Here is a 132,701-nt window from a genome sequence, read left to right as displayed (position 1 = left end):
CAGTCATGAAGACAAGGAAAGGGGCTGTGGAGTGGGCAGAGGGGGAAACAGGCTATAGGTGGCCTTCATGATTATCTTTAGAGTGTGCTGAAGCATTCCCAGAGCAGATTTACAGCTTCGCTTTCCTGGATCATCCATCAGATCTATGAAGTGAGAATTATTCTCCATCTCTCATTTTAGAGAGGAGGAATGGAACTTCAGAGGGGTTAACATGGCACTGGAGTTAACACCACAGCTTCTCTACTTTCAGAAAGTAGACCTCGCTGAAGTGAGGAGTGTGGATGAGGAGGTGGGGGAGCCCTGCTCTCTCTAAGCATATTCTCTGAAAGTGGCACCTTCTCAGTGCCTGCTAGGAGAATTCTGAAAAGCTGTTAGAAGAAGTCATGTGAAATTTATGACTTAAATATTAGTGGACAGATGCATGGGTTGTACGGGTCTGTTCCATTTACTGCTGCATAACAAATCATCCCAAAACTGACTTGTCTTCCAAAAACCATTTTATTATATTCACAGATCTTGTGGGTCAGGAATTCAGGCAGGGCAACAATGAGGATGGCTTGTCTGCTCCATGATGTCTGGGGCCTCAGCTGGGAAGACATATAGCAGGGAGTCACTTGACAGCTGGAGGCTGGCATCTTCTAAGGGTCCAGTTGGCTGGACATCCAGGATTGCTCATCACATGGCTGGCAGCTGATGTTGGCTGTCAGCTGGGAGCTAAGCTGGGGCTGTTGACCAGAGCACCACATGTGTCTTCTCTAGCATGACAGTCTCAGGGTATTTGGTACTCTTCTGTGGAGGCTGGCTTTCCTCAGAGTGAGCCTCCCAAGAGAACCAGGTAGACCTTTTATGACCTAGTATCTCTTCCACTCCAGTCTATTGGTCAAAGTAGCCACAGGCCTGCTCAAACTCAAGGGGAGGAACACAGACCCCACCTCCCACTAATGCTGAAGAATATGTAGCCATTGTTTTTAAAAACCACAGTGCTGTCTTATTCCTTTATGTCCTCATTTCTTTATGACCCCATTAATCCCTAATTACATAGGAGTTGTAGTTGAAGTCAGCAGGTGCTGGAATCCTGCCTTGGCTTTGCCACTAACTAGCTGTGTGACCTTGGAAAAGTTACCTCACCCATCCAAATTTCTGTTTTCTCATTGATAAAAGTATTTATTACAAAATAAATAAACTTTTAGATGTCTTTTGTCACGTATAAAATATATTAAAATTTTTTTTATTGAAGTATAGTTGATTTACAATGTTGTGTTAGTTTCTGCTATACAGCAAAGTGACTCAGTTATACACATATATAATTCTTTTTTATATTCTTTCCATTATGATTTATCCCAGGATATTAAATATAGTTCCCTGTGCTATGCAGTAGGACCTTGTTGTTTAGCCATTCTATCAATATACGTAATAGTTTGCATCTCCTAATCCCAAATTCCCAGTCCATCCCTCCCCTACCCCCTCCCTTGGCAACCACAAGTCTGTTCTCTATGTTTGTGTGTCTGTTTCTGCTTAGTAGATAGGTTTGTTTGTGCAAATATTTTAGATTCCATATATAAATGATATCATATGGTATTTGTTTTTCTCTTTCTGACTTACTTCACTCAGTATGATAATCTCTAGATCCATCCACCTTGCTGCAGATGGCATTATTTCATTATTTTTTATGACTGAGTAATATTCCATTGAATATATGTACCACATCTTCTTTATCCATTCATCTGTCACTGGACATTTAGGTTGTTTCCATGTCTTGGCTATTGTGAATAGTGCTGCTATGAACATAGGGGTGCATGTATCTTTTTGTACAAAATATCTTTAAAATGTAGCTGTCCTGTACAACTCTGAGCAGGATTATGATAAGGGATTGGAATATTACCAAGCTGCAGGCAGAACTCTTTTGTGGGGCGGAAGCTTGGTGACCTTGGAGGGAGAAATGGGAGAGGGCCTTGAGAGTGATGGTGGGAGATGGAGAAGGGCTGGGCTGAGGTGAGAGGAGTGTGTGAGGACCACCCAAGACAGAAAGGGACTGGAAGGTGATCCATGAGGTCAGGTATGAGCTGTGGGGATACCACTGCTGCCCAAGACAGGAAGAGAACTCTAAGAAGGAGGGATGGGTTAGGCCAGAAACGTTGATGATGGGGACCACAGGACATGTCCCTGGACAGGGGTGAGGAGGGTGGTGGTGGTGGTGGGAAGATGAAATTTCCTAGGCTCAGAGAGTGAGAGACAGACAGTAAGACAAGGAAGAGTATTGTTCCTTCAGAGTCCTGTGTGGCTCTGCCCAGGGCTGGAGGGGACATGTAGGGAGACTGGCTGCATGAATGTCAATAGCAGGCATTGGGGCTGTGCAGTCATGGGAAGTAACAGGTAGGCAGTGCTGGCTTCACGTGTGTGCAACCCATGCAGTCACACAGGGCCCTCACCTAGGAGAGATCAAGCTTGGTTTAATGCTCTGCTGTCACCATTTTGAAATTCAGATATAAACACTTCTCTTTTACCATCTATTCCCTTGTTCTCACCACTGAGGTACTGTATTAGAGCTAGAGTTCTTGGGTTGCAAGCAACAGAAACCAACTTTTTCCAATTTAAAATAGCAATTACGGTAACAATTAATGGAAAACTTACTATGTCCCTCTATGAGGGACCCAGAAACTTAATTAGGAATAAGAGAATAATTATCATCAAGACCAACACCATCTTAAAATAGAAGCTCACAAGGAAAAGCTAAACTATACTTTCCCAGTAGAATACTGATAAGAACTTGATCAGAGCCTACTGTCTGCCCACATTGCCTTCCCTGTCTTGATATTCTGGAAATCCTCCAGGAAAATTGAAAACCCTCCTCCTATTTTCCAAGTTAGGACCTCCTTCCCCTTTTGGACTTCATAACCTTTTGCTCCTCTTGTCAGTCATTTCTGGTTCACTCTCATCATTACCAACCAATCCCTTTCCCTCTTATTTCCCACTTCTCCACCCTGCCAGAGAGCTCAGTAGTACAGCTTGGTGAAATCATAGAACGAGCACTGCCCTGGTGTCATACTGTCTGGGTTCAAATCTTGGCTTTGATCTTTATTATCTGTATGACCTTGACAAAGTTCTTTAACCTCTCTGAGCCTCATCTGTAAAAGGAGTGAACAGTGCTTAACAAGCTAGTGTGATAACTCAGTGTGATTTTAGATAGATGGATAGATAGATAGAGATACACATATATACATCAATATAGATATATAGGTATATACATGTATATATCAATATCTACATATACGCACACGTAAATGTCAATATATAAACCAATAGTTGATGACATACAAATCACAATCTGTAGTTTTCTTAATTAGCTATTCATTTGCCTATTTACCATATTCTTACTGCAAAATTGCAAGCTCCATTAGGAAAGAAAATTGGTCTGTCTTGCTATTGTACCATCCTCAATGCCTAGAACAGTTTCTGGAACATAGTAGGTATTCATTAAATATTTCTGTATAAATAAATGTATGAATTGTTAAAAAATAAAATAAAATAGCAATTATGGAAGACAGAGGTGGGGGTGGGTTCATTTGATTGAAGACAATGTTGAAGAGCCAAGAAGAGGCAGATAACAGGCAGCTGTGAACATACTGGTCTCCAGCTGGACATAGCATCTGCCCCTCTGGAGGGACCTCAGTTGAAGAATGAGTAAACCCAACTTGGAGAATATGGTCTGAGAGAGCTCTTATTGAAAAGGACCTGCTGGTCATAGAGCAAGACCGCTCTGTGATTCCTCCTATGGCCTGGCAGTTGAGGAGGTGTCGCAGGTGGGGTGAAAGAGGGAGAGCTTGGAGAAGGATAACTGGTGTAGAAACCTTTCCAAAGTAATTGGACAAAAAAGAATTAAAAATGTGATGAACAGGACTTCATTTTACCCCATTCTCCTGGGAACAAATCAGTGAACCGATCATTATCTTCACCAGAGGCCCATTTAGAAAGAGAACATTTGAAAAAGCACATAGAACTGAAGGACTTGTAATCTGTAAGTTTATCTCTAAGTAATTTCTGTCTCTAACTTCCTGATGGGTAAAACACAAGACAAGCTTAGCTTAAGCCGAGAAAGTGGTTTTGTTTTTTAAATAGAGAGAGATCGTTCTTTCAAGAAACCACTGGTGAGTCATGATGGCCAAAGGACTAGAATCAGAAACTTTATAGAGTCCTTAGCAACCCAAAGGGGTTCTTACTCTGTTTCTCACAACCTCCCTGTAAGGTAGGTGCTATTATTTAACTCATAGGTGAGGAAACTGAGGCACAGAGAGGTTAAGTAATTACCTTGTCTTGCTCCTAGGATGGGCAGGTCCTCATTCGTCCTGATACAGTCCCTGGGGGTTTCAGAATGTCCTTGTTCATTCCTCCATTACTTCCTTTCTCCATTCAAGTGAGACTCAAGCTTCTGGCACAGGGGAGGGCAGGCTGCAGAGGGCCCGGTGTCCACTGAAACTCTATGTCATAGGGCACAGAAGTGCCCTTCCTCAGTCCCCAATATTCCTGCTTCTTAGGAGTCCTCAACTGAGGGAGCCTAATCTTCTATACCCTTTGTCTGAGGCCTGAATATTCATGAGTGACCTGACCACTCTGGGCAGGGTGACATGGAGCAAAGAACATCAACTCTCAGGGTAGAGGAGAAATCACTGAGACCAACTAATCCAGGGGCCACAGACCCACAGGCTGCAAGAGCCACTCAGGCACCATGAACAAAATAAGTGGGACAAGAAGAGTGTGAGGGCTGCAGCTGATGGCCTCATCTTAGAACAGCCTGACTTCTACTCAGCTCTGGCTTATTCTGCTACGTTGGACTGGTGCCCAACATAGTCAGATTTTCTGATTTTTTAAGAGAAGCTAGGAATTTTTTCTTCTCCTACCTCATGAGATTATCGTAACAGTTGAAAGAAGTAACTCACCTAAAGTGCTTAGAACACACATGTGGCATTGGAGGAAGCTCTGAGTAAGTGCTGGTTGCTGTCATTATAGCATTTCACAGATGTGGAAACCATGGCCCAGAAGGGGCTTCCCAAGATCACAGCAATGTTACAGGCTAGCCCACGCCCCTGACCCGGTTTCCCTCTCCTGCCCCAACACTTTCCTGGACCATCCACTTTCTTCACTGTGTAGCATGACACATTTTAGGTAACCACATAATGCCTTGCCACAGTATTTCTGCTGATTCCCTACTTTTAAGGAAATCTCCTTCCCTTGATAAACGAAACCTTTCTTTAAGTTTGTTCCAGCAAAACAATCCGCAAGGTTCTTTCATCTGCCTTTAGGTTCACATAGGAGTAGCAGCTTTGAAGCAGCTCCCCGCCCTCTTTTATTAACTCCAAGGGCCTGTATTATACAAACTCAGACTTTTCCCTTTAAGTCAGGGGCTCACCTACTATTTACCCAGGGCCATTAAAACATTAAGAAAAATGATGTTTCGTGGGCCAGGACAATTTGTGCACTTTGTTGAGAATGAAGCTTATTTCCTCTTGCTTTGTGGAACGTGTTGTTTACTCTCATTAAAAGTTCCAGGAATTCTGCACCCTGAGCTGATCCAGGTGTGGTCCCAAAAGAGCAGGCAACAGGACTACCATTTCCTCCTGAGCACTTGGCATTTGAGCCCTAACAGCTCCAAACAGGGCTTGATGTTGGCCTCAGTCTCTACTTTTGACTTATGCTTGTTCCCGTGGTTCTGAGTTAATGCCAACTCACTTTCCCTGTCAGATTAATCCCCCTCACTAGAAAGTCTGAGGTTGAATGGGGCCACTCTCTGTCCCTCCTGGTTTTTGAACTGGAATTCTCCCTGTGGATTGCCATGTTGCCTCCTTCTTTGTATTGGGATGGCCACCATGACACTTGACCTCAAAAATCTGTCAAAGTCAGATGGCCTGCTGCCCTTTCCAGAGGCCACAGATGAAGGGGGCAAAATGAGAAACTGAAGACCGATCTCTAAGGACACGACAACCAGGCTGCATCCAGGAGGCACTGGCTCCCCCTGGTTTTCAATGTTACTACTTGTTCAGTCCTTCTCAGCTGACAGAGCTCTACTTCCTGTTGGAGCCAACTGTAAGCCATTTTCCAGGTCTGTTTTTCTGAACTCCTTCTTGGAAATGTAATTAAGGTGCAAGGGGAGACAGCTGTACTCTTTGCATTTGCCATCAGGTCAGGAAGTGACATTCCTGGATAATAAGAATTTCCATAATAGATGGAAAGTCCAACCCCAGAGAAGGCTTGTGGTTGATGAAATTAAGGTTTTTCCAAATGAGGACGATAAGGAGCCACGTAAAATAAACTGTGACCTTGGAAACTGTGGCGTGTACCGACAGATGTAGGCAGAAGGATGGAAGTCTACAGAGAGGATAGACAAAGGAAGACCAGCGATAAACCAATGTCAAGGTTTGTTCAGCTGCAGCCAAGGGAGTAAGGCACTGTGTCTGGCGTTCTGGTGTATCTCATCCTGGGTTTTAGGCAAACCAGTTCTCCACTGCATCAGAAATTTCAGGCTCTATATAGGTTTTGGTTATAAAAAAAAATGTGTCTGCAATTACCTGATTCCCTTTGGCTTACTTCCACCCCTAGTGAGTAAACTTCTGGTTAATAATTTGGCTTCCCTGAAATTCTTTTATTTATTTATTTTATTTGGCTGCCTTGGGTCTTAGTTGTGGCACCGGGATCTTCATCGAGGCATGTGAGATCTTTCGTTGCGGTGCGCAGGCATCTGGTTAATAATTTGGCTTCCCTGAAATTCTTTTTTTAATTTATTTTATTTGGCTGCCTTGGGTCTTAGTTGTGGCACCGGGATCTTCGTCGAGGCATGTGAGATCTTTCGTTGCGGTGCGCAGGCATCTCTCTAGTTGTGGCAGCAGATTTTCTCTTCTCTAGTTGTGGTGCACAGGCTCCAGAGTGTGTGGGCTCTGTAGTTGTGGCGCATGGGCCCTCTAGTTGAGGCACGCAAGCTCAGTAGTTGTGGCATGTGGGCTTAGTTGCCCCGCGGCATGTGGGATCTTAGTTCCCTGACCAGGGATCAAACCCACATCCCCTGCATTGGAAGGCGGATTCTTTACCACTGGACCACCAGAAAAGTCCCTGGCTTCCCTGAAATCCTGATGTTGGGAAGAGGCTGCCTGGGATAGTAGTCATGACTATTTTGTTAAATAGATGAGATATTTCTGACCCATCAAAGCTGAGGACAAGATTCTGTGTCTGACTCTACCCATCCATGAGCTCCTCCCTGCTAGACACAACCACCTACTAGAAACTTGAAAAGCTCCCAGATCTCTCCTGGGTTCAGAGACACCTGAAGCCTCTCACATGTCTCTCCTTGTCCTCCTGCCTTTCCCATGGTGTTCAGTTTGTAGTTTCCATACTGCAGACTTGGAGAGGGAAGTGACCTGCCTGGGCTCCTGCAGTGAGCGCATGTAGCAGCTGCGACTCCTAACTCCCGTTAATGACTGAGATCACAGTACACAGTTGCCTGCACTGGTTCTGGGTATTGCTGCATTGCTCACCCATTAACTTCCCTTCCTGGAAAGATGTTTTAAAAACCACTTTGCTTCTGGAATTGGGCTGTTGGCATGCTGCAGGCCTGGGTTAAATCTCAGTACAGCTTTCTCGTTAAGGAAATAGGCTGAGTGGTGAGGTTAGACCAAGCTGAGGAGGATCTTAAATGTTTGCTGGGAAATTCTCGAAGAATTTTGTAGGGAATTGGGAGACTTCAGCTTTTTCAGCTAAGAGGCAACCTGCCCATATATGAATTTTTGACTGTGTAGAGAATTGATTAGAGAAGACCAGGGCTGGAAGGGTCAATTATATTGGTCCAGATGCCAGAGAATAAGAGTGGGATTAGCAATTGAGATGGAGAAACAAAGTTAGAAGAGATTTTGGAGGAATGATATGCAGAATTGGCAGAGAAGTGTTTTATGAAGGGTGAAGTTTAAAAGGTTCATGGAAGGCCATTTAAAACTTTATTAGTTATATGGTTTTTTGTTTTGTTTTGTTTTGTTTTTGTGGTACGCGGGCCTCTCACTGTTGTGGCCTCTCCCGTTGTGGAGCACAGGCTCCGGACGCACAGGCTCAGCGGCCATGGCTCATGGGCCCAGCCGCTCCGCGGCATGTGGGATCCTCCCAAACCGGGGCACGAACCCACGTCCCCTGCATCGGCAGGTGGACTCTCAACCACTGCGCCACCAGAGAAGCCCTTATATGTTTATTTTTACGTGTTGAAGTCCCTGCCTGCCATGGTCTCATGTGAATGACATGGCAGAGGTCTGCAGAAAATGGACATGGAAATGGCAGTGTCTGGAGGACCCATAAGGTTCAGAAAGCTCTGCTTCTCAAAACCTGTGAGCAATATGCCCTGCTATGCCTTCATGGTCCCAGGAAGAAGTTCTGACCCCACTGGAGAAAGCTTGTAGTGTCTCCCATGCCTCATTATCAAACTGGAAACACAGAAGTTGAGTAAGGAAGAGAAAAGTTACACCCACAAGGAATTGCTGGACTTTACTACTTTATGTCTCAACAGTCTAAGAATCATTCATTCACTCATTCATTCATCCACTCATTCACTCAGTGGATACCATTGAGTGCCTATAATGTATCAGGCACCATACTGGAAATTTAATGGTGAGCAAAACCAGGAGCGGTCATAGCCCTGGTGGAATTTACAGAATCCAGAGGAAAAGACAGATGTTAATCGATCTCATAAACAAATAGAAAACTGCCCCTGAGATACGTGCTAAGGAGAGACTTGCGGTGCTCTGAGGCCTGAGAGTGGGAGGATTTGGCACAATCAGGGACGTCTGTGAAGTATTCCCAAGGAAATATCTTACACTGATATTTGAAAGGCTGGAAGGAGTTTAAGTGCGCTAAGAGGGTGGTGGGGAAGAGGGTTTTGGGGTGCGGGGGGGACAGCATGTGCAAATACCCTGTAGCTTCAGGAGGCATGGAGAGCACTAAGGACAGGAAAGAAAGCTGTTGTGGCCAGGGGAAGAAAGAAGGGACAGGAGGCTGGAGGGGGCAAGGCCAGACCATGCCAGGTCTGTGAGCCATGGTAAGGGGCTTTTCTTTATCATTGCTTATCATGTTTAAGTCTAATCACATCATGTTGTCTTTGCTATATTGCTTTTTCAGGATTATTTTCTATTTATGGCAAGTATTATTAATTTTTAATGTGTCATAGTGACTTATAGATTTTTTATAAAAATATATTTAAGATTAAAAATTGACTTGATTTAAATAAAAATAGTAATAGTCATACAGATGGTAAGCAGAACTGTCAAGAATTGCAAACATGGTGTGGAGTCAACTCTCATGGAAGGAGTGTTGGTGCTGATCACAAGTCTAGTTACCATCCATCACCATACAATTGACCCCTTTCACTTATTATACCCCTTCCTCTCAAGTAACCACTAATCAGTTCTCTGTATCTGTGAGTTTGGTTTTGTTTTATATTGTTTGTTTGTTTGTTTTGTTTTTGTTTTTTTTTTAGATTCCACATGTGAATGAAATCATATGGTATTTGTCTTTCTCCATCTGACTTATTTCACTTAGCATCGTACCTTCAGCGTCCATTCATGTTGTCGCAAATGGCAGGATCTCATTCTTTCTTTATGGCTGAGAAATATGCCATTGTGTGTATATATATATATAAAAGAAAAGAAGTAAAGAATGGAGATTGTTGGACACTATGCAAAGTGAAATAAGCCAGTCACAAAAAGATAAATACTTTATGATTCCATTTATATGAGATACCTATGACTAGTGAATTCAGAGAGAAAAAGTGGAATGGTGGTTGCCAGGGGCCGGGGGGAGGGTAGAATAGCGAGTTAATAGGTGCAGAATTTCAGTTTTGCACAATGAAAAGAGTTCTGGAGATTGGTCTCACAACAATGTGAACACTTAACAGTATTGAACTGTAAGCTTAAAAGATGGTACATTTTTATTTATAATAACCAAGATATGGAAATAACCTAAGTGCCCATTTAATTGGACTTACAATAGGCTTTCTTAATCTATCCTCCATGTCTCTTAACCCCGCTTACTTGTTTTGCATCATTTTGTGTTCTTTTGCTGCACTTTGGTTTAATTTCTTTATATTTATCTTCCAGTTTTAAAATTTTCTCTGCCTGTGTGTCTACTCTGCTGTATAACTTGCATACTACATTTCTACTTGCTGTTGCTAAATATTTTAATTTGTGGACATTCTATTTGTTTCATTTTAAAATTTGCCAAGATCATTCTTTATAGTTTATTGTTTCCTCCCATTTTTTCTGTTAGTTCTTAAATTTTCTGTCTGATAATTCTAGTACCTAAAATCTTTGTGTTGTCCATTGCTTTGACTGGCTCTCACTGATGGTGACTTATTTCTTTCTACGTTTTGTGATTTGGATTGTGAACTGCTAATTTTTATTAAAACCTTACTTGTGGGAATTGCTTGAAGCCTGAATCAGAGTGAAATTTCTCCAGAAAGGATTTGTATTTGTTTCTGCTAGCCTCCTTCTAGAGGCAGTTTTATTTCTTGTTCACCTTACTTTGTGGGTGTAGCCCTTAGATGCTCCAGTTTTACACAGTGGACTCCTCTTACATATTCCACTTTAGGGGCCCCCAGACTTTCTCTCCTGCTCCATACTCTGTGTAGCCATCTAAACAGCAGCATGAGGTCTTGAGGGCATGGCAGAAGTCCTTTAGGTAAAAGATAGTTCCAACACTCTCTTTCATCCGAGGGTTTCTGTTTTCTCTTTATCTCTAGAGTCCTCAGAGCTTTTAAAATATTTTAATTTTTCATCTTTTAATATTTTATCCAGTATTTTAATTGTTTCAATTGCAAAATTATTTAGGCTATTTAGCTCTCCATGTCAGTCCAGGGTCCTCTTTAAGCTTCACATTTTCTTTATATAAAAACCATTATCTCTAGGGCTTCTCTGGTGGCGCAGCAGTTGAGAGTCCGCCTGCCGATGCAGGGGACAGGGGTTCGTGCCCCGGTCTGGGAAGATCCCACATGCCGCGGAGCGGCTGGGCCCGTGAGCCATGGCCGCTGAGCCTGTGCGTCCGGAGCCTGTGCGCCACAATGGGAGAGGCCACAGCAGTGAGGGGCCTGCGTACCGCAAAAAAAAAAAACAAAAAAAACCCCATTATCTCTTATTCCTTTCTTTGTTACTGTTTTGATTTTGCAATATGTGTATATATGTGTGTGTGTGTGCGCGCGCGCATGTGCATGTGTGTGTATAAATAAATAAATATATATGTGTATATATATATATATATATATATATATATATCTATCTTCAGTTCTGACTCCTGACTTCAAGTAGAACCTGTGAGTGTCTAATTAACAGGCTTGTGAAAAAGTTTTTTCTCCTGAGATTACATTTATTTATACAAAAGTTTCATGGAGAGGAGTATAGCAATTAATATTTTCTTGTGATAAAACTGAAGGTTGAGAATAGTGTTTAAAAATAAAATTAAACATAAATTTAAATTAGGAAAAGGAACATGGTCTTCAAACATACCTGTGCTATAACTCTGTTTTTCTATGTCTGTAATCATAAGAATATCTTTTGCTAATGTTTGTTAAATTGTCCTGTAGACATGTGGATTTCCACATTTGAATGTTGTCTGCCATTATCCTGTAACTATACCTCTCTAGGCCTTGCTAATAATTGTCATACAAGCGTTACTTGTGAAATCCTGGTCTGTAACAGATCTATATGTTTCTAAATTTCTCTTTTTGATGATGGTGTTATCAGGCTCACTTTGTCTGCCTCTTCTCCCTTTCACCGTGGAATTATTAATTTATTCCCAGACTCTAACACATTCTTTGTCTTAAGTGTTAGAAAGATTTTTTTTCTATGCAGCCCACAATGAGTTCAATATGCTTGTATCTGTACTCCCAACTGAGTGAAGGTAGAAGCTCTGTCTTACTCATTTCTGTGTCTAAGTGGTTTATAATTTAGTAGGAACTCAGGAATATAATGAATAGAAACTAAGAAGAAAAAAAAGCGTCAAAATCCAAGTTTTTGAATAGCACTTAATCTGCTATTGAGGCCACCTGGCTTTCTTTTTTTTTTTTGCAGTACGCGGGCCTCTCACTGTTGTGGCCTCTCCCGTTGCGGAGCACAGGCTCCGGACGCGCAGGCTCAGCGGCCATGGCCCACGGACCCAGCCGCTCCGCAGCACGCGGGATCCTCCCGGACCGGGGCACGAACCCGTGTCCCCTGCATCGGCAGGCAGACTCTCAACCACTGCGCCACCAGGGAAGCCCAACCACCTGGCTTTCTTCAGGGTACGAGACGTCTGAGTGGGGTCCAGCAGGGGCAGGGTTGGTGTTCAGAACCTGCCACTCAGCCCAGCCCTCTGATTCTGTCTCTCTTGGGCCACCTGGCTGCCAACAGCTCCAGCTAAAGGAGCACCAGAGTGTGGGTAATGGGACCCAGCCACCATGGGAGGCTGGGGAGGGAGGTTGGCCCAGTACTTGTCATCTCTGCATGATGGCTCTATGGTCCTGGGGAAGCTACAAGCCTGAGACTGCTCCCACCTCCCCTCCCCATTCAGGGAGGCCCAGCATTTTGTTCCCTCCAATTAACTGTGTATAACAACAAGGAATGAAACCAAGTGATTTAAGTAATAATTTATCATATTCAGTTCACCATTAACAGCCATCTAGTGTTTCCTTTGCCCTTTTAAATGAGTCTTTGTTCTGATGCTCAGCTCTTTTGTGTATTCCATAAGCTTTTAATGCAGGCCTTCCCTCCCTCCCTCCCTCCCTCCTCCTGCCTTCCTTGAGCTTTGAAGCACTAGTGTCTTTCTAGAAGCAGCTGAGCCACCTCTCATCTAGCATCCTTGTCCCATTTAATAGGGAATTTGAGTGTTAGTTTATGAGCATGAACTCCCGGCTGCGTGCTGAGAAATGCAAGGGAAAAGGATACAGTCTTTGCTCTGGACCAGCTTTCAACCTAACTGGGGAGATGAGGCTCATCCAACATGGAGCCATCAGAGGAGGAAGGAGGGGACAGTATTTGTCAGTGTCAGCAAAGTTCGGCCTTGCTGTGAGGAAAGCTCCCTGGAGGAAGGGACTGAAACCAGTTCTGAATGTTGGTGTGGATTTGGGGAGGAAGTAGAGGAGAGGGCAGCCCACACAGGGCCTAGTGGGGGCACAAGTGTGGATTTGGGCAAATCTGGTGTGAGGGCAGGTGAGGTAAAGTCAGGGAAGTGAACCTTAACCAGGCTAGTGCTGATTAAGGGAGCCTTTTGTCTGCCTGCTTGCTAGTTTGTCTCACCTATGGGATCAGCTGGCCTATGAGCCTCCTTTTCTTAACCCCACGGTTTCTGGGGTGTGGAGAGCCCGACCTTACAGAGGAAGTCAGGCAGTGGCCCCAGTGCAGTTTTAGGTTTTCTTAGTTTATTTACTTTCACCGCTGTATTCTAGTGGGCTGTGTGTGTGTGTGTGTGTGTGTGTGTGATCAGGTATGTGTGAATGCACACCTTGGCTCTCAGGGACTCTTATCAGACAGTTATGTTTCTGGATTTGGCGCTGGGGTGGTAATAACTGAACTGGGACAGCAGGGGCCATAGCTTTGAGTCACTGAGGCTGTGAGACCCTGGGCCGCTGAAGAGGCCCTGATAGCAGATCTGTCCCTACCTCAGGCCTGTTGGGCTCCCTGACGGTGGAGGATGGGGAGACAGGGAAGCCTGGACCTTTGGAGGAGCTGAAGGAGCACCTACACAGGTCCCTCCTCTCGAGAAGGGTCCCGGGGCTCTGGGGGGCACATTGAGGGTCCCATAGTCAGGGTGTGCCCACAGCCCAGTGCACTGTTCCCTTCTCAGAAGGAAACACCATGCTGGGGGAGGGGGTCTCACTGGCCTTCCAAGGAGCCAAGGTGCTAACAGACTGGACTGCCCAGGGCACAGATCATCCCGGAGAGTGAACTGAGGAGGGAGACGATGTGGAGGGACCCCATGGTCTGACTCTCCAGGCATCTAGGAGCCTGTATTCATATGCTCACTTCAGGGTGTCTCTTGGCTAAAATGTCTTAAAAATGAGGCCTCAGGGGAAAAAAAAACATTAACTAAGATTTCTTTTAAATTTCTGAAATTAAATATAAGTTGAGAGCAAGCAAAATAAGACAACATTACCTTTAATTACAAATTATGGCAATCCAATGATGTGGAGACCTACTTCTTTACTCAGATGTCTTTTGGGAAGAGCATATTATTTATTTGAAAGAAATACTCAGAGAAATTGCTTGAGATGGGTGGTAAGACCCCAGGGGCATGCATGTAAAAAAAAATAGATGGGGCTTTGAAACTGTTATGCTCAAGGCATCAAAAGAAATTTGCCTCATTCCTGAGAGGAAAGTTGGTAGGAAATTTAGGTGAATAGAAAGAACTGAGGGTCCAGTGGAGTTGGGGAAAGCCAAGAGAGATCCTCCAGGGCCAGAAGTGAGGGGCGACAGGATTGGATACAGGTGACAGCAGAGGGACAGGCAGCTAACATCTGTGCGACAATAAAAGGACACATTCTTTTAATGGCAACAGATGGCCACAGGGTCAAGCATGCCTGGGGGTTTTGGTTGGGCCACCTTATACAGAAGTAGCCGGGGAGGTTCTGTGCTCAGGATTTTAGAGAGAGAACCGAGTCTCATCCAGTTTAGGTTTTGACATGAAACAATTAACCTGAGGCCACGTGGTGAATTGAGGAGGAAGGTCTTCCGATTTCTCCTGTGACATTCAGTCATTCTATTTCTGAACTTAAACCTCAGTTAGCAGATATTGTCTCTCTTCTGTGTACATTCATTTCCAGATGCCTTTAAATTTGCTCTAGAAATACCAACATCCTCTTTCTGTCTAGTCAGGAAAGAGCAGAAAAAGAAAGCTGAAATGTCATCTCGAACACTGACTGCAGCCCCTGGACCACCTTCAGCCTCCAAGGGATGGTGGGAAGCGGACGGGGGGCGGGAGGGAAGGATGAGAAGGAGGGGAGGCCAGGAAGGCAGCTTCACAGTCAGGTCAGATGTGTTTCTTCCTGTTGCTGCAGCTCAACTCCCTTCCTCAGTGTTCCCCAAGGACTGACTGTGCAGATATCTGATGTCACGCAGGCCACTGAGTTTTTGCTGAAAGCCTAGACCCGTTCTTCCCTTTTACAAGCTTGGTGGTGCTGCCCCTTTAAGACTTTTCTTGGCTTTACCTCTTCCCTTCGTCCCTAACAAGCCCAAGACCAAACCGAGAAGAATGAAGCCAGGGTAAATTGAGAAAATATTTGAAACCTATTAAGTGTGGCTACAAGTTTATTGAAATTCTTAAGTTAATTATATCCTTTTTGACTTCCAGCCAGTCCCTCACTGGGCTTCCATATAGACTTGGCCACCTATCCCAGCCTCAGGCTGGCGGCATGCCTATCTGTCTGCCTCATTCCTTCCCTCCCTCCTTCCCACCACCTCTTCCCCCCTCCCTCCTGCACAATTAAGTCAGCAATCCTCTGTAGCTACTACCTCCTGGAGCTTAAATATGGTCAGGGCTATAGTGGGTATAAAGAATTTGAAGTGTGTGTGTATTTGTATCCCTGTGAGGGGCAGGGCCATGGTAGATAGTGGAAGATCACGTATATAAACGCTTTCTCTTACCTCAGCCACAAACATTTATTTTAGCTTGTACCTTACAAAGTGTTATCCCCTGGTCATGTAAATCAATCTCATGAATCCTTTGTACAAGTAGGTGTTATCACTCTACATCCAGGTGTTTATGGATGAAGAAACTGAGGCTCAGAGAAATTTTACAAAGGGATTGATCGCACAGCTATTAAGTGGCAGAACAAAATGGGATTTAAGACCAGGTGTTCAATTCTAAATTGTGTGTGTGTGTGTGTGTGTGTGTGTGTGTTTCCTCTCTACACTACACTGGTTCTCAAATAACAATAGAGTTGTACCTTTGTATAACATTTAAGAGTACAAAAGGAAGTTCATTCATATTGCCTTACTTAATCATTAAAACATTATGATGGGGGCTTCCCTGGTGGCGCAGTGGTTGAGAGTCCGCCTGCCGATGCAGGGGATACGGGTTCGTGCCCCGGTCCGGGAGGATCCCACATGCCACGGAGTGGCTGGGCCCGTGAGTCATGGCCGCTGAGCCTGCGCGTCCGGAGCCTGTGCTCTGCAACGGGAGAGGCCACAACAGTGAGAGGCCCGCGTACCACAAAAACAAAACAAAAACAACAACAAAAACAAAAAAAACAACAAAAAAACATTATGAAGTTGGTGCTGTCCCCATTTGGGGGTTCTTTAGGAGTTCTCCTCCCGGATCCATCCCCAGGTTGGCATTGGGAGCTCCCTGACCTCTAGCTTCCTGACCCTCTGTTTATTGGTTTAGAGTCGGCCCCCGAGCCAGGTGAGGTCACTCAGCCCCTTCCCCAGGAATTTTGAGAATGAAAAAGGTCAGCATGTAAACACAGTGGTTGAGAGTGCCCATTTTCTGTTAGGTCAGCTAGGACCAGAGAAAGCCAGTGTACAGTAAGACAGGTGAGCAAAGAGGCTGGGGAACAGCAACAGAACCAAGAGATGAGGAGAGGCAGAACTTCCTGAACGTCCTGCAGGTCTTCAATCTTTGGTTCTGTTCCATGAGAGTCAGCAGCTTCTCTTCCCTTGGATTCTGTATGACACTCCTGTTCCCTGCCAATAAAATCTTTTTTGCTTATACTGTATACTAGGGTTAGGATTTTCTTACTTGCAACCAAAAGAATCCTGAAAAATACATATCAGAAAATGGAAGCAGTGAACTAAGCGCTAAATATAGGTACAAGAAGTGAACGATAGGAGTTAGAGGATGGAGCAGTTTTTGCTGTTGTGTTGCAGGAGATCTCATGAGCTGGGCTTTGAAGCCTTGCTCACAACCTACATGTATGTAACCATTTGGCAAACCCTGTGGAGGGGAAAGAAGAATACACAGGAACCATCTTTTAGGAAGTTTCCGAGCATAGCAGATGCTTTCGGTACTCCTGACACATTCCGTCAGACTACCTCTGATTTCAGCTAAAGCTGTGGTGGACAGCTCTTGTGTACTAACAGCATCCCACCTCAAGGGTCTGTCTTGCTTCTCTTGGCTTTTCTGCCTCAGTGCTTTCTCCAAAGCCACGGGAGCTCTCTCAGCCCATGAGCAAGCATAGCCCAGAGATTTGGAGGTTGGAGAGAAGTTAACCCCAACTGAGATTGGAGGATCTGCTTCCAAGATGGCTTACTCTCATGGCTGATAAGTTGGTGCCAGCTCTTGGCAAGAGGCCTCCGTTCCTCCCCACACAGAATCTCCACAGTGCTGATTGAGTGTCCTCACAGCATGGTGGCTAGCTCCCTCCAGAGGGGCAATCCAGGGAGAAGCCACGTTGCCTTTTGTGACCAAGCCTCAGAAATTACACACTGTCACTTCTGCAATATCATGTTGGTTATACCTGTTCAACTTGGGATAGGACCACACAAGAACATGAATACTGTATCAGAGGTAAGGGTCACTGGGGCTATTTTAGAGGCTGATTACCATAATGCCCCCGTGGACAACCCTCAGCCAATAGGGGATGTAAGCCAGAGGACAAATGCCCAGCCTCCTAATTCTCAAATAAATTCTGCGTAGCTCCTCAGAAGCTCCCCAGAGAGGCTGAGCCCCAGTCTGCCATATCTGTAATCATCTGAAGTGCACACCCTTTGTTGGCTTCTCCTCCTTCTTAGCCTTCTATTCCTCTCTCCCACACTCCTGTTTCCTGTGACTCACCTCCCAAACAAACTCTTTCACTGAAGTACTTGTCTAATGCTTTTGCTTTTGGAGGAACCTAAACCAAAACACAAAAGTAGTATGTAAAATAATTTCATTTGTTTGTTTTAGTATTTATTTATTTGGTTGCACCGGGTCTTAGTTGTGGCACGTGGGCTCCTTAGTTGCGGCAGGAGTGCTCCTTAGTTGTGGCATGTGAACTCCCAGTTGCGGCATGCACGTGGGATCTAGTTCCCTGACCAGGGATTGAACCCAGCCCTCCTACATTGGGAGCACAGAGCCTTACAAACGGGGCCAGCAGGAAAGTCCCTCGCTAGGTCTATTTTGTGTGTGTGTATGTGTGTGTGTGTGTGTGTGTGTGTGTGTGTGTTACGCGGGCCTCTCACTGTTGTGGCCTCTCCCGTTGTGGAGCACAGGCTCCGGACGCGCAGGCTCAGCAGCCATGGCTCACGGGCCCAGCTGCTCCGCGGCACGTGGGATCTTCCCGGACCGGGGCTCAAACCCGTGTCCCCTGCATCGGCAGGCGGACTCTCAACCACTGCACCACCAGGGAAGCCCTAGGTCTATTTTTATACACAGGAAGATCAGGCTGGCTTATTCCCACAAGCCCTCAAAAAAATGGAAGCAACGGTCATGCTTGTCCCTCTCCACATTAATCTTTAGTAAAAGGCAAAAGATTCATTTGATTATGAAGAGAAGTACGAGTATAGATTAAAATAGTTTTGAAATGGTGTGGAGCTGATCACGAAGGTATGTGATATACTGCGCTCTTGGAATATTCATGGTTAACCATGTAGAGGAAGCTCACAGAGGGATAGCATGGTCATGAAAGCTTCGTGGAAGCATCAGGAATTGAGAGATGGAGGGATTGGGGGAAGGGGCAAGAAGAAAGGCAAGAGGAAGGCAGCTTTAGCAATACCCTGAGCGAGGCAGGGAACAGAGAAGAGGGATGTGGCTGGGGGAGGAATGGTCAGTGCGTGGGACAGTCTACCAGGAAGGGGCTGGGGCAGGCTGTCTGTTGGGAAGGCCGTTGTGACAGTCCAGTGAGAGGTTAGAAGGGCTTGTACATCTGGAAATGAAGGATGGAAGTGAAGAGCAAGATCTTACAGAGCAGGACACGCCAGGGCTTCCTTCCCAGAACCAGACGGACAGGATTGAGGAGCCTGCATTGGGTTTCAGAAAGGACTGTGAGGTTAGCAGTTCTTTTATTCATTCATAAATAATTATTAAACACTTATTAAATATGTACTCTTTTAAGCATAGGGCCATAGCAGTGAACAAGATCATGAAACTGTGTCCTCAACAACCATGTTTTCTGTAAGGAACTATCTAGGAATCTCCCTTGGGATCCTAAAGGCAGGTGCATGCTAGGAAATGGATTCTGGACTTCCTCAGAGCTGTGTCCTCAGAATCAGTCGCAGCTAGTTCTCCTTGGTTTGCTCATTCCAAGTTTCCCCACAAAATGTCCTGTTCCCTTTGGCCGCTCTCACCTTCTGCTGTGGTGTACATCATACCCTCAGCATCACTCATTAACATCTGTTCATTTGCGTGGATGTCTTATTGTCAGTGTGATTACAGCCATGGTGCATATTAGGGAAACAGGACTTGGTGGTTATTCATAAAATAATCAGAAGCCTAAGACAGTGCCAGTGCCATGCCTGTGACTCAATACAAGTTCAAGTTCAAACTCAGCAGTATCCAAGTGGTATGCAAGGCCATGCAAATCATCCCTTCATCTTAGCCTCCTCCTCTTCTATCCCCATGGAACCACTTGAGATTCTCTACACATGTCCTATCCTTCCAGGCCTGTGTGTCCTGGCTCATGCTTTTCCTGGAAAGCCCTACTTTCTCACATATTGAGTACTTACTCATTTTCTGAGCCTCAGCTCAAATCCCATCTCTTCTTGGAAGCACTCCTGGAATGAGTTGCTCTCTGCTCTATGCTGTGAAGGCCTCTGTTTGCATCTTGCTTGCAGCCCCTTGACGCTCCCTTTCTTGTTTTATAGTTCTCTGGACAGGTTTCTTTCTCATAAAGAGACTGCAGGCTGCTCAAGGGCCCAGGTCTTATTTTGGTATTTCCAGGTGCTCTACAATAGTGGAGATTCAGTGTCATCTTGGCTAAATCAACAGATGGAAGGCATGGCTGCTGCTAAAGCTGATGCGCCACCTTGACCACTGATGCTGAAACTGATCAGCTTATCAGATGGACTGAGACTGGCAAGGTCTTGCTGCCTGCTAGCACTTGAGGGAGGTGATGATGCTATATGGCTCGAGGGGTGCAAACGTGGGTGCCCTGGCGTTGGCATCTTATATTATGAAGTCCCAGCACAGGTGCTCTGCTCCATTTTTCAAATGCATGTTTGCCTCCCTAAGTTCTCCACAGGAGACGTGAATCTGGGGAAAGTCCTGAATGCAAGCCCCATAGTGCTCAGGCGGCCTGTGTTTGTGTTACTCTTAGTCACTTAAGTCCTTACATTTGGAATCATTTTCACTTCCTTGAAGATGGAGCTAGAAAGATTCTTTGAAACTTCAGAGTGGGAAGTCTGAATCTGACTTAATAGTTTAGGAAAATAATATTTGCCAAGAGTTTATATTAAAAAAGGCCAGGGCCTCTTAAGACAATGGATTTAGAGGCCTCCTTTACCTCTTCAAATGCACACGTTTTTATCCACGTAAAAAATGCTTATTAACTCTAAGCACTTCTCTTATTCTTTGATCTTCTCTTATTCTGAGAGTCACCCTAAAATCAGACAAGGGTTTAGAATTTCTGATCACTGCCTTAAAAAGTCGGGTCATATACACTGTGCCAGGCCTGGTACTAATTCTATCCTATGTCTGTGATTTCATCCTCTCCGTGGGGTCTAGGTGTTGAGTCAGTAGAGGTAGAAAAGCAACCAGGCCTTTCCTCTCTAAGATTATAAGATACTTATATCTAGTGTTTGCAAAGTGCTTTCACAGCTATTATCACATTTGCTTCCTAAGACTAAGGAGATTTGGAAGATTATCCCATTTTATAGGGAGAAAATTAGGGCTCAGAGAAATGGAATGATCCATCCAATATCACACAGCTTAGAGTGGTAGAGCCCAGTTCTTTTGACCAGTATTCAATGCCCCTTCTGGCAGGACCCAAATCTGCCTGTGATTCCAATCCAGCACTCCTTTCAACACCTTTCTACTTCCTACTTCATGCTTCCTTATAAACACGCATCTTGTATCCTTTACCTCAATTGGCTGTCAGCCGGCCTCTGCATGGGGACAATGGCTGAAAATAGCTTATGGTAGGACACTGCCCAGCAAGATTTCATTTTTCCCCAAGAATTAACAAAACAGAAGCCTACATGGGAGAGTTTGGGTTTGGTGACAGGTCCATTGTGGGGTTGCTTTGGTGGCCAAGGGGTCTTCTTGGTGTCCCTTATGACAAACATATAAGGAAGCATGTATTTTCATAGGTCTGAACCCCAGTGTTGATGGCACAAGAGAAGAGAAAGAAGGAGGAGCTGAATGGGTGTCTTGTGAACAGTTTCACGTTGTGGACCTTGGTAGGTCCTGGGGGACGAGACCTTAGAGCCCCCAAGTTAGTTGGCCTGCAAGCTAAGCTGAATGCAGAAACAGCATGGCTTTTCAGATAGACTTTTCTGTATTTTCTCACCCCCTTGGATGAGGCCAAAGAAAAAAACAACCTGTTTCTTTATTAATGATGCTTTCTGCAGAGTTAGATTAAGCACTGATTAAAGGCAGATGCTTCCAAAGTATAAATGTAAGTACCATCTCAGTCACTCTCCGGTTACAGGGTTTCCTACACGATTCTTTAAAATCACTTTGGCTCTCTTCCCATTTCCCTTCCTCTATGCTCTCCACCCAGCTTTGGAGCTGCCCCTCCCAGAAGGGCTTCAATTACCAGGAGCAGGAGCTCGGACTCTGCGAGAGACTTGCTCTGCGGAGAGCTTCAAGAGGTACCACAGGGACTGCTGCCTGGAGCCACCTTACCAGGAGGCAGGTAAGTCCTCTGGGCTGGGGGCAGCCCTGTTCTTCTGTCCTTTCAGGGCTGGACCTGCCACTATGGAACTTGCTCTGTTTTCTTCATCAAGACAGAGTACAGGCCTTTTGTAACCTTTTCCTGCTCAAATCAGAGGCAGAGACCAGGTATAGGATACATGACTCAGGTGATGGGGTCCATCAGGTGGTTCTCTTCCTTTCAAATGCTCTGAGAGGGCATGAACGCATGGGGACAGGAGATGGCTGGCTGGCTGGCCTGGTAGGTGCTTGCAACCCTGGACTTTGTGTCAGGAATTGGACTTTTCTAGAAATGATGTGCTCAAGTCTTGTGTCCATCTGAGGCTATGGTGCAAATCCTCCAAATATTTTCTGAATTCCCTGTGGCCAATTAACTTAATCAGAAATTGATGTACATGAGGGGTTTTGTTTGTTTGCTTTTTGTTTTGTTTTTGTTTTTTGCTGAAGAGCTAGCAACTTAATCTTGGGATTGGCTTTGGACTGAGATCAAACTGTGTTAAAGTCTGTTCAAGTTCGCTTTTTTTCTGATTTTCTTATGGGATCTGTGAAGGAGGAAGAGTATATATATATTCTTGTAATCCACATTAACGTACATGGCTTATGAATCACCAAAGTTAGGAACTTGTTATGCAGACCACCACCCAAAATGGATGAAGGGGCATCCTGTATGATATATCCACCATTGGGTTGTCTGGCTTGGATGAGTGGGAGGGTGTCATGGTGGGGCCAGTGGAATGCCTGTGGGAGTGACGTGAATGGGGCGGTGGTGGTGAGGCTGATGTCCAGAGAAGAATGTCTCACGCAGTGAGGGTGCCGTCGACCCAGTGCAGCCCAGCTGGAAGCTGTGTGGCTTTCTCCTCCTGACTCCCTTCTCTCAGGAAGGGGTGTCTTAGTTTGAGTATGAAGAACTAGGCAGGTAGGTGGAATTGCATGGTCGTGACTGTTTGGGACTGAGATTCTCCAGCACTTACGGGATCATAGGCAAGTGTCTCCATTTCTCTAAGCCCTAATGTTTTCTTCTGTAAAAAGTGGATGATATAATAATACCTACCCTGTAGCTCTCTTGGGAAATTATGAGAGATAATCCATTTAAAGTGTTTGACAGTGCTTAGCCTATGGCTCAGAACTCTTATTAACCTCAGTGTGGACCTTTGGCATTTTAGGTTGTGTGGACCAGATCCACGCCAAAAGGTTCTGGTTGTGCAGCTGCAATCCTTTTGTGACTTCCCCTTACTGGTTAGGGTCAAGTGTAAGGGTCAGGTTGTCCAGTTTGGCTTCTTACCTGGAGAGAAAATTAGAGAGAAACACTAGTCAAAAGCAGATGTAAGGTTAAAATCTCTGCCTCTTAGGAGAAGAATTCACCTTAATTCCAGATGAATATTTCCTTTCAGAAATCCCCCAAGGATAATATTTATCTCATGAGGTTGCTCTGAGGATTAAATGAGATAATAATTTTGCCTGGAACAAGGTAGACATCCTTAAATGACATCTACCATTGTGAAAATGTTTGTGATATCATGTTAATTGAAAAGTTCGTAGGGTAAAATTGCATACCCATCATAATGACAGCTATGTAAATATATCCACAGAAAGACTGTGGAAAAGAAATACACCAAAATGTTAAAATTTGCATGTGTTAGGTGGCTTTGGTGAGTGATCATTTCCTTGTCTTGTTTTCTAAATTTTATTTAATGGATGATTCTGTCAGCCCAAGCCCTGGCAGGAAACAGATGGCACATTCAAACTGGGCATTTTGAGGATGTTTTATTGAAGGGACACTTTACAAAAGTTCAGGCAGAGTTACAGTAACAGAAACAAGTGACAGTGACATTCTCAGGTGTGCTGAGAGTGGGGAGCCATTACACCCTGCATCTGAAGGGGCAGGGGGAGGTGCTGTATAACGGGAGGAGAAGCTGTGTGGATGGGCCATCTGATAGGAGCTGTGGTGCGTGCAGCCATCAGGGAGAGAGTTGGGAAAGAAGTCTCCAACCTCATTCTCCCCTATTTTCTGGGTCTCTTGCTGGTGCCTCCCATTGGCCAAACTCAACCAGAAGCCAGAGTTCAAGGGACCCCAGTGAGGGGTCCATGTGGATCAGCTTCATGGGCACTGAGCAGGGTGGGGAAGGATGGGGAGAAACCTGTAGGGCAAACTGAAGATGGCCAGCACAGTAAGGTTATGTAGCTTTTGTAATTATAGGTAAAGTCATAAATAAGAAACAAAAGCCCTTTGCTACCCTCAGTGCTTTCACACATGCATACTCTTCCCTCTTTCCTTTCAGCTCCATGACTTCCAGTCTTTGTAACCATGCCCTCCTCTGGGCTCCCACAGCACCCAGTGCTTCCTCATTGTGTGGTTTCATCCTTTGTCCTTAACTTACCTGATTCCCCACACCATTGTAAGACCCTTGAGGCTGGGATGGTGTTTTATATCACTTTGCATTTCCAGCACCCAGCACATGAGTGAATGAATGATTGGAGTTCAGATCTAAATACCTCTATAAAGCTATAGATTTGAATTAAGGTCCAGAGCTACCTAATCTTAACAGAGAGTGAATTCCCAAAGAATTTAGGGCCTCTGCTTAAGGAAGTGAGGCTTGGCTTTCTTTCCTAGATGAGTGTTTGTTTACTTTCTATTTAGTGGGAGTGGGCCCGTGAGCCTGCTGAACACAGGCTGGTCCTCAGAGGCCTTGACAGATGGCTCCCCACCTCCCTTGCCAGTCTAGCCCATCACCTGATGGAGGTCTGGCAGAGCCTCCTCGCAGGCCTCCCTGTCTCCCATGATTGCCCTGTGTCAAGTCATAATTCACATGTTGCTGGCCTCCTGGTTTAGGACTGCAAATCGAGATTAAGCTTGCTTCCTTTCTGACTCAAGGAGATTTAGAGCTTGTCTTCATACCTGATATTGACTCTCTATTTTGATCCTCTGTTTTGACTCTCTATTTTGAATTAGAGGATGTTTTGAGCCCTTGAAGGATTTTTACAATCCTTTCGCAATCCTATGGGAGTAACATACATATAATTCAGATAGCTCAGGAGGAAAAATGTTGGGAAGGATATAACATGAAAAATAAAATGTCTCCACCATCACCTATATATCCAGTCACACTGTTAACCATTTCAGTTTTTCAGTCTTCTGGTCATTGTCTCACTTAACTCTAAATAATTCTCTTATTCTTCTATTTCTTGATTTATCAAGTTTAAGTAAAAATTATTGAATTGTCCCTATGTGTGATGAGGGATTTAGCTTATTGACAGTAGTCCTTCTGCCTTTCTCATGATTTCTTCCAGTTTTTGTTCCTTATATTTCTAATTTGGTTTTGCACTTGATTACCTGTGTAACTTTAAGGGATAGACTTATACTTGTATTGCTCGATCCATTGACCTTCCATAGAACGTCTTAATTCTCCACGTGTTTAGGATGAGGAAATTAGTGCCTCTGAGCTTCCCTTCACCTTTTCTCTCCACCTTTTCTCTCCTGCAGCAAAATTTTATAACATTGATAACATTTGAAGTCTATTCTGTAATTATAATTAATTTTGCTTTATGTATCAGATTGTTAAAAATCAAAAACTAATATATAACCTTTATGATATAAAGATTTTGTAGCTAGTAGTCTCTAAAACCAAGTACTATATTTGGACCCATAAAGAAGGGGATGGACTCTGATGTCACTGACCTTCTGCTGCATGAAGGAGAACGTTCTAAGTGTCAAGGTCAAGTGGACTCTCTTTTTTTCCTGTTCTTATATTCTGTCAGCTGCTCAGATCACTTAGTTGGCTTCATATGTAAAATGTGACTTTCTGAAGAACATTTTGTTTCCATGGAAATTCTAATTACCTTTCTTTTTTACCTATTAATAAACCAGTTTTTTTTTTAATTTTAATTTTTTTGGCTGTGTCGGGTCTTAGTTGTAGCATGCGGGATCTTTCTTTGCAGCATGCAGGCTCTTCGTTGTGGCCACGTGGGCTTCTCTCTAGTTGTGGCACTCGGGCTCCAGAGCACACGGGCTCAGTAGTTGCAGTGTGCAGGCTTAGGTTCCCCAAGGCTTAGTTCCCTGACCAGGGATCAAACCCGTGTCCCCTGCATTGGAAGGCAGATTCTTAACCACTGGACCACCAGGGAAGTCCCCATCTATAACAATTTTGACATGTGCAGTTTCAGGGGTTGTCAGTTTTATTTTGTATTATTTATTTTTATTAAGTCTCTTTTCCTCAAGGACCCAGTCAAAATACCCCAGGGTCAGAACAGCAGGGCCAGAATGTCCAGTTTCTTCTTTAATAGTCTCATTATTATGGCAGCAGCCCTCCACTGAATTTCTTGCTGCAACTTAGCATAAGGTCCAGTTTTTGCCATCCAGGGTCTTTCCTGGCTCATCCATTTTATAGGATCAACTAGCATTCATGTGCTGTTTACTGCAAAAGACTTCATGCTTGTCTTAAGTATCTTTTATGAGCTCTAGAGCCAAATTCAGTAGAGTCTCATTATATGCTCACTTCATTTATACAAATTCAGTTACATATGTTTATGAGAGAGAGGTGAGGGAAGAAATAGAAGGGAAGAGGAACAGAGGGGAGAGGAGAGGTGAGGGAAGAAATAGAAGGGAAGAGGAACAGAGGGGAGAGGAGAGGAGAGAGAGTAATTTAAATAGTACGGCCAATTCCATTATCCAGGAGCATCCATAAAGATCTTGACCCTGAATGAATGCAGGACAGAATGCACTGAATCTACGGTCCCATATTTGGTTTCTGTTGACATATGGCTTACACCTTGTGAGTACTGCATTACCCTTAGTGTGTTTAAAGACACATATGTTGCCCTTATCATGGCCCTTAAACAGAATCCAACTACTTTCTTCACTGAAGAAAGAGGTTCTATTGAATTTGTTGACCAGTGAGTTGGGATGCCTCTTCAATATGGTACCTCCCTAAGGGATTTGCAAGGGAAGTTTTGACTATGTTTTTTGTTTTTGTTTTTTTCTTATGTGCTTTTTTTCAGAGGCTAACACGTGTACGCTGTGATTTCTCTGTATTCAAGTGCTTCCCGGTTCTCTCCACTTGCAGGTCCCATCAGTGGCTTCAACTCCATGTGTTTTAATCTGAATCTATTCCCCCAAAGCTTTCTCCTTCCCTAGTGCTCTCTATCTGAGTGAGTGGCACTGTTGACTCACTTGCTGAAGCCAGGAGCCTTGGCTCCTTCCTGTCCCTTAAATCCCTCTCTTCCCATGAATCACTTGTCAAGGCTATTTTTTAAGAGACTCTCAAATCCATGCACTCCATTAGGTCATCCTCAGTGGTTATGACCTGTTGCAACAGTTTCCAAGCTCATTTCTCCTATTCTGGCCTTCCCAACTCCTTCATTCCCCTATCCCAAGCCTATCCATTCTCACCAGTAAGAGGGATATTAAAAAAATGATAGTGTTACTCCTCTGGAATAATAATAATAGTAATAACCCACCCTTCAGTAACACTCCGCTACCCTCAGGGTGAAGTCCATGATCTTTACTAAGGATTACAGGCCCCCATATGCTCTCCAATGCTGACTGACCATTTCACTCTGCACAATCTCCATTCTGGGCAAACAAAACCTGTTGAATGGACACCATGTTCTTTTTCAACCAAGTGTCCTTGTACATGTTCTTTCCTCTGCCCTGTAACACTCTAATGTCCCTTTTTTTCTTCTCTGAGACTTACATCTCCTTCAGGTCTCAGCTGAGACATTAAAGCTTCGGTAAGCCATCCCTGATTCTGCAAAACTGCTTAGATGCTTATCCTATGAACAGACATAGCACCCTCTATTTCTTTCCTATAGTAGCATTTGTCTTACTCTACTGTAATTTCATGTCTTTTATCTGTCTTCTCCACTACAACAGGCAGTGTAACTGTAGGGCCTGGAGGAGAGACTGAGGTTTTTTCACCATTAGTGCCTAGCACTGTGCCTGGAACAGGCTCTGAGCACATGGTTGTTGAATGAATAAACCAGTCCTATGTGGGGTTCCCCATTGTAATTCCTTGGAGTGGTGTGGGAGTCAATCCTAGATTGGCATTCAGTAAATTAGAAAGGAAGAAGATGCCTGGCATGGGGAATAAATGCATTCAACTTAAACACTACTGCTTTTTCTCAGAGTCTAGTTTTAAGCCTGAGGCTGTAGAGAAGGTCCTTGTAGAAAGGGCTGTCAGGGATAGGGGCTGGGAGAGCTATTATCCCATGATAGAGTGACCTATTAGCTTTGGCAAATCCTTTTTGCTTTCTTGGGGTCTAACTTCTGCCAGGTCTGGGTCTCAGAAGTTAGGGAGCTGGCAAAGGATCATAGATGTTAGTGTAAATGTTCATGCCTGTGTTTATGGCTCTTTTGTTTCCATCCCATCACATTTCAAGAACTTTGCCGACCAAAGGTGAAGACTCATGCACTCATAGTTTTGATTTTACAACCCCCAACTATGGCCCACTTGATTCCCTATTCCTTCCTCTCCTGTTCACACTGTGGCCACTTGTCTACCATCTGCAGGTCCCATTTCAGTAGTTCAGCTGGTTCAGTCTTACTGTCTTCCTTGATGCTTGGGTCTCATTTTTAGAGACTGAGCTTCTTCTGCTCATTGATCCTGAACTCAGCTTCCCACCTATTTCCAGGTCCTCCAGGAATGATGTCCTGCTTTGGTCTCGCCTATGCCCAAAATTCTTTTTATATCCACAATAGTGGTCACCACTTCTGACCTTCTCCACAGCTAATGAGTTCCCACGCCCCCTCACCTCAGTCTCAACTCTTGTAGACCCCATGATATGGTCCTTGGAGAGTGGAATCTCAGGGCAGACAGTGTAATTTTCTACCTCCCAGAGCTCTCTGAGGATCTGCTGCTTGTCTCTGCCCCGAGGGTGAAGATGGATGACAGGTGCTACCCGGTGATCTTCCCAGATGCGAGGAATTTCCGCCCCTTCACTCCTGACTCTTTGGCTGCAATCAAGAAGCGGATCGCCATCCAAAAGGAGAAAAAAAAGTCCAAAGACCAGACAGCAGCAGAACCCCAGCCTCGACCTCAGCTTGACCTAAAGGTGTCCAGAAAGTTGCCCATGCTCTATGGTGACATTCCCCATGAGCTGATAGGGAAGCCCCTGGAAGACTTGGACCCATTCTACAGAAATCATAAGGTACCCTCTGTGGGGAGGCTGGGGTGTTCTAACCATGTTCTAACCACCAGCTGTAACTGGCATTGCATGGATCTCCAAATATTGATCTCGGGGTATAAAGAGGCCAGACCCCACTTCTCCTTTGCTGTCACCCCCTGTCATTGCTTTCACAGTCCTGAGAATGGCTTTCAGTACTAATTTTCTCTCCGCATGTCTTGGAAAAGAAGATGAATGAGGACGAGGAGCAGCAGAAGGGTAAAAGGAGAACAGAGAAAACATAAGATGGTGTCAGGAAAGAGGACTGGACTAGCAGTCAGAAAAGTTGGGTGTAGGCCATTTCAAGTAATTGGATTTATAACTTTGGGTAAATCACTTCACTAATTCTCACTTTTCTAATCAGTAAAACAGGAATAATGCCTGTTCTCCCTACATTACAACATAGGCATGCTATGGAGCCTTTAAAAACTGTAAAACATTATAAACTGTAAGGCATTATACTGATATGAAGAATTAATATCACTGTCCATGAATGTCCATTTCAGCAACTAGAATTTACCTTGAAAAACTCTTAGGCAATAGGCTTTTTAGGCTATTAAATGAGATTTATGAAGGTCAAAGCCCTAGACCAACACTTGGCACATAAGAGGAGCTCAATAAATGAAGTTTAAGAATATTGTAATCAAGTAGGCACATGCAGATTACATGTAAACTCCATGCCAATATGTGATAGGCTTGCTGTTTTATCTACCTAGATGTAGGGAAAGTCTAGTAAAAGTTCTTCAAAGGGGTTCCTGGATGAGGAAACATGAGCTCAGTTTCTTCTGATGGCTGTTTGTAAGCCTGGGGCAGTGAGGAAAGTCCTCTACAGACCATCCATCCCCTTTCAGGAAAGACTCAGAAGACCTTGCCATCATCATTTCACTGTGTGATCCAGCAGAGAATGGAAAACCCACTTTGCCAGACTGAAGACAGGGAGGAAGGAGGCTGGGGAGTTTGGGGCAAGTCCTGGAAAATATGGGATGCTGAGAGCATCCCTTTCTGGCACCCATGAGAAATTGACCTCTCCAAAGAAAGATTGCCTGGTTTGTATGTCCTTGAATTGGACAGACTTGGGGTTACCAGGCCGAATGGGGACTGTGTGATGGAAGAAAGGTGGGTATGAGTGAGAAGGACAAAAAAGGGGGAAAGAGACGAAGGAGCAAAAACACTCCAATATTTCTCCTTCTCCTAATGCCCCAGAATTCCAGGGGCTTCTAGGAGGCAGAGTAGTTGGAGGTGAGATAACTCCTGGAGGCCTCCTTCTGCCTCTAGGCTGGGTAGGAGATCCAGGAGGTAGGCAGCAACTTGGTGTTTTGCGGACAGTCCTGGGAGGACAGGCTCTGATACAGCTGGGGTGGACATTCTAGGACCATCTCGTCTCAGCCTGGGTCCTCCCTTTTTTTTTGCAGTACGCGGGCCTCTCACTGTTGTGACCTCTCCCGTTGCGGAGCACAGGCTCCAGACGCGCAGGCTCAGCGGCCATGGCTCACGGGCCTAGCCGCTCCGCGGCATGTGGGATCTTCCCAGACCGGGGCACGAACCCGTGTCCCCTGCATCGGCAGGCGGACTCTCAACCACTGCGCCACCAGGGAAGCCCTGGGTCCTCCCTTTAAATCAGGAGACATGATACTTGTTCAGAGCTCTGCACACCCATGACCTAACACGTCAGTGCTCTCAGCAGTCATGTGAGCTATGTGTGGTGTCATTAGCACTTCACCTTACAGATGAGGAGACAAAGCCTTGATGGGGAAGTGGCTTACACCAGGTCAAACAGCTAGTTAGTGGTGGAGCTGGGACTCAAACCCAAGGGCTCTTTCTGTAGTTGCAGGTCACTTCCTCTCTTTTCAAAGCTTCCATTTTTGAAGAGCTACAGGGAAAAGGGTGGAGATGTGTCAGCAAGCAGACAGGTTTAAATCATTAAAACCCTGGTGAGTGTAGTTAAATACACTATTAGTTGAAATATTTAAAGCAGTCAGAGGAGGCATTAATAAAATATCAAAATCAAAGGGCATAAAATGGATAACTAATAAGAGCCTGCTATATAAAAAAATAAATTAAATAAAATTCAAAAAAAAATCAAAGGGCATAGAAATAGAGCCATATCATGCCACCTATTAATCTGGGTGACCCACCTTAGGAAGAGGTTTGCTCTCTGCCCTAAAATCGTCTTTCTGTCCAAAGGAAGGGCACAGAATCCCCAAAGTGAGTCTTAGACCCCTGGGCTAATAGCTTTTAAAGAACCCTGTGACCCATTTCATTTTGTTATGGAGGAAACAGAAAATATCCTAGTCCACATTTTCCCTGCAGCCAGATGGCCAGCAGACAAGTAAGTTCCAGCAACTCAGTGAAGGAAGTTGATGTTTGGCAGTGGTTGAAGTTGTGGTATCTCAACCAAGGTGGCAGCTATCCCACTGTTTCTGGGCCTGGGTGACAAGACCTGTCTGTCTTGTCTGAGAATATGCTGGATTACATGTCAAGTAGTACTTTTCTGCAAATCTGAAAGGAGCAATGACACAGGAGACAGGAATGACCCTAGTTCTATGAAGGCTTTTATAACAGCCTTCAGGACACATAAGGGGACAGCCAGATGACAGTTAAATGGAAAGGGAGAGGTCTGAGGGTTGATGTTAGAAGCCTGTGAGTCATTGGTTGTTGTCCAGGTGCAGGTTCAGGCCCAGAGCCCAGGAAGACATGCAAGGAGGAAACGGGAGTAGGTTTGGTGTTTTTCAGTGGAGCCCAACTGGACACTTTGGGTGAACAGTACACCATTTGGTGTGTCTGTTCTGGATTTGGCATCCCAGGACGTACCCAGTACAGGCCAGTAGAGCCTCCAGTGATTGTGACAGATAACCAAAAACACCCACACACATTTCCATTGCCTTCTGTAGGCCCTCCCCTGCCAGTCGAGAACCTCAGGCAGATTTGCCTGTGTCCAGGGAGGTGGGAATGGGAGAGCAAGTCTGGGAACCGTGATGACTTTTTATTGAAAATCCTCAAGGTTAGAAGTGAGTGGCAGACTATTTCATGTAGGACAGCTCAAGCATAACAATATAAACTCTTTAGGTACCTGACAATTCTAGGATTCATTACAAAGTTTTAATTTAATTTAATTTTATCTTTTATTGAAGTATAGTGGATTTACAATGTTGTGCCAACAAAGTTTTCATTAGTAATCAAAATAATTTAAAATAATCTGCCGAGTGTGAATGTTCAATTCTATTTCTGTCTCTTCAAGTTCTCTTCTAGTTCTTGTCTCCATAAATATATTACCATGGAGTACCATACAGAGGGTTTTGTTTGACCCAGTTATTACTCTTCACCCCTTTTTTCTTTACTTGCAGGGCCCATGCGCTTCATTTCTGGGGCTTCCAGAGTATTTCACTGGTTGAACAGTCCACAGCTCAACAGTTATTTTGGGAGTGAGGGATGACTTTCAGTAGATCAGAGTCTTGGGACTCTGAGTGAGACCCAAGCCACATGGGGAGATCTCTTGGTTTCCAGAGTGACAGTGTAGGCTGGTCAGAAAGTACCTCTGGCTTCAGAAGACAGGTCTCCAATCAGAAGCTACAGTCATAATAAGACAAGCCATGCCTCAACCTGTGGTTCCACTGAATTTTCTCTGAATGAACTCATGATAAATATTGTTTGGTCACTGCATGTAATTCCTGTTGTGTTTGTTTTTTTTGCAGACATTTATGGTGTTGAACAAAAAGAGAACAATCTACCGCTTCAGTGCCAAACGTGCCTTGTTCATTTTTGGGCCTTTCAATTCAATCAGAAGTTTAGCCATTAGAATTTCAGTCCATTCATATCCTTTTGTTGTTTCTTTTACCAAGTCCAGGTCATGTGAAGTGTGCAGAAGCCCTAGGGGTTCACATGTTTGTTGAGTGGAAATAGCTCATTCTTTTAACAAATACTGGGTGAGTGGCCCTGCTGTAGAGCAGGGCTGTTTTGGGACTGGCACCTGTCTGGGATCCTGTGGCCTCAGAGGAGACAGGTCAAAAGGCAGGCAATTTCTTAGTGAGATGGGCAGTCTGGAAGTGAGAGTGTGGAGAGGCTCTGTTGTGCTTTGGAGGCATCAAGAATGGCCTCCTGAAGAAAGGAACATCTAAGTTGAGACCCAAATAAAGGGTAAACTGGCAACCTGTGCACTGTGTTTAGCTGATAAATGAGTTGTGCTAGAACTGCAGTGTTTAAGGCTTTTTTTAGAAACACTTTCTAGTGTTAAAAGTCCAGATTTTCAGGGGGTGAGGAGACACCAGGCAGTTTTAGATGGGGGGAAGGGGGGTGTGAAAAAGACGTGGGTTGGTAGACGGAAGTACTCAGGAAAACGGGAAGGAATATCTATTTAAGGTGGGTTCCCTAGAAGCAGAGCCTGAGATGGGATTCTTATTTAAGTGATTTAGTGGGGGAGTGCTCTCTGGAAAAGGAAAAAGGGAAACAGCATGGAGCAAAAGGAGGAGCCAAGCAAGGACAAGGTCTCAGCTGAGCCCACATCAGGCATCAGCCGGAGCCACGGGGATCTCCAGAGCATGAATCTATCACAGAACTGCCCCGCCTGAAAGCCAGAGGCCGGGTTTTTGTAAATCTGTCGGTCAGACATGTGGAAAGGGAGTGTAGCCCTCCAGGGTGAGGAGGCTGCCATTCAGGCTGAGGACAGTTCTTCAAGGGAGGGGACAGCTGTGGGTTGTTCTCAGCCAATGCTCACAGTTAGAGGACAGATGCTTCTGCAGAAAAGGGGCCCTGCAGGGACCCCCACAGCCTCAACTACAATAACTAATGACACATGCCATCCTGCAGTGTAGCTGCCTTAACGGCCCTGGTCACGTTGTTCAGCATGTTCATCATCTGCACCGTCATCATCAACTGCGTGTTCATGGCCATGACTCGTGGGAAGGACAGCATTAACGTAGATACTGAGAGTGCTGAGTAAGTGTTTGTCCTGCACGCATTTGTCCTACGTTTTTAAGCAAATAAACCTAAAAGAATTATGATTACCTCAGATTTTAGCTATGGAGAGAAGAAAACGTCACCCATAATCCCAGATCCCCAGCACAAATGCTGGCAGAGTCAGTTTCATTTTTGTATATGTACATTTACAATTGTCTTTAAAGGCCTTTTACACTTACATTTATAATAAACAGCACACATACTAATTTTATGTCTAGTTTTAAGTGGTCTTCTTTGTCCTTATGTAGGCTTAATAGGAGCCCATTTTGATGCCTATACAATATTTCATCAGGTGACTATACTATAATTTACTTAACTACTGTCATATTTTACTACTATAAATAGCATTGCAACAAGCATCTTTTGGTATAAAGCTACTTTAAAAAATCATTATTTTCTTAGAATAGAGTCTTAGAAATGGGTTTACTAGCTAGACAACCATGGCCCTGACTGGACACCCTAACTATGGTTGAACTGACAGTGACACACCCCAGAGGGCCTGATTTGCCTGGTGGGTTGAGGTCTCCCTATCATGGAGATCTCAAGCCCTGCTTCCTGCTGATGGGCATGGCTGTACTCCACAGCAGATGTCATTTTGGTCCACATGTCCCACCACTGGAAGGCTTCTGCTGGAAAAGAGAATGGCAGGGTGGGAGGTGGAAGGCTAAATGGCTAGGCAGAAATAGCAGTCAGAGGTGGCTGTCTCATTTGCTTGAGATCTAGATGAAGACTTGCAGAATCCCACACATCTGCAATTACAGCATTTTTTCAAAATGCCTATAATTTTATAAATTATACTTGAGTTTAAAAGATGGCATTTCAGGGCAGACATTAATTAATCTTCTGTGTTTATTTGTCACCTAAAAGGTGAGCAGTTTAGAAAAAAGCTGAAACAGAAGTAGCTCTTGCCCAAGGCAGCCTCATGACCATTTCTGCTCTTGGACTTAGCTGCTTTGGGATTCTTCGAGTTCCCAAGACCTTAGTTCTTTAGCTTTGAGGGCTAACAATGGTTGGACATTCTACCAGAAAAGGTCCACTTCTTTTACTCTGAACCAGCGGAGTGTTCGAAATGATTGTTTCTGTCCCAGATGTGGGACCAGCATGTGTGTGTGTGTGTGTGTGTGTGTGTGTGTGTGTGTGCACCAACCAAGCATATTTTTATTGGGATTATAACAAGAGAGCTAGAGTATTGTCTTTTGGAGGAGGAGGAAGGGGAAGAAGGGAAATAAATTAGAAGACAGAACATGATGAAGAACTAAAGAAATAAAATGGAAATCGTTTTTTTAAAAATTGTGATAAAATACACATTACATCACATTTGCCATCTTAATCACTTTTAGGTGTACAGATCAGTGGTATTAAGTACATTCGCACAGACGTGCAACCATTACCACTCTCCATCTCCACAACTCTTTTAATCTTGCAAAACTGAAACTCTGTACTCATAAAACAATAACTCCCCATTCTGCCCTCCCCTCCAGTCCCCTGGAAACCACCATTATACTTTATGTCTCTGTGTATTTGATTACTCTAGATGCTTCCTGTAAGTGGAATCATACCATATTTGTCTTTTTAAACTAGTTTATTTCCCTTAGTATATGACCTCAGGGTTCATCCATGTTGTCACATGTGACAGGATTTCTTTCCTTTCCTAGGCTCAATAATATTCCATTGCATGTATATACCACATTTTATTAATCTATTCATCTGTCAATGGACATTTGGGTTGCTTCTACCTCTTAGCTATTGTGAATAGTGCTGCTGTGAACATGGGTATGCAAATATCTCTTCAAGACTCTGCTTTCAGTTCTTTTGTATATGTACCCAGAAGTGGGATTGCTGGATCATATGGTAATTCAATTTTTAATCTTTTGAAGAATCTCCATATTATTTTCCATGGTGGTTGCACCATTTTACAATCCCACCACTAGTGCAGAAGGGTTTTAATCTCACCACATCCTCACCAACACTTGTTATTTTCTGCTTTTTTAAAAAAGTAGCCAGCCTAATGAGTACGAGGTGATATCTCATTGTGGTTTTGATTTGCATTTCTCTGATGATTAGTGATATTGAACATCTTTTCATATGCTTGTTGGCAATTTGTATGTAATCTTTGGAAAAGTGTCTATTCAAGTCATTTGGCCATTTTTAAGTGGATTATTTAATTTTTTGTTGTTGAGTTTGTAGGAGTTCTTCATATATTCCAAATATTAACCTCATCAGATATATGATTTGCAGATATTTTCTTCTAGGAGTCTTATAGTTTCAGGTCTTTTTTTAATATTCACAACATTTTTATTTATTTATTTATCTATCTATTTATTTATTTATTTATGGCTGCATTGGGTCTTCGTTGCTGTGCGCAGGCTTTCTCTAGTCGTGGCAAATGGGGGCTACTCTTCGTTGCGATGCACGGGCTTCTCATTGCAGTGGCTTCTCTTGTTGTTGAGCAGGGGCTCGAGGTGCGTGGGCTTCAGTAGTTGTGGCACGTGGGGTCAGTAGTTGTGGCTCGCTGGCTCTAGAGTGCAGGCTCAATAGTTGTGGCGCACGGGCTTAGCTGCTCTACAGCATGTGGGATCTTCCCAGACCAGGGCTCGAACTGGTGTCTCCTGCATTGGCAGGCTGATTCTTAACCACTGCACCACCAGGGAAGTCCCTAGTTTCAGGTCTTACATTTAGCTCTAATCCATTTTGAATTAATTTTTGTACATGGTATAAGGTAAGGGTCCAGCTTCATTCTTTTGCATGTGGATATTGTGCTTTCCCAGCACCATTTGTTGAAAAGACTGTTCATGTTGGCTGAAGCGTCTCTCAAGAATATGGCTGTGAAGCTAGGTGTTTAAAAGCAGCTTTACAACTTTATCCATGGGCCTCTTTCTCAGAAATCCCAAATACCAGAACTTGATTGAGGACCTTACCTTTCTGAACTCTGATTTGCTAAGACAAGAATGTTAAATGTCACATTAAAATGGAATCAGACCTCATGAAGGTCATATCAGACAGATGGGCTCTCTGTTTTTCACATAGCTTATCATATTTCTTCTTGTTCTGAATGATTTGCTTTGTAGGTATGTCTTCACTGGGATTTATATATTTGAAGCATTAGTTAAAATATTGGCAAGAGGTTTTATTCTGGATGAGTTTTCTTTCCTTCGAGATCCGTGGAACTGGTTGGACTCCATTGTCATTGCAACAGCGTAAGAATGTTAAGATTTTTACCAAAGAGACTAGGGGTGGGAAAGAAGTCCCTTGGCTTCCAGCAGGGCCCTGTGTAGATCCACATGACTGGCTGAGTGCAGCCAAGTAAAGCCTAGAACTCTGAGTGCAGTGTTGGTTGACACTGAACTGTACCATGTAGCCAACTGACCAGAGGCCTTCACACACACAAATCCATTTCTGGCCTCACTGCGAGGCTTGTGGGATCTTAGTTCCCCAACCAGATATTGAACCCAGGCTCACGGCCATGAAAGCACCAAGTGCTAACCACTGGACTGCCAGGGAATTCCTCACAAATCCATTTCTAGGCCAACACTCATGATCTTACTTTTTCAGCCATTTATTCACCAAACACTGACCTGTTATGGGGCCAGGCTCTGTGCCAGATATAGGGCTTGTGATAATGAAAAAAAATATGTCATGCATGGTTCTCACCCTGTTGGAGCTCGCAGGTCAGAGGGGAAGTGAGGCATTTAATGACCATTATAACCTGCTACAGTGAGTGCTAGCATAGGAGCTGTGCATGATTCCAGCTGTTAGAGCATGGAGGAGGAATAAAGGGGTCTAGAACATCTTTGTCTACTGAACGGTCACAAAGAGTTTCTCTCATGTTTTCTCCTAGAAGTGTTATTGTTTTGGCTCTTATGTTTAATTAAGTTTGTGGTCCATTTTGAGTTAGTTATTGTATATGGCATGAGGTGAGAGTTGAAGTTCTTCCTGAAGGAGAGGGCATCAATTTGGCATCTGAATGATGAGATTCCAAATTCATGAGTCAGCAAAATAAAAAGCAAGAGGAGCAATGGCCCATTGCCAGCACAATTATAGTAAACCCAACCTTATTTAATTTGTGCCAGCCATTGTCTTAAGCACTTTGCATATCTTTTTCTATTTAATATTCATGAAAGCCCTTTGAGGTAGTTACTATTAATTTCAGAGTTTTACATTTGAAGGTCAATGGTCAGGTGCTCCTGGTTATTGAGAGATGGTGTAGTATGTGGGCTCTGGAGCCAGACTGCCTAGGTTCCTCCTGGGCTTGGCCACCTGGTGAGACCTTAGGGAAGTGTACTGGGGCCTGGAACTTGGTAGCAAGTCAATAAATGTTTAAGTTGATTTCTGTTATCCATGGATGTAGCCACAACTGCAGTGACTATTTCAAGGAATCCTCATCTATGCCCAAGTGTAAAGATTAGCTGAGAGCAGCCTCCTGTGCAATCTGTGGTCCATAGGGTCCATAGCAATAGAACACTAGTGGTATTGCCAGGTCCTGACATGAAGGTGGGATTGGAAGGGGAGGTTGCAGATTTCATTCTGGTGGATGCACAGCTCAGGCTGTGCTTACTTGTGACCTTTGTGGAGATGTGCAGGGCAGACGCATGCCTGAACAAGCCTGGACTTTCCTTGTGCTTTGTCTTGTAGGTTTGTATCATATTCACCATATATCAAGGACAGCAGCATCAGTCTGTCATCCCTGCGAACCTTCCGAGTGTTCAGAGCTTTGAAAGCAATTTCAGTAATTTCAGGTAAGTCACTCTAACTTTCAACACTGGCTCTTAGCGGAAGAGAATAGTTAAAATTTCTCAATATGTCATGTAAACCACAAACTAACAAACTCTGCTTTATTCATTTATTTGATCATTCAACAAATATGTATTGAGCACCTAATGTCCACTGTGCTAGCTGCTTGGGATATATCAATGAGCAAACAGACAAAGGTCCCTGCCCTCATGGAGTTTACATTCTAGATGGGGGGTTGGGAGACAGACTTAAGCAGTAACTATAAGAAATAAGTAAATTATATAGCGTGCTGGAAAGTAACATATGCCATGGAAAAATAAAATGGAAAAGTAGGCGATGTGGTGGCTCTTGGAAGTCACGGGGGTTCAGGGAAGCAGGCTGAAATTTTTAGTGGGGTGGTCAGGATAGGTGTCATTGAGAAGGTGAGATGTGAGTAGATTTGAAGGTGGTGAGGGAGTTTCACAAGCAGATTTATGGGAAAGAGTGTTCTGAGCATAGGAAGCAGCCAGTCTACAGACCGAGGACTATAAAACATGTCGGTGGGGCTGGAGCAGACAGAATGAGGGGCCAGGTGGTGGAGGAGGGACCACAGAGGTGAAGGGGAGGCACCTAAGTACCGGGAAGACTTGGGCTTTGCTCTGAGAGAAATGGGAGCCATGCAGGGGCTTTGAGCAGAGGAGTCATGACCTGACCCAGGCTTTAAAAGGATTATTCTGACTGTTGTGTGGGGAACAGAATGTGCGGGAGCAAATGTAGAAGCAGGAATACCAGATAGGAGGCATGTTGGTCACCATGGAAATGTGCTGCTCAGATCTCCTGCTGCAGGGAGTGCAGTTGACTAATGGTCCCAGCTGCCCCCTCTCTGGATTCACCACTGCATTCATGTTCATGCCAAGATCACGCTTTCCCTGCATGTGGGGGCCGCTAGTGCAGGCCCACCCCTGAAGGGTATGGGAGTCCTCTCTGTGGGACTTTGGCTCAGCGGCTCCTCAGCAACCAGGGTGAGACTGCCTCACAGCAGCACTGCAGTCTGAGGCACTTCCTGTCTATCCTGCTTCCTTCCTGATCTCCTTTCCCAGGTGTCAGCCCTGTGTCACAGTCTGAGGCTCTCTCTGTCCCTCCACTCCCTCCCTCCAGATTATTCCTCACAAGCATTTCCCCAAGAAATCTCTTGCAATCTGGTCTCAAAATGTCTGCTTCTCAGAGGGCCCAAACTGACACAGGGGGCCATTGCCGTAATCCAAGCAAGAGGTGGTGGTGCTCTCAGATCAGGCAGTGGAAGAAGAGTTGGTAAATGGTGGTCAGATTCTGTATAAATTTGAAGGTGGAAACAAGACGACTTCCTGACAGGTTGATTGTATACATGATATGAGCAAAAAAAGAGTAAAGGATGAGTCAAGGTTTTTTGTCTGAGTGACTGGAAAGATGGAATCATCACTGAATGAGAAAAAGAAGGCTGTGAGAGAAGCAGGCCTTGGGGGTCAGATTAGGAATCAGCTTTGCATGTGTTCTGTTTGAGATGGCTGTGAGACATCCAAGTCAAAGTACCAAGTAGGCAATTAGATATATGAGGCTGGAGTTCCAGGGCTTCAGATATCATTTTGGAGATTATGAGCCTGTAGATGATATTTAGAGCCATGGAATCTGATGAGATTACCAAGAAAATGAGCATAGATGGAAAGTAGAAGAGGACAAAGGACTGAGTCCCAGGCACTGAGACCTTAAAGGGGAGGGGAGAGAGGAGAAACCAGCAAAGGAGATGAGCAAGAGCCACCAGTAAAGGAGGAAAGAGAGCAAAAGTGGTCTCTTGGAAGCCAGGCAAGGAAGGAGCTCTGTGGATCAGGATGAAGCCAAGGACGGGGTTGTAAATATGAATTCCAGTTTATCAGAAATGAGGTTATTATGGCACAGTCTTCTCCTTCCCTTTTCCTCCTTTCCTTTACAAAATAAAACTTTATTAAAAAATATTCTCCCTCTGGACTCCTTCCTTCCCCCCTTCTTCTTCCCTTCTTCTTCTAGTTTCTTCTATCAAAACTTCAGGCAATTTGGATCTTTTTCATACAGAGGCAGTGGGGTTATTTTTGGAAACTCCAGAAGAACAACTGCATAGTGATAAAGCAACTGGCAGTCAGAGGACACTTTATGTAGAACATGTCACTCTTTCTCTTCCTCTTTTGCAAGGTGGACCTTTGTTTCCCAGGTAGATTTAGGGGCTTTCTGCCTGAGCTGACTCCCTCATATTTCGTGTGGGTAAAATATACATTCAGGGAGATACTTAGCAGCTTTCATGTTCCCTTCCTCATCTCTAAGCAGGTGAACATACTCTCTATTTTGACTCATGAAACACATGAGATCCCTGGATGCTTTTTGGAAGGAAGAGTATGAGATACAATCTTTTATGGGACTATGTAAAAATAATTCAGGAATCACAGCTATCTTTCATCCAAATCATCTTGCTTTGGAGAAGACTCGAGCCTCTTGTTACAGATGAAAAATCAGGCGTAGATGAGGTTACAGTATTTTCGTGTTTGGTGCCCCTGACCATGCAGGGGAAGCGTGATCTTGGCATGAACATAAGAGCACTGGTGAATCCAGTGGATGTCCCAGCTTGGCGTGAAGTCTCCTCCTCATGTGGCATCACCCTTGGTGGAAGGTCATCTGCTGTGGGCTTGGCCTCCCGTCAGATGCTGCTTTGTGTTCTCAAGTCTACCATTCATGGTTTATGCTGATCAACTGAAACTTTGTCACTTAGTGTCATCCCACACATTACCGATGCCATCTGCTGGTTTATCTCTCCAGCTGTGTTGAGAGCAGAGCCTGTGACTCAGTGTTGTGCTGGGACTGACTTGTTCCGACTCCCCAGCAGACTGTGCACATCTTTTCCCAGCTCTGCATCCAGGGACGTCATGTTGGTAGCTTGAAAGCAGCTGGGAGAGAGGGGTGTGTGGAGGGAGAAGAGGGATTTACACTCCGGAATTCAGCAAACAAGGACATCTGTAAATGCTGCAAATGAAGACTTTCTCTGTCTCCTCCCCTCCCTACAAGAGCTGATTTTAAACATTTACCAACAGACTACAAGACTATGTCCTTTTTATTTTGTAACTTTGGCAGCCTGACAGTGTACCAGGGACATAGTAGGTGCTTGGTAAATATATTTCTTGAATGAATTTTTAAAAACCCTTATTATAAGTAGTAATCTGAGTTTCTTTTCCTAAGACATCCTTATTATTTGGGTCCAGACAAAGCTCCTTCTTCCAGCTCCCTGACCCCCCAGTTTAGCTATATCTCATGGCACCTCGTGTACCTTATAGTAGGTAGTAGCTACCAAATGTTAAATACAGCTCTGCTCCATCTCTCAGGAGGCCTCACTTTGGCCTTAATGCTGCCTGTGACCCCCAGCCGTGGAGGTGCCTGCACAACTGTCATCAAGTTATGTCTTGTGTCTCTGTGGCATGTTTCTGCTCAAAGTCTTCTCACTTGCCCTTCAGAGCAACCCTGTGGCATCTGTAGAGCAGGATAAAGAGGCCGAGTCCTAGACTAGTGGACCACTCTGATGACCCATAGCTTCTAAGGCACAGAGTTATGGCCTCAGAATCCTAGGTCAGGCCAGTTTCTGATACCAGCATGCAATCAGACAACTTTCGAGGCCTTGTTGCTCCCTCTCTGTTCCTTGCCTGTGTCTGGTGTGTGTGTGTGAGTGGGGGGCTTCTCCCCACATCTGTCCTCTTCCCCAGGTCTGAAGGTCATTGTTGGGGCCTTGCTGCGCTCTGTGAAGAGGCTTGTCGACGTGATGATCCTGACTCTCTTTTGCCTCAGCATCTTCGCCCTGGTAGGTCAGCAGCTCTTCATGGGAAATCTGAACCAGAAATGTGTGAGGAAAGACTGTGACTCTGACTATAAAGGTAAACACCCCACCTTTCACTCCTTGGTTTGTGCGTGGTTAACTTTTATTTATCTCCACTCATATGTCTACTGATCTGCATTACAGAGTGTCTTAGGATCAAGAGATGACTAGTCCTTCTAGGGTTCTCAAGTGGGCAGATGCATTTCTTAGAGAACTGCCTCATTCTTTGGGTTTCCATGAAGAAGGAAAATCCTGAAGCCACATCTATAGGAGTGGTGTCATCCTCCATCTCTGCCCACTTCCTTGTCATGTTTTGCAGAAGTCTTCAGAGTGCCTGGCTTTGGCCAAAGGGGACCAGCAACTTCCCACAATGCCTGCCCCCACCCAAGTATTTTCTTCAATGATATTGCTCCTTTTATGTTGCACCCTCTCCACTCTGAGGTCAACCCTATATCAATTTCATGTGTCCTGAATTTTATGTGGCCACACTTTCTCCATGACTGTCTTGGTTTATGAGCTTCTCATGGGCTGACCCTGTTTCCAGCTTCTCCTAGGGATGGTCTCTGGTTCAGTTCTATGTACTGACAGGCAAAGTGGTGGTGGTGTTACTGCTTCCTCCTCTTATTTCTCCTTCCTTCTCCTTTTCCCTCTTTTTCTCTTGCATCTTCCTGAGGGCTTAGGTTCTAGTTCCTCTCTGGATCATTTCATCTAGATCACTTTGATCACTTTGATCATTTTGGAGGATTCTGAACCATCTGTTTCAAGCATGATCTGGCATATTTGCTATTCTTTTTCCTTTCAATGTTGTTTTTTCAAATCTGAATTTATAATTATTTCCTTCTCAGACTATTGCTTTGAAAAGAAAGAGTCCACTGAATTCAGAATATGTGGCACATGGATGGAGAGCGGGTAAGATGTTTATACTCTTCATTCTATCTTTTTGAAGTGACGTGGCAGACAGTCTTTATCTAATGACTTGTAGAAGCAGTGGTGGTAGTTCTCAAACACTACTATTTCATGTGTCTAAGAAAGTTTATTTTATTTTATTTGGGTTTTTTTAACATATTTATTTATTTGGTTGTGCTGGGTCTTAGTTGCAGCAGGCAGGCTCCTTAGTTGTGGCTCTCCAGCTCGTTAGTTGCAGCACGTGGGCTCCTTAGTTGTGGCATGCAAAATCTTAGTTGCGGCATGCATGTGGGATTGGTTCCCCGACCAGAGAATGAACCCGAGGCCCCTGCACTGGGAGCGCAGAGTCTTATCCACTGTGCCACCAGGGAAGGCCCTCTAAGCAGGTTTAGATGTGCATTACTAAATTAAAAATTATTTCCAAGTGTTTAGAGCAGTTCTCTCTCCCAAATTATATTGAATTTGTATCTGATGAGAAACCTACTGAAAACATAAGGATATTTTGACACTATGGAGCGGATATTCAAGGCTATCAAAGGTAAGAAAGGATGTTGTGACTGAAAGCCCCATCTAGACCTATTTCCTGTTCAATGACATGGCCCTGATGGAAGACATCTCAGCACACGTCTTCTGTTTGTTGATCTGTGGCCCCCACTGCCTCTAATTGCACACACTGTTGTATGTGTGTTCATACACATTCACTTCAACAGCTAGTAGCCCTCTGACCCTTTGGGGATACTGTTCCTTCTTCCAGGATATTAGTACTCTCTGTGGTGAGAGATTCATTCAGTGAAGGTTTATTGAGTGTATTTCAAATTAAGATAATATGCTAGGCACTTTGATGAAATAGACTACATTCATCTCTCAATAACAAATAGGTATCAAGGGCCAACAGTGTGCCAAGCTCTGTGTTAGGCCCTAGGAATCCAAGTACAAACAAAGGAGTGCTGCCCTTTTGAAATTGACATCTTTCAGGCAACAGAGATGTACAGTAAATTCTTGAAAGTGTGATGAATGTTATAAGAGAGGTCTGTAGATACTGAGAGAGATAACAGAGATGTAACTCTGCCTGTAAAATTAAGGAAGTCTTCTTGTGGTGGTCACAGGTACTGATTAGGTCAAACTCACAGACTTATTAGGTTTTAATACAAGGTTTATTGAGCTCTCTAGAATGATCCTCGGCAGGACATACTGCACCTACAGTGTTTTCATTCAATGAGGAGCTCAACAGCTGTCACAACAGTGCTTCTTTGATCCATCATCCATGCAGGGCAGGTATGGTTACTATAAGCAAAATCCAAGGTGGGGTGGGCCATCTAAACATACAGATGCAGAAGCCTTGGTTTCCAACTGTGTGCCGGTCACAACTCTCTCAGTCTAGGTATAGTCTCAAAGCTCAGGAGTTTTACAGTAAGCGAACTCCTAGTACATGACCTTTGACACTGATCATAACGTGGTAGTTTCCAAGGAGATGGCAGATCTGAGGTCACCTTCCCAGACAGGCCTCTGTTCAGGGTCCAGGCCCGGTTTTCAGCCTTTACTCACTGCCTCCTCTGAGGACTGACTGAGTGGTGACTACAACATGGATCTGAAGCATGAGTGGGTAGTTCTGGTGGATGAGAAGATAGAGCAAACGATTCCTGACGGTACAAATAGCAAGGATGAAAGCCTCAGGACATGAGGACGTGCGGGGATAGTAAGAAGCCCAGCAGCTTGTTAGGCAGAGGGGCAGGAGACAGGAGCCAACCATGCAGGACCTGGTAACCCATCACTGCTGAGGATTTTGACCTCAATCACAAAGGAAACAAGATCTGATCAGATTAGATACTTTTAAAACTCACTTATGTCTGCTACATGGAGAATGGATGGATAGAGTAGATGAAGCAGTCACTTAGGAGGCTATGTTAACACAGATGAGAGTCATGAAGCTCTTCAGCGGAGATGAAGAGAAATGGATGGATGAATCCCAAAGACATTTAGGAGACAGAACAAGACTTGTGGAGGGGTGTTGGCATGTATATGTGTGTGCAAATGCATGTGTAGGATAGTGGTGAGAAGTGCAAGGGGGAGAATAGAAAAAATCAATATAGAATTAAAAGATAAAGCAACGAAAGAGACAGAAAATATGAGAATAAATATCAATCTAGAAGTTTCAGCTTTTTACTAAGTAGGAATTCCAGAAATTGAGCACAGAAAAAGCAAAAGGGAGGAAATTAGCAAAGATAATACAGAGAATTTCCCTGGGATTAAAGATGCAAATACCTCAGTGGCCCATAAAGTAGCCAACACAATGAATGAAAAAGGACCATGTCAGGTGCATTTCCATGGCATTTCAGAACCTTTGGGGAAAAAGATCTGAAAACCAAAGAGAAAAAGGTTACCCACAAAGGAACAGTATCAGAATCCTCAACAACAACATAGGGATAATAGCTGAGCAGTGATTTTATGTTTCTGAAGAAAAACTATTTTCAACCCCAAATTCTATTTCTGGTCAAACTGTAACTCCATTGTGAAGGCAGAGTAAAGATATACCCATATGTGCAAAGATCACCCAGTCTTCCTAAAAAGCTACTTGAGGTTTGGTCCAGAAAAATGAGGGAGTAAAACTTAGAAAGAGCAACACAAAAGAGCCAAGAAAAAATGTATCTGACCCAGGAGACCCAATGACACAGGCCATGATATTTTCCATGAAGAGTGATAAAAGTAGTGGTGAAGTAGGGTGGGATGTTGGAAAACCCTTATCTACCACAGCAGAAAGCTAGTCAACAAAGACTAAAACTGATAAATCAAATATCAGTATAAGCATTTTAAAAATTATAGTATAGTTGAATTTCAATATCATATTAGTTTCAGGTGTACAATATGGTGATTCAGTATTTTCATAAATTATACTCTAAAGTTATTGTAAAATATTGGCTATATTTCTGTGCTGTGTAATATATCCTTGTAGCCTATTTATTTTATACATAGTAGTTTGTACCTCTTAATCCCCTACCTCTATTTTGCCCCTCTCCCCTTCCCTACTGGAAACCACTAGTTTATTCTCTATATATTTAATTCTGTTTCTGTTTTGTTATATTCATTTGTTTCATTTTGTAGATTCCATGCGTAAGTGATAACATTCAGTATATGTCTTTCTCTGTTTGACTTATTTCACTAAGCATAACACCCTCCAGGTCCATCCACATTGTTGCAAATGGCCAAATTTCATTCTTTCTTATGGCTGAGTAATATTCCATTGTATGTATATACACCGCATCTTTTCTATTTTTTATGTAGGAGTATAGTTGATTCACAATGTTGTGTTAGTTTCAGGTGTAAAGCAAAGTGATTTAGTTATACATATTCATACATCTAATCTTTTTCAGATTCTTTTCCCATATAGGTTATTAAAGAGTATTGAGTATAGTTCCCCGTGCTCTACAGTAGGTCCTTGTTGAATACCTATTTTATGTACGGTAGTGTGTATATGTTAATCCCAACCTCCTAACTTATCCCTCCCCCCCACCTTTTCCCCTTTGGTAGCCATAAGTTTGTTTTCTAAGTCTGTGAGTCTGTTTCTGTTTTGTAAATAAGTTCATTTGTATCATTTTTTTAGATTCCACATAAGTGATGTCATACGATATTTGTCTTTGTCTGTCTGACTTATTTCACTTAGTATGATAATCTCTAGGTCCATCCATGATGCTGCAAATGACATTATTTCATTCTTTTTTATACCACATCTTTTTTACCCATTCATCTGTTGGTGGACACTTAGGTTACATCCATATCTTGGCTATTGTTAATAATGCTCCTATGAACATTAGGGTGCATGTATCTTTTTGAATTAGTGTTTTCATTTTCTTCAGCTATATACCCAGCAGTGGAATTCCTGGATCATATGGTAATTCTTTTTTTTTTTTTTTTTTTTTTTTGCGGTATGTGGGCCTCTCACTGCTGTGGCCTCTCCTGTTGCGGAGCACAGGCTCTGGATGCACAGGCTCAGTGGCCATGGCTCACGGGCCCAGCCTCTCCGTGGCACATGGGATCCTCCCAGACCAGGGCACGAACCCGCATCCCCTGCATCGGCAGGTGGACTCTCAACCACTGCACCACCAGGGAAGCCCTGGTAATTCTATTTTTAATTTTTTGAGGAACCCCATATTGTTTCCCACAGTGGCTGCACTAATTTACATTCCCACCAACAGTGTACGAGTCTTCCTTTTTCTCAACATTCCTGCCAACATTTGTTATTTGTAGACTTTTTTTTTTTTTTTTTTGCGGTACGTGGGCCTCTCACTGTTGTGGCCTCTCCCGTTGCGGAGCACAGGCTCCGGATGCACAGACTCAGCGGCCATGGCTCACGGGCCTAACCGCTCCGCGGCATGTGGGATCTTCCCAGACCAGGGCTCGAACCCGTGTCCCCTGCATCGGCAGGCGGACTCTCAACCACTGCGCCACCAGGGAAGCCCCTGTAGACTTTTTGATCGTAGCCATTCTGACAGGTTTGAGGTAGTATCTCTGTGGTTTTGATTTGCATTTCTCTAACAGTTAGCAGTGTTCTGCATCTTTCCATGTGCCTGTTAGCCATCTGTATGTCTTCTTTGAAAAATGTCTATTCAGGTCTTCTGCCATTTTTTAATCAGGTTGTTTGTTTTTTTTGATAGAGTTGTGTGACCTGTTTATATATTTTGGATACTAACCCCTTATCGATCATATCATTTCCAAATATTTTCAGTCATCTAGTAGGTTGTCTTTTCATTTTGTCAGTGATTTCCTTTGCTGTGCAAAACTTTTTAAGATTAATTAGGTCTATTTGTTTATTTTTGCTTTTGCTTCCTATGCCTTAGAAGAAAGATCAAAAAAATATCGCTATGATTTATGTCAAAGAGTGTTCTGCCTATGTTTTCTTCTAGGAGTTTTATGGTTTCTGGTCTTACATTTAGGTCTTTAATCTGTTTTGAGTTTATTTTTGTATATGGTTTGAGAAAATGTTTTAATTTCATTCTTTTCCATGTAGCTGTCCAGTTTTCCCACCACATTTATTGAAGAGACTGTCCTTTTCACATTGTATATTCTTGCCTCCTTTATTGTAGATTAATTGACCATAAGTACACGAGTTTATTTCTGAGCTCTATATTCTATTCCATTGATCTGTGTCTATTTTTGTGCCAATACCATGCTGTTTTGGTTACTGTAGCTTTGTAGTGTAGTCTGCAGTCAGGAAACATGATATTCCCAGCTTTGTTCTTTTTTCTCAAGATTGCTTTTGCTCTTCAGGGTCTTTTGTGGTTCCATATAAATTTTAGGGTTATTTGTTCTAGTTCTATGAAAAATGTCATGGTTATTTTGATAGGGATTGCATTAAATCTGCAGATTGCTTTGCGGTAGGATGGACATTTTAACAACATTAATTCTTCCAATCCATGAACATGGTATATCTTTCCATTTCTTTGTATCATTTTCAGTTTCCTTCATCAGTGTTTTATAGTTTTCAGAGTATAGGTCTTTTACCTTCTTGGTTAAGTTTATTCCTAGGTATTTTATTCTTTTTAATGTTATTTTAAATGGGATTGTTTTCTTGCTTTCTCTTTCTGATAGTTTATTATTAGTATATAAAAAGCAACAGATTTCTGAATATTAATCTTGTATCCTGAAATTTTACTGAATGCATTTATTAGCTCAAATAGTTTTTTTGATGGAGACTTTAGTTTTCTATCTATAGTATCATGTCATTTACAAATAGTGATAATTTGGGCTTCCCTGGTGGCGCAGTGGTTGAGAGTCCGCCTGCCAATGCAGGGGACACGGGTTTGTGCCCCGGTCCAGGAGGATCCCGCATGCTGCGGAGCGGCTGGGCCCGTGAGCGATGGCCGCTGGGCCTGCGCGTCCGGAGCCTGTGCTTCGCAACGGGAGAGGCCACAGCGGTGAGAGGGCCGCGTACCGCAAAAAAAAAAAAAAAAAAAAAAAAAAAATAGTGATAATTTTACTTCTTCCCTTCCAATTTGGATGCCTTTTGTTTTCTTTTTCTTGGCTGATGGCTGTGGCTAGGGCTTCCAATGCTATGTTAAATAGAATTGGTGAGAGTGGGCATCCACCTTATTCCTGAGATTAAGCAAGCATGTGCATATGTTCTTCATGAGCAGAGTCTCAAGTTTGTTACAGCCCTCTTGTAAGTCCCACTGGTTTTCAAACCAGCTAAGGGAACTTGTCTTCCTGGTGTTGGACCCCAGGGCTGGGGTGCCCAATATGTGATTCGAACCCCTCACTCCCCAGGGAGGATCTCTGAGCCCATGATATCCCTCTCTTCTGTGCCCCTGACTAGGGAGTCCCAACCTGATTGCTTCTCTTTCCTTCCTTTCTGACTCTGTGTGGATCTTTCTTTACAGTCTTGTGTCCAGTTTACCGCCAGTATCCAGTTTGTTTTCATTGAGAATTGCTCCACATGTAGATGTATTTTTTTAATATAAATTTATTTATTTGTTTATTTCTGGCTGCATTGGGTCTTTGTTGCTGTGCGCGGGCTTTCTCTAGTTGTGGTGCATGGGCTTCTCATTTCAGTGGCTTCTCTTGTCGCGGAGCATGGGCTCTAGGCATGTGGGCTTCAGTAGTTGTGGCACTCAGGCTCAGTAGTTGTGGCTTGCGGGCTCTAGAGCGCAGGCTCAGTATTTGTGGCGCATGGGCTTAGTTGCTCCATGGCATGTGGGATCTTCCTGGACCAGGGTTTGAACCCGTGTCCCCTGCACTGGCAGGCCGATTCTTAACCACTGCGCTACCAGGGAAGCCCCATGTAGATGTATTTTTGGTGTATTCATTGGTAGAGGTGAGCTCCGCAGCCTCCTACACCGCCACCTTGATCTTCTCCCAGTAAAAGCACTATATTTAGAGATAATAGACCTAAAAGAGCTAAAAGTTGTTGAATTTGGGGTGTATAAATGACAGATGAAGAATGATGGAATGGTTTTCATTACAAGCCTTTTAGTGCCATGTGACTTTTTTTAAACCACATGTATGTGTTACTTTGATAAAAATACTATGTTTATTGCAAATTAAGAAAGTACATACTCATAGTATATTCGATAGGTGCACTCAGTGATGTGTTTTTGGTGATGTGGACAAAGACCTATATGCAAGATATCTACTGTTTTTAAAGTAAAACCTAAATGTTTGTAAGAATAGAGGACTGATAACAATTGATATCTAAATATTTAGCATTAGCAAAGCACTTATATAAATCCCAGAACTGTGGGGCATGAAAAGAAATGAGATATTTCCTTGTATGCTGGTGGAAAAGACCCCCAATCAATACCATTCCATGAAAAAAGCAAAGTGCAAGAGAGTGTTCAAAGAATGCTCCCATTCATATATTATAGAAAATGTATATTGATAATATGTGCATTTATATTCATAGAGGACTTCTGGAAATTTACTAAAGTAACTGTTAAACTGTGCCTCTAGGAAGTGGGACTGAGTGGGGAGAGAGGGAGACATCATATTCATTGTATGTCCTTTTTTTACTGTAAAGTGTTCACTATGTCACTGCACTTAATTTTTCAATGAAAAACTGCCGATATGAACTTCCTAATCAATCCATTTGAAAAGAGTCTATGAGTGCCCATGTTTAGATATAGAAAGGGAGGCTTGGAAGATGGAGGATGGCCAACTCTATAAATATTCTCTTCACCTAGGACTTTTGAGTGTGAGTCCATGGTTCTTGGAAGAATCAGTGCCCTGGGCAGGGTGTCGAGGGGAGGTGGGCTGCAGGGTATGTAATTCTTTCTCTGTTCCTTTGTTTCCAATATCTAGGGCTTGTTCTGAACAATTTGAATGCAAACATACCAATAAAAATCCTGACTATAATTACACGAATTTTGACAACTTTGGCTGGTCTTTTCTTGCCGTGTTCCGGCTTATGACCCAAGATTCCTGGGAGAAGCTTTATCAACAGGTTATCTATTTATTCATTCTCTCTCTTTATTTCCCTCTCTCTCCCCCTTTCTTCCCTGCCCCTCTGTCTCCCTGCCTCCTCTCTCCCTTTCCATCACTTATCTATCTCTTCATCATTTATTTATAACCTACCATCTCTCCTTCACCTTTGTCATCTATTTCTTATCCTTAACAGTTGTACTGTTAAATTGTGTTTTAGAAATTCCATTAGAAACATCAAAAAAAAAAAGACTATAAATGTGATATTTGGAAGAAGAGTACAAAAAAAACTCCTCTTCCTAGAAATATCACCCCTCTCCAGATTCTCCACTGACTGAAGTTCTACCACTAGTGCTTCAGCTTTCATGCAGCATTGCTCTCTCTCTTGCCTTTTTAATTTAAAAAATGCAAATACCCTTGAGAAAGTCACAGTAAAGTCACTATGACTTCTGTGTGAATGTACAGATGGCATTTCCTTGCTGAGAGATAGGGCATCAGGAGCTCTAGGTGATGGGGGATGCAGTAGAGGATGCTGCAGGTAGCTGAGCTAACCAGGGCTGGGGAGAGACCAATTGCTACAGTGTATAATCTCCACTCGAGGTCAAGTCACCCCTCTGCAGAGGAAGGATTCAGACGCCAGCATGTGCTGTGTCCCTTACAGACTTTGCGCACCTCAGGGCTCTACTCAGTCTTCTTCTTTGTGGTGGTCATCTTCCTGGGCTCTTTCTACTTGATTAACTTAACCCTGGCTGTTGTCACCATGGCTTACGAGGAACAGAACAAGAATGTAGCTGCTGAGACAGAAGCCAAGGAGAAGATGTTCCAGGAAGCCCAGCAGCTGTTAAAGGAGGAGAAGGAGGTAGGGGCACGTGGTGTCAGACAGTGGGGTCTGCTTGGGAGGACCCCAGAGGCTGTGGGGTCTGACACTCAAGGTTTCTGTATAAGGCCTAGTCTCAGCGCTTTCCCAACTGGTGCTTTTCTGAGAATTTTTAAGCCCCTTGCAGCTGGCTCTGCTACAGTCTCCCACTAAGATGTCCAGGCACAGGGCTCTTGAGGAAGGGAACCCTTGGTTTTGATGATCTTTGACCTTCTGAAAGCTGAGCCTTCAAAGATAGATCCCAAATTGCTGGCTAGAGGATAAAATGTATGTGTATGTAAATTAAGGCTCTGCTGCAGGCTTTCCTGTGGGAAGCTGGAGATGTTTGTGTCCAGGGACTTTGCTTGTGAGAGTCTGGGAAATCAATCATGGTGGCTGTAGAGATGACAGTCATGATCCTTTCTTATAATTCTTGTTATATTTACAGGCCATTCTTATTGTTTCCCTGGCATCTTTACATTTTTTCAGCTCTAAGATTCTAAGATTTGATTCTAAGATTTCAGAGCAGGGCCATATTTTATGCTTTTTCTCATCCTCCACAGAGATTTGTCAGGAGGAAGCCCATCTTAAGTGCTTGATATCTGCAACGTTAAGCACAAACATTTACTGAATGCTTAGCACATACAGGGCACTGTGCTAAGAGTTAGTGACACAGAGATATCTAAGAGTCAACCCTGCCTTTGAGGGCTGCAATCTCGTGGACAAACAGGACATGTTCCCCACATAAACAATGACAAAGCTAGCATCCCACATAAACAATGACAAAGCTAGCATATTACAGTTGGGCAATGAGCAATCAAAATGGTCCAGTGCTACCAGAAGAGAGGAGAGAATGCTTACTGAGGTCGAAGTCATTTACAGTGTTCTGTGGGGAGTGTGATCTGTTCATTAATTGCTTTTTTTCACTTTTTAAGGCTCTGGTTGCCATGGGTATTGACAGAAGTTCACTTAATTCCCTTGAAGCTTCATCTTTTTCCCCGAAGAAGAGAAGGCTATTTGGTAATAAGAAAAGAAAATCCTTCTTTTTGAGAAAGTCTGGGAAAGACCAGGTTCCAGGATTAGATTCTGATGAAGATTCTTCAAAAAAGGCAAGTTTGGGCCAAGGGATTGATGATACTTTAGCACTGTTCAGGGGGACAGGTCCAGTTGTCAATCTAATTGAAAGGACTCATTCATTCACTCAATCATTTATCCATTCATCCATTTGCACATACTTCCCTGCATCCATGTGTCTATTCAATTATCCATTTATTTACAGATGTCTATTTAAAATGTTGACAGTGTTTATTTGGCACTGGGGTAGGCACTGGGGATACGTGGGATATATAACACAGGCAAGTAATGATGAAGGCACACTGACAAGGAGGCAGTTACTGTTCAGTGTGATGACCGACATGATGATCGCTGAGGGAGAGCAGAGCAGGAGCATCGCCTTAGGGGCAATGTTTGTTCCCTGCAAGGCAAACCCTGAGACATTAGAGTGCAAGTAGATTATTTGGGAAGTGATCTTAGGAAGCAGTAAGAGGGGAGGGGAGAAGTGATACATGGAAGAGAAGGTGGCCAATTAATGTGAATTATTAAGCCAGTTTAATCTCCCTGGAGTGAGGGCACTAGAGTATTTATACACCAGCTTTGGTCCATCATTGGTTCAAGACTTCTGGGGTCAGGAAACAATAATTTTTCTATGTGTTAGGGCAGAAGTGTTTGGGTTGCCAAAGGAAGCCTGAGGACATATGGATGGGGCCAACAATAGTGTCTGCTTCAGACAACCAACCCCAGACTTGGTGGGGGCTGGGAAAAGAGCAGTGGATCAGAAAAGAGTTCCCAGAGGAAGCAGTGTGTAAGCTGAAAGGATGAATTAACCAGGTAAAAAGAAGAATGAAGCACTACACAGAGAGAGAACAGCACACGCATAGGCCTGGAAGCAAAGGAGAGCAGAACATGACCCAGTAGAAAATGTGCAAGTGTGTGTGTGCGCGCGCGCGTGTGTGTGTGTGTGTGTGTGTGTGTGAGATGAGGTTGGGGGGGGTGGCAAGAGGCTCTAGTGGTAAGATATGGACCATCATAAAAGGCCTCGAAGCCAAGCTAAGGAGTTCATTCTTTACACTGAGAGCAAGTGGTAAGCAGTATGGAAAGGTTTTAAGCAGAAGAGTGATATGACTAGATTTACATTGTGGAAATCCTGGATGCATTGAAGAGAGGGGATTGAAGGAGTGTGAGACTGGAGGCAACCAATTAAGAAGTTGTTGCAGTGATCCAAGTAAGAGGTGACAATGGCTTAAACTATGGTTAGGGCAGTGAGGATGAAGAGAGATGAACAGGTTACGGTGATCTGCAGAGGAAAAGATTTGGCAATTGACTAGATGTAGAGGGTGGGGTTTATGGCTTGGGTAGCTGACTTGTTGGTGGGTAATCTACTGAGATGGGCAAAGAGGATGTTCTGGGGGCGAGGAAGATAGCAAGTTAAGTTTTGCATGTGCCAGTTTTGAGGTGCCTATGGGGCATTCAAGTCAGGCTATTGAGTAGGCAGCAGGATATGCAGAAAAGAAGCTATGGGAGGATGTACTATAGAAAAAGAAAGCTTATTCTTATCATTTAAGGTGGGGGATGTTTGAACATGTTTTAATTCTGGAGAAGAGAAGTCAGAAGAGAGGAAGATGTTGGTGATACAGGCCAGGGAATAATGGCTAGAGCCTCTTTACTGAGGTAGGGGGAGGATGAAGCAGGCAGGAGGTGGATGTGTGGGCCTGAGCCTGGGGTGGGGAAAGGGAGTTCAAGGGCCTTTGTAGAAGTAGATGCACGGACCTCACCCACTGCTCTGAGCAGTTATCTGATGGAGTGACAGGGCAAGATCTCATGATTTAGAGGCTTCTTTGCTGTCAGATCACAGCATATTCAAGAGACTGCATATATTTTTTAATATTTTGCAAGTTTTTCCTCATTTCACAAAGCAATAGACAAAGACCCAGACACCTAACATAAAGTGTCTTTTCCCTTTAACTAGAATAGGAAATAGCTATAGAAAGACTACAGGCTCCCTTTAGAATAGCTTTTCAGAAAGGGATAGTTCCCTCTGGGGCCATGGTTGGTCAGAACTTTGGGGGAATAAGTAGTTACGGATACCTGAGTTTTCTGGATAGCTGGAGGTTTATGTCCTTTAATCTCTAGATACTTTATAGTTGTAGATAAGGTGAGAATCAATAAGCTCTTAGACATGGCCTGAGTGCTTGAAGTTTAGTATATGGATTTTGTGATATTTATTTTGACTGTTCTTTTTAGTTACTGACTATTTCAAAATCTATTTAGGCAGCCACTCAAGGCACTTCACTATGTGGCCTCAATCCACCTTTCTAAATTTATACAACACTTCTGCCCCTCACAAACATTGTTTCTAAATTGCACTTTTTATTGCTTTCATACCCTGAACCATTGCGCATTAGTTTTTGTAAAATATTTTTTGCTCTTTGTTGGCAATGAATAAAACACGGAGAAAGAAATGTTTCTGTAGGTACAACTGTAGACTCTAGAAATGGGCATACATAAGAAATATGAATGTTCAAACCATATTTCTCTTATCTATTAAATGTGAATTAAGAAAACTGCACCTTTGGCATGCCATGAAGTTGAAGTTAGTTGAGCATCTTCGCTGCATGTGGCATTGAAACAAAGTTTGTCAAGTTTTGAGGAGCGGTCACCCCTTCCCTTAGACAGTCCACCATGCCTTCTCTTATAGCCACACCTACTTGAACAAACCAAACGACTGTCCCAGAATCTGTCAGTGGACCACTGTGATGAGCACAGAGACCCCTTCCAAAGGCAGAGAGCGCTGAGCGCTGTGAGCATCCTCACCATCACCATGCATGGTAAGTTCTGTTCCAAGACCAAGGGGGAGCCTAACTTCAAGGATGCCCTTCCCTTCTCCCTCTCTCCAGCCCCCCAGAAGCCCTCTGCAGCCCACTGTACTTCCTGCAGAGTGACTCCGCATGCTTCTTTGGAGCATGTGAGCAAAATGGCTTGGAAGAAGCAGGCCTTCCTTTTGGGCCCACCCTGAGCTGCCACTTGGGTAGTGGTGGGACCAAGCGCACCAACGGGACTTCTCGTTCAGGCCAGGCAGTCGCAGGAAGTTTCAGTGACAATGATAGCCAGCCAAAGAAGAGAAGACATAGAAGTTTCCAGGAGGTTACAGTTGTCATTGAAGTTAGAATAGTAATCTGGCATGAATAATAGAAGAAGACTTGCGTATGCAGGCTGGAACCATCTGATGGACCTGATTAACAGGAGGCAACAGGGACCAAACTGAGGGGTTTGTGTTCAAGGGCAGGACTCAAGTCCCAGCAAGAATGGGATCAAATGGGTTCTTAGCACTTTTGAGCCTATTGCATCATCTCATGAGGCCTTGAAATTGTGTGGAAATCAGGGTGCACCTGCTTTCTGGCCTGAATTCAACCAACTGATAGCATGCCTTTTGTTTCAGTGCTTATAGATGCCCCTGCCTGAATATCTCCCCTTCCCCTGAGCCCTGGTAGCTTCCTGTGCTCTGGTACAGCCGTCACCATGGTTTTCCTTGAGTGAACATAACTTGGACTTGTGTCTGTCTCTCTCATGGGTTCATAGCCAGTCAGTGTTGACTTTCCCATCTGTATCTCCCAAAGTGCGGCCCTGCTCCCAGATGCTCAATATAAGTATAAAGACTTGAAGTACTTGACTATACCACATGGGAGTTGAGTGTGGGAAACCTTCCTAGCTATGCCTCAGTACCCTTCTTGACTGATCATGTTGTAGCACAGGAGATGCTAGGGAAGAGGGAGGAAGGAATGCACCCAGGCAAAGAACAGCCAGACTGGCTCAGACCTAACTCCTCAAGTGCTCTTTCAATTCTCCTTCTCCAGAACAAGAAAAATCACAGGAACCTTGCCTCCCATGTGGGGAAAACCTGGCATCCAAATACCTCGTGTGGGACTGTAGCCCCCGGTGGCTGTGCATTAAGAAGGCCCTGAGAACCATGATGACTGACCCCTTTACTGAGCTGGCCATCACCATCTGCATCATAATCAACACTCTCTTCTTGGCCATGGAGCATTACAAAATGGACCAGAGTTTTGAGAATATGTTGTACACAGGGAATTTGGTAACTCTAGGCTTTTTAAAATATAAAACATATTTCAAACTTTGAATTATAACTCTTTCAAAGTCTAAACATTTTGTGAGTGGCCTAGCCTAACATAGGTCTTTGGTCCTCTTAGGTGGAGTAGAGGGAAAAGATGACTGTTAGGATTTTATTTTTACCCATTTCAGTAATTTTCCATGGGCCCCTGTTCGCCCTCTAGTACGTTGAGGTGTTTCTTTAGTCATCTAATGGATGACTAAAGAGTCATTCAGTGGTAAGACAGAAGCAAGTAGACATCTTAAACGGTCAACTATTTTGGATAATCAAGAAAACATTAACCATAGCCAGAGACCCATGGTAATGAGTACCATGGTCCCCAGTGATATTGACGACATCATTTGTCACAAAACAGTGTGACTGCCATTACTAAGTTTTATTTTCCCTGGAAAGGTGAGTCAGAGCATGGAAGCTGTAGGAGGTTCTTTCCCAGGAGTAGGTGTGAGAGGCTTGTGGGGTGGGGTGGGCGTGGGGTTCCAGACTTGAGCCTGCTTCAGTGTGTTTGTTATTGGATGAAGCTACTCTCAGTTAAATTGGGAACATTAAGATAGGGGAGCAGATTTTTCAAGAACTGTTCACTTTAATTCATAGCTCCTGCAGAAGGCCCAAGGGAAAATTAGTTTCCCAAATATCAGAAAAAATAAGTAAGTACCTAGTGAATGTTCTACCCTAATTTGCTAATGAGTTAATTAGCTAAAATTCTTACCAGAATGTCTAGCCTTTTCTTCTTACAGTTTTATGTTATTTTTCTAATTTAAAAAGCAATATATGTTTTTTAAATTTTAAAAATAAGTAAAAATACAAAGAAGGGAAATACAAAGAAGAAACTCATTTCCTATGGTCTTACTAACAAAGATGATCATTTTTAGCATTGCAGAGTATTTCCAGGCAGTATGTATGTATGTAGGTATTTTTAAATTTTCCTTTTTTTTTTTTACTTTGACAAGAGCCCACAGTACGTATTGAATCAGGAGTTGGTCCACAGAGCTGCTTCCATGCATCAGGTTTAGGATGGTGTAGAACTGTAGACAGGTGCCTGTCACCCTTGGTTCCACATCCCATGCAGGAAGAGTAGGGAACTGCAGTATAAGAGCAGGGTGGATCTCCTTACAGACAGTCTGCATTTAAGTTCCTTTTCCCATACCGCCTTTGGGAAGAAGTGCCCTGTGGGTGTGCATAGGTCAGATTAGATTCCATGTTGCACAATAAAGCTAACACACACAATACCTTCTAACAGGCTGGCATCTTCTGGGCTCCAGGCCAGGATGTTTAGCTCTCTCCTGTTGAGGTGTCCTAGAATGGCCTGAAGGTTTAGTTTCACTTGGAGGCAGAATGCTGTGCCCTCAGGGCAACAGTCCCTACCTCGACAGAATTAGCAGGACCCATCTTTCAGCATCTCCTGGTAGATGGAGTTATTGGATAAATTCCAGAGAATACGCAAAGAACCCAGAGTTATCCCCCTGGACAGGGCTTCCCAATTGCAAAGGTGTTCTGTCCATCACTTCATCTGCTGGTCCAACTGTGGGAAATAGCCAAAGCCCGCCTCTCACATTTCCCACTGACCAGGCATCCTGGGTGCTGAGGTGAAGTTGCATTTTACAGTTGGAAGCTGGCAAATTAAGTGACATTCTTCTTCACTCTCTCCAGAGGCAGAAGGAACACAGGGACATTGTTAGTGTCTGAGAACACAGGCAGCAGCTGGACCCTGGGTCCTGAAAATTGAAGAGAAACATGCAGAGCTGGTTATGTAGCCTGTTCATCTATTCCATGTGCCCCATTCCCTAGACATGCAAAAAAAGGGGCAGCCACCTCATCTCTTGTGGCCCTGTGATGGTGGTGCGGGGAGGCCTTGGAGCCCTGAGCTTGAAAGAACACATTCAGACCTCTCCCTTCTGATGGATGGACCAGGATTAAGCTGGCCTGTGGAGTTCTGTGGACTAGACTTAGAAATGGACTCTCTAGGCTTCAGAATTGCTTGAATCAAACGAGTACATTGAGCTCCCAAGAAGTCATAAATAGCGATTGAATTGGATTGCAGAACCAATGGTCCCAAAGCATCTAGGGACGCTCTTGGGCTCAGACACCTAAAGCCTGAAGGAGACAGGAGGAGGAAGAGGGGGTCAAAAGGGGATGGAGATCAGTCCAGCGCAATTAACGGGAATGCGCAATACTGCCTGCTTTTAGGCGCTGGTTATGGCACTGGGCAGGGATAGGCAGCAATGTTTAAAGGGAGAAGATAGGTATAAGCTTTGATTTTTCTTTGCCACCCTTGATTTCTTTTTATTTGCCTATTCTGTGTTTATTTATGCCTATCCTTTTATTTTAACTTGTGTCATTTTATTTTAGGGATGTATTTTATAAATAGTAAGTCATTGAATTATTTATAAAGATAGATCACGTGTTACTTTTTAATAAGGAAATTTAATCATTTAGGGGTTGTTTTTGTTGTTTCCAGAACTAAAGAGGAGAGTCTTATAACACAGCGGTCTCCAACCTTTTTTTTTTTTTTTTTTAAGATGTTGGGGGTAGGAGTTTATTAATTAATTAATTAATTTTTGCTGTGTTGGGTCTTCGTTTCTGTGCGAGGGCTTTCTCTAGTTGTGGCAAGTGGGGGCCACTCTTCATCGCGGTGCACAGGCCTCTCACTATCGTGGCCTCTCTCGTTGCGGAGCACAGGCTCCAGACGCGCAGGCTCAGTAGGCTCACGGGCCTAGTTGCTCCGCGGCATGTGGGATCTTCCCAGACCAGGGCTCAAACCCGTGTCCCCTGCATTAGCAGGCAGCTTCTCAACCACCGCGCCACCAGGGAAGCCCCAGCGGTCCCCAACCTTTTTGGTACCAGGGACCGGTTTCGTGGAAGACAGTTTTTCCACGGACTGTGGAGGGGGAAGATGGTTCAGGTGGTAGTGCGAGCGATGGGGAGCGGCAGATGAAGCTTCGCTGGCTCGCCTGCCGCTCACCTCCTGCCTGGTTCCTAACAGGCCACAGACTGGTACTGGTCTGCGGCCCGGAGGTTGGGGGCCCCTGTTAAGACGGACATTTTAGGGGCTTCTCTGGTGGCGCAGTGGTTGAGAGTCTGCCTGCCGATGCAGGGGACACGGGTTCGTGCCCCGGTCTGGGAAGATCCCACATGCCGCGGAGCGGCTGGGCCCGTGAGCCATGGCCACTGAGCCTGCGCGTCCGGAGCCTGTGCTCCGCAACGGGAGAGGCCACAGCAGTGAGAGGCCCGCTTACCACAAAAAAAAAAAAAAAAGACATTTTTAAAGACTTTAACCCTTTTCATATTACTGTATTACTTTCATACTATTGTTTTTCTCATTTCTATTTAATGTGTGTGTGTGTGTGTGTGTGATAGAGAAAGTGCTATTTGCTATGAAGGAATGCTTTGCTTTATCTTCTGCAAAGGATAGATTTAGTTTTGAATTTGGCTACTGTGCTACATTTTGCAAATATCTTAAGCCTGTATTATCTAATTGTTAAAGACAGAGAATTATTTTTCCCTTGGGAAAGACATAGTTTAGTGCTTTTTAAGCTCTTGCCCCTCCTTTTAATTCTTTGATATTTTGTTCTGGAATGGTGCGCCCTGCATTCTAGTGAGTCTTTAGGATTATATTCTGACTCGCTAATCTTCCTTTCAACCATGACCAATCTAGGGTTTATCCTCTATATCAGGTTGCTCAAAGACATTTTTCCGCGCCTGGTAGTGTTTTTCAGTTCTCTGCTCTGGGCCCTTTTAATTTTTTTTTTTTTTTTTTTTTTTCTGATCAAGGTGTTGAGATTGAATGGTTAGGTGAACTCCTCCTGCATTCTGGTTTATGAACGATATTTATCTTTAGTTTTCAGAGCTGTTGTGTATTCCCCCCACTTCGGAGTTATTAGTATCTTAAAGAGAATTCAGAGGAGGAATTGCTTGACACTTCCTATTACTCTGCCATCTACCAAGAAGCCAATTTTGCTTTATTTTTTAACAGAATGGAAAATAATATTTATTCTCCATCCTGATGTCTCTTAGCTTGGTGACACTGGAGTGGAGGCCATGGAGGAGGGCAGAGAGAGGGGCAAAGGTAGAGTGAGGTTCATACTACAGTGGTAAACGTTTCTTTTTTGTGGATTGCAGGGCATATTGTATCAAGCATGAGAATACATTTTATTTCTTTGTAACCTCTGTAATTCCCTTGGACCATTCTTAAAAATGTATCTCCAAGAAGAGGTAGCTTCCTTTTCTCATTTTTCTTTGTCTTGCTGTAGGTTTTCACTGGCATTTTCATGGCTGAAATGTGCCTAAAAATCATTGCGCTGGATCCCTACCACTACTTTCGTCGAGGCTGGAACATTTTTGACAGCATTGTTGCTCTTCTGAGTTTTGCAGAGGTGATAATAAATAGTATGTGTCCAGGAAAACAAAGTTGTATGTCACTTCGTTCCTTAAGAGTGGTAAGGCACTTTCTTTCCTTCTTTTTTTGTTTTTAAGGGGCTGTCAGGATGATAATCCAATTTAACCAGCTATTTATTTAGTTAGTTAGTTAGTTAGTTAGTCAGTTAGTTAGTTGCACCAGGTCTTAGTTGTGGCATGTGAACTCTTAGTTGCAGCATGTATGTGGGATCTAGTTCCCTGACCAGGGATCGAACCTGGGCCCCCTGCATTGGGAGCGCAGAGTCTTATCCACTGCTCCACCAGGGAAGTCCCATACTGAATAACTTATCTGACAGGACTGAAGAGTCTTGAGTGAGTTCAGTAGCTAGTTTGGATTAAACTTTACCATCTTACCTTAACCTGAGAACCAAAACTGCACTCCTCCTCCCACCCAGGTCTTTAATACCTTTGTGAGTCCCAAGGCGTTTTCTCTCAGGTGAACCCCTACTTTCCTCCCTCTCCCTCCACAAGATGATCCTCAGGCAACCAGATGCAAAATTGTGTCTTCTGGTATCAGGACTCTGCTCCCTGCTTCGTGTACAACCCCTCCAATGATCTCTTCCCCCACAGAGCTCTGAGCCAGGCATCCTCACAGCTGGGCTCACCAAGGGGGTGTAGACTACAGAGCCCAGGACGGGGGTCGGGTGCTGCCTGCAGGTGTTATCTCACAGGGTCCCTCCTCATTGCTGCCAGTACCACATTCCTTTTCTGTAGTCTTTGCCCTCCATCCACGAACCATTGGAGGCATCCCGGCAACCTTTGCCGAGCACCTGATATGTACATGAGGGAAGGTTCAAAGGTGAGGAAAGCACTGCCTTCAAGGAGTTTGCAGTCTTGGGAAGATACAAGACAGGCCCAGAAATGACCATGAGGCAAAATGGAGTGTGACAGACCCCACAAGAAGTATGGACAGAAATCACAGAGAAATCACATGTGGGAGGGTAATAGGGAAACCACAAAAGGTGACCTCTTGTCCCCTTTCAGAGATTTACTTTTTTTTTTGGCATGGATAGGATTTCTAAGCCTGTAGAATAAGACATTTGATTCAGTTACTTAAGCATACATTTTATACTTGGCATATGTTAGAAAATCACACTGCTTAAAGTCAGGCGTTATTAGGATGCTCCCTAAAGTTTTATTCGTGCTTGGGTGAGCAAAATTACATTCGCTTTACTATTGTTTAGATTTATTACAGCCATGCTATGAGGCAAGGAGCTCTGTGGCATTGCCTGTGGATAAGAACAGAACCACATTTTCTCCCTGAGATGCCCTCAGCTCCCCTCTAAGTAGACAGTGGTGGTCCTTCTCTTGTGATAAGTCATACTGACCTGCAGTATCTCCCCACCCCCCAAATAGTTGATACTTAACAGGATTGTACTTTGGAGTGAAACCACTGGTTTACATTGAAAGTTAATATAAGAAATAATCTATAAACTAGTTGCTGTGTTTTTTCTAAGGTTATTGTCTCCTATAAGGTCTTTAGGTTTCCATGGAGAAAATTTCTCATGGAAAAAGAGTGTGTCTTGACTGGCTGATTGCCTTTTCTCTCCTGGGTACAAAACATCATGTTACTCTTGTCATCCTTATGAAGTTTAGATTCAAACTTGTGACCTCAAATATATAATACAGGAGTTAGCAAACTTTATCTGTAAAAGGCCAGATGGTAAATATTTTCAGCCTTACAGGCCATATGGTCTCTGTCGAAACCACTCAGCTTTGCTATCGTAGCACAAAAGTAGCTGTAGACAGTAGAGAACACATGTGCGTGGCTGTGTTCCAATAAAACTTTATTTATGGACATAGAAATTTGAACTTCATGCAATTTTCATGTGTAATGAAATATTTTTAAAAATTATTTCCAACCATTTAAAGATGTAAAAAACATTCTTACCTCTCAGGCCATATAAAAGCAGGCAATGGGATGGATTTGGCCCTGGGGCCAAAGTTTTTGACCCTTGGTATATTATATAGGGTTCCAATACATTCATTATATTTAATAAACACGTATGCTCAATTCCACCATCATGATCCCAAAGTCTTTATCATTTAAAATATTAGACCAAAATATTCCATTTTTTAAACAAAAAGTAGATACAGGTGAATATTAGATTGGGACATGGAGTTGATGACCATGTTTAGGATGGATCTGGCTTTGAAAAGATTTTTGAAAGTTATAAATGCTGTGGTTTGGGAACATGTCATTTAAATTATAGCTGAGCAGATGGAATTTGTTCTTAACTGGCTTTTCTTCCATTTTTGTTTATTGTCTGTTTTTACAGCTGAGGGTCTTCAAGTTAGCCAAATCCTGGCCAACTTTAAACACACTGCTTAAGATAATTGGCCATTCCGTTGGAGCCCTTGGAAACCTGACTGTGGTCTTGGCCATTGTGGTCTTTATTTTCTCAGTAGTTGGCATGCAGCTTTTTGGCTCTAAATTCAATTGCATAAAGAGTAATTCAAAGTCCCACGATCCTGCAGTCCCATGTTTACGACGCTGGCACATGGGGGATTTCTACCACTCCTTTCTGGTGGTATTCCGCATCCTCTGTGGGGAATGGATCGAAAACATGTGGGAATGTATGCAAGAAGCTAACCAAGCACTGTGCATTATTGTGTTTCTGTTGATCATGGTGATAGGAAAACTCGTGGTGAGTGTCTTAGTTTTGTTGTTGTTGTCATTGTATTAAATAAATGGACTAAACAAATGCATTGGCTTCTTTTGTAACACTTCACTAGTGAAAATTGTTACTCTAAGTATAGTATTATAAATGTAATGTTATATATAATATTTTAAAATCTGCATTTGAATTTTGTTTGAAGACAGTACAGTAAGCATGAAAGAAAACCTTGTCACGTAGTGCTCATAAAGATGTCCCAATGTCTATCCTACTCCAGGTGGTTATTCAGATCGCCATTGATTGGCTGAGGTAGGGGTTTTTGACTTAATTTGTTCAATAGATGTAAAGAAATGTCCACTGAGGAAGGTTTCTTGTTGTTTAAAAGAAGAAGGAGGAGAAGGAAGAGGAGGAGGAGGAGGAAGGGGGAGAGAAGGAGGAGGGGAGGAAGGAGGGATGAGGAAAAAAAAGTGGTCCTTTTACTTCCTCTGGACGTTTTATGACCGTGACTCTTGGTAGAACTGCAAACATTATGCAACCATGAGAAGAACTAAACTAAGGCAAAGTAAGCACTGAGGAAGATAGAGGGAAGGTGGAACAAGCCTATTGTCGGGTCATAATTGGTCCCCTGTTTAAAACGTTTCAAATATCTTGTCATGTGACATTTTCTTACTGTGTAAGCTGCCCTGAGTCTGTTACTTGCAGCTGGAAACATGGCTATTTATGGAGAGGCTAATTAGGTGTACACCAGTGAGGGTATGACGAGACAGGAGACAGACAGGGATACCTGAGCATAAGATCTTCAGAACTGAGTTGGGGCTATCATGCAAATATAATTAACAATCCACATAGAAATAAAATTAACTATCCTAAATACCTAATGAGTGATGTTGATAGACAGTAAAAGATACAAAAGATCAGAAGGGCAGGGTATCACCCAAGGGAGTGGGAAGGGAGCACTAAGAAAGGCTTTGTGGGAGACACAGTACTTGAGAAGGGCACTTAAGAGGCAAAGAGGACTTAGCAAATAGAGGAGAGCTTGAGCAAAGATTCAGACTTGGGAATTCTCCTGGTGAAGCTGAGGAAGAGTGACTAGACCCGTTAACACCCACAAGACACTTCTCCCAGAGAGCTGTATATGTTTGAGCTGGCAAGAGCCACAAACAAAAGAGATTTTTAAAAGCCTGCACAAGTATACCATCTCTCAAATTGTGCAGACAGGAGAGGACCTCCTAGCACAGCAGTCTTAGACATCAGACCCATATCGCTGTGGGCAATTCCAGAAAAAGTGACTCTGGCTGATCCCCAAGGAATATCCACTTTTGATTTTGCCACATGGTTTCGCCATTTAGCCTTACCCTGGCCAGGGTCTACAGTACATGCTGCTTACACACAGACAGACTGGATATGGCTGTCTGCACTCTTTAACTTCAATTTTCCTTTGGTCTTATCTTGATGTCCCTATTACTTCCTCAATCTTCTCTCCTTTTATTTATTTTACAGATGAACTTTCTTGGGAGGCAGGACATAGAACTCTCATTTGATTTAGTTTTGGGTCTTGGGGAAAAGTTGTTGTGGAAACCTACTGTATTCTTTTCCTTTGCTAAATTTTTCATTCTCCTTATGTCCCCCCTCCCTTTGCCCCTTCCCAGGTACTCAACCTCTTCATTGCCTTGCTGCTCAATTCCTTCAGCAATGAGGAGAGAGATGGACACTTGGAAGGAGAGGTCAGGAAAACCAAAGTCCAGTTAGCCCTGGACCGGTTCTGCCGGGCTTTTTGTTTTGTCATGTATACTCTCAAGCATTTTTGTACCAAGTGGTGCAGGAGACAACATTTACCAAAGCAAAAAGAGGTGACAGATGGTCCTGAGGCAGAGAGCAAAGGTGTCATTTTTCTGGTCACAGAGATGAGAAAGGGCCCAGAGACCTGGGAGGAGTTTGGTGTACTGACTTCCGCACCAAAGACCTTGAGTGTTGGGCATGATCGGACTTGGTTGGCCCCACTAGCAGAGGAAGAAGATGATGCTGAATCCCCTGGTGAAGATAAGGCACAGCCTGTCACACAACCTGAGGCTGGAAAACAGGTATGAAGGTTCACACATAGACTTAGACGTTGTACAAAGCTAGAGTTGCCATAGGGCACTGGTTGCCTGCCCTGTTCTGAGCACTATGCAGAGATGATAAGGGTATAAAATGTGGCAGCTGCACATCCGGGGCTGGTTCTAATCATGGTCCTGCACCTGTGGCCCAGGTGGGCGGTGTCAGAGGAGTTCAGAGGGGAGCACGATCAGAGTGGGCTGGGGCAACAGGGGAATCAAGTGCCTTTGGTTGAGCCCTAAAAGAAGAAGTATAGAGTTTGAATTGGCTGAAAGGTGAGAAAGGGAGTGTGGAAGGTGAAGTGAATAGCACAAAAAGAGATTTTGTTTCTTATGAATTGCCTACCACCCTGGGAAGGATCACTTAGCCATAGCCGCTACCCTTGGTACTCCGAGGGGCAGTAGCCTCTCATCTCTCAGCCTCCCTCTTCCTTCATGGAACCTCTGCCCTGCAAACTAGCTGGAGTAAGGGTGATCAGGGCCCCAGTATTCTCAAGCTTTTGAACCTGGAATAGAGTCTCTGTCCTATGGGTAGAAACTGAATTGAAAAAGGAAATCCAACTTCTTGGCCACATTCACCAGAAATTTAGCCTCTTCAACTCAGAGTTGGAGGAGATGAGAAAAGTTGGTGACCTGCACCTTCTGGTGAGATATATATCTCTTGATTGGGAGCTGAGGGTAAAGGGAGCCCCATCTTCTTGGTCACATCTGCCTAGAGTGGAGCTCCTGTCAAACTGAGCTGGGGGTGGGAAGGAAGAGAGCAGGTCATGGCTCAAGTGACATAGACTCCTGCTGTTATTACTGAAATGTGTAGAATTTTTTAGTAAATATTTCTTCATTTGCTGTATGCCTTTAGGACAATTTCCAGAAACTTAAATGATTTTTTATGAATATTTTCCACCACTTATGTTAATTTTCCTGTGGAGCATGTCTGCAGAGCTTCTTACTTTACTATCCAGGAAGCGAAATTCTGTATATCTTTTTAAAATTAAATTCTAAACTTGTTAATTTTAATGATGCTTTCAGATTACTATACTAATTTCATTTTTTTCTCAAGTAAATTCACCTCCCTGTAGCTAATTTTTGAGGGCTACTGGTTTTATGTTTGTCTACTCATACATTTTGGAGTGTGAATTTGAAAGCTCATCTTTGTGGGAGGATCTGTCCCTCTCTTTGCAGTCTAAGTTCTGTGGTATCTTTAATTGACCCTCCTAGGGGATCCATTTCAGAACTAAGTCTTGTATTGCCAACTTGGGATTCTTGTCTAATAGTGATACTAGGCATTTTGCAGATCCAGTCACTGAACCAGTGGCTCCCTTTGCCCAGGTCTTGTTTCTGAGGCTGTGCTGCCTCCTTCCTCTCTAGGTGTGCAGCTTTGTATAATTGTAATCCCAAACATTGGCCACAGCTTCTTTTATTTATTTATTTATTTATTTATATTTAACATCTTTATTGGAGTATAATTACTTTACAATGGTGTGTTAGTTTCTGCTTTATAACAAAGTGAATCAGCTATACATATACATATATCCCCATATCTCTTCCCTCTTGCGTCTCCCTCTCTCCCACCCTCCCTATCCCACCCCTCTAGGTGGTCACAAAACCACAGCTTCTTTTGACTTTCTCTCTTAAGTGCAAGAACTTCAACCAGCCCACAGTTTCAAGCTTTGGACATAACTGTGGTTTCCTTCCTCACACAGGGCACTTTTATTCACCATTACCTGCTACATGCTTTAAATTGTTATTACTTTATCTTTTTGTTCTGTGTCTGGCCCATAGGTAATGTGTACCTGTTTATTGTGTGTATATGTTCAAAGGGGAAAGTGTTCTTAAATCATGACCTTACAGTGTCACATTCACAGGAACCCTCACATAGATTTTAGGACGAAACCTTCACTTAAGGTGTGACTTTGCATATCCTTCTTGGATTTAGCTGCAGGTCATAGGACAAAATTTAGTTTTTATTTTTATGTTGTGATATATTTTCATATTTTCTTTATGTCTTTCAGTTACCTATTTTGCTAAGCCAACCCTCTGTACCCAACAGAGTAAAAAATTATTTTCCAAGTTATTATTCTAATATTTTTATACATCTATTTTTACATCAGAATATCAAATGATTATGGATTTTAATTTTTACTATATTCTGACATTGTAATATTTTTTCAGGGATAACTAATTATGCCAGTACCATTTATTAAACAATTTATTATTTTGCCATTGAATTGAAAGGCTACAGTAAGTTTCATCTCTTAATTATTTGGTGAATTTTGTATCCAAAGCATATTGTTTTGATTATATTACTTATGAGTAAGTTTCCTATAGTAGTGTTCCAGAATTATTTTATGTTGAGTTTTTCCAGGATCAGTTTTCAAAAGTAAAGCGAAAAAGGTTAATAATGTAATAATTTTCATGACAAACAGAAAACCAAATAGAATTCAAACTTGTTTCATCTCAAGTGAGATGTCCAGGAGGAATATTAATTCTACTCGGGGTTTCTCAGTGTCAGACCAGTGAACTCCATCAGAATACCAAGGAGCCCACCAGTCCAGGAGCTCAGAGTGTGGAAATGGACATATTCTCTGAAGATGATCCTTATCTGTCGATACAGAATCCCCGAAAGGTAATTTTCCCAGGGTGTTCTCAGAAGAAACATGGCTCATCCATACACCTTCTCCAAGATAGCCACTGTGGAAAAATATCAAGATTAGTACAAAGCAAACTGCCAGAATTAGATCTTAAGCAAAGGTCTAGGCCAGGGTTTCTCAACCTCTCCACCATGACATTTGGGACAGGATAATTCTGTGTTATGTGGACAATTCTGTGTATTGTAGGGTGTTCAGCAGTACTCTGGCCTCTACCCACTAGATGCCCATAGCATCCCCCCATTGTAAAAATAAAAAATGTCTTTAGACATTGCCAAAATGTCTCCTCCTAAAGGGTAAAATCAATGACATTGCCAAAATGTCTCCTGGAGGGTAAAATCAACGAGAACCACTGTTCTAGGCCTATTATTCTGGGAATTGAGGTAGCTGACAATTTCAGTCTCAGTAAAGAAGCATCCTTCTTATCACCTGGCTTCCATATTTGGGGTTAGTCAGCAGATCAGAGGTAAGATTTGGAGGGAGGAAAAGGTTAAGGCACTGTGTCTTCATGTACCTTATCTTTCATCAACCAAGGGAGAGCAGTTAGAGAATTCTTTCCTGAAGTCAGGGCTGGTCAGAACATTTAGGAAAGAACGCAACAAGAGGTATACTTTCTAGACACCCCTCATACCTTTGCCTAGCTAGTTTCATGCATAAAAAGTCATAAAATAAGGTATTAGGTATTAACCATGGTGAAAGAGGGTGTTGGAAGTGATTCCCCCTTTCTTTGTTCTGATGTACAGAAGTCTGATGCTGCGAGTGTTCTCTCAGAATGTAGCACCACTGGTCCACAGGATCCCTTTAGGCGGGAACTTGAAATGGTTCCCAAAAAGGAACCAGAGAGATGTTTGCCCAAAGGTAAGTGGCAGTATTCCTACCTTCAGTTCATGGAATATTTGGATGGGATTCTGTTATTCTTTGAAGATGTATGGTTTGGTAGAGGCTTTCTTTCTGCTTCTACTGGAGACAAAAGTGAAGAGTCTTCCCTGGATTCTGGGGACCATTTCAGGAAATTCTTGATTTAGGTGGGGTCAACTTGTACAGCCCAAGTACCAGGGTAGAAAATCTAGAAAACTTTCCCAGAAAGCCCACTGGGCCAGTATTTTTGCCACTTAGTAGAGTTCCCAGTACATCAATTGTCAGGATGTATTAGAGGTCATAGACCAAGAGAACTTGACCATAAGTCTGGGGTTGACTAGAGCCCTTGCCAGGCCCTCAACTCATCTCTCAAGATTTTTCTCTGGGAGCAGGGGTCCAAGATGGTGACGTAGGAAGACCCTGAGCTCACCTCCTTCCATGAACACACCAACTCTACACCTACTTATAGAGCAGTTCCTCCTGAAAAAGACCTGGGGGTTGATTGAACAGCTACTGCACATAGAAAGACCACATAGAAACAGGTAGGAAAGACGGAGACATGGTATCCATGGGAATCCCACCCCCAACTTAGTGACCTACAGTAGGAAGGAATATTGCTGCGGGGCCAGAGCACAGACTCACCTACCTTGGGACGCAGCAAGAAAATAGCAGTTTAAAGGGCATCTAGACTATACTGGAAGGATATCCATGTACTAACCCTAGAGCTTCTGCCAAATGAGCAGGGATGTACTGGAGCCCTCTGTGGGGTCAGAGGCACCAGAGAGCGCCTTTGTTTGAGTTACCTCTAGAACTCCCCCTAGCCCTCACTCACTCCAGCTCTAGCTACCCCACCAAGGCAGCCTTGGCCTCAGCACTCCCCAGGGACTGACTCCAGCCCAAGCCCGCTCTAACCCCAGCTGCCCCGCCTGGGTGGCCTTAGGAGGAGTGCTCCCCAGAGATTGCCCCTGGCAAGCTCCAGTCCCAGTTGCCCTGCTAAAGCTGCCAGGTGCAAGCCATCTACACGGGATACTCACACACGAGTCCACTCCTTCGAGACCAAGATAGGTAGCTGTTTCACCTAGTTCATAGAAACAAAAACTGAAAGTCATAATGAGGAGATAGAGGAATGTATTCCAAATGAAAGAACAAAATAAAACCCCAGGAAAAACCCTAAAGAAACAGAGGTAAGTAATTTACCTGATAAAGAATTCAAAGAGATGATCATAAGAATTCTGACCGGGCTTCCCTGGTGGCGCAGTGGTTGAGAGTCCGCCTGCCGATGCAGGGGACACGGGTTCGTGCCCCGGTCCGGGAGGATCCCACATGCCGTGGAGCGGCTGGGCCCGTGAGCCATGGCCGCTGAGCCTGCGCGTCCGGAGCCTGTGCTCCGCAGCGGGAGAGGCCACAGCGGTGAGAGGCCCACGTACCGCAAAAAAAAAAAAAAAAAGAATTCTGACCAAACTAGGGAGGAAAATGAACTTCATCCCAGTAAGAACTTCAACGAAGACTTAGAAAATGTAGGAAAGAATTGAATAGTACAATAATAATACAATCCACACCAAGACACATTATAATTAAAATGTCAAAAATTTGAATATATTGTGCCAGTCCCTTTGCTCTGTAAAGTTTCTGCTGAAAGATCATCTGATAGTCTTATGGAGGTTCTCTTGTATAACGCTAGTTCTTTTTCTCTTGCTGCTTTTAAGAGTCTCTCTTTATCTTTGATTTTTGACATTTTAATTATACTGTATCTTGGCATGGATCTCTTTGGGTTCATCTTGTTTGGGAATCTCTGTGCTCCCAATCTCCAAACTTGGATGTCTGTTTACTTCCCCAGGTTAGGGAAGTTTTCAGCCATTATTTCTTCAAATAAGTCTTTTGTCCCTTTTCTCCTTCTGAGGCCCCTATAATGCTAATGTTAGTATGCTTGATATTGTCTCAGGGATCCCTTAAACTCTTCACGTTTAAAAAAATTCTTCTTTTTGCTGTTCTGATTGGGTGATTTCCACTACCCTGTCTTCCGGATCACTGATTTCATTCTTCTGCATCCTCTAATCTGTTAGTTCCCTCCAGTGCATTTTTCATTTTAGTTATTGTATTCTTCAGTTCTGATTGGTTCTTTTTTATATTTCCTATAGTTCTATATCTTTGTTGAATTTCTCACTGAGTCAGAACTGGCACATATGACTCCTATTCTGCTCTGTTGGCCAAATGTTGTCACATGGCTGAGCCCAGATTCAAGGGGTTGCAAAAAGACTCCATCTCTTTAGTTGGTGGATTTTCAAAGTCACATGGTGTGTACAAGGAGGGGTGATGAGTTGGGCTATTAATGCATACATATTATAGACACTAATGATAGTGATGCTAATTCCTTGCAGGCCTGGATTGCTGCTCTCCATGCTGTACTATGGACCAGAGGAAGTCCCCCTGGATCATTTGGTGGAACCTGCGGAAAACCTGCTACCAAATAGTGAAACACAGCTGGTTTGAGAGCTTTATTATCTTTGTGATTCTGCTGAGCAGTGGGGCACTGGTAAATTATCATGGTCTTGTGGGGACATTGGGGATCAAGGCAGCTGGGTGGCTTCATTCTGACTTGGTCCCTCATGGGGCTGTGAATGTGGGGAGACCAAGAAGAAGTGGGATCTCTGCTGTTGTATCCCCTTAGGGGACAGGGTTTTGCACAGCAAGTTCTGGAGGAATGCTACAACCGGGAAATCCCCAAGCCGAAGATGCTTTACCTGTGGGAAGGATGATCCAAATTGGCACTTTTTCTTTCTTTCTTTCTTTCTTTCTTTCTTTCTTTTTCTTCCTTCCGTTCTTTCTTCCTTTCTTTCTTCCTTTCTTTCTTTCTTTATATATTGGCTGCACCACACAGCATGCAGGAACTTAGTTCCCCTACCAGGGATTGAACCCATGCCCCCTGCAATAGAAGTGTGTAGTCTTAACCACTGGACCGTCAGGGAAGTCCCCAAATAGGCACTTTAAAGTGGCTATTAGAGTCTTGCCCTTGACTCCAAGTCTGTCCATCATTCCTGGAGGATTTCTAGACATTTTCACTGTATCCTACATGTTTCGTCCTCTAGACAGCAATGTTCCTATTCTTTTTTTTTCTGAAGACCATAGTGCTGCTTTCTAAAAGGTAAAACATTAGGAGGAGAAGTCAACAGGGACCAGATTAGGATATAAGTTGCCTTGGTACTTTTCACCACTCATGGTCCCTTGAGAGGAGAGACAAAGAGATACCACTTTATGTGTATGACAGATCCTTCTAAACTGAGGTATGGTGTGATTTCCAGTGAGGTTTGGAAATAACTAAATCCATCAGCCTCCCTAGCTGTATAGTCATAAACTCCTTTCTGCGCTCTCTTCTCACCTTGTAGTCCATCTTTCCTCCTCTGCGCATATATCCTCACCTTGGGCAACAGTATGTTCTCTCTTATCACCTACATGTTTCTCTCTCTCCCTCCCATTATGTTCTGTGTCTCCTCTTAAAATAGCCATAATGTAAAATTAAATTCTCTTATTATTTGTCATGTCAAGTGAATGGAGTACTGAGCTATCCCTTATGGATTTAGAGTCACAGAACATTTCACAAGTTGCTAGGAGGGACAAGGACATGTCTTGTTTCTATACCCCTGCCTTCCTGGTTAGTGCTTTACACCTATGTAATCTCTAGGTGAAAGGAGAAGAGCACACATGGGGGCCCACCAGAGCCTGTGATCAACAGGCATCCCCATTTACCTGCTTACTGCAATATAAATTATCCCTGAAACAAACAAGAAAATTTCCCTAAGACCATCCCAGAGAACTCCCTTGATTAATTTTTGTCGCTCACCCTGTAGGGTTCCTTGTAATCTTCTGGTGATTACATCTCACCAGCTGTCTACACTTCCAAAAGACAGGGTTCTTGCATTTATTCCACAAATGGTCATTGTTGTCTGCCACGCCCTGTGTTAGTCAGTAGAAAAGCAGTGGTGTTGTCACAAGGTCACAGACACACACCCCATGCACCGTGTGAGAAAACTTATAATCAGAAAAGTAGCAGAGGGCACACAATCCTCCTAGTTCTCATCTGCCTTCAGATGAGGCAAGTGTAGGCCGGGCAGAGTGATACTGAGCACACAATGCAGAGGGTTCCAGGAGAGGGACCCAGGCCCTGTTTCACTACACATATTTATAGAGAAATGGAGACAAGAAACATCTAGTCCCTCACCACTGTATGTGGTATATGAACCAGCAGCCTCATATCACCTGGCAGCTTATTAAAAATGCAGAGCCTTGGGCCCACCCCAGACCTGCTGAACCAGAACCTAGGTGATTTGGGGCTCATTAGAGTTTGAGAAGCTCTGATTTGGGCAACTACTTAATAATGGGAGCTTCCTGGATTAGGAAATGGCCTAGTTATATTATGGGAGCTTCCAAAGCTCAGTTGCTGATATCAGCCTGCTCTTCCATTGGGCAAACTCAGACCTACTGAGCCAGCTTGTTGCTAAGTTTTCAAAATGAGAGAGGAAATGAGCTTCCAACACCATTCAGATTTGTCTCTCCTCAAGAGGCAAACAGACAATCCCTGACCTTCAGGAGCTTGGAGGCTAGTAGGGAAGACAGATGGAGTCCAGAAGATTATAGACCAGGGCCATAGTGATACACTCAGAGAAGCAGTGGGTGACATGGGGCCATGTAGGATGGCACCTAACCTATTCCTGTGGAAGAAGGACAGTTTCCTATAGAAGATATAAGCTAAGCTGAGATCTTAAATGCTGACCAGGAGCCAGTGGGGCAGAGGAGGAGATGAAGGGCCTTCTTCAGTCAAAAGCCCACTTGGGGGTTGGAAGTGAGACTGTTTTATTCTTTATTCTTTTTCCCTAGGTTTGTGGGACTGTGGGATTACCTTAGTCCCTGACAGCAGGGCTGATGTCTTTCTTGCCTTCATTTGGCATTGCCTGCCAAATGACTTGGCAGGTTTAGTGCCTCTTCTCTCTTTTCTTTCATCCTCAGTAACACTGTAAAGACCAAAAGGACAGCTTATACCCTAGTAATATAGACCCTGAAGAGTCACACGCACACATACTTCAGGTGAAGAAAGTTTGGATGTAGCATGGAAAAGGGCCTCTCCAAAAGCTTGGATATCTAATTTTCATAAATCACACTTAATGAAGTTTAATATTCAAAGTAATTTACATTGGGAGCTCTAGCCCAGTGCTTCCCAAACTTTTGCAAATCATGGTTCACATACAAAATGATCACATCTGTAGGGGACACTGGGGTAAACGGATAATGCTGTTTGTGGTGGAAGATGACGAGCCTCAGGGTTGGCAGGATCCAGAGTGTGGGCTAAGGTGTTTGGACTTGATGTTATAAGCAACAAAGAGCCACTGAATAGAGCCACCAGGTAACTAGGGGGATGAGAGAGATGGTGTATGCCACTGGGAGGTTCTGGAAAAGTTGGCAAGATATTGTTGGCAAGAGTTGAAAGGATTAGGAAGACCAGGAAATAGTGTGGTGAAGATTTATTTTTTAAATACTCCAGGAGCCAGTGATGAGAGCCTGGGGAACTATAGTGGCAACAGAAATCTAGAAATAGGATTTTCCTTCTTCTGGTTTTACTTACTCAAGGAATTGTTTCTATTGGAAAAGTTCAGCCTTAATACCTTTTGAGCAAAACCTTGTCACCAAGAGAGGTACTAGTTTATTCAAATAAGGAAGAAAAATAAAAGGTATAGTCAGCAGAGAGTTCAACTTGGTCTATGGATGTGCTTTATCATTTCAGGTATTTGAAGATATTTACCTTGGTACACAACCCAAAATCCAAGCAATACTTAATTGTACTGACAGTATTTTCACATACATTTTTATCTTGGAGATGGGTCTGAAATGGGTGGCCTTTGGATTTAAGAAGTATTTCACCAGTGCCTGGTGCTGGCTCGATTTCATCATTGTGATTGTAAGTTTAACATCTCTGTGTCCCATGCAGGTGGGGGTTGAGGGGGGGTGGGTAGGGGTGGAGGAGAGGATCACATGGGAGCTGCTATTCCTGTGTGCCTTATATGAGTCCCTCTCCAAAATATTTTTCTTCACATTCATCCATCAGCAGTCCAGCCTTTCCTCATTCCCATTCCTCATACGCTGCATCTCATATGCTCACCACCTCAACACTTTCCATGATAGTACTCATTCACTTCTCTCCATAAGCACTGCTTATGTCTGATGTAAATCTAGAATAACTTTCCGTATTCTCTACTTTTACTTCTCCTTCCAACTTTTCATTTCTTTTCAAGACTTCTCAAAGCAGGTCAGCAGCGAGCAGATTAGACTGGTCTCCGTCTTGATTGTCAAGCAACAAAGAGGATTATTCACATACATTTTTTCATTTAATCTGAACAACAATGTTCCAAGTTAAGCAGACCTATATATCACCTACCATATTACAGACAAGGAAACCTGAAGCTCAGAGGGTTAGCAATTTGTTTCAGGTGAAATTGTAATTCACACCTTGGTCTGTATGATGCTAAGGCCAGTAGTAGTAATAGTAGATCACGTTTTTCGACTGCTTTCTCTGTACCAGAGAAAACAGTACTTTGCCATATGCGTCATATGCATTCTATCTTTTAGTTATCACAGCCTTTCCGTGTGGTAGTTATTGTTATTTTTCCCAGATACAAAGGAGTAAACTAAGTCATAGAGAGGCTAAGAAACATGTTCAAGCTTGCCCAGCTAGAAGTGATGGAGGTGAGACTCAAACCTAGTAAGCCTCACTCCAAAGCCCTTGATTTTAACATCTATCTATATCCTTGCTACCATGACCTAATTAGTTAGACTTTGTCCCTGCTATTTAAGGAAGTAGATACGACAAATGCATAGCATAAGCCGTGTGGTCAGCACACCACACTGGAGAGCCATCATTTTGTTGGTTGGCACAAATAAGCCGTGTGGTTCAGGAATTTCAGAAAAGCATCAGTGCCATTGGAGCTCCAACACAAGCAACCCCATGATCATCATGTCGATCCCTATCAGTTTCCAGAGTGCTAATCACTCTACACCCATTATCTTATTAGATTATAGTGAAAAATGCATACGACAATGGAAAGATTATTGGTATTTCTGATCTAGATCCTGTGGTTTACTGGCCTAAACTTAGGAGACTAATTCTAAATCTTCTTTGTTTACTCTCTTTCTGTGTAACCTCAAGCAAAGTGCTTGAAGTTTTGACATAAATTTTCATATGGATAAAAATGAGAGTGTAGATGCTAAGTTGCCCACATTTGACCAGATACAAAATTGAAAACATAAATCTAACAATAGCCATTTAAATATCAAAACAGTAGTTGCATACCACACTTTCAAAAAGGATATTAGGCCCAGGTGGTTTTGAAAACAAGTTTAGCAAACTTCCAAGGAGCAGTGGCTATAGACTGAATGTTTGTGTCCCACCCCTGCCCCAAATTTGTATGTTGAAACCGAATCTCCAGTGTTTTGGTGTTTTGGAGATGACTAGGACATAAGGACATTTATCCTGAACCCTCATGAGTGGGATTAGTGATCTTATAAAAGAGACCCCACAGGGTTTTCTCACTCCTTCTGCCATGTGAAGACAGGGAGAATATGGCTGTCTATGAACCAGGAGATAGGCCCTCAACCAGACACTGACTGCCAACATCTTAATCTTGGACTTCCCAGCCTCCAGACTGTGAGAAATTTCTGTTGTTTGTACATCCAGGCTATTGTATAGTATTCTGTTATAGCAGCCTGAACTGACTAAGGCGAGCAGTTAACTCCAACCTTGTTCAAATTTTTACAAAGAACAGAAAAAGAGGGGAGGCTCACAAACTTATTTAATGAGACACATAAAGTTGACAATGAAATGAATGGAACAGAAATGAGTAGAGCAAGAAAAGAAATAATCCTGTAAATATATATCTCTATAAATCCCAGAGAAAGCACTCAATAAGTGTGGTCCACTATTACTATTATCAGCCTTAGCATCATACAGACCCAATTCCACCTGAAACAAGTTGCTGATCCTCTGAGCTTCAGGCTTCCTTATCTGTAACGTGGTAGTGATGTACAACACTGCCTAATTCAGGGCATTGTCATGCGGATTAAATGAGAGAGAGTGTATGTGAATAATCCTTTTATGTTGCTTGTTACTCAAGATTATAAAAAATGATCTTTATAATTTTGGAGTAGGAAAATGCAAACACAACCACAAATACATATATACATACATATAGACATAAGTTTAACTATTTCAAAATGTAAAACTTTCTTTTTGTTTTTGTTCAACAATACCATAATTATAGTTAAAGACAGGCTAGACCCTGGAGACAGTATTTGCCATATACATAACAGATAGTTATTGTCTACAGTATGTAAATACTCCCTACAGATCAACAAGAAAAAGACAACCCAGTGTAAGAATGGGAGAAGGATGAAAATAGGAAATTCACAGAAGGAGCTCAAGTTGCTAATAAATGTATAAAGAAATACACACTAGTCATATCACCAGTTAGCACAGAAGTGCATATTAAAATGAGACACTTCTTTTTACTCATCAGATAGACAAAAGTTTTTAAGTTGGATAATATCTAATATGAGAAAGATTTAGGAAAATGGAATTTTTAGTCACTGCTAACTATCGTACAGTCAGTTTGTGGAAAGTTTTGCACTATTAAGTAAAATTACAAATGAGCCCAATTTATAAACCCAGAAATACCACTTCTAGTTATACATTTAAGGAAAACTTTTGTGTATGTACCCAGGAAAAATGCACACGTCTGTCCAGTTTGCTATTGTTCATAGTAGCAAAGAAATGGAAATAATTTATCTATTCACCAAGAGGGAATGAGTTAATAAAATATGAATATTTATATGCTGTAATATTTCATAACAGTTAAAAGGAGCAAACCATGAGAATATATATCAACATGATAGGAATCTCAAAAACATAGTGCAGAGTGATAAATGCAAATTAGGTAGAAATAAAGTAAAACTAGTGAAGACTTCCCCCCTGGAAGAATGCCGTAGAGTGGGAAAGAATGTGGATGTTTTTATGTTTGTGTGTCTCATCAATGTCTCCCAATTGGTGGAACAGAGACTGGGGGTGAGGTTCCAGGCGAAAGGGTGTACAATGCCCCTCTAGGAACATCTTCCCCACCTATGGTAACAGTCATTTAGTAAAGCCAGAACTGCTAAGCTTTGCCATCCTTGTCCCTCTGGCTAGGAACAAAGTAGGTGTATTTGTGGAAAAGCTGATTAAATAGGTCTCCCAACAGGCAATGCTGTCACAAACAAAAGAACAAAAAAACCTACTTGAAAAAACCATTATAAATAAACACATTTCGAATTGGTGGTGATTTTTTAAAGTTGATTACAAATTTTAAAATCTGGTTATTCTGTCATATTCACTCAATTTCTCTCAATTTGCAAATATTTTACTTTTACAATGAGATTGACAGGATAATTCACTTCCTGTCATGCTGAGCCACTCCCCTTCTAAGCTGAGCCTCTGAAGGGTCTGCATAATCAATAAGAATGGCTGAAGGTCTGCAAATAGTGGCCTTCAACTTAAGCTCAGCAGGTTTGTTGAATTTTAAGTTAGTGTATTTACAGAGTTTTCCAATCCTCAGTCCTGTCCCATTGGGAAGAAGTATGCTAGGAGAGAAAATTGGATTTAATTCTCCAAAAGAGAGCTATTTGAATGGAGGGAAATATTAGCAAACAAAGAATTATTTCTTCATAACTTGATTTTGATATCATTTCAAACATATGGAAAAATTGCAACAAGTAGTATAAGGAATCCCTTATACTCTTCCCCCAGATTCACCAATTGTTAGCATTGCAGCCCATCTGCCTTATCATTTTTTCTATTTTTTTTCCCTCTAAACTGCTTGAGATTAAGTTGCAGGCATCACACTCCATTAGCCCTCCACATTTCAGTGTGTATTTCCTAAGAACAAGGATATTATCTCACACAGTCACAATACAGTTATCAAGGTTAGGAATTTAACATGATCCAATACTAAAACCCACATCCATTTTCAAATTTCCTCAATTGTCACAAGGTTCTTTATGGCTAATTCACCCTACCCACACACCATCACCTTTCCCCTCACCGCAATCCAGGATCAAACTCAAGACCTCACATGACTTATCATTGTCATGTCTCTTTGGTTTCCTTTAATTCACAACAATGTCTCAGCTTTTCTTTGTCTTTCATCAAGCAAATCATGTAAATGCATTGTTCTCACCCAAATGGGCTGTAGCTTTGCCAGGCAAGGAGGAAAATAGCCTCTCACCTGCCCTCCCCTTCCAGCAGGGTCTGGCTGGTTTCTGTGTCTGGATAATCCACTGTGGGCACAATGAGTTTGCCTCTCAGAAAGACAGCTCTTAACCCCCACTGGGTTCTCTGGGCACCAAGTCAGGTGCACTACCTGTGGCTTCTTTTCCCACCAGGTCTCTGTGACCAGTCTCATCGACTTAAAGGTCTTGAAGTCCTTCCGGATTCTGCGAGCGCTGAGGCCTCTGCGAGCGCTGTCCCAGTTTGAAGGAATGAAGGTATGTTCTTCAGATGGATGGGAGGAAAGTCAGCTAGCAGGGAAAGGCAGAGAAGCCAACTGCTCTTCTTGGGCTGGGCTTCCCTTAAATTGCCAAGCTTTTCCTGGACTCCTTCCCATCCAGCCCACTGCTTAGAATTTCAGAGATGGAGAAAAGAAAAGTCTAAGATACAGTCTTCACCTAAAAGTGCTTCTGTGACAGCCGAGATGGGCTCTGGCTTCCCTTCAATCCTAGGGTAGGTGTCCCATAAGTCTCGTAACACCATCATCAGAGGACACTTCTCAGGTGATCCTGGAGCTGAGGGCAGGGCTTGCCGTGGGTGTGGGTTCGGGGCTGGAATGTAAAGACGGGGCTCCAAGAAATCCAGCCCCACACGTTAGACCCATCCTGGGAAGATCAAGAGCTTGTTGAGTCTCACAGGTCTATTATATTTTTCTTCTGTTTTGCTTCCTTAAGGTGGTAGTTAATGCTCTCATAGGTGCCATACCTGCCATTCTGAATGTTTTGCTTGTCTGCCTCATTTTCTGGCTCATATTTTGTATCCTGGGAGTAAGTTTGTTTTCTGGAAAATTTGGAAGATGCGTTAATGTAACAGATGGAAACTCAGTTATAAATTACAACATTGTTGCAAACCGGAGTCAATGTGAAAGTGGAAATTTCTCCTGGTTCACCCTGAAAGTCAACTTTGACAATGTGGGAATGGCTTACCTCGCACTGCTGCAAGTGGTAAGCGCTGTGGGTTTGTTTTTCACTCTGGGGAAACAAACCTTAAAAGAATCATAAACCATTTCTCAGCTAATAAAAATACAGTGACTCTATTGAGATAAGAGAATCAAATCCCAGTTTCTCACATGGGAGCTAATGCCCTCTGGAATTGTTCTGCACCGAGCATCTCCAACCTTATTTTCTACTGAGCCTCAACCTCCAGGAGCTGTCCCATAAGGGTCTGGACCTCTCACTCTGTCCTAAATGGTGCCTTGCTCTCCTGAGCTCCAGCCAGAGAGACATAGAGCCTCAGATGCTAAGCCACTCCATTAGTAACAGTTCCCTGTGGGAAGTCAGTCCCAGGTCAAATCGTGGTTGCAAGGTTTTGGACAGATAGTGCAAACAGATGTGGAATCAGGAAAGAGCCTTAATCAGGCTCTTTGCAGCAGTTGGTTCATAGCTTCTTTAGCAGTTTTTAAGGCAGAAATTTTCTCTTGTTTTTAAACTTTTTGTCTTGTGAAACCGAAGAAAAAAAAATCCAAGACATCTCTCCTTGAATTTCCTTCTGCTGTTCTTTTATGTGGACATTCTGTCCTGGAAGGGTGGGACATTGTCTTATGTACATCTGCCCACTGGACTTGCTGGCTTTTGTATGGCACTTGTCTGTTGATGGCAAGTCTATAATTACGTTCATGTTTCTCTGCTTTCATTGCAGGCAACATTTAAGGGCTGGATGGATATTATGTATGCAGCTGTTGATTCCAGAGGGGTGAGCTTGTGTTCTACCGTGTTCTAGAGTGCTAGGATCAAATCAGGAATATCATGACTAAATGGACAGCCCAGAACTTCCTGCATTATAATTCCAGTGGCCAGGATTCTTTGCCTTGTTTTCATTAGGACAAACACTATGAAACAGGGATTAAAAGGATTCTTATTCATCCTCCTATGAGTATTACATCCTAGCATGCTACAAAGTCAAGTCCTCTTTCTCCATACTGACCACTCATGTAGGAGGTGGAGCCAGAAGCAACAGAATCACAGGATGCCTTGATTTTCCTCTCTCACCTCTTCTTCAAGTGAGTGGAAAGGCAGAAGCCAAATTTCAAAGAGTACCTGCTCTTGACTGTGGGAGAGAGAACCTTAAGATTGGACTAGGTCTGAGCAAGAGACCCTTCAATGGCTCCAGGTTCCCCAGAGAATAAGGGGATTTCTAGTAATTGCCAACTGTCAAATTATAGTTAAATAAAAAGTGATCATGGATTCCCAAGGTTAGAAGAGTACTCAGCAAAATAGTCCATTTCTATTTCCCAGTTGGGAAAATTGAGGAATAGAAAGGAAGAGTGTTGCCCAAAGTCATAGCGAGAGCAAATGGTTGAATCAAGAATGGAATCAGCATTGTTTATTTTTTCCTACCATCACACACATATGTGTTATTGTTTGAGAGTATACAGAGTTGATGCCTGGCACATAGTAGATGTTCAGTACAGCTGGTAGTAGCAGTAGAGGTGATATGAATAGTGTTATAGTAGTAGTAGAAGCAATTTATAACAAAGGAAGTATTTAAAAATATTAATGTGCTTATTTTTTTGTCTGTATGAATATATGAACTTCACCTCAGTTTACCTTAGACATCTATCTGCCTTGAGGTGGAGCTAGGGGATAGGGAGGAGATCTTATGTATGACCAAAGAAGTATATGTCTCATATATGTTCCTTGAGTGAATGATGGGTGGGTGGAGGTGTGTGGAGGTGTGCCTGTCCTGTTGTGGTCCTGGGATATCCTAACTGGTGTGTGCTAGTATAATGGCCTTTGTCTGTGTAGTCACAGAGCATCCTACTGTTCTCAAATATTGAAGCTGCAACTGGTGAAACCATGGGCCTTTCTCCTCCTTCAACTCCTCCTAGCCTCAAACACTGACTCTCTGCCATATCCTTCATATGGTCTCCATATGGTCTTCATATGGCTCAGCAGTCTACTCCCATCCCTTACTAAGAAGCCCACAATGGCAGGCATATGGCTGTCAACCCCACGTCCAAGCCACAAGAACTAAAGAAGGTTCAAGAGACCACTGTCTGCCCAATTATGCTACTCCAGTCTCTTAAGTCATCCTGCCTGCGCAATGTATCCCAGGCCTTCCCAGCAGTAGTTTTCTCTTTGAAAAATACCAAAGTTGAGCCAGAACACACATTCTTTGCTCTCCACATTCCCCTCGATTTGCTGGGCCCCAAGCCCCCTCTCCAAACCCAAAGAAGGGAAAATCAGGACACACATCTCACAGCTCTGATGTTCTCTCTCTCTCTGTTTCTCTTTCTGACAATTCCCTGGGTACAAGTGAGGTGATCCTTTCTGTGTTCCTCTTTCTGTCTGAACCTCCCTTTGCAAGATGATTAGCCTGCTGCATAATCTTGTTTTCAATGTCAGATACTGAATATTAATTCTTCTTTCCATTACATTGTTTCTAGACTAATGCCTATCCTTAATTCAAACAAGTAGATGCTTCCAGCCAACTGGGACTAAGGTCAGGTACTCTTCAAGGCAAAAGAGAAAAATAATTGTTTCAAATATTTACCTCTAATACACTAGTCTGTATGGTGGGTTTTGAAAAACAAGTATCATGAGTACATTCAACACATAACAGAGCTATCAACATTCATCTCTATCTTTGAATGTGATCAGGGGAAAGAAAACAGAGATGCTCCTGCCACCTATCCCCAAAATGAATAAAACCAATGACCATGTGAAGATCTTGGACACTTTTGGTCATGCCTTAAGCTAGAGCAGCTTGATTATAGTCCATTCTTGTCCATTCTAGAGCTTGATCATTCATCCACTCACTCAATGTGTGTGGAGAACCTACATGTCACAAGCTATGCCAGGCACTAGGAATTCAAGAGTGACAGGATGCAAGCACAGACTAAATACAGTAGTGAGCTCTGTTTGAAGGATATAGCCTTTCAACAAGGGCTGGTAGTCAATCTCCTGAAGTGAACATGTCCCTTCTCTGGTGGATATCTCCAATCTGGCTCCCTCCAATTATGTGTCCATATGGACATCCTAGAGAACCTTATCAGAGGACACATATGATCATGCCACTCTCCTCCCTCACAACCCTTCAATGATTCTCCATTGCTTAGAAGGAAAAGCCTAATCCTCCACCACACCCCCTCCCCACTGTATGGTACCACTCAAGCTGCGCTGGGGGAAGCTGAAAGAGGAGAGAGGGGCTCCCTGCAGGGCCACGGCTGACTGGAGGAGGCTGAGTGGTTAATGCTGCTGCTACCAGGCAGTTAAGATGGCTCATGTTTTTCTCCAGTAATTGTTTTCTTCTCTCATTTAAAAAATCCCTAACAGGAAGGACAGCAGCCAAGGTTTGAGGAGAACTCATTAATGTATGTTTACTTCGTAGTTTTTATCATCTTTGGCTCATTCTTCACTCTGAATCTCTTTATTGGTGTTATTATTGACAACTTCAACCAACAGCAGAAAAAGATAAGTATGGGGGTTGTCCTGATTTGGTATTTTTACCTGTCTTCTCCAAAGAGCTTGAATGGAGCATAAATCTGTTCTAAATTGTTGTGCAAAGTAGCCTTTATCATCTGCATGAGAACAAAGAGGGAGCCTCCTGGAGAAGAGGAGTCTTGAGGATATGGCTGAAAAGGAACTAAAACAGCTGGGTTTTATTAAATCATTGTTTTTATTCTCCACTCTACCCTCTTAAACAAAGGAACTCTAATAGAAAAATTATTACCAGGATTAGTATTTATGTCATATTTTAGTAACCTTTCAAGCATACCTTATTATCCAGGATAAAAGAGTACAAACGATTCCCGACTTAGGATGGTTCAATTTACATGACTTTAGCTTTATGATGATGCAAGAGTGATACTCACTGAGTAGAAACTTTACTTCAGATTTTGAATGGTGATCTTTTTCTGGGCTAGAGATATGCAGTACAATACTCTCTTGTGACACTGGGTAGCAGCAGCCACAGCTCCCAGTCAGCCACGCACTCATTGAGGGTGAACAATCGATATATACTTACAGCGTTCTGTACCCATACAACCATTCTGTTTTTCACTTTCAGTACAGTATTCAATAAATTACATGAGGTATTCAACACTTTATTAATAGGGCTTGTGTTACATGATTTTGCCCAACTATAAGCTAAAGTAAGTGTTCTGAACATGTTTAAATTAAGGTAGGCAAGGCTAAGCTATGATGTTCAGTAGGTTAAGTGTATTAAATGCATTTCAACTTACAATATTTTCAGCTTACAATGGGCTTATCAGGATGTAACACCATTGTAAGTATAGGAAAATCTGTAAACGCTCCTTTTTCAGTAAACTTGTGTCTTGCCTCTCAACACCCAAATCTCAGCAGATTTACTGAACTTACTTGGAAAGAAGATGTTTGGGGAAGAGGCGGGTTTTTTTAGGGAGTTTTTTTCCCCATGCATTGTAACAACAGATATTTATTTTTCTGATTCTACAATCTATAGGAGCATTGTAGTAAATGTGGAAAAAAAGGAAGAGAAAAAGAATATTTAAATCACCCATAAGATGACCGCCAAATAATAACCATTTTAGATTACACCTCATCATTTTGGTACCATCCTTTCCTGTTACTTTTTAACTAAATATTTCTTTTACACCGTTGAAATTATGTAATACTTTTAACTATCCTCTCCATTAGTTATGAGTTCATGTCATGAGATCATCTTTGTTATAAGAATTTTCAGGGCTGAATTTCATCCCATATTATGGATCATAATTTGTTCTAATCATTCCCCCCACTCCCCTTTTTAAGGACATTTAGGGTCATTTCCAACTTTCTTGCTCTTCTAAAATAATCATGAACATTCTTAAAATTCTCTCTGTGTATCTCTGATTGTTTCCTCAGGATAAGTTCCTAGAATTTAAGGCATTAAAGATATATTGTCAAATTACCTTTCAGAAATGCTGTTCTGGGTCCCATCCTTTTGCAAGATATGAAGATGCCTGTTAACTCTGTCCTAATCATTCTGACTTTTGTAATTATTAATTATCTTTTCCAGCTCGATGGGTAAAAGTGTTATCTCATAGTTTTACATTCATTCATTTGACCATTTATGAAGTTATACACTTTTTCGCAGGTTGATGGCCATAAGTATTCTTCCTTGAGTTATCTGTTTACTGTCTTTGTCTCATCTTAAAATTGACATTATCATCTTTTTCTTATGTTTTTATATAGTAACTCCAATTTGTGACTTGCTTCTTACATTTTTGTAATGACAGTTTTAACTTATAGACATTTAGCATATTTATGAAGTCAAACTCTGAAGCTTGTCCTTTTTGGCTTCTTTTCTTGCATTTATATACTGAAGGCATTTCTCAGTCCTAAAATCAGGTAACTAAATATTCACCTTTGGTTTTCCTAATTGTTTTGTGTCTCTCTTTTATTTTTCTGTTGAACTTTTTAAATTCATCCAAAATGTATCCTGATACTGTTGAGCTTTCTTAGTGTCTGCTGGGAGAATCATTCATGGTCCCAGGCAACTATATGGCTGCTGTTATTCAGGAGTGTACTATGTGGTGTCACCTCTGTAATATGCAGCTTGATTGCAATCAATACCTACAATTTGAATGTCAGGCCTTGTGATTTTAGATTTAAGCTTACATTTGAAATCACTGTTTTGATCAGTCCATAGCATTTTTGTTCTGTTTTGTTTTACTTTTTATTACAGAAAATTTCAAACATGCACAAGAGTATGGTAGAGTGAACCTAAAATATCTATCACCCGGCACAACATTTATTGATTTAAGAATGTCCTTATGCCATCTATGCCCTTACCCAATCCTTCCACCGGATTTTTTTTTTTTTTTTTTTTTTTTTTGCGGTACGCGGGCCTCTCACTGTTGTGGCCCCTCCCATTGCGGAGCACAGGCTCGGCACACACAGGCTCAGCGGCTGTGGCTCACGGGCCCAGCCACTCCGCGGCATGTGGGATCTTCCCGGACCGGGGCACAAGCCCGTGTCCCCTGCATCGGCAGGCGGACTCTCAACCACTGCACCACCAGGGAAGCCCCTCACCGGACTTTTTATAGAGCAAATCACAGATAACATTATTTCATTCACCAATATTTCAGAACATATCTCTTTTTAAATATAACTACAATTCCATTATCAAATCTAAAAAGGTTAATATGAGCTCTTTAAACTCATCAAAAACCCAGTCAGTGTTCAAATTTCCTCCAGTCTTTTATTTTCTCAAAATATGTATCCATTCTTTCATTGATTGACTGACTGACATTAAAGTTTGTTTCTTTTCAAATTAGGATTCAAATAAGGTCCTCCCATTGGATGAGTTCCTTGCTCTCTGGAATGACAATATGTTCTAGGCCTTGTTTGTACCCTTCCTGCCCCAGATCTGGAATCAGCCATTTCTCTAAGGAGTGCTGGGAGGTGGTGTTCCAAGACAGTCTGAATGCTTATTGTGATTATTTTGAGACTTTTTCAGTGGACAGAGCTACTTCAAATTTAGGACCACAAGGAAATATATATGTGGAAATATGAATACTCATCATTCAAATTCAAGACTACAAGGTTTTCACTTAACCAGTACATCTATATCTCCTCTTTTCCACACTGAGAAAACTGGTTCTCATGGGTACAAAAGATGATACCTTAAAATTTTCCATAACTACTCATTTTATTTATCTCACGACACACAGGACAGTCTCATAATAATAGTATTAATACTATCATGATGCATAAGATTATTGAAGACACTTGTGTTTGCCAGGCATCCTGAAAAAACCTGGTTAACTTCTAGGGCTGTTTTTTTTTGCAATTTTTTTTTTTTTTACTGTGCAAAACACTCATAATGTAAAATTTATCGTCTTATCCATTTGTAGTGTACATTCAGTGGTATTAATTACATTCATAATGTTGTGCAACCATCATCACCATCCATCTCCATAACTCTTCATCTTGTAAAACTGAAACTCTACATGCATTAAACAATAACTCCCCATGCTCGCCCCCAGCCCCTGGTGGCTACCATTCTACTTTCTGTCTCCGTGATTTTGACTACTCTCAGTATTTCATGTAAGTGGAATCGTATAGTGTTTGTCTTTTTGTGACTGGCTTACTTCATTTAGCATAATGTCCTTAAGGTTCATGCATATTGTAGCATATTGCTGAATTTCCTTCCTATTTAAGGCTATGTATATACCATGTTTTGCTCTTTCATCCTTCTGTTGATGAACAATTGGGTTGCTCCCACATTTTAGCTATTGTGAATAAAGCTCTTATGAACATAGGTGTGCAAACATCTCTTTGAGACCCTGCTTTTGATTCTTTTAGGTCTATACCTAGAAGTGGAATTGCTGGATCATATGGTAATCTGTACAGTATACAAAGGTTCTAATTTCTCTACATCCTCACCAGTACTTGTTTCTGTTTTTTCGATAGTAGCCATTCTAATGGATGTGAGGTGGTATCTCATTTTTTTGATTTGCGTTTCTCTAATGATTAGTGACACTGAACATTTTTTTCATGTGCTTACTGGCCATTCATATATCTTCTTTAGAGAAATGTCTGTTCAAGCCCTTTACTTGTTTTTTGTTTTTTGGTTTTTTTTGCGGTACGTGGGCCTCTCACCGCTGTGGCCTCTCCCGCCACGGAGCACAGGCTCCGGACGCGCAGGCCCAGCGGCCATGGCCCACGGGCCCAGCCGCTCCGCGGCACGTGGGATCCCCCCGGACCAGGGCACAAACTCACGTCCCCTGCATCGGCAGGTGGACTCCCAACCACTGAGCCACCAGGGAAGCCCCCCTTTACTGGTTTTTGAATCAGGTTGTTTGTCTTTCTGTTGTTACATTTTTGGTGTCCTCTATATATTCTGGATATTAATTTCTTATCAGATACATGATTTGCAAATATTTTCCCCATTGTGTGGGTTGCCTTTTTACTTCATTGATAGTGTCTTGGATGCACAAAATTTTTAAGTTATTATTAAGTCCAATTTGTCTATTTTTCCTTTTGCCTTTTGTGTCATATCCAAGAGATCACTGCCAAATCCAGTGTTATGAAGCTTTTGTTCTATGTTTTCTTCTGAGAGTTTTATTGTTCTAGATCTTACATTTATGTCTTTGATCCATTTTGAGTTAATTTTTTATATGATGTTAGGTACTGATTCAGCTTCATTCTTTTGCATGTTGTTATCCAGTTTTCCTAGCACCATTTGTTGAAAAGACTGTCCTAGGGCTCTATATTTTTGGTCCATACTGGTGGTGTAAATTCAAACCCCACACCCTCATCAAGGCAGGTTTGGATTCACAAATTATCAGGGAAGACTGGGTTTTTACCCATAGTACAGACTGGGACAGTGTTCTGGTTGTCTTCCATTGCCAACAGACAGGTTTGGTTTTCTTCTTCACCCTTTAATGGCAGCACTTGGAGAGTTCCAGATTCACACAGGGTCCTTGGCCTAACCCCACTGCCTTCTCCCCATGACCCCCTTGTAGTTATTAAATCCCAAGATTCTTGTTTTTACAGAGATTAGCAAATGCCATTAGGCCAGCCATGGCTTCAGGACTAATTTACTACTCTTTCTTTTTGATCTCTCTTTATTTTCAGACGATGGAGATGTTCCTTACTTTTGTACAAGTTCAGCTATGTCTTTTTTTTTTTTAACATCTTTATTGGAGTATAATTGCTTTACATTGTTGTGTTAGTTTCTGCTGTATAACAAAGTGAATCAGCTGTACGTATACATCTATACCCATATCCCCTCCCTCTTGCGTCTCCCTCCCACCCTCCCTATCCCACCCCTCTAGGTGGTCACAAAGCACTGAGCTGATCTCCCTGTGCTATGTGGCTGTTTCCCGATAGCTATCTATTTTACATTTGGTAGTGTATATTTGTCAATGCCACTCTCTCACTTCGTCCCAGCTTACCCTTCCCCCTCCCCATGTCCTCAAGTCCATTCTATTTGTCTGTGTCTTTATTCCTGTCCTGCCCCTTGGTTCTTCAGAACTTTTTTCTTTTTAGATTCCATATATATATGTGTTAGCATACAGTATTTGTTTTTCTCTTTCTGACTTACTTCACTCTGTATGACAGACTCTAGGTCCATCCACTTCACTACAGATAACTGAATTTCGTTTCTTTTTATATCAGCTATGTCTTTTAAAGGAATTCTGTTCCATTTTATCCCACATTTCTAGATGTTTTACAACTCCCCCAACCCCTATTTCCAGAAATGAAAATCCTACTTCATTTTTCTATTCTTTCTTCCCCAGTAGTAAAAACATTTAAAGCTCTCTAATTTTTTTTTTTTTTTCCTGAGAATGGCTCTGGACAGATTATTTGAAATTTTATTAGTAGTGATATATGCATTCACATATTTAGGAGAATTTTAATTGTCACTTTGTAGGATTTTTTGTTTAAATTTTTGTTACTAATTTCTATTTTTGTTTCATTGTGGATTGATTTACACAACTTGAAATATATTCAGTTTTTGTAAAGATTCTGTGGATGTTTGCAAAGAATTTGTAATCTTTGTTTATATTATAAAAAGAGAAATGTAACTGGTAAAAGTAACATTTTTCCTTTCTTCCTTAATTTAAACCCTATTTCCTTTCAGCCCTCCCCCAGAGTCTCTTTCTGCTTCCCATTGGAATTTTAGGAATTGTTGATAGAAATGTAATATAACTTTAAAACTATTTCTGAAAATTCAGAACTTTTTTCCAAAAATCCATTAATGATAATTAGCTCTCATCTTCTCCATATACTTAGGTGGCCAAGACATCTTTCTGACAGAAGAACAGAAGAAATACTATAATGCAATGAAAAAATTAGGATCCAAAAAACCTCAAAGGCCCATCCCAAGGCCTCTGGTGAGAGCACTTGATTGATTCTAAACACATAGATGCATTAGTGGTTATGAGGAACTCAGATATCTTCAGTGCCATTCTCCTTTAATTTTTAAATTTGTAGACTTTACCTAAGAAGTCAGTATGACCCCAGGTACACTGACGTATGGCTCAAGTCCTTCGGAAGATTAGACATTCAAATTCAATAGTAAGAGCTTGGGCAACAACTTTAATTTACCTTTTAGTGAGCACACAGTAGCTGCTTAGTATGTACTGATTGCAATGATGTGAATTTAGCAGTTATGTTTAATTTACTCTTGGCCAATTGAAAATGTATTTATAATATCTTTTACCAACTTTTTCTGGTATGAAGTTGAGATCATGCATACTCACTTCCACTTCACAAGTATGTATGATAAACTTTCTATATCAGGAATGTGCACACTTTTTCTGTAAAAGGTCAGACAGTAAATATTTTAAGCTTTGCAGGCCATGTGGTCTCTGCTGCTACTACTCAGCTTTGATGTTGTAGCACAAAAGCAGCCGTCGGCGATATAGAACAAATGTGCTTGGCTGTGTTCCAGTATAACTTGATTTATAAACAACAACATTTGAATTTCATATAATTTTCGTGTGTCAAAATTTTATCCTTTTGTGTTTTTCTCCCAAAAGTCATCCTGAGTAAAACCCATTCTGAGCTCACGGGCTACACTAAAACAAATGATGGGCCATATCTGGCCTGTGGGCCATATTTTGCTGAATCCTGCCTTACGAGATACTAACAGGACTGCTCTGTGCTTACAGTCTAATTGAGGAGCTGGAATTTGAGAGCATTAGATTATAAAGTAATACAACAGGCACAGTTGGTAGCTCTGACAAGTGAGTTTGAAGGCTTTCAAGACAGGGAGGATCAGTGGGGCCGAAAAGTCTGGGAAAGCAGTATGGAAGAGGGGCTTGATATCTGATACATGTAGAGGATTTGGAGATTTTCATTCAAACATGAGACCACAAATTATCAAAGGTATGTTTAATTTCCTGCTATTCCCATCAATCAGAACAGAGTAAAAGTGTGTTCTCAGTAATTATTTGTTGAATAAAGGAGCATGTTTTCGGGCACACACAAAATCCATCCCACTAGGATTAAACATTTGTGTTGCACTAAAAATGTCTACAAATGTCAGGGCCAAGTGTTTAGAATTTATACAATGAAGAATTTTTACAAAAGGGTTAATGATAAAATTATCAATATATTTGGGAAATTTTCATCTGACGACAGATTTTACCTAAGACAGATCTAGCTTTTAAGTACCAAACTCACTTTCTAGTACTAATTTCACTTTGAAGTTCTTATTTGAACTTGAGCCAACAAAAAAGACAATTTTTATTTACATATGCACGCTATGCAACAACTGACTCAATACCAGTTGGTCCCAGATTTGCAATTAACTAAAAGACTCTTGAGACACATAATTACCAGTTTATTTCATGAAGGATATGAAGCCAGCAGTGCAGCACACAGCCGAACAGAAGTTGCAGTGGCATGGATGTAGCTTCTAGGCCTCTCCACTGCACTGGACATGCTAGGATGCAAGAGATGAGTTTGAAGTGGGCATGGACTACTTTAACAAAGGGAAGCTGCCATCTCCATTTCTTAACTATCTTTTATAACTTGTTTGTTGCATGTCTCATCGGGGAGTAGGTGCTATCCCAAAGCCCTTCCTGCATCGCTCACCAATCAAGATTTCACAATGAGTGATTCCGACAACCAAGTACAACTCACCAGTTAATGCCGAACATTTATCTTAACCTCTGTATTCCAGAGAGCAGTTTGCATGAGATAAACCCAAAAGCATATCCCCTGGTGTCCCTGAGTTTGAGCTAAGACTTCAAATCAGCTGTTAGCCCTTAACTCACAACTTTACCTCCCCACAGATTTTTTTTTAATCTCTAAAGTCTACGTATTATCTTTTGGTCTTTGGAACAAAGGAATAGCAATTGCATAGAGGGGAAAATACAGCTGTTTTAACCTGAGAAGTGATGGATATTCTTTCTAGCAGTAAGAGCAAGAAATCTGGAATCATTTCTGATTCTACCTGAGGCACCCCCACAAGGCAGCTTCATTACTGGGGTTAAAAATGATGCTGAGGGGGCTTCCCTGGTGGCGCAGTGGGTGGGAGTCCGCCTGCCGATGCAGGGGAGCCGGGTTCAATGCCCCGGTCCGGGAGGATCCCGCGTGCCGCGGAGCGGCTGGGCCCGTGAGCCGTGGCCGCTGGGCCTGCGCGTCCGGAGCCTGTGCTCCGCAGCGGGAGAGGCCACGGCAGTGGGAGGCCCGCGTACCGCAAAAAAAAAAAAAAAAAAAAAAAAAAAAAAAAAAAATGATGCTGAGGTATAGGAGTCCCTGTACATCTTAAAATGACATAGAATGTGTTTTGATCATCTACCACGTTTGGTAGCTTATACTTTTAATCTCCATTTTCTAAATATTAGAGTTGAACTGTAAGGCCATTGCTTACCATTCCTTACATTTATTCTCAGCCCTCTTTCTGCTTCCCTGGAGAGCACCCTTAAAAATATCTTTTCTCCAGGTCCTTTCTGACTTCCCAGATGCATTCTCACATAGGAAATGCACTTGATGTTCAAGTTTCTTCTCCAGACTCCTTGATAAAAGCTTTAGGGCTCCTGGAGCAAAGTTTGAAAGACACCAACTTACGGGTAGTATCTTACCACTGCCGTCCCGACCCTGTTTCTTCTCATTGCCCTTGCTGTCCCTTAGTGATACCATTCATTGTCTTGGTTTTAGTTCATATCAGTACTGGTGCTGTTGTACTCCACATCTTCATTCCAGCTCTCTGCCTGAGCTCCAGGCCCATACCTCTACCTGCCCATGTCCCTTGGATGCCCCACTGGCACCTCAAACTCCATGTGCTCAGGATACATTCATCATCTTCCCCTAGAACTCCTCATCCCCTGTTCTCTGGTTGTTTGAATGCTCCACCAAGCAGAAATTACAGCCTCAGCCTTAACTTTCCCATAACCTACTCCATTCAAACATTCTCTGACTCCTGCTGCTTCTACTTCCATATTAGTTCTTAAACCTAAATGCTCATGTCTTTCTCCACTGTTACCACCACATACCAACATCATCTCTTGCCTGGATTACCTTAACAGATGCCTGGGGTTATAAAGATGAATTCTTAGGGGGTCTATGAGGTTTCTAAATAGAATACTATATGTATACTTTGATTAGATGATATGTAATATGAAATAATCTAATATATACATATAATATAAAACAACCAGTGTATAGCCAAGTATGCCATACAATATCAGTGTCTGAGTTTGTGTTTAAGAAAAGTTTCCACTTAAGTAAAGAACAAAGTGGTGCGTTATAGATGTTAAATTAAAGAAAATAGTGGAATAATTGAGTCATTTCACTGCACATGGTAGATTAGACATGTAAACTTGAGTTAGAACCTGTACCAGAGCAATCAGCACATTCTTTGGAGCAGGCCATCCATGTACAAACCAATATGCAAGTTCACCATCAGTAATAGAGTAAAATAATCAGTTTTTCTGTTTCCATTTTTAGTAATCGTTGGATCAGAATCCCATTTATCTAGCCTTATCTTTAAGTGAACAAGAATTAGAAAATTGGCATTCAAGAATTGCTTGAATACAGAGTTTTGGTTAAGTATAAGGTCTGATTATTCTGAACTGACAAATGGAGGCTTGGAGGTATTAATTCTCTTTTGTCCAACATAATTATGTGAGCAAGTATTCTCTGCATTAGTATTATTGAAGTCAAAATACAGAAGCAGGTGAAATACAGAGACCGAACTTCATTTTTTATGATTAAGTCCAACATGAGCTATTTTATTTCAGCAAAAACAAATCATCCACCACATCAAAGTTATGTTGTTAACTAAAAATTTAATTAATTTACTTATTTGGTTTCAAAATGGAATTAAAGCTATAAGCCTACAACTTAAAATCAGTTATCTAATTAAATTTAATGAAATTAAATGAAAAAATATCTATAGAAGAATTTCTTGCCCTTTAAAAAAGGTCTGTGCATTTTCCAAGAAACTGCTTTAATTGTAAGAGAGGACAAATGCTGCTGTATGTGCCTTTTAATGTATATGATTTCATTCCTACAACTCAAAATGATCTATGATTCCTGTTTTTTTTTTTTTTTTTTTTTTCCTCAGAACAAATGCCAGGGTCTTGTTTTTGACCTAGTTACACACCAGGTCTTTGACATCATCATCATCATCCTCATTTTCCTCAACATGGTTAGCATGATGGTTGAATCATATGGCCAGTCCAAAGCCATGGAACTCTTCCTTGAGCGTCTCAACCTGGCCTTTGTGGTCGTCTTTACAATTGAGTGTCTCATCAAAATCTTTGCTTTGAGGCAATACTACTTCACCAGTGGCTGGAATTTATTTGATTGTGTGATCGTGGTCATCTCTATTGTCAGTAAGTAAAATTGGCAGCCAGAGGGGCTTTAATCTAAGAGCCAGAAGTAAACTTATAAATCTTATCATTTGGAATTATGTCCAGAGTATCCACAAAGCAGAAAATTAAGCTTAATGTGATTTCTGAAAAAATAGATGAACTAATGCCATTCTCTTTGGGGAGTTGCTAGGAGATACAGAGTAATTTCCATTCCCTTGACTATCTACACAATTGAAATAGAGTTACATAATTATGTGGATAATTTATTCAACGGAGATAGACAAAATTAAGATGACTTAAAAGTTTTTGTGGGGCTACCTGCCTTATCCAGGGAGTTGAGTCAAAGTTCTACCTTTCTTGTGCAACTAAAGAGCATTTCTTGTTTTAAGGATTTGGCATTTAGTTTCCATGTTTTTCCCTAGTTCAAAATCCATGTTGATGTCAGATCACAATCACTGTGCCCCCGTGACATTGCCAGGCCTTCCCGTACCTCCTCCTTATACAGGGCCTCCATGGCCCAGCCGAGATGGGGCTTGCAAGAGTGTGTCATAAGGACAAGTAATGCTTTATCTTTATTCTGTATCTCATGTTAACTTAAACCACAGTGGGAACTACACTTGTCTCAACTGCTCAGATCCCACTCACCAACCAGCCTCACTCACAATCAGCATATTTTTCTTAACCACAGGCAGAAATTAACTATAAGATTTATGGAAGAAGAATAGGGAAAAAAGAGGGTTATTGCCATATACCTTTTTATAAAACACACACACACACACACACACACGTACATCAACTTGGAAATTAAATTCTTCATGACTAAGCTATAAGATTTTACTCTGGGTTTTTGAAGTCTGCTTTTAACTAAACTGATAATTTGACTTTTTATAATTGTGCAAAACTGCCCAGGGGCTCTTCTCATAGTTCAAAGAGCAATGAAGACAATGAAAACTGATTTCACAAGTAGAAGTTTTTGTGCTATCTCAGAAAGGATGCATTAAACAGATATGCTGGATCAAAATATTTTGGTTCCTATCACCACAGCAGCAATGCAGACGTTTCAGAGACCAAGAAAATGAATGGTACAGTTCATAATCTGTTCTGATTTCTAAGCCGTAAAGTTTATGTAGATAAGGTTTAGTAATAGATCTTCACACATGGTTACGGTTACATAGACTGTTAATCATTATTAGTCAATTCCAAGCGTTATTAATCATTTCCTGGTGAAATCGACAGCAGCAGTAAAGTTAGAAAATGATGATAGGATGAGTCTGGGGCAGCCCTGTGAGCACTTAAAGGGCTCTTCCTCCAATATGCAGAGAGCAGCTCATTCATTTCACTCTTTACTGACCTTCTTCCAGGCAGTGCCAGGCACTGTAGAGTTCATGGAAATATCTCTGACTTCTGTCCTATGAACAAATGCTAAGCGATTGCAGCTACACTGCATAGCACTGTATAGCATCTTGTTCCAATGGATGAGAAGATCCACACATTGAGCCAAGTCCTACTCACCAATGTGGGCAGCATTTTCTATGCTTTTGCCAGTTGATCTGCCATCCAATCCTTAGCCTCTACATTTTCTCACGCTCTCCCCTGAGCTTTTAGAGAAATACAGAATGAGTGTGAGTCAAAGTTATCCTCTCTATGGGGTTTACAATCCAATTGAGGTATTAAGACCTACCACCTTAAGGGATCAGAAAAAGAGAAACTGATTGAACCCCAAATCACATGGTACACAAAAGAACTGAGCTCAGAGAAAAGACAGATTACTCTGGGCTTGATTACTCAAAGAAATATTCATGGAGGAGGTGGGCCTTAAAGGAGGGACCTCCTCCAGTTCCTGCTGAATTGGTTTGTAGTCAATTCCACATCTCACCAGAGTTGCCTGCCCAATTAGCATATGAATTAAACTTCCGTGATACAATCAGGCAGTCAGTGAAGTATATCACCAACTAGTTCTCTTTAGTCATTAGGTGATAGCAGGTAGTGTTGGCCACCCATCACCCCTAATTACCTTAGAGGATCCCCAGAGCAAGAACAAGGCCATGTCTATACAAGGCAAGCATGTTCCAGCCATTCTATAATATTTGGGCCAAAATGTGAGTTGTTTTAAATTCTTGTATCACTTGATTGCAGAGCAGGCAATGAGAAAACAGGGCAACATTTTAGGCCAAATATTTAGCAGTCTGCAGAAACCTTTGCTTGAGATGCCATTTCTGGTGTATCTACAACATCAGAGAAACTGTCTCCAATTTAGTCCCTTAAGCTTTTTGAATTAGGCCTTCCAGAAGAACTTGGAATGAGCATACTGACAAAGATGAAAGATCCATGGCAGCTTTAGCCCAAAAATGAACATCCCAACACCACCCTCTTTCTCCAGCCCTGTCCTCGCCTGTAGCAGGCTGTGTTCAAATTCCTCTATAATAAGAACCTGTTTGTTTAAGAAGTTTTGGGGCTGGGGTCGAACAACTTCCACTGATAGCTTAGGCTCAAGCTGACCTTCAGTAGCAGAAATTTCTCCTTGCATTCTAATCTAAATAACTCCATCCGTAGTTTGTTTTCCACTCTATATATACAATAAATATGGAAAACTTATATTTGTTACCCCATGAATAACTTTAAATGCCCAACATAGATAATGTACTTCAAGTGCATACGATAACTAACAAAATAACCTGTCATAAACAGCATTTTATTTATTTTCCTTGGGGGTCTTCAGTATTTTAGATGTCCTATCCCATCTAAAGTCCCATCTAAAACTGTACGAACCTTGGAAATTATTCTCCAACTTAAGGCACAGATATATATTTTCCCTGATATAGGTAAAAAAATCTTAATTTTGTACATAAATTAAGAAGTAATGATAAAAAGTTGGTCCCACTCAGATTCAAGGCAGGAGAGAGAGGCTATGTCAGTCTGCCTGCTGGAAATTGACTGACCCTTCTCCTTCTCTTAAGGTACAATGGTTTCTGCCTTGAAAACCCAGGCACATATTCCTTTCCCTCCAACACTCTTCAGAATTGTCCGCTTGGCTCGGATTGGCCGAATCCTGAGACTTGTTCGGGCAGCACGAGGAATCCGAACTCTCCTTTTCGCGCTGATGATGTCTCTTCCCTCTCTTTTCAATATTGGTCTTCTACTCTTTCTGGTTATGTTTATTTATGCCATTTTTGGTATGAACTGTTTTTGCAGAGTGAAGGAAGAGTCTGGAATTGATGACATATTCAACTTCAAAACTTTCAAAGGCAGCATGCTCTGCCTCTTCCAGATAACCACGTCAGCAGGCTGGGATGCCCTCCTCAGCCCCATGTTGCAATCAAAAGACTCATGTAACCCCAAGTCAGAGAACTGTCACCTCTCTGCCATAGCCATAACCTACTTCGTCAGTTATATCATCATCTCCTTTCTCATCGTGGTCAACATGTATATTGCTGTGATTTTAGAAAACTTCAATATAGCCACTGAAGAAAGTGAGGACCCTTTGGGTGAAGATGACTTTGAAATATTCTACGAAGTCTGGGAAAAGTTTGACCCAGAAGCAACACAATTTATCAAATATTCTGCTCTTTCTGACTTTGCTGATGCCCTTTCTGAGCCTCTGCGTGTGGCAAAGCCAAATAAGTACCAATTTTTAGTCATGGACTTGCCCATGGTGAGCGGAGATCGCCTTCATTGCCTGGATATTCTGTTCGCTTTCACTGCTAGGGTACTTGGTGAGTCCAGTGGCCTGGATAGCATGAAAGCAGTGATGGAGGAGAAGTTCATGGAAGCCAACCCTTTCAAGAAGTTATATGAACCCATAGTCACCACCACCAAGAGGAAGGAAGAGGAAAGATGTGCTGCTGTTATTCAAAAGGCCTTTCGAAAGTACATGATGAAGACCAAGTGTACCTTGGAAGACAGGCCTCATTCACCCCTCCAGACACTCTGCAATGGAGACTTGTCCAGCTCTGGGGTGGCCGAGGGCAAGGTCCACTATGACTGAGCCCCTCACCTCCACCCCTACCTCACAGCCTCAGAGCCTTACCTCCAGCCTCTGAGCTCCAAGGGGTCCACAGCTCAGTGTGCGAACAAGCAGTGGACTCACTGAACTAGCCATTCCATTTTTCTTTTTCTGGCTAAAAGAAATGGTGTTTCTGAGTTCACTTCAAATGGTTCTTATAGATATATAAGATAAGGCTGCCCGACTATAACCACCAGTACTGTTTTAACAAGGAAAAAGACACTAGAATGGGCTGTAGAGCAGGGGTCTCCAACCCCCGGGCTGCAGACCGCGCTACCGGTCCGTGGCCTGTCAGAAACTGGGCCGCACAGCAGGAGGTGAGCAGAGGGCGAGCCAGCAAGATTTCATCTGCCGCTCCACGTCACTCGCGTTCCGCCCGAACCACCCCTCTGCAACCCAGTCTGTGGAAATACTGTCTTCTGCAAAATTGGTCCCTGGTGCCAGAAAGGTTGGGGACCGCTGCTGTAGGGGACACTAATGTGAGGATTGAAGCACAGTTCAAATTATATCAAAAGAAAATAATAAGGAACAGAAAACATTAAAATTTTAAATTGTGTTTTTCCAAATGTTCTTAAGTACAGTATTCCAATACTTTTGATGTTTTCCCCAATAAAATATATGGCTTATCACACATAACTCTTCTGCATGCTAAGTGAAAATTCAAAACCTGCCAATAAATACTTATTGCAGATTTTTTTTTTAACCAGCATTAAACTTTTGGGGTTTATTTCAAACCTAAAAGCATGATCATGACTTGTCAGTTACCACCGTATCTTTCACCAGCTGCAATCTCTGTAATATATTTTCGGAGAAAAAATAAATAAATGAGACTTTCAGTTTGCATTTCATTCAGACACTACACTAAAAATCCTCTTGTTTGGTGGTTGTGTGAGTAGTGGTTTAAATGTGGTACTTTGCTTGGAATTAAAGGCGGGAGCCAGTGGTGTGCTGATAAGTGTATAACAATTGCTCTTCAGGAAAAAAAAGCCATGATTTGTAGCACTTACTGATTTCTGTGGTGAATACTCCCATCATGACTGATTTCAAGCTACCAACATGTTTCTGAACGTAGAGTTGGGAAGAGACGTCCACAATCAGTTCTCGCGAGCTGCCCGGAGCTGGCTCAGCACACCACTGGCTGGAACCAGTAAGACAGTCTCACTTGCCTCTGGTTAAAACATCTGCAATGCGCAACTTGGATGGAGAGAGCAACCCCTTAACAACACCTGGACCCCAGGGCAGGGGAGCCATAAGACATACTGGTTAGCCGGTGACCTCAGGCATTTGATGAGCCCTACATTCAGTTCTGGCTGAATGTCTGCATCAAACACAGCCCAGAGAACAACCAGGTCGATCAGAAGGGCCTGGCCCCAGGAGTAGCCCAGGACCTCCCTAAAAACTGGAGATGCCCAGAGGTCAAACGACATTAGCTGGACTGGGGACAAAGAGCTACACTGTGATAATCTAGGCTTGGAGGAGAACCCTGCAGAAATAGTCCTGGAATCCTGTATCTCAGACAGACTGGACGAGCTGATGTGTCTGTAAGCAGCCTGGAGTCTGAGGCCTGAGCCTCTGCCCTGCCCCTCACTGTCCAGTGGAGGTAAGGCCAATGCCAGATACTGTGGTGCACGGAGGGGGTGCTTATTTACAATGTGCACAAGATCTAACCATGACTCAATGTATTCGTGTCCAGGGCCTGAGTTTTGTAGGCAGCCTTGTGCTTTGGAGCACTGGCAAAAAGTAGTAATATCATTATCTAATTATTATCAATATCTAATTTTTACTTAGGATTTGCTGTGTGTCAGGCACTGGCTAAGTGTTTGCCATGCATAATCTCATCTGTACCTCACAATAGCCCAGTGAGTGTGCTGTCACTCAGCAGGTGGAGCCTGAGCCTCTGTGCCATGCTGAGGCAGGGGAGTGGCCAGAACAAGGGCACTATTGAGACAGGGCCACAGGACTCCCATATAGGGCTGCAAGAGCCTTGTGGAAATCACCAGTTCTAAAGCCATGGCCAGTTCTGCTTGAGGCCCTGGAGATTACCTGTGTCTTCCCTAAAAGATGCCTCCGATTATGAACTCTGGGTGTTTTACGGATCCCTACCAAGTTTTCTGGAAAAGATGGCTGGCCCTGATTCCACTAGGGATATCCCCTGGCTGGAGGTAAGGGAGGATCTGGAAGGACATGGTCTTGTCTATTCCAGATTACAATTTAGGGTCTTGAATATAATCTGTTCTGTGCAATAGCTTCTGCCCTTCTCATATACACCTGTCCACCCCGACATGGTCCCCTTTCGCCAGTGCTGGATTCCTGGAGCCAGCTTCTGGGGAGAGCACAGGATCCCTCCCTCTGGCTTCTGCAAGAGGCTGAGCCATGCTTCCTTCACTAGATGGCAGCAAATGCCCAACATGTTCTTTTCTGAAAGCTGCACAGCATCTCTCTGTATGAGCCTAGAGTTCAAAGAGCCAGAGGGCTAAAGGGGGAGAAGAGAGCCAAGGCAAGGAAGTGTTGAATTACCTTGGATGGGTGCTAGAGAGCTCACACTCCCCAGAGATAGCTCTCACTGTGCAAGGAGCCAGGATACCCCCAAGAGGCAGAGATGTTGGTCTGAGCTCTGTCCTCCTGGGGCCGTGCTGAATGTCAATGGTAGACAGCCCTACAGGCACATGAAGCCAGTCCCCTGTCTTCTGAGCCTTCTTTTCTCCAGGCAAATCAGCCCCTGCTCAATTCAGTCAATAGACAAGTTCCGGAGAGCCAATGCAATACCACCTTGTGCAAACTGCTTCTAACCAATGGCTCTTGACCTCAAGAGTATATGTGCTAATTGGGAGGAGAATTAGGTGTTTGATGACAATACAATGCAAAATAACAAGTGCACGAACCAGGACACAGCTCTGCTCTCAAAGTGTGAGTGGAGACAGGCTCACAGGAAGGCATCACAAGAGAGAGGGGGGACATCTGAGATGAGCTGGGTAATGTGTGGGATTGTGATGGATGGAGGTGGTTCGGGAGGATGTTTGAAGGGGAGGAGACAGTATAGGCAGCACCCTGGAGTGTAAGGAGTGTAAAAAGTGGAAGGAAGCACGAGCTCCTCTATTGACTGGGCTCAGAGTGTAGACAGTGGAGCAGCAGCAACTGAATATAGAAATGGACAGTTTTGTGGAGAGCCTTGAATGCCAGAGCGAAGGGTTCTAACATATTTAGGTAATAAGGAGGCATTGACGGTGTTTGAGCAGGGGAGGAAATTAACTGGACAGAGTATTCAGGTGGAATGGAGGAGAAAGAGATCAGAATGCCGATCCTGGTGTGGAAGAGGCACCAAGTGAGGACGAAGGCAGGGGGCAATGTGGTGTGACTCAGATACCTGTGCCAAATGCCTGTCCATGGGGGAGGTGTCTAGGGAGGAACCTTAAAATTTTGGGCCAGGGTGACAAGATAAATGGCAGCACAAGTTACCAAATTAATGAGCCTAGTAGGGATAAGGTTTTTTCATTTATTTTTGTTTGTTTTCATGAAGGAAGAAGAAAATCTAAAAATCAATTCAGTTTTGAACATTTTGAAGGTTTAAGATGCCAGGTCCAAGTGACAATGTTCAGCCAGGCCTAGAACTTGAGGACATGGCCTGGACAAGAGTCCTCAGCACAAGGGTGACATTTGAAACCCCGGGAGCAGACTAAATCGTGGAGGGGTGAGCATACCAGAGGACTCGCCCTGGGGGCCATGCTCTCAGAGAATAAAGGTGAGGAGACGGTTCAGAGAAGGGTGTGGGGAGGTAGGTGAAGGTAATACCATGACACACATCGTGGGCACAGAGCAGTCTTCACAAGAAAGTCATAGCCAACAAGATGAGATACATGATCCCACCTTTTCATCCCTTCCACCAAGAAGCATTCAAGAAGCCAGGGCACAGCACGGTGGTGTTCCAGGAAGGGATCCCTACCCTTTCATGGAGCAAGCGTGAGAGCTTGCCTTATAAATAATCCAGACTCAGGAGCCAGCTGTTCAGGAGAGCTCTCTTGGAATGTCAGCTACTAGCGCCCAGTGCCCTTAGAGAGGCTGCAATCCTGTACAGCTCCTCCTGCTCAAGGAGAGGGAGCCACTGGTCCCAGATGGTTGTTGCCTGACAACCCAGATGGAACCTCCAGGGTCATTCAGTGGGCAGTCCTGTCCCTCACTGCCCAGGAGTCATCAAAGAGGTGGTGAGAAGACAAGTGCAATAAAAAAAACATTTATTGGGCTTCCCTGGTGGTGCAGTGGTTGAGGGTCCGCCTGCCGATGCAGGGGACACGGGTTCGTGCCCCGGTCCTGGGGGACCCCACATGCCACGGGGCGGCTGGGCCCGTGAGCCATGGCCGCTGAGCCTGCGCGTCTGGCGCCTGCGTGTCTGGAGCCTGTGCTCCGCAGCAGGAGAGGCCGCAACGGTGAGAGGCCCGGGTACCACACACACACAAAAAAAAACACATTTATTGAGCACTTATTCTGGGCTTAGTAGCCACTTTCCAGTATTACCTTGTTTAATCTTCACAACAGCTCTAGTAGGGATAAACTATTTTTAATCTTCATTATTCTGATGAGAAACCTGAGGCATGTAGAGTGAATAAGAAGCTTGTTCAAGGCTACGTAACCAGTAAGTGGCCCTGACAGAATTCAAACCCAAGCAGTCTGGCTCCAGTGCTTAAGCTATATCACCACTGTAGCACACAGAAATGGTGTGATTGAAGTTGAAGGGAGGGTACAGAGTTTTTCTCGTTAGGTCCACGGATATTTTACTATCCATTTCTTCTCCTGTGGAGACAATGCATGTCTTCAAAGTTCTTATGTTGTGGAAACATCCTCTAGGTGGGAGGTGCTATGCTTCCTCTCTAAATTTAACAGCCTCAATTCTGTGTACTCTGTTCTCTAATACTTTGATGTAGTTTCAATCCTTTTATCATTTTCTCCCTCCTTCTCTAGGCAAACTCTGGTTAATCTATATCCTCTAGCATCTGGCACCCAGGGGGCAAGAGAGGGACTATCCCCTCCCTTTGGACAATATATCTCTATTAACGTAGGCTTCAAGTGTGCTAGTCAGACAGTGGTGGTATCAAGAGGTGACAGTGAGGGTGCTGATTTAGTCTTCCTTAATCTCCATCAGTCCCCCAACCCAAGCCACCCTGAATGAGCATACAGTCTAATTAAAAGCGTTGTATCCTCTGGTGCCATTACAGCTTCAAGTCCCCTTACCTCCATCCCATATTCTAAGCTCTTCCTATATTTTAATATCACTTTTGGAGCCAAAACACAATGATGGCTTATACTCTTTTTTTTCCCCCAGCTTTATTGAGGTGTAATTGACAAATGAAAATTGTATATATTTAAGGTGTACAGCATGATGGTTTGAAATACATATACACTGTGAAATGATTCCCACGGTCAAGTTAATTCTCACATCAGTCACCTCACATAGTTACCCTTTTTTTCCTTTTGGTGTACTGAGAAAACTTAAGATCTATTCTCATAGCAAATTTCTAGTATGCAATACAATATCATTAACTACAGTCACTCTAGTATGTGTTAGACTCCACAGAACTTATTCATCTTATAACTGAAAGGTTGTACCCCTTGACCAACATTTCCCTAATTTTCCCTCCCCACCCCCTACCCCCAGCTCCTGGTAACCACTGTTATACTCTCTGTTTCTATGAGTTTGACTTTTTTAGATTCCACATATAAGTGAGATCATGCAGCATTTATCTTTCTGTGTCTGGCTTATTTCACTTAGCATAATGTCCTCCAGGTTCATTCATGTTATTGCAAATGGCAGGATTTCCTTCTTTTTCATGGCTAAATGATATTCCATTGTACATATATACAGGACATTTTCTTTATTCATCCATTTATGGACATTTAGGTTGTTTCCTTGCTTTGGCAATTGTGAATAATGCTGCAGTGAACACTGGAGTGAAGACATCTCTTCGAGATTGTGATTTCATTTCCTTTGGATATATATTGAGTAGAGGGTTTGCTGGATCACATGGTTGTCTGTTTTGAATTTTTTGAGGAACCTCCATATAGTTTTTCATATTAGCTGTACCATTTTACCTTCCCACCAACAGTGTACAAAGGTTCTCTTTGCTCCATACCCTCAGCAACTCTTGTTATGTCTTGTCTTTTTACAATAGTCATTCAAATAGGTGTGAGATGATATCTCATTTTGGTTTTGATTTGCATTTCCCTGATGATTAGTGATGTTGAGCACCTTTTCAGGTACCTGTTAGTCATACATATGTCTTCTTTGGAAAAATGTCTACTCAGGTCCTTTGTCCATTTTTTAATTGGGTTGTTTGTGTTTTTGCTATTAAGTTGTATGAGTTCTTTACATATTTTGGATATTATCACCTTATCTGATACATGCTTTGCAAATATTTTCTTCCATTCTGTAGGTTGCCTTTTCCTTTTGAAAGAAGAAAATGTAAACTAAACTGTAGTGACAGAAAGTAAATCAGTGGTAACCTGGGGATAGGGGAAGGGTTGGTAAAAAGGGCAGATAAAGGGGCATGAAGAAACTCTGGGGGATGGTGGATTTGTTTACTATCTTGATCGTGGTGGTTTTCACTTGTAAAACCATCAAGTTTTACAAGGGAAAAATATATGTCTAGGGACTTCCCTGGTGGTCCAGTGGTTAAGACTCTGAGATTCCAGTGCAGGGGGCACGGGTTCGATCCCTGGTTGGGGAACTAAGATCCTGCATGCCGTGTGGTATGGCCAAATATATATATATATATATATATATATATATATATATATATACATATATGTATATATATATGCCAAAATTTATCAAATTGTACTCTTCAAATATGTGCAGTTTGTGGTATGTCAATTATACTTCAATAAGCCTGTTTTTAAAAAAAGCCCTTGAGTTTTTTGAATCTAAATTGAAGTCTCAATATGCCTCTGGAGCTCTTATTTTAGCACTAAATCTGAAGGGAGAGGCTGCTGGGGAGACACATCAAACAAAGGTGATATGTTGACTGGATGTGTAGAGTGGCTGCCTCAATATTTGGAAAGAAACCTTGGGATAAGAATTGGGATAACTCCTTCATTAGGGAAAGACAAAGCTCAAAACATTCCAAGACATCATCTTGTATAGCTCCTCATTATACAGATAAGAAAACTGATGCCCAGAGATTGGTTATGATTTATACCAGGTCCATGATTGATAGTAGGGCAGGTTTAGGGGCAAAAAGATGAGTGGACGTGGCCAGGGGTTGGGGGGCTGCTCCCTATGAGCAGGGACTGAGTCCTCTGTCCCTTCTCCCCATCCCTGCAGTAGTCACTCACTGCATAGGCGTGACTGCTCGAGGGCCGTCACGCCTTTGAGTGGTGGTCTTAGCTCCCGTTCCCCACCCCCCAGAATTAATGAGAACCAGATGGCCACTGAACACTCAGTATCCTGACCTGCAGTCTCTCCCAGGGCCTCACCCTTCTTCTGCCTCCCAGGGGAGGGCTCCATCCTGCAGCCTGGAAGATGGGCTTTTCTGCACCCCAGACGCTGCCCCAAGAGGCAGGAAATGCCAGGCACTTTCCTTCTCCCTACAGACCTTGTGAGCTCATTCTGGTAAAAGTTTAATGCCTAAAGTCAATTACACTTAAGAATGCTCTGCTGAGCCCCACAGCTCAGTAGCTCTTTTCTCAGAGCCACTGGGGCCTGTAGCTGCTTTCCTGCTCACTTGATAAGATGCTGAGAAAACTTCCCTGCCCTTCCTCACAGTGCAGCGGAGGCCTGAGCTCTGCTTTGCCACCAACTTGCTGTGTGACCTTGAGCAACACCCATGCCCTCTCTGGGCCTCACTGTGACACTAACAAAAAGGAAGGTGAGAGGGTATGCTCAACTTGCTCACCCTTGCAGCCCCTTATCTCTAGGTGAGAAGAGCAAGAACAGGAGGACACATCAAGATTGGAGGCCTGTAGGGGAATGGTCAGGAGCAGAAATGCCAAAAATCCCCTGAATGGGCTCTGAAGTGGACCCTGCAGCCCCAGCCAAGTCTTGAGGTGACTGTGGCCCCTATGAACAGCTTGGTGACAACCTCATGAGAGTCAGAAGCACCCAGCTAAGGCACCCCCAGATTCTCATCCTGGAGAAGCTATGTGAAATCACAAATGTATATTAAGTTGCAAAATGTTGGGGTAATTTGTGACAAAGCAATGGGTAACTAAAGCAACTGCATCCACATGTCTGTAAATAGTCCTTCATTCAAGTTTCCTGAACCACCTGAGGTGGATTCTGCTTTCTGACTAGTACAAGGGCTCAAGGCAGCAGCTACTCCACAACTGGCATGGAAAATATTCAATATCTGATGGCTTTTCTCCCCAAGAACAAAAAAATAACATGGGACTTTTATTTGCTCTAGGACTTGGCTGCTGTGGCTGTACTGATGTGCTCCATACGAATATCTTCTGACCCATTCATCAGATCTGGGCTTCTGGGGCAGAGCTGCTTAGTGAGGGCCTTGGACAGGGCAAGCCTATGGATTGAGGAGGGAATAGGGCCAGGGGAGCGGAGGAGGGCGGTGGGCGGGAAGGGAGAGAAAGGAAGTGAAAGGCAGACAGATAGGGAGCTCAGTGGCAGAATAGAAGATTCAGGTCTGAGTTAGTCCACAAGAACCCAGGAAGACATCTTCCCGGTCTCCACCGGCTCATCAAATGGGATCAAGACAGGAGCCAGAGAGAGTCCAGTACAGGTAAGAGTCCCTGGACTGGCAATTTTGTGTGGTTAATTTAGCATTATTTCTAGGTGAGTTTTCTTCAAGGCGCTAAATGCTGACAGTGTTGGACTCTCAGCCTCACCGTGATGTCTGTCTCTGCAAGTCAGCATGCCAGCATTCCTAGGCCCCTCAGAGAGCTCCAGCCTGGAGAAGAGAGCGCCCCCTCTGTGGGCGGGGCACTTTCCTCCCTGCAGTCAGCTGGCAGCCTCATATTACTGCGCGGGGGTGGGGCCCCCCCTTTGTACAGCTGAGCAGCCTCGGGGCGCCCTCTGTGAGTCATTTCCTGTTATTCTCCTCAGAGAAGTCCTGCCATTCTTTAAAGCAAGATTTGACATTTTTACAGGACTAACTTCTGGGGCCTTTTGGTCAAGAAAAGAAGCAGGGGTACTTTCTTTTATATTTACAAAGCCATTAATTGGCTTCTTTATAAAATTAGACTCCATTATAAGCTCATTTGGAGTGGGAGCACAGCTTTATTTAGTACAAAACATCAAACAGTCTTAAAGGATTCTTTTAAATAACGAAGTGCTCAGGGGCAAGAAGACTGATGAGGTAGACTCCCCCGCCTTCTCCAGCTGAAAGCCGGCAGCATTGACTCCGTGGTGCACTCGCTGTTCACCTGTGCATCTCAGGTGTGCCAACCTCTGCCCTGGAGAGGGAGAAGGGCAGGAAGGAGGTGTGGTCCAGAGCCATCACCGGAACGCTGCCTGCAGCTGCGCTTCTGGCTCCAGGTACCCATCCAGCTCCAGAGGAGAAGTGCCTGATAAGGAAGCCCCAAGTCTGATCCCGGCTCCAGACCTAGCCCAGGCACCCACAGTACCAGCCGCGTGGCTCACCACCCTGTGCTCTGCCAGTCACTGAGCTTTCAAAGGGAGTTTATCTCCACTCAGCCCAACCCAAGAAACTCCAGGAACCAGTGGTCTCCCATCATCCACATCACAGGCTGGGAACCTGGGACCAGTTGCCTAAATGACTTTGATTTCTCATTTCAGAGCACACAGAGCATCTAGTGCAGGGTTTCTCAAACTTTAGCGTACAGATGCATCACCTGGGGAGGTTGCCAAAATGCAGACTCTTCTTCAGTCACTCTGGGTTTGGGACTACTGAGTTTCTGCATTTCTTCCAGGGTGATGCTGATGCTGTTGATCAAGACCACACTTTGTGGAGCAAGGGTCTGGTGCAAACCCTTCCTGTAAACGGTTGGGAAGACCGAGGCCACAGGGGGAGAGTGACTTTCCCAAGATACTTCATCAGGCTGGAGGAAGGGTCTCAGGTGAGCACACCTGTCTCCTGTCACCTGGCCTCCCTTGTGATTCAGTCTCACGGCTCTAGAGGGAAGTGCTTCTGAAACTTTAATGCACCTGAATCACCTGCGGCCTGGTTAAAATAAAGATTCAGTAAGGCTGCAGGGGGACTGAGAATTTTCATTACTAGCAAGCTCCCAGGTATGCCAGTGCTGCTGGTTCTTAGTGGTGAGGCCATGGACATCATACTTTATGAGGTGCTATTACATGCATTAGCTCCTCTGAGGCTCACAGCAGCCATGGGACATGGTCAAGCCAAAGGTATTTATTCTCCCCCAATATAGGTGCTTTCCTACCTGAGGCCAGCCCAGAGACAGGCTGTGCTATTGAGGCTGCTGCTGGAAAGAGTTTAAGAGCAGGGCCAGGCTCACCTCAGGTTTCTGATGGTCAAGCCACTTACAGCTTAGTCTCTGTGAAAGTGTTCCCCGGGGCTATCCTTAACTACTGGGACTGAAGTAGCCAAGGCAAAGTAAAGTTGTGGCAGAGGTGGTGAGGGGCTTACCCAATATCCACTCTCCTCTTTCGTTAGTAAAAGAAATCTGATTTTATTAGAGGTGTTAAAGTGCCCACCTTAAAAAATACAGTTTTAATTCTACCTTGAACCTAGGAGTAGACTTGCTCTAAGTTCTGGCCAATGAGTTATAGGGACATTGCTGAATGAGGCTTCTAGATAAGCTCCTTAAAAGAGGGGGCTAAATCAGTTGATATATGCCTTTTTATCCTTTACCACCTCCTCCTCCTACCTGCCTGGAATACAGATGTGATGGTGGGGTTTCAATAGTCATATTGTGACCATGAGGCGAACTAAAGAATAGAAGCCACATCCTCAGGATGGCAGAGGAGAAAGATAGAAAAAGTGTGAGACCTGAGGGGATCATGGCTCTGCTGCACTAGCTCTGAACCACCTACTTCTGCACATCACATTACGTTAGAGAAAAAGAGATGCAGATTCTTTTTTTTTTTTTTTTTTTTTGCGGTGTGCGGGCCTCTCACTGTTGTGGCCTCTCCCGTTGCGGAGCACAGGCTCCGGACACGCAGGCTCAGCGGCCATGGCTCACGGGCCTAGCCGCTCCGCGGCATGTGGGATCTTCCCGGACCAGGGCACGAACCCGTGTCCCCTGCATCGGCAGGCGGACTCTCAACCACTGTGCCACCAGGGAAGCCCCGAGATGCAGATTCTTTAAGCCAATCTTTAGTGAGTCTCTGTTTCAAGTGATTGTGGGGAATTTCTAACTGATACAATGGTTCTGTCATCAACTTTGAAGGGTGACACAACATTTCCTATGTATTCCATTCCCAGAATGAAATAATAGAATTTAAATTGAATTTAAAATGACCAGAAATAGATAAATTTGAACCAGAGAGGGTGCTGCTGGGTCTGTGAGTGCAGTCTTCTCCCAGCCCTGTGCCATCCTCATTGCAAGGACTCTGCTGCTGTCTCTGGGCCAAAAACATGGCAGACAATGGCAGCTGCATGGGTCTCACATCCACGCTACCCAATAGTAGCGGGGTGACCTTGGACCCAGTCCTCAGTCTCTCTGAGCTTTAATCATTTTAAAAATGAAGACAATAATGACCATACCTATTTCATGAGGCAATTATGATCCTTAAGTGAGATATGGGTCAATTAGTATTAACATTACTATGTATTAAGTATTTATTGATGTATATTGTTAGATTTTGAAGGGTTTTAATGGGGATACAAAGATGACAAAAGAGTAGTCCGGGTCCCCCAAGGAATCCCCAATCTCATTCCTTTAGTCTTCATTCCTCGACTCTTATTGTCTGTCTTTGATTGTTAGGAAATCATTTGGATGCTGCCAAAGAAACAGCTCTGCATCCTGGGACCCAGCCCCACAAGCCTCTGGATGGACATTCTCCTGAGAGTCCATTTCCCAGGGTCCCTGGGGACTCTGCAAGGTGAGTTCTGAATGGGTTTCTGTAGTGCTCTGGAGAGTGCAGAGGTCTTTAAGAAACTGGTCACCTCAGTGTCTTGCCTGGCCTTTCCATTTTGTCTTAGAAAAGTTTGTCCCTAAGTCAGTTTCCTTGGCATTAGAATGAGAAAGATAAAACCACTAGTGACTCAGGGCTGCTGTGAGAGCCCAAGGAGGCTTGTAGGTGAGAGATTGGATGTGCTGCCCATCACCTGGGGACAGTCAGTGTCCGTCCTCCTTCTGGTGAGTCTGCCTGTGGGTCCTGGCCCCATGCAGCCCTCCTCTGCATCTCTCTGGCTGAGGGTCCACCTGCCAGGCCCCCCTGCTGCTTCCCAGAAGGTTGGTCTTGGAGAAATGCAGTAGCCCCCATGGTGCTGGGCCTAGAGGAACAGGAAGAAGGGGGAGTCACATGAATAATTGCAGCAAACTGACACTTACCCAAGTAAATGGGTCACTCCCTGGCAAGGCAGTGAGGGCAGCGCTGCCTCTGATGTCTGACTGTCTGAGGCCCATCTGTGCCCACCCCAGCACTGCTCCCCAGAGAAATACCTGCATAAGGGAACCTTTCCTTCCCTCGTTTCCAAGAGCTGCCTCGTTCTGCTCCAATGCCTGGTTGGGGCTGTCCCGGCACCAGCCAGGTCAGGAAGAGCCCCCCAGGTACAGGATGGAAGGAGAGCATGGTTTGGGGGCCAGGACCAGCTTCCTTCCCGTGCTCTCTCTCCACCCTGGTTGTTTAGCCGTGGCCAGAAGGACACACACACACACACTTGCTTTTCCCAACCAGGGAGGCTCCCAGGTGATGGCTGAAGGGTTTTGGGGGTGAGTTCAGGGGACGACCCAGAACTTGCTTAGAACATTTCATCAGAGGAACCCGGGAGCTCTTTGTCCTCCTGGCCATCCCAGCCCCCCGGATGTCACTCGGCAGCTCCCTTCTCACCCGCAGCTCCACCACCTTTGTCCTCATTTCGTTCTGGGAATTAAGTGCAATAACCATGTAAGCCTCTTGGCATGTAATAAGCAGTGTCAGCTGGATCACTGTTAGTGTTGGTGCTCTTCTCCCTGCTTTCACCATCCGTCATGGCCTCAGCCTTCCTCCTTGGGTCAGAACAGCTCACTGGAGAAGTCAGTGCTGACTATGTCCCTGCCCAGGGCAGGGTGCACAGCTGCTGGGTCTCAAAGAAATGCATGAAAGCGCTCCCCACTTTCCTAATGGCTCATGGACAAGATCTCAGTCAAGCACTGTAGTTTTAATGCTGCTGAGGGAGGGGTCTCTGGATCTTCTCCCCTGACACTGCATCTGGTGGCCACCCATTCCCATTCTGAGCTTGATGGTGAGAGCTGGATGCTGTGGTCCACGCTTATCATTAGAGGGGGGAGGACGTGTGAAGCTGCCCACTGGCGGGGCACCAGAGCTCTGGGCTGGGCTTTTTACCCCGTGTCCAGGGAGAACAGGCCTGCCAATGCTGACAGGGGTTACCTCAGTGTCTAAGAGTGTGTGCACATATGTATGCGTGTGTACGTATGTTTCCCTAGGGCTTCTAGATCTACCACACATTTTCTGATGAAGTACATGGTAATTTTATGGTTAGTAGAACCAAGTAAATTATAAGATATAGTTGGAGCAGAGGAACCAGGCCCACATCAGATGAGAATGAAAAGAGCAGGGCCAGTGTGGGAGTCATGGGTGTGGGGGATCTGTTCCTGCCCTGGAACCAGCCTGCTGTGTGACCTTGGGCAAGTACCTTCCCCTCTCTGGGCCTCTGTTTCCTCATCAGTGAAACAAGGAAACTGATTAGATGAGCTCTTGGTTCTCTCTAGCGCCGACATTCTATGATCCTCTCATTCTGGTGGAGACACTCTGGATCTCTTTTGGTCCTGTTACTTTTCAGACAGTTAGGAAATATGCTCCCTGGCTCTTTCTTGCCTTCCAGGGCTGGGTGACCCTGCATATTGTGCCTCAGGTTCCAGAGACCTAAATACTCCAAGGGAGCTGGTAGGGATAGACCATTAAACTCTGCAGTACAAACTCTCAGCTTCCACCAAATCACCGGCTTTCACCTGTTCCTCCCATCCCCCTACCCAAGGAGGAGGTACAGCAGCGTCCCGTCACAGGCCTGCTGGGCACAGATCACGGAAGATCTCCCCTCCCAGAGCAGAAGGCATGGAGTGGTGCAGGATCAATGGCCTGGGTCTAAGAATGAAGTGAACGTTCCCTGGAACTAGGAAGGGGATTTTCTTGAATGATAGAGACCTCAGTGCTTTGTGCACTCTCTTCAGTTTGGCTGGGGAGAAATTTTGAGCTAGGAGTAATGAGGGTGTTCAGGGGTCAGGGCAGAACCAGAGCAAAATACCCTTGCGATGTTCAAGGGAAGTTGCGTTCCAGGCCCTAGGTGTCCCAGCCCTGGCAAAAGATGTCTTACCAAGCAGGGCACCAAGCAGTCAGTTGCCACCTTCAAGAGACCATGCAGGTTTAAACAATGAGCATGACCATGGTGACTGGTGCAGGTGCAAGGCCAGGGCACCTTCCCAGATGCTCCAGACCTTGTAAGGAAGGCCTGGAGAGATCACTCGCTCCCGGGAGGAGGTAGAGAGAGGAAGCGCCCCAGGGATGACTGAGATGAAGTTCTCATTCCTCGGAGGGATGGATATATGTCATTTAATGTTAGGAAAATAAAGTCATATAGCATTACTTGAGTTATAGTGCAGTAAAGCCCCTGCTTGCTACATGCTGATCCTCAAATGGTCTGAAACAGGAGGCAGAACTGACATCCGTCATCTCCCTGCAGAAGATCCTTTGCCAGTCTTGGCCCATCTCACTGAACATCCTCCACCATCCTCGGCCAGGTATCCAGGCCCAACTTCCCTTCCACAGGAGTGGCACCCACTGTGGACTGGTTTGTGTCCCCCGAAATTCATAGTTTGAAACCCTAACTCCCAATGTGGCTGTATTTGGATATAGAAGATAATTAAGAAGGTAACCAAAGTTACAGGAGGTCATAAGGATGAGGCCCTAACCTGAGAGTACTGGACTTCTTATAAGAAGAAGAAGAAACACCAGAGATCACAAGTGCACAGAAGAAAGGCCGGGTGAGAACACTGTGGGAAGGTGGCTGTCGACAGCCAGCAGGCGAGCTCTCACCAGAAACCCGACCCTACCAGGCTTGATCTGGAACTTCCCAACCTCCAGAACTGTGAGAAAATAAACTTCTGTTGTTTAAGCCACCCAGCCTGTGGTATTTTGTCATGACAGCCCACGCTAATACAGTATCCAAAGTCTAATGCTTGACACGCTGCATCAGAATCATCCAGAGTACTTGTGAAAAATGCAGTTTCTTGGAATCAACTGCAAACCTAAAAAAAAAAAGAAGAAGGGCTTCCCTGGTGGCGCAGTGGTTGAGAGTCCGCCTGCCGATGCAGGGGACACGGGTTCGTGCCCCGGTCCGGGAAGATCCCACCGCGGAGCGGCTGGGCCCGTGAGCCATGGCCACTGAGCCTGCGCATCCGGAGCCTGTGCTCCGCAACGGGAGAGGCCACAACAGTGAGAGGCCCGCGTACTGCAAAAAAAAAAAAAAAAAGAAGAAGAAGAAGAAATCTCTAGAAATAGGGCTCTGGACTATACATTTTAGGATCACCCCTGGCAATTTTGACAGCGGCTGCTGGACAGGATACTCCTGTGAATGACATTTCACAGAGGGGCAGAGAGGCTGCCCCTCTGCTGGTCCATTGCCGGGTCTCCATCCATCCTCGCTCTCTACCCGCCCCACCCAGAGGAGCCCAGATACAGCCCTGCCCCTTCCAGGAAAGCTCCAGCCTGTCCAGCCTGCTGTGACCCCCACTCCAGTGAAATCCTTCAATGAATTTTCTGCTCTGAGTGCCAGGAAGCACACCCTAGGGAGATCTGAGATCGTTTGTCATGTTCTAGTCATTTCTGACCAGTGAGAGGGGTTGTGGGCCAGGATACACCTTTCTCCTTTGCATCGACAGCTGTTTCTCAACAGACACAGTTCCCACCCATCTGCCAGCTGCCCTTCTTCAGCTCAGCTCCAGATCTGCTGTTTTATTGGCCACAGATGCAGACAGGTTGTTCTAGAATTACATGTGACAAGTGCATGAACCTTCACAGCCAAAACTGTGAGGTTGTTGAGGGAGAGGTCATCTGGGTGCCTCCCCTGGAATGCCAGCTCCATGCACAACTCCTGATACAGAGAGACTCGGTCCCAGCTGGTTCACCACCCCAGCCTTGCTGACCAGCACCTGTCTTCATCTTTCTCCCAGTGGTTGGGTCACAGGTCAGAAGGGCACCATCTCTGGCCTGGGAGAGTAGATATCTCACTGCCCCTCACAGGAAACTGTCCCCGACCCAATTCTAATCTTATTCTGACTATTGAAGTAATTTCTTTTCACTGTAGAAAACCTGGAAAGCACAGGAAATTAACTGCATTATTAAAAGTACATTTTCAGAAACCTCCTCTACCAGTGCAACTTCATTCATTCAATCATTTATTCAGCAAAAACTTGAGCTAACAGTTCTTTCCCCAAATAAGCATTAGAGAGTGAGAAAATGAAGGTCACAGAGCAATTCTCTTTCTGCATGGAATCACTAACATCATTTTTGATTTAAGATATGTAGTTCATTTCAATTAAGTATATATTATACTGAAATGCTCCTTGGACTCATATTTCATCTTGGATTGAAATATCCATTAACATCCATTCTGTATTTCCTTTGTCCATTTAGATTAAGTTATATTCAGAGCTCCCGATTCTCCAGGGCCTGGCATAGCTCTTAGAGCACACCCTGCTTCTTCCATCCCAGCTCTGAGTTTTTCCTCCAGCCGAGGGCTAAGAGGTTTGAGATCCCAAATGTTTTCTCTTCTTATAAGAATTTCTTCGGCCAACTTCTACTGAATCCACATCAGGCAATGCATTCTCCTCTGAACAGTGTTTTGTAAAGTGAAATGCCATTGTCTCAGGCTGGTGCTTTCTGATTTCACTGCCATCGCTGATTTAGGCATCTTTTCTTCTACCTATTTTTTTTTCTCTTACTTTGAAATTATGAAAGTAGTTATCAATTATGACTCTAAAACAATTGTCATTTTAATGAATGTGCACCTATTTCAGAGATAATGTGAGCAACAGCGCACTTCTCCTGCCAGCACCGCCCCCGTCCAATCCTATTGTAGCAAGGAACTCAGGGTACAAAATAAAATCACACCTCCTTTAGTATTCAAATTCATGTAACTCCAAGCTCTGTTCTGTTCCCTGTGAGGGGGTCTTTCTTCCCCAGGGCCACTGGCTCATACAAAGTTCAAGAATCTCAATGGTGAGTTCACTGTACTTAGTTCATCCAGCCAACTTGGAACCCCAGGGGAAAAGTGATGGTATCAATCCATTTCCTCCCAGATGACTCCTAGACCCTATGCAAATTGTCCCTCTTTCATCCCAGACACCTTCCTATCTCAGGAGTTTTGGTGGGACGTGGTTCAATGAATCTCAGGCGTGCAGAACCCCAGACCTCCCAAACAAATATCCTGTTATACCTTCCCATAAAGCAATGGGCATTCCAGGTCCTGAAGGGCCTCCTTAGTGCCTATGCCTTATCCCCTTGGGTCTCAGCTAAGCTCCAGGATCTAATCTTGGCTTTAGCACTTACTAGCTGTGTAACCTCTGGGACTACCTCTCTGATATCCAGGCTTATTATCTGTAAAGTCTGCACAAAAAGCATATTGAAAATGGTAGCCACTCCCAGTCATAGCTCCTGGAGCAAGAGGGTCATTTCTCTCCTGCCTGAGTCAACAGCAGCCAGCCCTTGGGAGAGGGGCCCTGCTTGGGAAGCCGATCTCAAGAGTCTCAGAAAGCCGGATGCTGGGGAGGAGGGGCCCGTGGAAACCACCAAACCAGTGCTCCTCACAGCAGGGCCGGGACCTGCGCGTGTTAGGAACGGAGAGCATGACCCACCCCCGACCTCCCCACCAGAGTCAGAACCGCTGGGGTGGAGCCCAGGAATCTAGTTGAACATGCCCTCCAGGTGATTCTAATGTACACTGAGATCTGAGAACCACGCTCTAAACCATCCCCGCTCATCTTTCCCCTACTGCCACCTCCCTGGCCATTTTACACCAAGGAACCCCGAGACTCAGCCACAGGAGACCAGGTGTCCTGAGTAGTCCCCAGTGGGGTGCCATTGAGCACTGCCTTCTAAACCTGCTCTTAGACCCCCTGTAATGGTCACCAAGCCAGCTAATCTAAACTGCCCTTTGCCCACAACTCCAACTCCCCCTCTCAAGATTCTGCTTCTGAAGCTCACCTTGCCATGGCTTCCGGAACAACCAGGCCCCACATCCCAGTGGCTCTGCATGACTTTCCTCTCCTTCCTGCTGTAGCCCACAAGACTACATCCTTCTCTAATCCTGGCCCCTTTACCTGAACCCTCTCTCAATCCCCTCAACACCACGGTTGAGCAGACAGACTAGTTAGATTCAAGTCCTGTCCCGCAATGGCTGTGTGACTCAGGCGAGTGACTTAATGCATTTGGGGCTCTATTTACCCCTCTATGAAATGGAGGCGACAGCCTCTGTCTCTCAGGGCTGTTGTGAGAGTGAGATGATGTCCGGGCACAAGTCCTCGCCTGTACTGGCCGCTCAGTAAATGGGGGTGAGCATCTTGCTAAAGAATTAGCTGTCAGGAGGTGGAGAAGGAGGAACAGAGTCCACCTCACGGGCAGTGTTTACAAGGGAAGAGAAGGGGATGCAGGCACTGGAGGAAGATTACCAAGTGAGTTACATTTCAGGTCCTCAGTGCTTGGCTCCCCACTCCTCCACTTTGACTGAATGGAATTCTGCTTATAAACCCGACAAGTGCATTTCTCAGTGAGGGTATCTTTTCTTTTACGTGTCACTGCTCCACTCCCTAGGCCCCAAGGACAGTCCCAGGCCCTAGCCATGGATACTTGGGTAGGCAGTAGGTGGCTGGGGAAGGCGTGCTGTAAGCCTCACCCTGGTACCTGGGGCTCCTGGCAGGTAGGGACACCTCATGGACTGGCCTGCACTTGCATGACTGTCACATCGTCATCCCTCAATCTTCCAGCGCAGTTGTGGGAGCTGCAATGAAGAAGGAGGCCATTCCACCTGGAGGTGAGACACTCTGCACAGGGGCCAGACTCTGCCACTTAGGTGCTGGGGACCTGGTCATTTACTTCACCTCTCTGACATTTGCAACCTCCTCTTCAAAGTGGGATAATAGGTGTGCCTATCTCATAGGATGAAACAAGATGATATAAGTAGAGTGTGAAGGCCTGGAGTCTGCACACATGTCATAGGCACTCAGTAATGATAGTTATTTTTGCTGTTATTATCATCTCCCTGACTCGGGAGGCACCAAGGCTGAAAGGACTTTCCAGACCTCCTACTCCAGACCCATCAATTTTCCAACTGGGAGAGCTGCCCAGGACGAAGTTGTAGATGTGGGCGAGGTATGAACTGTGCACAAGTCCCCTGCACTGAGGACCCACCGCCCAGCTCTGGCAGTGCTGGAGGCGGAGGCAGCTCCCACCTCTTGGGACAACCTCAGTGGCAGGCAGCTGCCTCCAGGTTCTGCTCTTCTGGGGATGGCCCACCTCTAGCGACCCACTATGGGGGGGTGTAAAAACCTGGCCACCTGCCTGATGTAGGACGCCTCTGATGTGCATCTGAGTTCCAGAGCTGCCCATGGGTCGATCACAGCTGACCTTTCCTCCTGCCCAATCCTGCCACCGCCCCTTCCTCACAGGTGCTGACCCAGGGCTGTCTTCTGTAGGCTGACCTCCCTCCCTGAGAGTTTTCCTGACCTGTGGCAGGAGGTGGGCGAGGCATCTGTCAGCTGACGGCCACGTCTCCCGACTCCTGGTTCCTGCCATCTCCACGCGAAGGTACAGAATTGACACCTTTGGCCACACCTGATGGGTAGGAGGCCCCGGACTCTGAAAGATTAGTCACCAGCCTCTGCGACCTCACCAGAATTTCTGCAGCCACCTCACTGTCCTCCCCACTGCTAATCTCCTCCTCCTTAAATCGGTCCCTTCACAGCATCCTTGGTGACCTTTCTAAGTCCAGCCATGTTGCTTTCCTGTGTAAAATGACTCCTCTTTCCCTATAAGATACAGCCCGAGCTGGGCTCAGTGCGGGGCTCCTGCCCATACCCCAGCCATGCAGCTTCCTCTCAACTCTTTCCCCAACACCTGGAACTTTGGTATTTCATACAGCATATTCTTTCCTCTTACGTTTTTGCAGGAGCCCCTCCCTCTGTTTGGAATGCTTCCTGCTCCCCTTCTGAAATGTTTCCCAGAATTGAGCAATCCCTCCGGCTTCTTGTTCTTAGTCCCACATTGCTCGCCCCCGATGCACTGTCATTGCCAGCTTGATGGACTGTCTTGCTCGCTCCCCTTAAGGGTGGGGACTGTGCCTCAAGTCATCTTGGTGTCCCCAGGCCCTGGCACAGAGGGAATGCCCTGTACATGAAACAGCCCCACCAGGCCAAGTTCTTAAATCCACCTTCGGCTGAGGGGTGGGTTAAAGGACTAAGGCATCTGAAACTCAGTCTTTCTTCCAAAGTCTCTGAGCTTAAGAGGAGCTGCCTGAATTGCAGGGCAGTTCTGATCTGGGGATCTTCCTGCAGGCAGCGTGTGCCCACCGCCGTCCCCATGGGAACTGTGTCAGGCAAAGCTCCAGCTCAGAATGAACAGTGTGCCTCGGGCCTGAACCTGGCAGGAGCCAACGTGGGCACAGGACTGGCTCGGGTCACCCGCAGCCCTCACCTCAGGGGACCAGAGGGACTGCAGCTGTAGGAACCGGGTGGGCAGGTCGCCATGGAAACCAAGCTGCTCTTCTTTCCCTGGTACTTGGAGTTCTGACAGGAAGGCCAGACTCCACAGAGCGCCCTCACCCCTGGGCTCATCCTCACCCTCTCAGTCTGTGTCCAGGGCCCATCACGGGCTGGGGCTCAGAGGAGCACGGAGAGCAGAGGGACCAAGAAAGTGGCAATGACTCTCTCCCACTGCCATGATTCCTGGGGATGGTTACTGCCTGAAAGAGTTGGCTTGTCCAAGGAGCAGTAACAGAAGGAGGCAAGAATCACATCTGGGGAACGTGTGGTGTCAAGAGCCTTAGAGTGGGAGACCTTGTGTTCTCATCCTTGTCCTCATACTTCAGAGCTGGGGGTCAACCTCTCCATGCCCAGTCTCCCCACATGTAAAACAAGGGCCGTTTGATCCACCAGATATCCATCAAGTATCATTATTGAAAGTAAAGTATAAGCTACAAAGCCCTCGACCATGTAAGGAATTGGTGCAATAGCAGGCTAAAAACGTCATCTGTATTCAAAACAATTAGATAAATGAAAGCATGACAACTCGCTAATGGATTAAGAGGAACAATTCCTTTATTCCTTCGATTAGCCTGAGCTTAGTACCTCTCTATCCAGACAGGCATGGTGCCAGGGGCTGGAGACCCAGGATAAGTCCTGGACCCTGCCCTGGAGGGACTCCCAGGCTCACAGAAAGGGTTTTTGTTGACCTACTTTGTGGCCAGCACTGTGAAGCATGCCAGAAGAGGCAGCCACACTTTTCTCAAGGAGCACAAATAAAACTTCTTAGGGCGATGAACACAAGATATATGAAACACAGAAGGAAAGTAGTAACTTACTGGGGAAGAAGGCCTCCTTGGGTGTCTACTGAGGAAAGGAAGGTTCCTGGAATGAAATGGAGATTGAGTTAGAGGGGGTGAAAAATAATTCTCTGGTTGTCTAGAGCAAAAGAAATCTTTGCAAAATATGTTACTTTCTGGAGAATAATTCTCCTTTAATACACTAAAAGTGAGCACCCAGGTTCAACGTGTGTGTGGGGGGAGGTTTCCCTCACATCAACAAGCAAGTCTGGTTTGACACCCAACAAGCTGGGTGTCTCACAATTCAACTCAATTCTGACACCATCTATGCAGAGATAGCATCAGATTCCACATGCTAAGGGCTCAGACCTGCAAGACTGCCCTCCCCTTTAGATGCCAATTGCAAGCCCAGGTTGTCACTTGCCCTTCTGACCAACTGGCTATAGAGCAGGGGTTCCCACCACCCTCTCCTTGGGTTGGATTAATTTGCTAGAATGGCTCACAGAACTCAGGGAAGCCATTTGCTCACAAGTTCACAGGTTTATTATGAAAGGATATAACTCAGGAACAGCCAGATGGAAGAGATACCCAAGGCAGGGTATGGGGAAGGGACACGGAGATACCATGCCCTCTCCCAGCCCCACTGTCCCAAATCTCAATGTGTTCACCATCAAAGAAGCTCCCCAAACACACCCCATCCTTTTGGATTTTTATGGAGGCTTTATTACAGAGGCACTATTGATTAAGTCATTGGCCACTGGGGACTGATTCAATCTCCAGCCCGCTTCCCTCCCCAGAGGTTAAGGGGTGAGATCAAAAGTTCCAGTCCTCTCATACATAGATGGTTCTCCCTGCAATCAGCCGCATCCTTAGGTGCACTCCAAAAGTCACCTCATTAACATAGCAAGAGACACCTTTATGGTTCTCATCACTTAGGAAATTTCAAGGGTTTCAGGAGCTCTGTGCCAGAAACAGGGAGATGAAGATCAAATATTTATTTCTATTATAAATCACATCACATACATGCACCGCAATGTTCAAAGCAGCACTGTTTACAATAGCCAAGACATGGAAACAACCTAAATGTCCATCGGCAGATGAATGGATAAAGACATGGTGTATATATACTATGGAATATTAGCCATAAAAAAGAAGGAACTAATTCTATTTGCAGCAACATGGATGCAACTATTAAGTGAAGTAATTCAGACAGAGAAAGCCAAATACCATATGATATCACTTATATGTGGAATCTAAAAAAATGACACAAATGAACTTATTTGCAAAACAGAAACAGACTCACAGGCATAGAAAACAAACTTACGGTTACCAAAGGGGAAAGGTGGGGGGTGGGGGAGAAACTAGGAGTTTGGGATTAACATATACACACTACCACATATGAAATAGGTAAACAACAAGGACCTACTGTGTAGCACAGGGGACTGTACTCAATATCTTGTAATAACCTAAAATGGAAAAGAATCTGAAAAAGAATATATATATATATATATATATATATATATATATATATATATGTATAATGGAATCACTTTGCTGTGCACTTGAAACTAACACAACATTGTAAATTAACTATACTTCAATTTAAAAAATCTTAAAATCACATCACATAATGCATTCACTAATTTCTTAGCTTCTTATTTTCTGTGCCCCCTCCCCCCAATTTAGAATGTAAGCTCCATGGGAGCCAAACTTCACCTTTTCATTTCTATAAGCTTAGCACTCAACAAAGACACATCATAGGTTCTTTTGAAGCACTAGTAAAATAAGTAAATACAGAATGAGGGCAGATAGGTATTGAACAAATGACTTGAAGAAATGCTTTATATTCTCAGTGATATAAATTGGTCACAGAGTAAAATCCTGTCATCAGGCCTTAAGCGAGGCCCAAAAAGTTCAGTCATGTAGAATGTGTGTTGCATTATCACGTCTCACCAAGTGACCAGGGTAAGCCAGCCGCCAAGGAGGGGAGCCAATCACTGATCGCTGTCTGTCTGAATTTGTATTTTCACGGGATACGTCCTCACAAGGCACATTATTGTGGTCATTTTCAGAATTATTTGTTCGATGTCTGTCTCCCGATTAGACTGTGCACCCTTGGCACTTAGTTGGTACTCAATAAATATGTGTTGAGTGAATGAAAAACTTCATATGAGGGTATAACATGAGTTTGGTTTGGAGAGTCAGGGATCTATTCTCAAGGGAGTAATATTCAGTCTGAGGAAGAAGGATCACTAGAAATGAGTAAGTGAAGGGAAGGGGAGGATATATATAAGAAAATAAGAAAGAACATCTGCAGAGTCTCCGAGTTGGAAGACAGTGTGGTGTGTTCAAGCATCTGTTAAGTGGCCCAGTACCACTGGGTCATGGAAATGGGGGTGAGGTGGGGGATTGTCACCCTGAGGCTAAGAGATCATGAGAGCTCACGAGCTACTTCTAGGATCTGGGACTTCCTTGTAACAGCGATGGGCAGACAAGGGGTTTTCGGCAGAGGTGTTTTCTGATCAGATTCTATTATAAAGAGCATCCCAGGTGCTGTGTGGAGAGTGTGTTGGGGAGTGGTGGAGTGGCAGTGGGAAAAACGAGGTGCAGAGAAATTGGATAACTTGTCCAAGGACACAAACGTACCAGCAGCAGAGCCCACCTTCCCTGATATCAACCCAGAGCTGTTTCCCCAGATGATGCCGCTTCTGAGAATTCTGAAGCCCAGGCTATCAGCTGGGAGGAGGAAAGAAAGTGGGAAAAGGGTGCTTTCTAAAAGAAGAGAGCAGCCCTTTTCTTGCTGTGCAGATTCTGTCACGTGGTGATAATGGTGCTCAGTCCTGAATGAAAGGACTCCCTGCTCCCAGCCACTCACTCTTACTCACCAGACCAGGACTTGCAAAACAGAGATCCTGGGAGATGGAACCCTAACCATGGTCCTCAAATATTGTCTTAAAGTACCGTGTTTGTTGTAGAAAAAAAATTTTAATACAAAGAGAGTTAAAAAAAAGGAAAAAAGAAAAATTACTCATAATTCTACAATATACATACAAACACATAAACTTTTGGTGTCTTACCTCCCAGACAATATTCTCTGCAGATAGCTAGAATAGTTTTACATTTTCATAAAATATAACAGCCTGTTGTTAATGCCTTTGTATGAACTTGTTTTTAAAATGTAAAAAAAAATTTTATTGAGGTATAGTTGATGTACGGTGTACAATATAGTGATTCACAATTTTTAAAGTTATACTCCATTTATAGTTATTATAAAATGTTGGCTATATTCCCTGTGTTGTACATTATATCCTTGTAACTTATTTTATACAAATAGTTTGTACTTCTAATCCCTTACCCCTATATTGCCCCTCTCTCCTTCCCTCTTCCCACTGGTAGCTACTCTATATCTTTGAGTCTGCTTCTTAAAAACTTTTTGTCATAGAGATTCAAGCATACACCAAACTGGAGAGAATAGTGTAATAAATCCTTACCTACCCCAATTCCACAATTATCTACTCATGGTCAATCTTGTTTCATCTTCACCCTTCCCCTCTTGAGTTATTTTGCAGTAAATCCCAGACATTTATGGGTGGAATGACATCATGTCATTCGACCATAAATACTTTGGAAGTTTCATCTTTTGAGGCAGTTCAGGCAGTTCAGATGCCATTGCCTGGGTGGACCACAGGAGAAGCATCTTGAAGAGGTTGCCAGGGGCAGAAGAAGTGCCATCCTGCTTCCCTACACCCACGGAGCTGTTGTGATGCCCAAACCCTCTAGCCTCCAGCCTTTCTACAAGCTATGCCTTAGAGCAGGGGTGTCGGCCCTTCTTGGCCTGTCCCTTCGAAAGTTTTGGTTCCTGCAGGGGGAGACCAGCACTTCATAAGAACTGAATCCTGACCTGAAAAAGCCGTTTTTTGTTTGATTTGAGAAATTTTGTGTAAATGAAGTTATAATGCAATAAAACATCCAGCCAGTTTCTTGCAATATTAACTGGCCTTGAGAAATGACTCCCATGCCAGCCCAGGGTGAACCAGGCAGCCTCAGAGTAGTCAAGATGGGCTGGGACCCCTTGGCTTCACTCCCCCCTCCCTCTTGGTCCATGGCCATGTCGACAGGTTATTTTCTCCTGCTCTTTTCTTTTTACCAAATCTGAGGTCTTAGGCCTTTTTGGTAATTTCATTTCAAACTGTTCTTTCATAAGACCTGATCTATTTCTAAGTATACATGAAGAATGGGGAAATTACTCAAATACATTTTTCAATTAAATATTTAAAATGTTTAAAGTTTTAGTTGGGGAAGGGGAACAAAAACATTTTAATAAATGTGAGTGTTTGTTCTGGAGGCAGAATGTAGAGACAAGGAAGACACCCTGTGAATCCGTGCAGCCCTGCTCTCTGGGGTCAACGGTGGGGAGTTGCCTGTCCCACTATTCAAGGCAGCCTTGTTCCAGCCTGGGCGGCTATTGTGGATGCCAGAGGCACTGTGATCTAAAGTGCAGCTTCTTTGCTTCCTCGGGTTTCAGCATTTCCCATGAGATCATTTAAAATCACATTTGTTACTTTACCATCTAATCACACATAAGCTTCCCCACCCCCTCCCCACGCCCTGCCTCCATCCAAGGAGAACACTTTCTGGAGCACCAGCAGCCAGGGTGGATCTCGTGACAGGAAAAGGGAATGACACCCAAGAAAGCAGGATTCCTTGCACTTCCAGTTGAACGACAGTGAGGTTCCCAGCAGACAGGCTGAACCACCTCCCTGAGGACAAACAAGTGTAAGTCTTCACAAAACTGGGGGTCCTGGACTTGCCTCCCCTCCCAGAGTCGCTCATAGCCTCCTGGCAGAACAGACATCGGTCAGTGTCTTCTTACCATGCTTGATGTTAAGCTGAACGTATGTTCCAGGAGCTCATGGTTTCCAGTGGAGGCGATCTGGGGTAGAAGAGGTGACCTCTCATCTAGAAGACAATCAAGATTGAGCAGCAAAGGTATGACTGTGGGACTCGGGGGCCTGTCTATGGCTAATGGTGTAAAGATTTGTTTGGGGTGATATGGGAAGAATTATAGGTTTTGTCCATGATCCAAAAATGAAGCATGTTTTGTAGGCTGTTTGAATATATGACCTTCCCCAAACACCCATAGTTCTTAGAAAATAGTTACAATTAATCTGTTTGTGTAGAAGACTCTGCTGCTTCCCTTTCTCTGAAGAATCAGGGAAAAAATATGGCTAAATCCAAAAACTATCAAATATATATGCCACATTAATGTCAAGCTTATGCTCTTCAAAGAGTCACATTGATATAAAGAGATGTTTTAGTAGCCAATGTAATTTCAGAAATTTTACCAAAGCTGTGGTAACAGAGGACAAATATCCTAGTAGTATTGATGAAAATTTAAATAAGAATGGACATAGAAAGCAGAGAATGCATGGTCTTTGGGTAGGAGGTGGTACACTCCTTCAGAGATAAGCTTTGCCTCAAACTTTAGGCAACAAGTCCTCTTGTTAGAGAAATACGAGTAAGGTTAAAAGCAGTGGTTTCCACTCTTGGTCAGAAATCAGAATAACTGGGAGAACTTTTTAGAAGCAGACTCCTGGGACCCACTCGATGCCTACTGAATATGAAGGTCTAGGAGTGACTGCTAGGAATCTATCATTTTTTCAATGCTCTCCAGAACATTCTGATGGGCAACAAGGTTGAGGAATGCTTGTTTTAAGATTGTGGTGAAAAAAGACAAACCCGGGTGACCAAGGATGTTTTCCAAGCTTCAGGGAGAATTCATACATGTTCAGAAAGCTGACAACAGGTCGAACCAAAGCCACCTCTACTTTGTTTTTAGCCCTGAATCTGCAATCCAGAAGAACGACCCATTCAGAAGTTTCTATGGTTCTGGCTTTCTTTGGCTTTTTTTCCTCCCATAGTTCGAGGGCACTTAGTGTACATTTGATTCTTGATCGTGATTTGCTCTTTGAGATTACCTGATTGGATCAGTACCAGAAAAAGAGAGAAAAGTCTGCTATGATTTTAAAATGTAGTTTGAGTTGGCTTTCCTGGACTTGCAAAATGCAGCAGGCAGAAGCAATGCCACGTGTGTATTCTGAGTAACAGCAGCCTAAAGGTTGAGCTTTCCAGCTGCATGACATGGGAGGAAGGAGAAAATGATGGTGCGAAATGAATTGCTTTCAGTTTGATGGAAGAATTTGTTTTGAAATAGCAGAAAGTTGGTTTCAAATGTTAGGAGGATTTTAGAGTGGTCTTAAAAAGTAATTTATGGGTTCCCTGTCCACTCACTTAGCAATCAAATACTGGTGATAATAATAATAATGATAATAATATTAGTAATGAACAAGCATTTAATGTGAAACATCAGCATTTTTTTTTTTTGCCCCAGGCATAAAAGTGGATCTTTGCAAGGATGGTTTTAAGAAAACCATCATCAGAAGGAAATGGAAAAAGAGAAGGGTCTGTAATGGTAAATGGTGGATAAAGAGTCGTTCACAAACAAATATTGCAAAAGAAATGCTGTTCTAGGAGGAGAAAAAGCACTGATCACTGACTCTGGGTGTGCATTCCCTTGTGTCAGAGCCCAATCATGCAAAAAGACTCCTGAGACATCAGCTTTCTTATGAGCAGCAGCCCCATGGTTCCCATTAGCACCTGCTCCACCCCAGAACAGACCTGTCCTGGGTCCCACATACAAACCAATACCATGAGCTTGGAGTCCATGCCTTCTGGGCCCATGAAAGAAACAATATCCCTTCCTCCTCTGCAATTGCTGTGCCCTTTCTGGTACATTGCTCGTTAGAGGGCTTGCCCTTTCTGCATAATCACTTCCTGCCCACATCTTACCTGTCCTTCAAAGTCCTGGATAGACCTCTTTCTCCCCTAAGGCCCTCTTTCCCCTTCTCTGCTTCTGTCTCACTGTTTCACTTATGTTTCTTTGTATGGTGTATGCCCCCTATTACAGCGCCCACCAGAGTGTGAGTTTCTGAATGGCAGGATCTCAGCATCCTTGATTTGTATACCCCCATCACAACTTTGTACACACTAACAGCTCAGTAAGTGCTTCCTGAATAAAAATCATGGCTTGGGGTTCTGGATCATATGGGAAGAAAATTCAAATACAATAGCACCTTTTCTCACCTTCCTGCTTCAAGCAAATGTGTTCTCTCCCTTGACTGCTGGTATTAATTCTGGGAGCTTAGAACTCTTTGTCCTTGGGGAAGATGTCACTTTGGTCCATCTTGCTCATTAGACCCCCATGGTCACTCTTCTTTCCTTGCTATTCATTATCATGCTTTCCCCTGGTGCTCCAGAGAGGACTAGAGTCATGTTTCATGAACTGGATCAGAAGAGCAGAAAGAGGTCACAGTGACCACAGGCAGGTAGAGAGAACAGTGGCTAAGAGCACAGGCCTGCCGACGGAGCTGGACCTTGGGTAGTGTCCCAGCTTTGCTATTTATTAGCACATCAGGCAACTCTCCCCCTTCCTTTTGTTTCCTCAACCATGAAATGGCCATAATAATACCTATTTCACAAGATGATTGCGAATTTTAAACAGTGGTATGTATAAAGGACTTAGCCCAGCCTATTAGCTACTATTTCTAGTATTATTTAGTCCAATGCCCTCATTTTATAAAGAAACTGAGACCTGGAATTTCAGTTTTAGTGACTTATTCTTAAAGCCCACCCATTATTTAAGGTCACATAGCTGGTTACTAGCACAAGAAGCAGGGACCCATGTTGTGAGGTATTCCCCTGCCACGTGGCACTGACTGGCTTCGAGGTGACAAGAGGGGAGCCCTCTTGGAGATGCTTTGTTCACATTCTGTAGGGAAGGGCCAAGGCACTCAAAGCCCAGCATGTATGCAACAGCAGATGTGAGCTTGACCTTGCATTAGTCACAGTCCTAGGGAAAAGCGAGATGGAGTGAGTCGTGGCATTATTATTATTATTATTATTATTATTATTATTATTATTACTACTACTACTACTATTATTATTATTACTATTATTATTGTTTGAGGGGCTCACAGAGCTGACAGGCAGGACAAATTAGGGATGCCTCAGGCAGAGGAAGGCCTTGAATAGTGGGTGGGCTTTAGATAGGTGGAGAAGGGGGGTTTACTGTGCACAGAGGAGGGAGGGGTGCAGCAAGGAGACATAGGCAAAGAATCAGAGAAACCTAGAAAGTGCCAACTCTGTTGACAGAAGTCAGAGGAGTGGTTACACGGGGAAGTCTTCTGGGGCGCAGGAAATGTCCTCTATCTTGGTTTTGGTACTAGTTACACAGGTGTTTGCATATGTTAAAAAAAATCATCAAACTGTAAAGTTAAAATGAGTGCCTCTTATTTACTTTGTGTATGTATATATTACCCCTTCATTTTAAAGAAATCACCAAAAGTTATCCCCCCAAAGAATCAGTGTTAATATTTTTATCCTTCACCTTCTGGACAGAACAGATAAGAATAATGACTTAGGTCATCGATAGGCTCTGACCTTGGCTATGTCAGCCTCAAGGCTTTAGTGCCTTATCTGTAGAAATGGGTTAATAATGGGGTCAGCTTGGAATGTCCTGGTTGGCCCACTGGTTCAGTGCTTATCCAGACACTGCACTATATCTCTTGCTGCCATCTGTTCCAGTCCTGGCTCTGTGGAACATCAGTATGAGGGCAGGATAAAGGGAATCCTGGAGGAACTGACAGCATGATTGATAGATATCTGGGTTGTTGTCCCAGCTCTGCCTCTTTCTAGTTGGAGGACTTGAGCGAGATCCATTATCCACCTGGGTCTCAGAGTCTTTACCTGTCATCTAGAGACAGTTGTCCTTCAGGGAGATTATATGTTTTGATGTGAAATCAGATGGATTGTGTAGCACTTCTGGGTCAACTACTTAATAATTATGTTCCCTTGGGGAATACTAATGTTAACAGCAAACTTAATATATGTTTCCTTAATATATGTTCTAGTCATTGCTCTAAGCACTATAGATAAGCGTTGTTCTGAGCACTTGTTTAATTCTCGTGATAATCTCTTAGTGCTCTTATTATGCCTGCTTTATGGATGAGAAAACTGAGGACAGAGGAGTTAAATAAACTTCCCAAGGTCCCACAGTTGGTAATTTTGTAGAGTAGGGATTTAAACCCAGATGGTCTGGCTCCAGAAACCAAGAACTTAACCATTACATTTTGCCTCTCTACATACCGGTTTCTTAACCAATGGAAAATATTTCATTATATTGAGGGAGAGGTAAAAATGTGTTAAAAATTTTTAGAGAAATCAAATATTAGATGAAATCACATAGTGCATTTTAAAGATCTGAAACACTAAGCATGCACCATATAGGTTTTAAAATGTGACAATTTCACTGAGACCCCATTTTTACCCAGTGACAGTACTTCATGCTTTACACTGTACCAGGCACTGGGGGCCACAGAGCTGTGGACAGAATAAATTTGTTTCTGCCCTCACAGGACTTACAATTGACTGAGGCAGACAGATATTAAACAAACACACAAATAAATTTAATTATAAACTGTGATAAGTGTCAGGAAAGGAAAGGATTCTTTGGGACATCATCTTGAAGGTACCTAATTTAGAAAGGCAACATCAAGGAAGGCCTCCCTGAGGAAGTGACATTTAATCAGTGGCCTAAAAGGAGACACACTATTTTTGTCAGAAGTTGCCATTTGAAAGCAGAATTTGAGGGCCAAATCAGAATGTGATTTGTGGAAAAAAGATTCCTTCAATGCCAAGATCCATGCAGCAGCACCAGACTTTCTGAGTACCTTTTGCTTCCCTGGAGTAAACTGACGGGCTACATTATATTGGTTGGCATTTACATAATATTCACAGTGCTCTTGCCTTAGAAACTTTTCCAAAACCCATTTCTACCTGTGAGAATTTGCATATATTTTCTTTAGAAACCTAGCAAAGAAAAAGGGGGATTATTATTCATGAGAAACATGTTTGACTCTAAAATAATTAATGTTTAAGAAGAAGATTAACAGCCATAGAATTGCCTCATGGAAAGGGGCCTCATATAGGTGCCACTGCTTTCAGGAGGTGTTCAACCAAGGCCAGACAGAGAGAGAAAATACTCCAGTGGGAGCCATCAGCCTGGGTGTGAATTTGCATATTCTTTAGGGTCTCTTAGCCCACAGTGCACTTGTGCCTCTCCCAGCTAGGGTATGTGACATTCATATTATGATACATACAGTCATAAAAACACTCTAAAAACAGTAAGCCTTCACCAGTTTCTCTCATCTAGGTTGGTCCTGCTCTTCTTCAAAACCTTCAGGCACTTGTCTTTATGGCTTAAAAACTCCATGGTCAGAACCACATAATTTAGCCCTGATTTTTTCCCAATTATTTCCTAATTGTTAGGATTCTTTTCTCCCTGAGAGGTCTGAAAGGCCCCCAGAGCAAGAAACATGGCTTTTTGTCAAGATGGAAGGGCCTCAGTGTATACCTAGACCAATTCCCTCATTGTACAGATGAGAAAACTGAAATCCAGAGAAAGATAATATACAATGACTGAGCAAGGTTTATTATACACCTGTGGCTGTGGTTCCAGTCTTCTAACTTTTGGCCCAATGCTCTTTCCTCTGCACCACCTCATCTTCCACAACACCTCAAAGAGCTAAATGCACATTAAGCCTTTAGTAATTACTGAGAATGGAAGAATTTCTGAATATTTGACAAAATGAGAAAGAGCTAAGTTTTCCTGACTCACCCTGCAACCTCCAGCAGCTCAGCTGAACACTTCCAGGCTATGGCAGTTTGAAGAGAACCTCTGAACCTTAAAGGCACAAGGCCATGTTCATATTTGACTGTAGCCAAGAGAACACAGGTCTGTTGCCTCATTCCCTAGAGAGTCAAGAAGCAAAATAAATATGAAAGGCAATCCTCTTATTCCTCCAGGAGTTGCATCCAGAAGGAAACTGAACACATCAATCATGTCAGGGAGAAATACTTCTACCAGGTGCATGATCAAACCCAATCCTGATGTTTCCTACTGCAAAGTCAACCTGTCCTTAACTAGACAAAACCTTAGTTTCCTCGCAAGATCACCCTCAAAATGAGTCAAAGCCATCGCATTACTTCCAGTTTCATAAGACACCAGCACTCATGAAATCTCTAGCTTACTTAAATATACCTGATCATGTTTTAAAAACTATAAGAACTCACAGCACTTGTCAGCCTCCCTCACAGAAGAATTCTGAAGGTCTGTTAATGATATGCTCTGATAGGGACCTGTTGAAGAGGATAGGAATTCTGTTGGGGAGGGTAATAGAAGTAGGAGAAAGAAGAAAGATTCTATATGTTTTTAATAAAAACTCTTATCCACAGCATGAATTCCCTTCAAATTCTTGAGTATACTGTAATTTGTATTATCTCATTAAATAAACACTTTTATTTTGGGCAGCTGAACCATATTAAAAAGTATTCATACACTAAAGGTGGGGGATGGAGAAATAAAGTGGAAACATTATGAGTTTTTAATATTGTGTTTAATTGTAAATGATCTCAAATGTTTATTTAGTTTGTATGCTG

At 43.5% G+C, this 132,701-nt stretch overlaps 1 protein-coding gene across 1 annotated transcript; it reads left to right on the top strand.

Moving 5' to 3' along the window:
• Nucleotides 1-12,284: 12,284 nt before the first annotated feature.
• Nucleotides 12,285-99,504, top strand: SCN11A (sodium voltage-gated channel alpha subunit 11; the record flags this gene model as incomplete). Its single annotated transcript, XM_079712385.1, has 28 exons — nt 12,285-12,292; nt 21,623-21,757; nt 28,607-28,917; nt 32,625-32,788; nt 33,772-33,864; nt 36,954-37,082; nt 38,518-38,621; nt 42,351-42,518; nt 43,306-43,369; nt 51,155-51,296; nt 51,936-52,133; nt 53,066-53,239; nt 55,885-56,014; nt 57,041-57,279; nt 61,563-61,748; nt 64,008-64,376; nt 65,996-66,427; nt 68,943-69,062; nt 69,828-69,942; nt 72,321-72,475; nt 75,716-75,889; nt 80,398-80,499; nt 80,956-81,225; nt 81,920-81,973; nt 84,556-84,697; nt 90,985-91,085; nt 95,270-95,540; nt 98,477-99,504. Exons 3-28 carry the CDS (start codon nt 28,651-28,653, stop codon nt 99,502-99,504), a joined length of 5,391 nt encoding a protein of 1,796 aa, XP_079568511.1. The 5' UTR covers nt 12,285-12,292; nt 21,623-21,757; nt 28,607-28,650.
• Between the last annotated feature and the right edge of the window lie 33,197 nt (nt 99,505-132,701).

Source organism: Hyperoodon ampullatus (genome assembly GCF_949752795.1).
Source record: "Hyperoodon ampullatus genome assembly, chromosome: 10".
NCBI classification, from domain to species: Eukaryota; Metazoa; Chordata; class Mammalia; order Artiodactyla; family Ziphiidae; genus Hyperoodon; species Hyperoodon ampullatus.
This window is presented reverse-complemented; position numbering and strand designations above follow the sequence as displayed.